We start from the raw sequence: 144,179 nt of genomic DNA on the forward strand, positions 1-144,179 counted from the left end.
AGGCTCCAGCCGGGGTGTGTTTCCAGCAGGAATTAGTGCCCTCTGCAATGGCCCAGCCAAGCCCCGCACACAGACAGCATCCCGCACCGTGGGGGTGGAGCAGCACTATATAGCACAATGGAAGCACCTCCCCCTCACCTGCGGCAGCGGGGAAACCTCGTGTTGCACCCTGGGACCTGCAGTCCCACCAGGGTGAGTCACGGCCCTAACAGGGAGCAGGTGATGTGAGCTAGTGGTAGTAACACCCTGGGCTTAGGCTCCAGCCAAGGTGTGTTTTCAGCAAGAATCAGTGCCCTTCGCAATGGCCCAGCTGAGCCCCGCACACAGACAGCATCTCATACAACCACTCACTCATCCATAGAACCACTCACTCACCCATTCAGCTACTCATACAACCACTCACTTACCCATACAGCCACTCATACACCCACACACTCATTCACACAGCTACTACGACACCCACTTATTCACCTACACAACCAATCACACACCCACTCAGTCACCCATACAGCCTATCAACACAGTCACTCAGTCACCTATTCAACCACTCACATACTCACTCAAACACCCACACAGCCACTTACATATCTGTTCACACATCCACACAAGCACTCACACGTCTGCTTACTCACCCATACAGTCATTAACACAGACACTCACTCTCCAATACAGCCACTCATACACCAACTCACTTAAACAAACACTCACTCAAACAGCCACCCACTCTCCAATACAGCCACTTACATACCCAGTCACTCACAAATACAGGCATTCAGAAACCCACTCACTCGCCCATGCAGTCACACACACACACATTCACCCACCCATACAGCCCATACATTCACTCACACAGCCAGTGGACTCACTGATACAGCCACTGGCACACACACTCACCAATGCAGACATTCACACAACCACTCTCTGACTCGCACCGCTATTCCCACTCCCACTTATATACCTGGACAGCTACTTACACACCCATACAGCCACTCAGACAGCCTCTCATACACAGATACATGCAGTTACACAGCCACTCACATAACACATGTTAGAAATAGCATCACTCGTTAGTAGTACAAAATGTATACTAATTTAACTTGTGTGGTAACTTGGTATATAAGTTTAACACTCATAAATTCTTACAAAACACTATCACTCACTGGATGATGTCAGTGATATCATCAGTGATGTCATTTCAGATGTCATCAATGATGTCCCTAACCATGTCATGAGTGATGTAATATGTTGGGTCAAAAGCAGTGCATTGTGGGGGCATAAGTTATAGTTAACTCAGGTAACTATAACTGCTGAATTTTGATGGCTTTGTACGAGTGAAATGTGAGCCTAATGTTTATTTTTTTCAGTGAATATATATATAGGTAGGTAGATACATTGACAGATACATAGATAAATAGATAGATAGATAGATAGATAGATAGATAGATAGATAGATAGATAGATAGATAGATAGATAGATAGATAGATAGATAGATAGATAGATAGATAGATAGATAGATAGATAGATAGATAGATAGATAGATAGATAGATAGATAGATAGATAGATAGATAGATAGATAGATAGATAGAAAATAGCTTTTCGTATTTTTTGCCATTGCTTGACTAATCTTCATGAAACTTTCCACAAAAAAAACAATTCATCCATCACAACTCCTTGCTGTCAAGATTTGGGGTGATCCATTGAGCAGGGTCTGAGAAAAAGGAGGTGGCCCAAAATCAGTCAGTCATATTAGCTTTATTTTGATAAAAACATATCTTAAAAGCTGCGGAACAGAGATTAAAAGAGTACATTGGTACGAAGTGCAAAACATTTTGTGATAAAATAACTGGCAATTGCTTTAAAAAGTAATATATACAAGATAAAAACATTTAGAAAATACAATTCAGAAAGTGCAAATGGCTCATAGCAGCAACAAAATTTAAATGCTAGCTTTCAGGGTTCTCAATCTAATGTTCCATGCCCAGCTCAGGAATTTGGCTAGACCGCACGCATATAGGGTTCGCGCATCAGATCTTAGATGCGCAGTGCCACAAGGTAGCTACGGGTACCCAACTCTCTACAGAGGTTTAAGCCATCGTTCCCTTGGAACTTTATAGGCTGGGCAAACGAACATGACATGGGCTATTGACTCAAGGTTGGCTTTACAGTTCGGGCAGGAGGCTAATGTCTGTTAGGGATCCTTCCATTGGGCTGTCATTTCGCGAGTAAGGAGCGAGCCAACCCTGAACTCGAAAAACAGAGCTCTGTCGTACGGTTTTTAGATAACATCTAAGTATGGTTCATAATAGGTAGTATGTTTATGTTGCATAAACTCCTCAGATAGTCTGCCTACTTTAGAATAAAGAGAGCCCTTGTTACAGACCAATAAACTTTCTTGAGTTCTACCTTTGGTTGGGCAGTTCTATTTATCCACGCCTCTTTAAGACCAAGATCATACAACAACATTTTTAGGTCCTTGAGCCATTTAATTTTATACCAGCCATCCATGTTCATTATTTCGCCTAACCCTGCTGCATACTTTGCTAATTCTGGGGTCCGTCATAGTCGGGCCAATAGTAAAAGGGGGCGAAGTCTAGCCAAGTCTCTAATTGAATGACACCCTAAATCTTGCAATAGGGGCCTGGTGGGGATCCTCGGGGGCAGCATCATGAGATCTTTTAAAAATTTATTTTCTGACCTCACAATTTGGTCTAGATTGGAAAAACCGCAGAGTTCAGCACCATAAAGGGCTGAACTCACTCCTCTAGCCTTATAAATATCAAAGTCAAAGTCAAAGATAGCTTTATTCGATTTCATTAAAAACCATAAAAGCACAAAAGAAACAACAATCGCATGTTAAAAAGAATGTACAAGTGAATCCAATTAATTACATCTTAATAAAACAGACTTGTAAAATCAAGGGGTACTAGGAAATAGAAGATCTGCATCTGATTGCATATTTCAGAAATTTAGATACAGCCTTAACAGTCATTTCATCTTCAAGCATAAGCAATTTTACAAAGGCTGGTCTACACTGCCTTAGACCCCAAATTTTCAATAAAGGTATCAAATGTCTCTTTCTGCCCCACGCATAGAATTTACAGAACAAAAGACTATGGATAGATGATTGCTCAGAAATATCATCGCATGGACATTTGATTAAATGGGGAGACCAGTTATTTGTTTCAGGGAATGTGATTAACCTATAATAACAATCAGTTCTCAAACGGGCCAGTAACATTCTATCATAACAGGTATATTCAGGTGATAGATAAAACTGTAGACCAAAGCCCTGAAGGAGTAACTGATGGTGTGAAACAGATTTTTTCATGCTCTCTTTAGACCACCGACTGTTTTCTAGGAAAGCAAGACATCGATCTTTAAAATCCTTTCTTGAAAACGTGGATAGTAAACTTGGATTATTAAAATGATGTGGTAGGCCCATATTTGTTAGAAAAGCCTTGATGTATGCTAACCATGGGATGTTTTTACTTCTTTCGAGGTTAATACAATCAGATAGGACAGTTCTGTTTAGAGTAGTAGCTAATGAGGTCCAGATCTTATACCACAGTAACAAGGGGCTAATTCTGATCAAATCAGAGATATAAGTTATGTTCAATTCATTATGGCACACATACGTGGAAATAGACCTGGGGACTGCTAGCAAATACCGGAGGAAAATGTTTTCCCTTACTTGAATAACCCGGCAGTCTGCGATACCCCAAAGGCCGGCCCCGTATGTAGCGATTGAAACACATTTAGCTTTGTAGATGTCCATTAAGATACGGACCGGTCTACCTCCTAATTTGTTTGCGAACTGTTTCAAGGCTCCAAGTGAGCGTGCGAAAGCTAGATTTCTAGCGTTGACTGCTGGTGTCCAAGAACCCCTGTAGTTAAATAAAATCCCTAAATAAGAAAATGAATCTATTAGTTCTATCTTAGACTGGTTTAAAAAGGTATTACATGGAACTTTGGACGCTGATGAACAACTCATGGTAAAAGTTTTTCCAGTATTAATTTTTAGGCCCCTGGATGACATGAAGGTTGAAAAGCTAGTTAACGCTTTTTGGAGCCCTAATTGAGTTCTGGCCATGATAACTGCGTCATCAGCGTATAATAAAATAGGAACGGCCTCGCCGTTTATCTGGGGATAATCTACTTTCATCTTCAATAAAAACTCAGCCACACCGTTTATATATAAGTTAAAAAGAAAGGGAGCCAGGATGCAACCCTGGCGTACGCCTTTCATGATAGGAAATTTGTTAGTGCATTCACCATTTTTACCAAAACGGACCTTAGCTCCTGCTCCACGATACCATAAAGGGCTGAACTCACTCCTCTAGCCTTATAAATATCAATTACGGGAGCAATAGGTTTACTTGAGGAAGCGCGGTTCTCTTTGAGTATTGCTCCTGCTACCCTTTTGTGATTCAGGAGCATTTTTTGTAAATGGGTATTCCAGAGCATGGAGTCGGAAATACGAATGCCCAGGTAATCAAACGTGGTAACCTTCTCTAACGGGACAGAGTTTAATGCAGGTGGAGTTCTAAGGTTCTTGGGAGGGTTCAGAACCAAATACTTAGTTTTCTCAGAGTTAATAATTAATCCTCTATTAACACAGAATAACTGGAAGCTGTCCAACAAACCCTGCAGGCCCCTCAGGGTTTTGGAAATAAGGAGGGTGTCGTCAGCGAACAGGAGAATAGGAATTTTTTCATCCGCCAGGGCTGGTGCATCAGATGGTATTTGGCGCAAATGCTCCACCACCCCATTCACATACAAAGAGAATAGGGTGGGAGCTAAAACAAAGCCCTGGCGGACGCCCCTGTTCACTGGTATTCTGTCCGTCTTCTGTCCTTGGGAGCCCCACCTAACCTGGGCGTAATTACCTTCATGAAGACGCATTAGGAGATTTAAAATATACTTGGGGACCCCCAGGTCAGCTAAGACCTTCCACAGACGCCCTCGAGGGACTAGGTCAAAGGCAGTCTTTACATCTATAAATGCGAGATAAAGACTGCCTTTGCCTATTTTGACAACCTTCCAGTAGAGGAGGATTAACCTAAACACCTGCTCAATTGTCCCTATACCTGCCCTGAAGCCCGCTTGGTAGTTGGAGAGGATCCTATTATCATCTGCCCATTCCAGGATTCTCTCCAACACCACCCTTCCAACAACCTTTTGCACTGAATCAATTAGGCTTATTTGGCGGTAATTAGCAGGGTCGTCCCTAGCGCCCTTTTTGTAAATAGGGACCACCTCTGCTCCTTTCCAGGTGTCCGGTATCGATGAGCCGGTGTCGATGGCATTAATGAGAATGGTAATAAATTTTGCCCATTTGACGGGATCTGCCCGAAGAAGATCTCCGGGAATGCCATCTGGGCCTGCTGCCTTGGCTGGAACTATACGCCGAATGGCGGCTTCCACTTCTGACTCGGAAAAAGGATAGATGTTTGAATCCCCCAGGCCTATTCTAGGATCTAGCGAAGTATCTTTCAATGAGAGATCCTCTGAATTAGAATAAAGGTTAAAAAAATGATCATACCAAATGCAACTTGAAATGGTACAGGTAATTGATTCACTATCAGGCCGTGCCTTAATTCTGATAAGATTCCAGAACCTATTTGCATCCTCCAGACTGGCTGATTTTAAATCTTGCCAGTACTGTTCTTCCCACTCTTTTTTGGCACTAGACACTACCTTCTTGTAGTCCCTCCTTGCTTGCTGGATTATAGGGAGAGATTTGCTTTTAACAGCCGAAACCAGGGCGGTTTTTTTTTGTCTGCAAGTTTTGGTATACCATGTATTGTTGCTATCAGGCTTCTCACACAGTGGGCGGAGGCCTGCTCTAGTAGATGGGCAAAAGAAATTCCGAAGGGTACTAATTGTTTTTTCATAGATTTCAGGAATTGTCTCGATAGCACCGGGGTCCATAGAGGCCCCTCTTAATTCATCTAGAGCCTCTGCCACAGTTTCTCTAATGCCACATAATTTCCTTTCGTCCAGGAGAACTCTATGCCATTTCAAGTACCTATTACAATTAGAGGGAATTATTTCCCTTGTTGTCAGTAAATATTCTAAATCAGAATAGCCAGAATTAGGTAACCATGTTGACTTTAGAATTAAAGATAATGGGTTATGGTCGCTATCAACTGTCGGTACTATCATCATATCAGTTAAGTGCTGCCACAGTTTATAGTTCAATAAAATATAGTCGATTTGCGAGGAGCAACCTACCCTATTGTATGTATGTGCCCCATTTTGATCAGATGGTGACCTGCCGTTAGTTGCCCTTAGCCCATTTTCAATGGCCAAGGAATTCAATTGGACGGCCAACTTGGTCCATCTTTTTATTGGCGGGATGTTCAGCGGAGGAACTCCCCACTTTGCATCGTCCTCCTCAATGTCTAGCACATCCTCGGCAGCGAGAGGCTCAAAAGTACAATTGAAGTCTCCCGCTACCAGGATGTGCGAGTCATAAGAACAATTCGAGAGCTCAGCTTCCAGGGATGTAATTATGGGAGATTCTGCCCCTCCCTTTGTTCCCCGGACATAGACATTGAAGATTTCCAGAGTTCTATCTCCCTGGTTTTCCCGAATGGTAAATCTTAAAAGGTCAGAAGAGATACATTGGATTTGTTTGATGGACCAGTCCAAGGATATACTTATCCATACCAGTAGCCCACCCGACGGGCGCCCCCTCCCAGTTTGTGCCGGTATCGCTGGGACATGGTAAGACACGAAGCCTACTTTATAATACGCAATTATGCTCCACGTCTCCTGGAATATGCAGATGTTATAGCCTTCAATAAACCTATTCCAGTCTGGAAGAGAAAGTTTCCTTGAAAGGCCAGCTATATTCCAGGAGAGGATCTTCAAGCTTGCATTATCCACTCTTGAGGGCCCCTTCTCACCAGGCAATTGAATATAGGGAGGGTTAGATTCAAGAGAGGATTTTATGATGATAGGGCTTATTACTGCCTGCCCAGGGTCAGGGTTTCTTTGGGGGGGTGAAATGAGTTGGAATGAAATGATCTAACCTGATTATATATGCACTGCGGCACAGTAGTGGAAACATTATACATAGGCAATGGTACAGGGTCACATATACAGAAGATTAATGGTTGGGCAATTCCCGCTGGTCAATCATTATCAAGATGCGACCCTCTAAAGGGCTCAGTGGCTTCATCCCTCAAAATTGGTTCGCCCGTCAGTGGAGAACATCTTAATTGAATGTCCGATGTGGCAGGAGGGCAGGTCCTATACTCTAATGCCAAAAGTCCCTCTACTAAGTGGGGGACATCAGGGTAAGCTCGATGGTATCTAATCGTTGATCTGGATGTGAATGTCTAATAGCTTTTACAATATCCTCTCTTATTAATGAATAGCAGCCCCTGACTTATCTGATCCAATGTGTAACCTTGCTAATTAATGAATCCTCGTATTCACGACCCACCACCTTAGGAACATTAACCATAAAAACTGTCCTCCTTGGTGTTATATGGCGTGGAAGGCATCCTACAGAGGGAACTCCTGGTACTAATCTGTTATATGTATTTGCCTGAGATGTGGGAAGAACCAAAGCAGGTAAAGTACTAGTTGGATTCCTACACTGCGTTGTCGTCGGAGACTCGCCAGACAGCCCTGCCTTATGATTTGGAATGGTACACACTGGTTGATTAGACGCAGGACGTGCCCTGCTAGTCTGTTTGGGGTTTTTTATTAATAAATTTATAGACTGGGGAGCGGGTAAATTTAGTGACGTATGTTGCGATGCTAGTATTTCCAGAGAGGTTTTTAAATCTATAACTAGGGCTTTCAAGTCCCTCACCTCTACTGTTAGTGAGTTGATGGTTGATATCAAGGCCGACGTCCCGCTACATGTGTCCAATCCACCCCCTATTTGAACGTCATTAGAAGCTTCCACTAGGCCATGAATTGACAGATTGTCTGGAGAAACTGGTTCATTGGCCAAGGCCGCAAACCTGTTGGAGCACACTAGTACATTAGGCTCCAAGTGGCTCAGCCTATGCTGGGCCAAAGACTGAATTGGTGACTGGGGGGGGGTGGAATAATTTCTGGAGGAAGATTAGTCTATTTACTACTTGAGCTAGGTGGTTTATGGAACATCTCCGGAACATGTAAACAGGCTGACTTAGCAGATTTACATTGATCATCCTTCTGGGATACATTTATTTCTAGATCTACAACAGAATCTCCTTGCAGTATATTTTCACAATCCTCAACAAGAGTTTCTATGCGGTCAATCACATCAGTTTTTAGCATCTTCTTACAACTTTTCTTTACTTTCTTAGCTTTCCTGGGGCCCTGCATTGTATTCATTCCTGCCCCCCCTGCCTCCTCCATGGCTTTCCTTTTGCCCATAGAAGTATTAGCCAAAGGGCAACGTAGCAAATCCGTAGTCCCTCTGAATTTACCAAGAAAAAGGGTAGGGAAAGAAGAGTACCTTTAAGCACAGTCAAAGTTTCTGGGTTGCAGTCATCTTTCCAGTCTCCACGATGGCTGATGGTGAACGCAAACGTAAAGGGGGTGGCCCTGCCCTGGCTCCTCCTGGCTTTGACGGGCAAGGACGGGCCCGCCCTTGGCCCGGTCTTCACCCGGGCACGGCCCGCGCGCCTCCTGCACTGCGGGGCACCAGCGGCGTTTTTATGCTCCCCCGGTGCTGCCTACTGACATCAAAGGCAGGCGCCTGGGGTGAGCGTAGGGATGCTGGGAACCATAGTCCTCGATGGCCGTTCCCCTCACGGCGGACCCGCTAGTTGCGGGAAGAAGACTGCTGAACCCCTTGCTGGTCGTTCCCCTCACGGCAAATGAACAGGTAAGTTGGTTGGCAAGATTTTCAGGCTTTAGCGCGTCCCGTGCTGCGGGGCACCAGCGGCGTTTTTATGCTCCCCCGGCGCTGCCTACTGACATCAAAGCCAGGCACCTGGGGTGAGCGTAGGGCTGCTGGGAACCGTAGTCCTCGATGGCCGTTCCCCTCACGGCGGACCCGCTAGTTGTGGGAAGAAGACTGCTGGACCTCCTGCTGGCCGTTCCCCTCACGGCAAATGAACAGGTAAGTTGGTTGGCAAGATTTTCAGGCTTTAGTGCGTCCCGCGCTGCGGGGCACCAGCGGCGTTTTTATGCTCCCCCGGTGCTGCCTACTGACATCAAAGGCAGGCGCCTGGGGTGAGCGTAGGGCTGCTGGGAACCGTAGTCCTCGATGGCCGTTCCCCTCAAGGCGGACCCGCTAGTTGCGGGAAGAAGACTGCTGAACCCCTTGCTGGCCGTTCCCCTCACGGCAAATGAACAGGTAAGTTGGTTGGCAAGATTTTCAGGCTTTAGCGCATCCCGCGCTGCGGGGCACCAGCGGCGTTTTTATGCTCCTCCGGTGCTGCCTACTGACATCAAACATAAATCAAGGATTAGACGACGAGTGGAAAATGCCCCATTAGTCAGCCACTGGGCCACAATGTCACACAGTGAGGTGGATTTGAAATGGACAGTGTTGTCCAAGATTGAAAGAGACCCGCGTGGAGGCGATTTGGAAGGCCGATTAAGCCAACGTGAGGCATTACTCATTATGAAATTTAACACGGCGATCAACGGCCTGAATGAAGTAGCGGAGATATTCAGACCATTGGCCTAATCAGAGAATAACATTGTCCAGATGTACCCACTGTCGTTCCTGTTTGTTTTGGTTTTTCCAATTTAACAAACAATGCACGGATTTCCTGTCAACTGAGTGCTTTTATGAAAGATTGCTGATAATGCCAGCTGATATGCAGCCACCCAACCGCTGGTCCTTATGGAATCCCTTTCGCTGTTTGGTAAACGTCATAAATTGTTTTAGCGTACGTTCAAATACAAAAAACCGCCATAAAAATTCCACACTTTTATTATAAGGAAATTCAAACCACATTACCCAGCAGCCACTTGGTTGTTGTGGACAACTACGCGTTTTCAACTTGTTCAGGTTAAGGCGCCTTTACTCTTTATTATTTTTCCAAAACATTTTTAAGCATTTGTCCACAAATCCTCGCCGCCCTTCCTACTATTTTTCCTACACATTACTCGATGGTCGCCAGGTAAAACTACATCTACCAGCAATCTTCGGACTTCCGGCAGTCGGCTCGGTTTAAATCGTCATAATTTTCCCACAATGCAAAATGAACCTCACGGATGGATTGACACGGACATCGAGTTACGAGAGGTGAACTCCCGGTAAGTGTTCTGGCGACTAAAGAAAGAACACTAGGGGTTAGTAAGCGTAGAGGACTGTAGTATGGACTGTTAAGTAGTTTTTGGGACGACTCACACTGCTTTTTTTGCTTTTAGAATCCGGCGCGGGAACCCTATGTGAGACGAACGCACTAAACTCACCTAGGTAAGCCTTTCTACTTGCGAGGCAGTTTGAATATCGGCAAATGAACGTTATTGACGTTTGTAGTAATCGGAGTTCATTCATTTTTTTATTTTAGTAAAGCTACAATCAAACAAACATTGTTAGCCGGAAAAGAGGGCACGTTCCCCTGATCCGGTAAGTCGAGATAGCACCCCATTGTTGTCCAAAAGTCGGTTGTCTGTCCTGTGTTGTATGTATAGCCGGATTCAGTTAAGTAAGTAACGATAACGCAAATGGTTTTTTGTTTAGGTTCCTCGTCATTTGGAACGAGTTGAAGGTATTTCAGGCAGATAGATCTCCATTTCCAAGGTGGGTGATGTTTGGTCTTGGTGGTGCATTGTAGGAATTCTGAGCTGTAGTATTATACCTAAAATGCATTTTTTTTTTTTTTTATTGTTCATTGCAGAAATTGGTTGGTCCTGAGGAGAACCCAAAGTATAACGGTTCGAAACGCGTCGACCAGATCGGTCCTTGTGTTGCACCACCCATAAAAAAATTCTTTCTCTTCTAGTTTCAAAAATAATACTGGAACTTTATTGTTTCAACCAAAAAGACAAAACGTTTCTTGTTGTTTAAATGGAGTTGTAATCAATCTACAAGAGAAGAAAGGTTGCTACAAGGACCAAGTCTTTTAGAGTGTGTGTTCAGTGCGGTGTTTGCATGAGTATATTGGCCATGAATGTTTGAGGAGTGCATGTATGTTTGTTTGATTCACTTAGGGGATCATGATCATTTTGTTGATGTATTATATGTTATGTCAGATAGGGATTTGTCCATGAGAAAAATGCGCAATTAAGCAATGTTATAGCGCAAAATAATTTTGAAATGTGAAATTAATTTAAAACATTTCCATTGACTATAAAGGAAATTAAAAAAACCCTCCTCTCATGTTTCATTTCATTTTAGGAGTTATAAAAGCATTTGGTTAAGTCAGTCTTAGCTTGAACTATTTGTTCTGTTTTGCTACTGACATCAAAGGCAGGCGCCTGGGGTGAGCGTAGGGCTGCTGGGAACCGTAGTCCTCGATGGCCGTTCCCCTCACGGCGGACCCGCTAGTTGCGGGAAGAAGACTGCTGGACCCCTTGCTGGCCGTTCCCCTCACGGCAAATGAACAGGTAAGTTGGTTGGCAAGATTTACAGGCTTTTTTCTTCATGCAATTTCCATAGAGTATTTTAGGTCACAATACAGAAAAAAAGCAGAACAACAACAGATTAGACCAAAGTTGGCATAAAGTGAAATATTTGCTTGGAAAGCATGCTTTTTGTGATTTGATGTAGATTTGTTCAGGCGTTTTTGCGGAATTAAGGCTCAAAATTTATAGATTAATTGACAGTTGGAGTTCAGATATGTTCTGGCCACTTTAAAGAAAACTAGTTAATCTTGAGTGGTTGGTCACACCCTGAACAATATGTTGTAGCAGCCATTACAGGGCTCAGGGACATGGTCTGAAAATGAGTTAAAAATGTATCTAAAGGGGTAGGGTGAGCACACCCTGGTCCTAAAGGGCATGAGGATAGTCTCTAAGGGACCCCTGCCATGCTTGAATGGCTGGCCACAACACTGAGAGCATGTTGTGGCAGCCATTACATGGCTCTGGGACATGGTCCCCATTGATGTGCAATGTAGTGTATTCTTGCTTTGAGGATCATCAAAAAGGACCACATATAGGGTGATAACAGACTTCACTCACAATATCAATCCTTTGTTGGTGTAACACACTCATTTTTATGTCTCGCTGAGACAGCGAAAGCTGTCTCTTTGAGACATTTTGTAAGTGGGCTTTCAAAAGTGCTACCCACATGGTTTTGCTGGCCTAGGGCTTGCGTGCACGATGGCGTGCACGTGCACAGCTGCTCCTTGCATTACCCCCTCCCTTCTCACCCAGCCCTTTGATGCTCTGCTCGATTACTTTCACTTTCACCGCTTTGATGTTTGATCGCAAACGCGATCACTTCCGCTTGGCATAGCCTGTACTTGTTAACATGAGCTTTGGGACGGAACACGACTGCTTGTGTTTGGAGTAGCTGCATGCCTGGTTGCGCACAAAGTTCACGAAGAGACTGGCGCCACCTCTCACCACGACACACCTCGCACTCCACCAACACACCATTTCTCCCCTGCGGCTCACCTCGTAGGCTCTCTGTTTTGTACCCGAAAACGGCGATCTTTCTGGTCGTTCTGCAGCAAAGTCTCAGCGCTTGTGTTCCGTCCAAAAACAAGTTTTTTCACATTAACCAGTGTTGCTTGTTAATATGGTGGCCGCGCACAGCGCCGAAAGTAAGTTTACACCGCTCCTCTTCTTGCATTTCAAATGCTTGTTTGCTAAGCGGCGCAGCAAGCCGCCCTGCCATTTCTTTTCTATTTCTTTACTTTAGTTACAATCTCGGCACCCACACGGGTGCCGTGATTTCATCAACAGTAGAGAAATGGAAAAACCTGATGCCGCGATTGCAGCAAAATTAAAGAAATAGAAAAACATTTTATTTTCTATTTCTTTACATTTAATGCAGCAATAGGCCTTGCATTTGCATTGTAACAGAACAGAATATTCTCTCCTCCTCTCGCTCTGTGCACATCTAGCCCTGCAGCCGGGAGCAGAGGTCACGGCGATAGCCAGGAGGGGTTTATGACTTATTTTCTAATGGAAGTTGTATTTATAAATGTGTTCCTTGAAGTTACAGCACACTGAAATAGTACGTTTTTTACACATAGTAGTTCAAGGGTATCCATTCCCACAGGAGACAGGTGCTACTTCCGCCATTATCTTTGCTGGGCTGAACTGACAGTCTGACGAGTGGCAGGGACAGTGTGAGTGGCTCGGTCCCACCATCGCCGTTGGTATTAGTTAGTTCTCTTATGTTGCAATAGTGACAGTGTTCCATATAGAGCTTTGTACCATCCTTCTGCCATTTCTAAGAGCCGCACGTAATCAGTGTTACAACTGCTTATTATAACGGCACTCAGCATATCGACATCGAAAGTATGGAAGTCTGGGCTGGCCTTGCATGAATATCTCTGTACCCCACCCCCTCCATGTGCATGCAAGCTTCCCAAATCAGGGGTCTTATGACCCACTCCACCACTTCCCTTTGTTCGTTCAGACAGCCTCTTCAGAACATAGTATCTATTTTGAACGTGAACATTTTTGTATACAGGAATTTTGGCTGCACTGAGGTTGAGCCGATTCTCTCTGAGAAAGTAATAGTTTCGGATCAGTGTCAAAATTAAGGACCGTGTTGCCCCTTTTTCTTATGTTTTTGCTAAATTTGCCTGTTTGTGCACATTCTGATGTTCTCTACTCCAGGGTGGTCCGTATGTGATGTGCTGGTCCTCGTCAGGTTTTCTCTTTGACTTCTAGGACTTGTAGTCTTGTTTCTTTCATTATAAAACAGGACTACATATCCCAGAATTCAAAGGAAAACAAACATTTGCAATGCAATAGGTCTTGCGTTTACGCAAGTTTAAGCTATTGACATTGTATAGGACGATGCTTTTTATTTATGTTGTAAAACCCAAAACACAAATAAAAGGCATTGTCATTTACAATGCAAATAGCTCAAACTCGCATAAATGCGAGACCTATTGCATTGCAAATGCTTGTTAGAATTGTTGTGTATTCTAAGGTGATTTTACCTTGTGTATTCTCAGTTGATTTTTTCTTTTACCTATTCCTCTCCTGGGATTCAATAAGCCATGTCTGAGAGAAAACTATTTTCTCACAGACACTATGGAAGGTGGCCCAGAAACAAAAATGAGAACATATTTTCTGGAAATTCACACTATTTTCCTTAGCCATGTGAGAATAACATATGACATACTGAGAAAAACATGCGCTTCCAACAGCAGCAGCCTGTCAGTTGATTGCCCAGTGTTCTACTGCAGCCTCCCAATGTTAGAACTCGATCATTCTTATTTATGACAAAAGTGTGGTACACCTGAAGCGATCTTGAATAAAACAAAGCTGTAATACTGAATGCAGAGGATACACAGGATACTGCAGTAAATGAAGATATGAGGAAGCTTGATAACAATAAAGTCCGCCAAGATGGCCACACTAGAAAAAGTAGCCAACATATCAGCCAAATGTAGGTCAAATATAGCCCAACAATTGAAATGTGCAAAATGCTTAAGCACCTCATGCATCGGAAAATCAAGTGATCAACTGGATACAAATCATAAGAATAGAAACAGGTTTAAAAGCCCTTAGTCACTATTTCAGAACTCACAAAATGTATCCTCATTTTAGCTTTCTAGACCACAAACCATAATGTCTGTGAGAAAAAAAAGCTAATTTTATATATTTCTAACGGAAATGCTTTAGGTCTGTGTGCATGCCCGTATCTCACCTCAGGATTTGTCCATGTGTTGAGGACTTTCAACTGCAACCCCTTAAAGATAAGGATGGATACTTCACCCTTGAGGTTGGACTTTGCCGAGATGGTGGTTTATGTAGCATGGATGTCTGACAGGTGTGGTATTCCCTCTTAACCCAATACCTCTTTAATTTTTTGCCCCCACTCAGGGAAAGGTGGGTGTCCTGCATATGGGCCAGATCCGTGTGTAATTTGTGTAGAGACAATAATATCTTCATGCACTCAATATATTAAGTGAAGCCATTTACATTTAGGAGGAGAAGAGTTAAGTGTTTTGCAGCTTGCATCGAGGTAGTGGTTGGGAAGTATTCTTCTTCGGGAGAGTGTTTAATGCACAGGAGGTAGTTAGAGATGACATACCCCCAACTAACTTGTGAATTGGTTGTGAGAAAAACTTCAATCTGACACCTCATGGAAGTGAATGAGTGTGGTGTGGATTCAGTAAGATAAATGGCATCTGATCCCTGTTGATATAGGATCTCTTAAGGACTTCCTTCTGTTTGTTTTAAGTTCTGAACATTATGTTTGGTTTTCCAACTGATGGCTGGTGCCAAAAAGGTTTGCCCGGCACTCTACTGTATCTGGGTGATAAGGAAGACACTCTACGAAGCGACTTACCATGCAGAGAGGAGTTGTACACATATGTTTCTATGGAGCACATAGGTTTCAAAGTATGTGTCAGCTAATATAGCGTGTGGTATAGACAAACAATTAGGTAGCCTAAGGAACAAAATTACTAGCAACGTTACTGCTCTAATAGTCTTTTTGTATGGGAATCTTTCACCATGCTATTCAAATATAAAGCACCACCAACAAAATTGGCCAGCCTTTAGGCTCTTCTTCTTCCCAGTCCATCATGGTGCTGATTAGACAATTGTATTGTCTAGGGATGTTCATCTCCATCCTGCTAATGGTGAAATGGCATGATAGGTTGATGGCTGCCATAAGCGGTTAATTGGTTAGTTGTTTTTTAGGAGTAACCTCCATTTATCTCATGCCAGTGGTGACCAATCTCTCCAAGCGATTTTGGACTACCCACGGATTCTCATTACTTCTCAGAGCCTTTCTTTCTCTTTTGAGGGAAAGACTGCTGCCTGTTCCATCATCTGAATCATGCTCATTGCCAGGACTTTCAGTATTCGGGTTGTGTGCATGTCTGCCTCATCCAGGGTATCTATGAAGTCTTCTAGCTTACCAGGATCATTAAACTCTCAGATACGTCCTCCATTAGTGCTTAACATACATGCAGTGTCCAAGAGGTCATACCGAATGTCCAGTTGTTTTAGTCTGGGCCTCCGTGACAGGAAGCACATTCTCATTTATGCTGTTTTTCTGGAAAAGTCTTGGGGCCAGATTTACGACCATTGAATTTTGTGACTCGCAAATTGAGACAAATTGCGAGTCGCAATTTGCGAGTCCCAAAATTCAATATACACCAGTGTCTCAGACACTGTTTCTGATTCCCAATGGGGTCGCAAATTGCATGCCTCATGAATATTAATGAGGCTGTCGCAATTTGCAACCCATTGCGAATGGCTAGCTCTCCCAGGGATGGTGGCCTGCTGGGGCAGTAGGCCACCATGTATGGGACTGCTATGTCAATAAAGCATTTTTTTTTCAATGCATCTTAAAAAATACCCTTAAAAATGAAAAATGAATCTTTTCAGTTTCATTTTTTAAGGACAAGCAGTGGTCCCTGGGACCACTTCCTGCTCTTGAAAATTTGTGCGCACCCATTCACTGTTGCGATTGGTTTTCCACCTACTTGAAGTAGGTGGTAAAGTACGAGTTTTTTTTGCGACCGCAAATGCTGTCCTGCATGGCATTTGCACTTGCTATTAGGAAGGGATGCCTTTGGCACGCCCCTTCCTGATAGCGAGTCGCTAACCCTATTTTGCGATTAGCTAATAGATTAGTGACTCGCAAAATAGGGTTAGTACATTGTGTATCCATTTTTTGCAGTTGCAAACGGGCCAAATGCACCTTTGCGACCGCAAAAAACCTACGCTCATCTGGCTCCTGGTTTGTACACATTTTATGTCCTTCATATGTGAATGAGCCCTGTTGTATAGCTTGTCTAATCACTTTTCTTGCTTGTTGTGATGTAAGAAGCAAACAATATGTGTCGCCTAGAGCAAGATGGCGGCCGTCTCCTCGGCCGAGTGAGTCGACTTCTCCTCGCTCCCGATGTTTTCGGCGTGTGGCTCCTAGACCCCTCTACTCTTTTTCGATGCGGTGGAGAGGTTTTTCTCTTGCGGGGTGGCGAGACTACGGAGCGATACCCTTTTGGCTTCTTGTCGGCAACAGACCATCGGTTGCCCGTATTTGCTTAGCGATGGCTTCTAAGCTTCCCCCTCGCACGCAACGGACGAATGGGCAAACACTGCCGGTGGGGGCTTCGGCAAGAACAAGGAACGCCGCTGCACTTTCGTTGGCGGTAAACAAGGTTGCAACCAGACCTGGGTCGAAGAGTGGCGATATACCAGAAGCCCCCCCTGTGGCTTTGCCGATTGAGGCAGCTCCTCCTAATTCATGTCCACTTGGGGGTCTACCTGGAGAAGAGCTGGAGGCCCGCATGACTTCTTTGGCCGTCCCTGCAATCTTTCTGTGGGTCCAGCGAAAGGGACTACCTTTGCATCAAGATGACAGCGGTTGCTGTGAGATACCTGCTGGAGTGGGTGAGTCCTTGGCTCCTCCAATGACCCACATCATGTCGTCAATTGGGGGTATTGGTACTAATCAGGGGGGCTATTAAAAAGCACCAACGGCTTTTTGCCAGGGAGACAGGGGGGATTAAGCTTGCCGGCGCAATGCAGCTTGGGACCTGTAGGAATTTCTGAGGGCAATGCACAGGTGCAAGTACCCGACGGCGCTATGTCTAAATTGGTGGAACAGACTGTTGCGAACTTACAATCAGAGAGATTGGACTTAGACCAAAGAAATATCACGATCACTAACACTCTTGTCAAAATATCCAACGCTGAGGATTTCTTTTCGCTCTCAGAACAATCCTCAACTGAAAGCTTTGTAAAAGAATGGCTGGAAGATTATAATCCGGACGAAGAGGAAGGAGGATTTGGCAGCCACGACTTTTCTTCTGCAACGGAGGACTCTGTGGTGCAAAAGAGGGATACTTTAGATCAGAGACGGTCTTGCATAACTGGCGTTTCTTTATCCCAGGACCAGCGGGAAACATTGAACTCTGATAGTCAAACTCAGGGGTACAATGCTGTATCGATTGGGAATGGGAATGCAGGTGGGCAAGGAATATCTAATACTGGTCCAGGGGAGATTACGCTTGCAATGATTCACGATCTAATTATGGTGCACAGGGCTGAAACCCAGGCGGAGAGTGTATGTGTTCAGAATGCATGTAAGCGGCTTCAGAATGCTCTCCGCAGGGTTTCTAAGTCCTACGCTGAGACTGTCACACGGGTAGGAGAAGCTGAAGCTAGGATCTCTGTCTTAGAAGATGAGTTCGTCGTTCAAAAAACAGTCACTGCGTCCTTGGTGTCTCAGCGAGATGATGTCCAATGGAAGCTGACTGATTTAGAAAACAGGGCTAGACGCAATAATTTACGCGTTTTAGGGGTTCCGGAGGGGAGCGAGGGACCAGATGTCAGGAAATTTGCGGTCGAGTTATTTAGGGAGGCATTCCCTGAATTGGATCAGTGGGATTGGCAAACGGAAGTGCTGAGAGCTCATCGATTTCCCTTTAGATTAAGGAAAGAAAAGGGGGAGGCTGCAAGTAGGCCGCGCGCTATTCTTATATCGCTTAACAATTTCCTAGCTAGAGAGGCTTTGTATGATTTGGCGTGACCTCAGAAAAAGGCACATGGCAAGAGTTTTGAATTTTTTGTTAGACCCGACTTCTGTCAAGCCACTGTTGACACTCGATGGAGACTCCGACAGATTATCCCGCTGTTTCAGTCCAAGGGAGCGCAAATATTTCTCCAGAACCCCGCTAGACTTAAAATAGTTTTTAAGGGTCAGACACATTTTTTTTTCTCTGAGATTAAGGTGCAAGAGTTCCTCCAAACTTTAGGATCGTAAAGCCTCTCAGCTGAGATATTTTCGTCGGTTAGGAATCTATACTAATGATATTAGTGATAATAGATAGACATTTCTATTACACGGGGGTCTAACTAATTGGTTTTTTTTTTTTGTGTGAAATATAGCAAAGGGGGTTCCGCGGACTCATTGTGGAGTGAGTGTAGGAAAATCGACTCTACATCAATGGAGGTGAATGCCCTTAGGCTCTCTGGGGGTGGTGGTGGGGGGGGGGGGGGCGGGGGGTCGAATGGAGGGGTGGGTTGCACTGGTTTGGGTGGTGGGGGGGGTTGATGTGAGGGGGGGAAATGTTTATCCATGAGCTATTTGGTTAAATGTATTCTTGTAGTTTTTCTGTAGAGTAACTTGGGCCGTGAGCTATATTTGTGTTTGTCAGAATGAAGATTATTGTTATTATTTATATTCTCGTATAAAAGGATTGTTTTTAGAGGGGAATAATGATTTTCTTAAATTAATCAAAATCAAGGCCAAAATAGGCCTTCTTTACCGATGTTTTATGTCTATTCAAGTGGACGATCTAGATCTTCAACAATGTAACTGGAATCGTAGAGTTGGTTCTACGATTAATCTACAAGCACTGTTAGAACTGTCTAACTCAGTTTTGCTTGCAGGTAATCTGAGAAGTCAGTTCTATATGTCCGCTTTCAACTTGTATTATACACCTACAAAAATAGCCAAATGGAACACGGGAAGGGGAGATAAATGTCCCAGATGTAATTTGTATGCTGCCGACTCGGTTCATGTGTTTTTCGCTTGTCCGAAGTTGGCTTGTTTCATATCTGAGGTTGAATATTTTGTAAATGTGTCATTGGGTGTCAAGTGCAAGCTGACAGCGGAAGTAATCTTGTTGGGGGTATCTTCATTTTCGACTTGTGATACGGGCTTTGGACGTAATCCCGAAGTCCGTTTCTTGTTTATCTGTATGGCGATAGTCAGACTATGTATTACATCTAAATGGATTGATCCGGATCCCCCGACTTTCGGAGAATGGCGTACAAGGATTTTGGCTATTTATCAGTTGGAAACGGCATTGTATAGGCTTAAACGGCCAGTTAGAAAGCGTATTGGTCTGTCTACTTGGGATTTCATCGAAAAATGGCTTTGAAATTGGTAATTCTTTTTTCTTTTTTTTCTTTATTTTTTATTGTTTTATGCTGTGGGGGCCCAAGCGAATATTGTAAATCTTGTTTTTTCTGTTTTTTGTCTCTTTTCTATGTGGGGTTTTGTGCAACTTTCTGGTTACCGCCTCAGTAAATAGCAGCTGGGATTTGGGTATGTGTGACCGTCTGAATTCTCTAGTACTGGGTTTCGAACCAGGTTCCAGTCTCTTCGCAAAAATACGGCATAAACCCGAGATAGATCTTATGACTGGTGCAAGGACTTTTGTGATTATTTCTGAATTGCAAATAGGAGGGGTCCAGAAAGGAGTTCCACCCCCTTTCCCATTTCAGACGTGAATGTATTGATAGTTTACCATTTCAATTGCTGTCACAAACAATTGATCAGCTGGCGACCCCCTAGTAGAGGTGGTAACTAATTTGCAAAGGGGAAGGTGGCCCCGTAGGAGACCTTTTCTATTGGGAATTATGTGGGCAACCTCAGGGAGAAGCAGAAAACGTTTTTTTTCTTTAAAAGCAGCACTGGTTACTTTAAGGACCATGGGCTGCTTTAAAAGAACAAAAGACTATTTTATTTTGGAACGGTGGTGTGCTGTCCCTTGCAGGTCACCATTCTTGTGATTGCAGGCTATCATAGAGGGTGGCAAATTGGCACCTGCCCAATAAATTTGAATTACCCAGGTCATTGTGGAACCCCCTGCAATTAATTTTGTGAACCGACCAAATAGTTCATAGGTTTTTTTGTAAAATACCATTCCTTTCACAAAAAAGTATGTGTGCAAATGGTCACCACGTTTTGCGCATTAAATATTAATACATTAGGACCCCAACTTTCATAAGGAGATAGATGCCTATCATACGCACTCCTTCCTGACATTTCTCCAAGTGGTAAGTACCTGTTGAAATCTGCATAAGGCATAATAACTCAAGCTGTTTAGACACCAGCCAGGTAAATAGAGAAGTTCCTCTGCTATTTGCACGGCTACTGTCAAAGTTGTGCATACTGTCTGCTATTTAGAAAACCATCAGTTGAATAATGACATTTCATTCTATTTGCAAGGGCACCGCCCAAATTGTACATTATTTCTGCTATTTTGCCAGGAGTCGGGTAAATATATATATTTTTTTTACCATTTGCCAGGCTACAGGTGAAATAGTAAATAATATCAGCCCTTAAATCAGCAGCGAGGAAAATAATTATGTTTATTTGCTATTTACATGGGTACTGGCCAAAAAGTAAATAATGTCTGCTGTTTTGCCAGCAGCTGGAAAATCGAGAGAAGTTCCTTTGTTAGTTGCATGGCTGCTGACCAAACAGTACAGAATCGCTTCTATTTAGCCAGTGGCTGGGTCAAAAGTGAAGTTTTTCTGCTATGTGCACTGCTGCTGGTGCAAAAGTGTGGGAGGTCAGTAGCAAGTGGCTGTGTAAATAGCAAAGTTTCCCTGATATTGTTAAGGCCACCAGCCAAATAGTAAATAATTTCTACTACTTAACCAGTAGCCATGTAAATAGCAGTGAAAATTCACTATTTACCCATTGGATGCCTAAATAGCCTCTAATAAATATTTTAAATAACCGGTGTTACCTCCAAGCTCAGTAGAACAATCTGGGAAGAATGACAGGGAGTTCAAGTATGAGGTGGGAGAGTTGGTACAATCTGGAAGAATCATGAAACTGAAGAAGGCACAGGGTTAAGACTGATTTGCATATTGCTAGGTCTGACCTTAGGTGGTGAAGTGAGCTGAAGAATGATGATGGATTCAACCCAGATCTGAGACTGGGGGTGAGTGTATGAAAAGTTTTAGCACTCCGAACATCATCTCCTTGTGTTTGCTGTTTTCGCCCTAAGTTGGCTGGGTATGCCCAGACGTGGGTCCCTTGCTCACTTTGCAACTGGATTCAAGCTAGCCTGGCTGATGAGGGATGTGTGGTGATGCATGTCTTTAGCACTGTGCCGTCATGGAATGCTGTGACATCTTTGGTATTCCATGACAGGCAGTTGTCTCTGGGCCCCTGTGGGAGAGACATGTCATCTCACTGAATAAATAGGTTCATACTTCCACAAATGTGCCAGCCCCTTCTTCATGAATTTGGCTTGTTGCCATCATGTACTGTGAAGGGGTGAGAATCCGGCTCCGCCCCATGGGTTTCCTCAGAGCAGTTTGCCAGCTGTCCTTCATGTCCACACGATCACTTCCCTCTCATGAAATGGTTCCTGGGTAATGTGCCTTAATCCAAGAGTCAAGGAACGTGGTACAGGAGTAAACCCGTTAACCCAGTTGAGACCGGCTAAACTATAATGACAAAAACAACAATGTCTCAACCAGTAATCATTAAAAAGACTGTTATAATAAGTGCATAAATCACTAAAGGAGGGAAATAGGAGACCAAGACAAGGAGTAAAGGTTGTTATTTAGCAAGTAGTTATAGCAGCACTACATTACAATTGGATTAAGGTAACCAAAACAACCAAATGTGCACTGACAGTGCTAGTGTGAGTGATAAGTGCAGTGACACAAGTGATATAAAAATAGCGTGAGATGGTGAAGGACAATAAGAACAAACAATAATTAGGGATTAAATGGTATGACTCAAGTAAATACAAGAATAATTCATTTTTTGTTAATTTCAAAATGATCCCGTGGTAGCCATAGGTTACGCTGCAATGTCGATGGCGTTTCAACCTTATCGAGTTAAGGTCCTCATCAGGACAAATTTTCTATGGTAGTGCTGTGTAAGAAGGAAGGGAAGGAGAGATGAAGTAAGAACAAGGAAGTTCCATTAGCGATATATGGAAGAAATCATGACAACAGGTAGGAAGAAAATCACCTGAAGGCACGAGGAGAGTCTATTGCAATATGGTGATAGCAACGTGGGGAGTCAATCACAGTGGTAGTTAACATCAATGGGCATCGTTGATTGCTAAGAAAGGAAAGGGGTAGTAGATAACTATCCATAGAACATCATGGCCGAATCCAAGGAGTAAGAAGGTAATCTGAATGATACCTGTAGTACTTTTCAAAGGATCCGCAGAATCTAAAGAACGGGAGGGGAAGGGGGGGGGGCAGAAAAAACAGAAACGGGTCAGTAATGGAGCTAACGAGAAGTCGGGGAATTACTAGGAGTAGGGACCTTGAGGTCCTTACCTTGGCGCTGTAATAATGCTGTCCGCAAAAGAAATCGGCAGCTGAAGTTTTGTTGTACCGTGGTTCAGTAATGCCTACAAGTCCCAGAGGGATACATGGGACTTCTAGGGGAATTAATCCGGGGAGACGAGTGAAGCGTCCACAAGGGCTGCATGGCAGTAACTGATTAAATGCGGGGGCCTCCAGTTACATGGTCACATGAGCGTTAAAGACACTAGCGTGTGTCAATCGCAATGGATGGGTCCCCCGGGGGGACTTGGGGAAAAAGAACCGCCTCAAGGAAGATGGCGGAAAAGGCAGTAGGGAGAAACAAAAACACGAAATAACGTGCATTTAGATTTAAACAATTGCTTTGTATGTGCTAGCTTGAGCAAATATGCACATTAGAAACAAGAAGATATTTACAAACGTTGAGATAAAATCACGGTCAAAAGAGTTCAACAACACTGATCTTCGTAGTTATAATGAACAGTGTATACGAATGTACTATACATTTACACACAAAATTAGAAGCATGCATAAATGTGACTTGGTGGAATAAAGTGAGCAAACTTACAACACAATCTAAAGGTCTTACATAAAAGGAATTCGTATTCAATATAAGGAGAAAAAACTTTTTTTTAAACTAATATTTAATACAGATCACTATATATACATACTGTTCAGAAAGAAAGGGCATGTACTCTAAGAAGTTGTAATGACTGTATTCCATTCGTCAAGAGAATTAAGCCCAAGGGTCACAGAGTTGCAACGTGCGATCCATCGACATTTGCATTTGTTTAGTAGAAGTTGTAAGTTACTACCTCAAATGGGTAGCTGGGGCCGGTCAATCACTTGCCACGTCAGGTCAGTTTCACAATGATTGTGTTCTTAAAAGTGTGTCACTAAAGGGGCAGTGACAACGTTACATCTAATGCGGCTCTTGTGCTGAGCAATGCGTTGTTTTACCATTTGTGTAGTCTGGCCGATGTATAACATATTGCAAGGACAGCGTTTCGCATAAATGACGTTGGTAGTCCGGCAGTTTGTAAAGTGTTTCAAATATTAGGTATGATCAATGGTGACAAAAACTTTGGTGTTAAAAGTCAAGTCCCAAACACTGCATGTCTGACATTTAAAGAGGCCTATGATGGGGGGCAAACCCCCCATGGATGTGACTGATGAGTTGGTTTTATCTTTCACGGGCCATGTAATAGCGTGGACCAACTTATCTGAAAGGTTGTTGCCTCTTTTGTAAGAGAACAAAGGTGGTTCTCTAATAGCACTAAAGGCTCGGAGTACTGTCCAATTATTTTTGATTATGTTGCTGATCTTATTACTAGAGGGGCAGTAAGTGAATACAAAAGGGATGCATTGGTTAGTAGGTTTACTAGATGGTGACAAGCGTATTTCCCTGAGACTGTTCCATGCTCTCTTGGAGGCCCTTCTCACTAGGTGTTTGGGATAACCTCTGTTGGTCAGTTTCTCTGATAAAATGGCTGCTCCTCGAAAATAGTCTTTGCGCCATTTACAGTTCCTCCTAATACGGAGGAACTGTCTATTGGGTAGGCCATCACGTAAACCACATGAATGGTAACTGGAATACATTAACAAGGTATTGCGCTCGGTGGGTTTGCGGTAGAGTGTAGTACCAATGATGCCATCTTCCGTGTGGAATGTCAAGTCTAAGAATGGTAAATCATTTTTCCTTATATTCAAAGTAAAGGTGAGATGGCTTTGACAACTGTTAAGCCAGGAGATAAACAAGGTAAGTTCATCTTGTTGGCCATGCCAGAGCAGAAGAATGTCATCTATGTAACAACGCCAAAGTATGATGTTATTCAAAAAGGGGTTCTGGATGGATAAAATGTTTGTGGTCTCAAAATGGGAGACATATTGTAATGTAGTGCTGCTATAACTACTTGCTAAATAACAACCTTTACTGCTTGTCTTGGACTCCTGTTTCCCTCCTTTAGTGATTTATGCACTTATTATAACAGTCTTTTTAATGATTACTGGTTGAGACATTGTGGTTTTTGTTATTAACCCAAGAGTCAGCATAAGAGAAGAAAGACTAGGACTGGATTGCTGATAAAGAAAGAGGACTGAACTATTCCCTCTCTCATTTGCTTATTCTTTGAAAAATAAAGGAGGAACCAAAAGAAACAAACATATTCAAGTAAACTAAAGTTACCCATAATTAAAAAAAAGGTTTTGGGGGCAAATCTCTCTACAGCGAATTGCCCGCTTTATTCTTCTTTTTATACAAATTTGTCATCAGTGATTTGCACACTCATTTTTTTTCTCAAATTCCCTTTTGCTGGTCATTCAGTGTATGGTACAAATCACAGCGATTTGAATGCTTCTCAAGCATTTGTTAACTAAATCAGTGCATTTCACACTACAGAAGTCTCCTCTTCAATATGCAGAGTGCTCAAGCTCCAGCACCGTTTTTACAAGAGCCTGGAGAGTTTACGGAACAGCCTGGTCCACACACGACCATTGTCACAGTCTACACGTGATGTTAACACTCTGTGGTCACTACCCCCGGTACGAGGCCATTATCCATGCGGCTCGTGCAGTGTCTGCCCTCAGACCACCAAGACTACATCGGTGGACATAGGGACGAGCCGTCCTTGGATACTACACAACCACACAAACTGTAATTCGGAGTGTGTGATCTATAGGATCACATGCCCTTGTACTCTGCACTACATCGGGTATACCACACGCAAAGTGAAGCTCCGCATAAGTGAGCACAAGAGCACCATCCGATGCATGAAACAGTCCACCTGTTTGACAGATCATTTTCTGGCCAAAAAACATAAGGCCGATGATCTGAGGTGGCTTGTGCTGGAACGTCCTTTCATTACCCAGCACGTAACAGATATTTCAAGGTTTCTATTCTCCAAAGAGCAGAGGTGGATTTTCAGATTGAAGACAGACACACACGGCCTTAATGATAGTATACCATGGGCCTCTACCTGAAATCTGGTTTTGAAAATCATCAGTCTGAAAACCTACTGGTATGTAGATACTCTATCAGAGACTTCACTACATACGATATCCCTAACCACTGATAGAAAATCTGATCCTATAGGATATCTGCCCTGTTGTGTATAGGAGTACTCTGACTCCATTACACAGAGACACTTTTACATCGAGGCATCTGCCCCCTGTACGCACTGTCTGTCACTATTATTTGTCATGACACCCTTGGACAATGTTTGTAAACATGTTTTTGGCAACAGTTGCTGGTTTTCGCTGTTGGCTACATGTGTAATATCCTATCTAGTATTTAGAGGCCGTGTGTTGGTGGTCAAGTCCGTTGGTGGTCAAGTCCCTTGGTCCCACCCCTTCTGTACATACACCCTACTAGATATATAGCCTAGAATTGGTAGCTGCTGTATATCTAGTATAGACAGTTACCGTTATATAAGATCCACCGTCATAAGAGCTAACCTTGTAGGTTGTAAAAACAAGTAATAGAGTGGTTCGGTTTTGTTTGTGCTGTGGGTCGTTTATGGCTAGTGCTGACTCTGCCACTGTAAACAACTAGTCAGCCTCGACACCAGCACGCATGCGCGGGTATGAAGCCATGAAGTTCTTGAGGGTTTCATTTACCACGTATGAATAGAAACAAATTGGGGCACTCGAGACAAGGTTTCCACAGTTTTTATAAACACGCATGCACCGTAACGAGTATTTTTGTGCCTGCTTTGGGTCCCCGAACGTGCACGCGTTTTTGACGTTAGGGGCACTCCAGCGGCACAATCTAATTTTGTGATATGCATACACCATAGTCAGCGTCTTGGGCCTTGCGCCCTCTATAAGGTTTCTGACGTGCATGCGCTCCTGCCATTGAGGACAGGCTAGCCACAGCACTCGATTGTCAGACATTCATGCAGCGTAGTGATTGTTGTGGTCTTGGCGTCTCCTTGGGCTCTCTAACACGCATGCGCTCTGTGGAGATGCCGGCCGCATACACTCGATCTGGCTGGCTCGTGCAGCGCGCTTGCTTGGAGACGTGTGTCCCGAGTCCGGCGCATGCTCCATGTGTCTGATGGTCGCGCGGGTACTAAGAACGCACCCGCACCTGATTCTAATTGAATCTTTCCACGCAATTAAGGCGGATATTTAAGGACCCCTTTCCTTCCTGCTGCCACCTCCCAGACAGCTCGAAGGCTGGTCTGAAGTACCGACGGACAGGTAAGGAAAGGGGCTTTCGTGCGTTGGTTAATGGTCCATTATTGTTTTACAAAGAGTGTTCTGTTTGAGGTTAAGAGTTAGCTGGTTACACCCCTCGTGCTGAACTCTGCTTAAAACTCCAGGTTCATCTTTATCTAAACAAAGGTTTTTTTTGTTTTTGTGTTTGGTGTCAACAGAAACATAGTTTATAACTACTTACTCCAAACCTTGCATAAGATATAAGATATATGTCTTTCCTTGAACCCTGTTACACTTGAAAATGACGTAGTTTTAAGGAACATCATTTGACTTACCTGCAGTAGTATGTCCATGGGGGTTTCTCTAGGTCTTTGACGTTTGAGTTTTTTTAGGTTTATTAGATTGTTTAAAGGTATGTGTGAAGAGTCTGGACAGATGAGTATCAGTATGCAACTTGTCTGTTTGCCCTCACATTTAAACAGAGCGGTGCCTCCATCTCCGAGCAGTCAGCCGGGTGAGGTGAGGAGTTTCTCCCACAAAAGGCTGAGTGAGTTCAAAACAGTTTTTATGCAATTTTGTTTGTATGCAACCATCATTTTGGTTTTTGTAAAGACGGCAGTGCATAATGGGCATTGCTGAATAGCGGCCATGAATGCTGTGATTTATGTGTAAGATGTCTTTTCTGACGGTTGATTCTCCGGATTCTCTCTAGGAAAGAAGTCATAGTTCTTACGTCCAAGCACGAGATTGCTTGTCCGGTAGGGTGGCTATCGCCACAGATTTATCTGACGATTGCACCTTCACTGTCTAAATATTGCTGTTCACGATTCACAATTAATGTGTTTACCCTGCAGTAGCTTTTATTTTTCCACCGTATTTTGGTCCTGAAGAAAGGCGGGTCAGTTGACCATATCGGCTGAAACATGTCGACCTTATAAAACTGAGCCAGGAAATAGTCTATTTTTTCAAGACTATAGGTTTTTTTTTTTTTGGTTTTTTTTAAAATATGACACCTGGACAATTCCCAATAAACATATTTTTTGCCCAGGTATTCATTTTTAATTCACATTTACACTAGAGCACTGCACATAACTGGAGTCCTCAGGGTTTGAACATACACCTTGGCGGGAGTTCTTGCTTTTCGGGAAGCATTAGGCTGTGCACCCAGCAGAGCCTGTTGGCTCGATATTGCGGGCCCAGACCGTGATTCCCTAGAGTCTCAGATGACGAAGTTCCGCCAGTAAGGGTGGGCTGATGGACTTTTAACTCCCGCCAGGTGATGTACTAACTATCTGAGGAGTCTCTTGCACTCTTTCGCAGCGCGTAGTGGCTTGCTGTTCTTTATGAACGGACTTTGCACCTTCTGTTAGTTGTCGTAGTGTCTATTGGGGATTGGAGGTGTAGTAGTCCCTAAATCAAATTTCCCCTGTGACCCTTATATATATTGTGTTTTTGTCCGTTATATGCATCATGCCCCAGCATGTTAAAAACCATATCTGTGGCAGTCCACTAACACTTCCACAACATCCATTCTCCCCAACTTACTACTACCACAGTCACCAAGTGTACCTAATCTACAGTGAAATTTCAGTCATCTGGCAACAGGTTAGTAGTTCAGAATGTCTGCTATTTAATCTACAATGGCATACATTGTAAGGTGTTTTCACCAAATGGTACCTAATCTCTGTTATTTTGTCAGTGTATAGTGATAGTGAAGCTTCTTTGCTAGTTAAATGCCCATTGGCCAAATAGTACATGATCTCTGCCATTAACTCAGCTCCTGGAAAAATAGTGAATTTTATTTGCTATTAGCAGGGCTGCCGGCTAGCTAGTACATGATCTTTGCTATCTGGCTGGGTAAATAGTCAATTTTCCTTGCTGTTTGCATGGCTGCTGACCAAATAGTACAGCGTCTCTGCTATTTAGTTGGCAGCTGAGTAAACAGTGAAGCTTCTTTGCCGTTTGCACAGCTGCCGGTAAATGGTACATGATATCTGCCATTAATTGGCAGCAGGTAAAATAGTGCTTTTTTTTTGCTATGCACAGCCATTGGCCAAATTGTCCATAATCTCTGCAATTTAGTCAGTGACTGGGTAAATAGTGAAGTCAATTTGCTATTTGTCCAGCTGTGTTTTTTTATGAGGCCAGGAAAATAGTGAAGTTTTTTAGCTGTTTGCATGGTCGCTGGTGAAATAGTCCATGATCACCACTCTTTTAGTTAGCAGCTGGATAATGAGTGAAGTCTCTTTGGGGCATATTATCAAGGGGGCGCGATAAAATTATCGCCGCTTTAGCGTCCGTTTTCGGGCGAAAAGCGGAAATCATTTTATCACATTATCATCAAGGACATGCTAGCGCGTGATTCCTTGACTTAGCGCCCGTTTTCCACACGCCTCGCATCGATAATGAGATGCAAAGGAGGCGTGGCTGTGAAAACAACATGGGATAATATCGCGATATTATCAACGAGGGGTAGCGATATTTGAATTTGCGAAAAAGTATGCCTTAACGCAGGAATTTAACGTCTGTTAAATTCCTGACTAAGGCATACCTAACATGGGGGGTGGATTGTGTGGCTAAGACCACAGGCCCTATCATCGAGGATATCGCCGTTTTCCATGGAACATCGCTGGAAAACCAGCAATGTTGCATGGAAAACACCGCTATTGCTGGAATAAGTATCACCATTGCGCTATGCGTTGTTAATACAGCGCTAGCATGGCGATAATTTACAGCGATAGCCGGCGATAAAAATCCTCACGCTAAGAGCGTCCAGCGATAATTATTGCTGCCGCTTGATAATATGCCCCTTTTTTGTTTGCAGGGTCCCTGGCCAAATAGTACATGATCACTGCTATCTTGCCAACAGCCCAAATAGTACATGATCTCTGCTATCTAGTTGGCAGCTGGGTAAATAGCTTTTTAAATTTTTTTTATTGAGAATTCATACAAGTTAGAAATCAATAGAGTTGTCAAATAGAGTACATATTATAAATAGATCAAAAAAACTTTAGATTACGTGATCAATAGATGAAATATAAAGAATAATGCGACATTACACATCAGGGATAAATACCATATATAGTGCAGGTGCTAAGTCTTTAAACTCCAACTTTTAAAACTTTTTCAAAGCTGTAAAGTTCTCAGGTAAAGTGCATAGTGCTCACAACTCCCTGTTGCAGAGAATAGAAATCAATTAAAGTGCAGGTGCTGAACACTTAGGTATAACTCTAACCTACAAGATTTTACAGTTTTTTTACCTAGAATACATATCATTTAAAGTGCAGGTGCTGAACATTTAGGTATAATTAAAGATCTTGCCACCAATGCTGCGATGTATAGGCTTTCATCTTTTAAAGTACATCGGGGGAACAGCCCAAAACTGCAATTGATGCATCAATGGAAATTAATGGGTATAAGGTGGATCTGAGATAGAGTTCAATTCCCTCCCACAGACCATTGATTTTTGGATATTCCCAAACAATATGCGACCATGTGCCCCCTCCTTCTTTTGCGCAGCGAAAACACCTATCCTCTATTTGGGGATATAACTTATGAAGGAAGGAAGGAGTCCTATAGTTCAGCCATTTTGAGTAGATTCCATGCGCTTAAAATTTGCGCCTCTTATGGGCCGATTCCGATCCGGGTTGGAAGGGCGCCGAACGCGATCCGGCCGGAAAAACTACGAGCCGTACGCGTGTTTTCCGCCCGACTCGTACAGTTGTACGAGCAAGCAATTACGATGCGAGCTACGTGAAATTCACTGAATTGTCCGGCTCGTAAAACGTCCGGGTGGTTGCCTTTGGGGGTCTGCGTCGGACCCCCTGACACCCGCAGCCCTATGACTCGGACACAGGGGGAGACCCAAGGGTCCCCCCAACACAGGCATGTACGATGCGGATGGCACCGACGTGTACCCACTGTAGGGGGTGCCCTTGTGCAAGATGTACCCATTCAGTCAATGGGAGCCCATGTACGCGTCGTACGACCGGCTCTCATTGACTTCTATGGGAGTCCAACCGAACCGAGTCCGACAGCATACGGCCGCATCGTACTCGCTCGGATGGACTGCAGGACTCCGGCTCGGTCGGAAAACACTCCGGATCCGGCTCGGTCGGAGTGCTTTCCAACCCAGATCGGAATCGGCCCCCAAGTGTTGATGCATTGAAGATGTTAATTCTGTTCCATGTTGATATTGAGAGCTGAATCCCTTCCCTTTTCCACCATCTTTCACACATTTTATCATATGGCACAGGAATTTTATCTTCCTCAAAGATTTTCACCCAGGCACTGATCCTCCGTTGGATCGGGGAATCAAAGGCTTCACTTATATTTATTCTAACGGTAGTATTTTTTATATCAAATTTTTCCAACAAGAGTTTTATTCTGATAAATGACCAATTTAAAATTGTTTTAGAGTGCAAAAGCCGCGATTCGATCTCTGGCCATTGCTTCCAAGAGCTACCTATAATAAAATCCCGGATTTGTACATACCCGTTTTCTTTCCATTTTTTTTAGAATACTAGACTCTATAAAACATCTTTCCCCCGTAAAAAAAATGGGACAGCATGGTTGAGCTAGTAAATCTTGGAATGCTGAAAAATGTTAAAAACTGGGATTTTTGCTTGAGTAACCATTGAAAAGTCTTATATCGTACTTTCTTAGGGTACTTAGTTATTCTTGTAGGGTCAGTAATATTGTATTCCTTCAAGATCTTTTCCATAAAGAAATTAGCTGCCCTCTGAGGGTCCAAAAAGAAAAATCTAAAACTATGATGCGCAAAAGTTGCGTAGTAATAATTCCTAATGTTTGGAAGCGACAACCCTCCTTCTGAAACAGGGTGATTTAAAGTTCTAAGTGCCAGTCTTGGTACCTTATGTGACCATAAAAATGAGGAGAGCATACTATCTACCTCTTTAAAAAAAGCTGCTTTTAGTGCACATGGAACGGCGCTGAAAAGAAAATTAAATGGTGGAAGAATATACATACGAATTATGTTATGTTATGTTATGTTAAGTGTTGCTTGTAAAGCGCACTGACACCGAAGTTTCCTGGCGCTGGTAGACAGAACAGAGCAGAGTGAGGAGGAGGTAGAGGTAAAAGAATCTACGTGAGGACAGGGAAAAAGAAAGTTTTTAACATTTTCCTAAAGTTAAGGAAGGAAGAGCAAGATTTGATAGGAAGAGGAAGGGTGTTCCAAAGTCCAGGGGCCAGCTGGGAGAACCGGCGTCCGCCGAATCTCTTGGTTTTGCCCCTGGGGATGATCAACAAATCCAGGTGGGCGGATCGAAGATGGCGTGTGGGACAGTAAGGGTGGATGGTGGATTTCAGGAAGGCAGGGGAAGGGCAGTGAAGTGCCTTGAAGGTAAGACAAGCCACCTTGAAGGCAGCCCTTCGCTCAACCGGGAGCCAGTGCAACTTCACAAGCAAAGGTTTGGCTGATTGCCATCTGGGTGTTCCATGGATCAGACGGGCGGCCTGGTTCTGGACAATTTGAAGGCGTTGAGTCAGGTATTGTGGGAGACCATAATAAATAGCGTTAGAAAAATCCAGACGGGAGAGTACCAGCGAAATGACAGTTTGGGTGAGTGCTGCCGGGGGGAGAAAGTGGCGGATTTTGCGAATCCTTCGAAGTTGAAACATGCAGGAGGAGACCACCGCACCCACCTGAGCCTTATAGTGCCACTCGACCTAGAATTAATAATGAGAGCTGATTCCATCGCATTAACAGGCGCTTCACTTTTTGTAGCAACGGGGTATAGTTTAAATGAAATAGATCTTCTACTGTTTTCATCACAAAAATCCCTAAGTATCTCTTTTGATGAATGTTATATACTGACCTAAATTCTGGCAATACAGAATTGACCAAAAAATTACACAATATGATCTCGGTTTTGGACTTGTTTAGTCTATAACCACCTATTGCTTGAAACTCTGAGAAAATCCTCATGACTTCCTCCTGGGTATCTGTTTCTGAGTTTAAAAAAAGGACAATATCATCAGCGTAAAGTTTTATGTGTCATCCCTTGAACAGGGACAGTGTACGCTTTTTTCTGTCTAATTGCTATTGCTAATGGCTCTATAAATAACGCAAATAAAATCGGAGAAAGAGGACATCCTTGTCTAGTGTCTCTATTGATTTGGCATGTGCCTATATTTACTGAATTAATTAAAATTTGCGCCTGTGAATTCGTACAGAGCCGTCTTATTAGATGAATAAATCCCTCTGGAAAACCAAACATTCCCAGAATTAAAAACAGACACTCCCATGAGACTATGTCAAACGCCTTTTCTGCGTCTAAAAATCAGATCTGAGCCACAGTTTTATTAACATTAAAAAAATCTAGTGCTTCTAATAAAAAATGTGTATAAGTATGGAGATGCCTCCCCGCAACAAAACCGCACTGATCCATACCAATGAGTGAACCAACCATTTTGTTTAGTCTATTGGTAAGTAATTTATTAAAAATGTTGTAGTCAACATTTAATAGGCTTATAGGCCTATAGGAATTCACGTTCTCACTGTCTTTATCCTTTTGTAAAATGCTGACCACTACTGCTGTACGAAAAGATAATGGTGGATCGCCCCCTTGTAATAGATGATTTGCAAGATTTAGGAATTCAATATTAAGAGTTGCTGCAATTTTTTTTTTTAATTCTGCAGGAAAGCCGTCTTCCCCCATTGCTTCACAATTGGCTAGAGAGCTTCCTTCGTGAAATCAGCTAACAAATCTTCTTGAAAGTTTCTATCTAAAATAGGGATTGGCAAATTGTGCAAAAAAACACGGATGGATTCATAAGGTGCATGATAGTCAGATTGGAATATTCCATTGTAATGCTTAAGGAAGACCTCTGCTATATCTAACGTAGCACTTATACGTGTTTTAGTGGAATCATCCCATATACTTTCGATCCTGTTGCGAACCTGTTTTTCTTTTGCCTGCCAGGCTAAAAGCTTCCCTGTGTATTCGCTGTCTTCATATACTGTTTGCAGGTAGGTTCTGCTTGCCATCCATATCGCCTAAACCATAGTAGATTTCTCTCATTTGTGTTTTTGCTTCTACTACTTCCTGTTTGCTTCTAGGGACCCTGTTTCTGAAATAAACTTGGTTTGCATGGGCAAGTCTTGTTTCAATCTTCAACCTTTCAGCTGGGTAAATAGTTAAGTTTATTTGCTGTTTGCAGTGCTGCCAGCCAAATAGTACACAATCTCTACTGTTTAGTCGATGGCTGGGTAAATAATGAAATTTGCTATCTATTTACATTGCCACCAGTAAATAAAGTGCATAATCTCTGCTAATTAGCCAGCATCTGTGTAAGTGTAAGCAGTGGGTATTCACTATTTACCCAGCGGCTGGGTATATAGCCACTACCATTTAAACTGCAGCTGTTAATTGGTTTATAATACATACCAAATAAACTAACTACTTGTCTGGCAAGCTTCAATGATGTTACCCTGAGCCTTGCTTTCTAATTCCATCCAAACCTTCACCCATCTTGTTATTAAGATCTTCCATTACTGTTGCCTGGCAGCAATTAGTTACACCTTGTATCATTCCATGCTTTACCTGCCCAATAAGTTCGGACAAGTGGACAATACATGTGGCTACTCTCAACCTCTTACAATCCCCCTTCATACTCCTTCAGTCCAACCTGTATGTGATTGAAACAATCAGAATCATAGAAGTAACTCAGTGACCTGAGCGCTGCATTGTTAGTAAGCCTTGTGGCCTACCTGGGTACTAGCTACCTTAAGGTCCACCTCTCAAACTGAGGAATGGTGGATTGTTTGTTAAAACACAGTATATAGTTTCAGAAAACCTCTGGCTCCTCTCAGGATCGCCTGAGAGTGGGTCTGTGTAACACTAAAACCATTTCCTACATGTATAAAGGCTTCTTTAGAGTCTCTGGCATTCTGACTGCAGCTCCTGACTTCCGGCCCTTCTCTCTTAAGCTCCTAAGAGACTGCCTCTAACTCCCAACAGATAAATATTTTCCTTCATCTGAGCACCAACTTTCAACATCCCAATGATGACATCACAGAGTCCTTCAGCTCTCATTCATTCTGCACAACAACACTTGTTCATGCACATATTGTGCAAACAAACAAGACGTGAAAACCTGAAAAAATATGCACCCAGCAGTAAATAGGGCAAATGCTTTAAGTCATGTTTCAATTAATTTGCTTTTAAAAACACATTTTGGAGCTCTTGTTACCACTCATTGTTATCCCGGGAGTTTAATTTTCAACTTTCTAGGCACTGCACTCACTGTGATCAGGAAAAAGAAAGCAAAAAAAAGCACTCTCCATAATGCGTACAAGAGACAATATCCTTGCTGTTCTGTTGTACATGGTACACATACATAAAGGGCTGGTACCATAATTTTTGTGAGTCCAACAGAAAGATGTATACAAAAAGTAATGGATGGAATGTTTGAATTAGACTCAGACACTGGTAATTATTCGGTCCATTGTTATTTTGCACATCATACCACCTCAGTTTTTACCCAGCTATGTATGTGCAAATCAACCTTGAACCTGCTTCAATAAGAACAGTCCAACCCTAACTGCCAGTCCAGGTCCTCCCTGAACTGGAACACAAGCAACCCAAGGCCAGCTGAACCCTCATCAGGGTGCATTAGCCGGGTTTAGGTTAGTGCACATGGCACAGTGTGCACAGGATCCAAGTCTGGGCATATCTGTTCTCCTTAGGGTATTGTGCTGCGGCACACAAAAAAGTGCTAGATGGAATGCTTTAATTAATCTCAGCCACTGATATTAATTTGCAGTCGCATCTACGCCCATTGGTATTTTGTGCACCATGCCACCTGAGTTTGGACCTATCCATATGCAAATAAGTCTTGACCCAGCTCCAATGGGGACTATCCAGCCCAAACTACCAGGCCAGGTTCTCCCTGAACTGGAACACATGCAACCCAAGACTGGTTTCACTCATAGCTTGATTACCAGTCTCACAGTGTGCATGGGATGCATGTCTGGGCATACCAGTCCCAATTAGAGTGTCATGCTGAAGTATACAATAGAGATTGATGGAATGGTTGAATTAATCACAGCCAGTTTAACGGCAAGAGCACTTTCATGCCCTCATCTCCTGATAATGAGTTGTTTGCTACTTCTTACTACAACAAACTGTAGCATTGAATATTGACCCTTAGAATGTCTCCGTACAAGGAAATTGAGGACAGAATATCGAGGGACAAAATGTTGAAAGGTAAGAGCTTACAGGGAAGTATAGATTTACTATTTCTATAATCACATCTGTATACCATGAAGATATAGGTACTGTGTAGGTACATATGTGGCAGGTAGGTATAGAAAATCAAGACTTGGGTATCCGTCAAAATGTTCAATATCTTGCCCTTGATATTGTGCCCCATCAATATTCTGGGGTCGATATTCAGGGTGTAAACCTAGACTTTATGGTGTCCTATACTTTTGGTGCCCTAAGTAATGGCATAGTACTGCTTTTCTACCGAACCAGGAAGCACCCTTTCAGTAAAGGACTTTTACATCAGAATCATGACACAAGCAAAATATGTGTGTATGCAATTTCAGATTCAGGAATTGATACTCGTTTGTATATAAAGTTCCAAAGAAAACATTGGAAAAATGTCATCATCGGAAATAGTGCCACTTTAAGCATAGTTATGTCACTCAAAGAGTAAGGCAGATGTCTCTGAAATGTGCTCAACAAACACTGTTTGCTTGGTTTGAGTGTCATCCGTGCAATGGAGGTGAACATGTGTTGACAGCAGAGAACATCAAAGGTGTCATCAATCAAAAAAGATAAATTCATTGTGAATAAACCAGAGTGAGGATCTAGCTCAAAACCTCCCACTTGACCTATAATTTTTTTTTTTGCAAGTCTGAACCAGCTCATTTGGGCTACTTACATTGGAGACATGATACACAAACAAATTGTTATTTTATCAAAACATTTTTTTATTTTTTCAAAAAGGCCATTTGTTTCATTATCAGTATCAAAAAAGTTAAAAGACATACATTATGTTCATCTTTTTTTTAATTTATCTTTTTTACATATGTGTTGCTCATTTCATTAATAAAGAGAAACAATCTTTATAAACATTTTCATTCAAGTGAGAAATGTTTTATATAACACCTGTAAATACACCACTAGCCTCTCACAAACACATACATACTCACTCATGCCACACAGATTACCATACCCACCCAAGATCACATACACCTAATGGTCATACAAAGGACAAACATGTTTAAGTCTTCGTGACCGTGTTGTGGGCTGGGTGTTACACAGACAGGTCAACGCACGTTTCGATGGTATTTGTCAAATTGTGACCACTTTGTTCAGGACCGCCACTGATACACAGTTTTAGGCGAGTGGTTTGGGTATATCATCTAGGTAAAAAAGTTTGTTGCTGAACCACTACGAGATGAATCGCTCAGTATGGTGAAATGACGTACACCACACATATCATTTCAAATATTTATACGCAGTAACACTTAATATTTACAGCTTTATTTACATATGTTGACGTTAATACATCGGATTTTCTAACACTATTTAGGCATGTTCCTTTGTATCACAATTTATGTGTGAGTGAGATTATGACTGGTTTCCATGGTGTCTCCTGGTCCAGAATTACCCTTTCCTATCCATTAGACCTGGGGTGGGTCCCTCCTTAGGGTAGGACTCCACCCACCCACATCACTGACTGCCCGCCAGGATACCTACCTCGGGCATCCCATACACCCAATACTACTCCCCCCAAGGGCCAGTGCTAGCTTAGTGCCAAATATGCATGCACGGGTGGATGGCCAGAAGGACCAGATGCAAGCGATCGCTCACAAGCCCCGTAAACCTGGATCCTCCATTTGACTCCCTGCCAGCACCCCTTGAAGGGCTCTTTGACATCGCTAACATGCTTATGTAAGGAAAGGTATGCCAAATTGTCAAACCAATCATGACCTCAAGGCTACATAAAACAAACATACAACATAGCAATCTACCTAGAAGGAAAAAATTGGTTAACAAGACAATTATCATGGACAAAGACAATCCACGATAGGAACAATGATGGCATAGATACTAGTTGCTATGAGGATGGTAGGCGGGACAAAGTAAATCCCTCGTCGGTAGGGAGCGGGCGGCATCCCTGTAAGGTGGGGAGCGGGAGGGAAAAGATGCGCTTGCTGCCTCACAGATACTTTTATGGATGAGGCCTGATGTGTGAGTTAGGACGCTTGATCCCTTAAGCACTCCAAGTGTTCCGGGGGTCATGGTTGCGCTGAACGGCAATCACCGGCTGCTTTACTGGGGTGCAGTGGCACATTGAGCTGCCAACTCCCAATGCCGGCTGGGCAAGAGCTGCCTTATGTGCAGCTCCCCCGATATGGGGAGCCTTTGCCATATGGTCCGGTATAACCATGGTCTCCCCTCTCCTGACCATAAGTCCATCTCCCCCATCCCATTCCATTACTCCCAAATTTTCAAGCAAATTTGCACAATCTTTTGGGTTAGGAGTCGTAAAAGCTCGGCCGTATTTTTATTAAAACATACAAAACTTCATTGCAGTATAACCACACACCATTTCAAATATTTATACAAATTAACCCATAACATTTACAACTTCATTTTCATATGTTGATGCCTAGCCTTAACAGAGATGCTAATACATTTGATTTCCTAACACTATCTAGACATGTCTCAGTGTATCACAATGTATGCCCTTGAGTCAGATCATGACTGGTCTCCATGATGTCTCCTGGTCCAGAACCACCCTTTCCACTCCATTAGACCTGGGGGGTCCCTCCTTAAGGATGGACCCCACTCCCCTGCATCCCCTATTTGGGTACACCGGTACAGGGGACCCATCATCTCCTCCAGGATACCTGCCTCAGGCACCCCACACCCATCACTACTCCCCACAAGGGCCAGTACTAGCTTTGTGTCAATTGCGAATGCATGGGTTGTTGGCAAGAAGGCTCATATGTCAGTGATCGCTGACAACCCCTGTAACTATGAAAACAGCTGACTGGCAGTAGCATCAGGGCGATGAAGTTTCATATGATGGAGCCACGTGATGACCTCTATCCGGTCCCCAGCTAAGGAGGGCCTAGAAGTATTAATTCTCCTGATCTCCTTATCAAATTCTTTCCAGTTCGACCGACCTTACTCGTCATGAGCACACATAATCCTATTTTGATAGCACACAAGCTGGGCACCCAAATCATTTAAACGTTCTGCCAAACTGGCCTGCTAAATTGTTTCTTCAACTTTCTTCTTGCATGGCCAATGGATACAGTCCCTAGTGTGCAAACATTCCTTGCAACGTTTGGCTTCCCTCCAGTCAGATTTATCCACCAGCAACTCAAAAGTATCCACATACGCCCCTTCCAAATTTTTTCTTTCATATAAATTGAAACGTGCCTGCCTAGCTGCTCATGCTCAGACTTCACATCACCCAAACCAACAGCTGGTAAAGGAGCTCCCATACCTGAGTTCACAATCCCTGAGCAGGGAGAGTTGTCACCTTGCTGTAGAACCCCCACGCGTTCTGCACCCCTCAGTGAGATTCCTGATGCCAAACGTGCCTGACCCACTCCCTGTGAGGGCTACCGTATTGACCGGAGGCATCCTATTGGCCCCCGATGTGGCCCCTACAGTTGCAGCACTCCCTTGGGACCCCAGAACATCCCCAGCACCATCAAGATGAGCCACCAAGTGCCTGGCCTTTTTCCAAGTCATCGCCATCACTAGTACCCACAAGGACCCTCCCACCAGGTGGGCAGACAACATCCTCACTCTGGAGAGCCACGGCAACACACTCACTAAATTAGCCACCAAGTCCGACTGGGAAGGTCCCACCATGGGTGTAACCCAATTAGCCCACACGCATTCTGCACAATGCCATCGCCTGTCGTCAGTCACATCACCACTGTGACAGTGCCCTGAACTGCAACTTGGCCCAAATCAGCCAGCACCGGGGTCAGGCTCACCAGTGCGACTTCTAGAGGGGTAGTGTCCTGAACCCACGAAACCCCAGGGTTAACTGCTTTCTGCCCCCAGAAGTCCCCTGTATACTTGCCCTGTGCATGGGCCATCTTCAGGACTGAGGGAAATGTCTCCTTGGGAGGCACTTCTACCCACTGAGGTCTTCCCACCTGGTCTACAGGTGCACCTGGGGGCTGCAACTTCATTGAAGCAATGGCCTCATCCATGGCATCCATTCCGCGCACCAATGCTTCTCAAATTGCCACAGTCCTTGAGCGCTTGCTCATGTATAGTTATTTAACAAAGTGTGTAGATACCGTGGCCAACAACCATGCCTGGTATCTTGCAAAATCATTGATACGATAAGGAGGGGTTAAGGCTCTTTAGGGTAAGTAAGAATGGGAAAGTACAGATATATGTTATTAAAAGGGAGACAGACGTGGTAATTCGAAGTTTATGAAAGGGCAGATTACTGTACGAGGTTGGAATGGGTACTATTTGATGCTGCAGAGGGAAGATGTTTGTTTCATTCTCATATGTAGGCAGGTAATATTGAGAAATAAGGAAGATAATTGATTGAGAGACAGGCAGACAGAGGCTTTATTAGAACGCGTATATGAGACAATGGATGGGGGGTAGGAATATATGTTCTATGCGTTCTTGATGGGTAACAGTTGATTAATGGAGACATAAGGAAGTGTATTGGGATTTGGGTTTGTGGGGTGGTCTAGGTTATATTAAGCTCTCAATTGTTACTAGTATAGTATTTCTAATGCTATAAACAATTGTCCTTGATATATGGGTAAGAGATGTCAGAAGCACTATGGAAGTAATGTTTGATTTTGATATCTTTTTGAAGCAACAGGGAGTTATAATTTATATATTACATTTTATTGTCGATATGGGGATAGTATGTTAGAGAGACTGATGTATAGGAGTGTCTCAGTATTCGTACCAGAGTTCAGTGAAGGTCATATTGAGTAGTGGATTATTTGCATGACTACAGAGTGCACTAGATCTTTTGATTCAAATCAGGTGAGATGTCATTATGTAGGTGGAATATGTTCAATATCTCAGTTGCATATAAATGATTTCCTGATATCTGTTTTTCTTAGAGTTTATGATGGAAGGTCTTTCTTATCCAATCAAGCAGGAAAGGAAAGAGAGATAGTATCCATATGTCCCTTTGATGAGAGTGGGATTTTTTAGGAGGTCAATAGCAGTAATATCGACATCACCATTGGGTGAGTTTGTATGATTTGTTGTATGGAAGAAGTGATTAAATGGTAAGTTTGATTGATATGAAATTATTATGGACAGTATGTATGTGTTTGTTTTGTAAGCTTGTATAACTTACTAGTTTTAAAGTATGAGTGTTTGAATGTTAAGTCTGGATGAAATTATTGAGGACAGTAAGCAGGGTTTTCTTTATATAAGGGAACAAGTACTGCATGGAGTTGCTGGATATATATATGGTTTTAATCAGTCATTAATTTTGAAGGTTGTTTTATTCTGTCATTGTTTTATGAGTATTGAGTCTTGTTGTGATGGATTGTATAGATGTGTGTGTTGTTTGTGAATGTACTGTTAGTATCTTCTCTCATAGATGTTATACAAAATTATTTGGGAGACATTTTATTTATAGTCCTGAGGAAGCTGGTTATTAATAAGAGTGTGCACCAAAATGCGTCAACAGAAAATTAAACAAAATCTGCAGTGCCCTTTCTGTGGGATATGATATTTTCATGGACCCTTGTTGATACAATACACAGACTTGCCAGTTAATGAAGACTGATGATTATGTCTTAATTGTTCTCCCTAATGCTGTTGTATGTATTCCTTTATTTTATATTGTTTATTATTTTTGAGGGATGTATATGTGTCTTTTAGTATGAAAGTGAAATTTGATAGAGAATATTAATGTAAAATTATTTGTATATAAGAGAATAAAAGCTATGTATATTTTTCCAAATTTCTGTGGTATTTGGATGTAATGTATTATTTTGAATATGGGGTGTATGTATAGTGGAGTTTTAGTGAAATATGTGTTTTTATCCTGAGAGGAATTTTTTATTTTCTTACATGAAACCCGCATCATTTTAAGGGCTCCAAAATGACATCTCACAATCCATGAGCTTATTTAATTTGGAAAGTAGTGTGCCTGCAGTTCTTAGCCTGGGTGCTGTGAATACATGTGAGAATGGGCCTGAATTATATACTTTGCACACTATCCCGGTTTGCACCACAGCACTTTCTTACATAGATTTTCCTGGCACAGGACAGTGCTCATGTTTATAGAAACACTGCACTCTCTCCAGTGTGAACTCGACAGGTCACATTATGAGGTGAAACGTGGAGCCACGATCAAAACTGCTGAGCTCTTGCCAGTGGGGGGATTCCTGATGGACAGTGGGGACCCATGTGTCTTTCTTCCAAGGACCAACCTTAGGTGGAGAATTCTCTGGGTTCCAAACTCATATGCCTGGGACAATCAGTGTACCTTTCAACACCTTTTAGCCTTCTATCCACATCCATATTCTAATGTGGGTACAATGTCAAAGGTATCCTTCGGCTGCAAGGGACCACGTTCCAGGAAAATGAGGGAAAGACTCCTAAGATCATGCCGGTGCATGTGGTGCACCAGTGTAATCTATGGACCTGGTGAACCACCAGGGTTCTATGTGTAATACAGCCCCAAATTGACTTTTTAGTGGGAAGAGGTACTTTTCTAAGTGCTGTCCCATGTTTATTCACATGCTTCATGTAATTTAAAATAAATAGCATGGGTTATTCTTGCCTCTAAATCAAAGAACAAGCACTATGCATGAGGAGCAACATGGAATTATGGCTATGCTCAGACAAATGAGCATGAAACATCAGTGCATTCATTGGGGCTGGACAACTATCACCCTCCCTAAACATATTTCTCCCATGGTCTTAAGGCAGAGGTCTGCAATCTGTGGGGCGCAACCCCCAGGGGGGGCCTCAAGTCCTGGAAAGGGGCTTGTGCATTCTCCAGCTGCACTTGTCGTTCCTGCAATTCAAAAAGTTTGCTTTTTTGGGGGAAAGACACAGGTGTTCTGGGACAGCTAATTTAGATCATTATCAGCTGCTTTCCTGAATGAAATACAAATCAATTAATCTGCAAGTGTAAATGACGAGCAGTTCTGGCTTTAATTGATCAAATAACTCCAAGATTTGTGATGACAAAAAAACAAATCTTTGAGTGGAAGTGCAAAGAGTGAACAAGTGGGCTGAGAAGTGCTTGCTTTTAATTTGAACTGCTTTTACACAGCCCTTAGTACCCCTAAAGAGGTGTTTAGGAACTGTTATGTGAAAAGAAAATTGCATTACATACGCTCTAGTATTACTAAAATCTACATGTTGGAAGCACCATTTTATAGTAAAACTATTTTCACATTTTGCAGCATTCTATCTTACACTGTGTGTAATGCAAGTATAAAATAATGACTTGCTTATTTACAGAGCTTTCTGTCACAGGCTGGGACCTCGTTGCACTAAAAATACATATTACTATTATTCACTGCCCAATCAAGATTTATTTCTGTGGCTCTCTGGTTACACACAGACCTCTGCAGTGCATTAACTAATAGAAGTTTCATAACGTACTGCAGTGCATTTTCCACTGAGTAACAACTTTTTTATTTATTTTTCATTTTCACTGCCCATTATTTTATATGTAGATAGCTGATGAAAGACCTAAAAAACCTACAGAATATATTGGTGCTTATTTATGAGAGGCTTGCATCGCCAGAGCATCACTTTTTTTGACGCTCCAGTGACACAAGCGTCTCAACCATACCTATGGGGCGGTGCAAAGTCACCCTGCATGGCTTTTCATAGCCTCATAGATATGGGGTAAGATATAGCAGCACAAGCCACTGTGTTTCCTTATTCTGTGTCAAGGAGGTGTTACATGGGCTTAGCGTGGGGTTCCCATGCAATACCTATGGAGGTTGATGCTGCCCCATATTTACAAAATCACGTAAACCTGGAGCAGCTCCAAAAACCAACGCTTCCCCAGTGGTGGCTTAACGAGAAGAAATGTTTTCATTTCTCCTTGTTTTTCCTCTTTCCATGTGCGCTGCATTCTACAGCTCACATAGAAAGAGGAAAACTTCTCTCTGGATTGTTTTTGTGAAGAAAGGTGCTTCCTGTACAGAAACAACCCTGCCTATGTTGGTGATAGGCAGCAATTTGTGCGCCAACGCAAGGGAAAAGGATAAGAATGCACTGTATTTCAAAAATATGGTGCATTTCTGCCCTATTACATTGGCATAGGGCAGCACCTCAAGAAGACTTGCAGCACTGCCCTACGTCAGTTCATCATAAACGAGGCCCTTTGTTGTTAGCAACACCTTTGATTACACCCCTAGCTCACTGACCTTTGGTTTGCTAAACACTGTTTAATATTATTTCCCCACCGTAAAAATGATTTGCTGTGGGAATTGGGGGCTTTTATGGTTGTCGATGATGAGTACCAGGTTCTAGAAATTTTTGTCAGAAGGGGGTCCTTACGCCTAAAAAAGTTTGACAAGAGGGTCTCGGCATCAAAAAGTTTTAAGACCTCTGTCTTAAGGTTAGTAGCGATGTCCTTCAATTTTCAACTCAATGTCATTTGAAAATGAAGGTAAGACTCATTCGGGAAATTTTCTGACACTGTCTTTTTCAGTTCATATAACTTCATTAGATGATGGACTTTGAGGTGAAGCCAGCTCTAATAAGATTTGGGCAAAATGCATGAGTTAAACAAGCAGACTTGTTCTGCATCAAACACTTCGCCTGATAAGAAATGACAAGTCACCCTGGAGCCCAGCGATTGCTTCATTTGTATAATCAATAAATAAGCATGATTAAGGCGAGAGAGTGGATATTTGGAACTGTAGAGAGTTTTAAAGGGGATGAAGGTGCAGAAATGTTCTGAAGGGAAGGATATGGTGAGGCAGGCGCGCAACACCCATTGGGCTCACCGGGCTTCAGCCCCCCGTCATGTGTGTCAGCCTGGCTGAGACAGCCTCGCGGGCTGGCGTCCGTTTAATTGCAGCCGCACCAGAGTACTTCACAGGTCTTTAAAAGACCATTTATTCGTTAATGAGGCTTTTGTTGTGTTTTCACCCCTTCTTACAGCCACTCTGCCTATGGCTGGAAGACTTTGCCCCCCCCGAAATCTTTTTCAGCCCCCCCCCCGAAATTTGGCTCTAGTTGCCCGCCTGTGGTGAGGTGTCCCCCGAAAGAAACCACAAAAAAAGAGTCCTTACATCAAAATTCATACAATCAAGGAACCTAAAAATTTCGAATCAATGCATTGCAATTTCAATTTTATGAATTAGATATTAAAAGGTGGAACTTTGGTTATATTCGTGGCCACCAAGGCATGTTCCCTTACAATGAGGAGTGATCGTTTGCTAAGAGATTTTCATTCCTCTCAAATGTTCAACAGCATCGTTCATGGTAAAGAGCCCAAAAGAGGACACACAGACATGGGGTCGTAGAAAAGTGATTGAGCGATGTCTGTCAAAGCTCACATTAATCCTGCCCTGCCTTAGGAGACGTCGGCACTTGAGTTTGGCATGTTTGAAGTAGGCCCGTGCAAACTTTTGTTTATGCAAGCATGATCCTCTATAATTTCAAGATTCTCTTGTTACACTAAATTAGGAAGATTACGACATTACGTATTTGAGATTTTATTCGGGCGAAACTCCTGTCACGGGAAGCATGTGAACAAACAAAACGCTGGCAATGATTGTTCGTTTGTCTGACTTACGATGTTGCACTATTTTGAAGCGAAATGCGACCTTGCATTTAAAGTGGGCACAACAGTGGTGTAATGCAAAATGAAGGGACCCACCTGTAGAATGGGCTCAATGGGGGGGGGGGGGGGGGGGAGGTCCTGAACGGTTGCGCCCCCTCCCCCCCCCAAACGCTTTCCCGAGCGCTTAACTATTTCCTATTCTATGCCTCTGCTTCGTACGCATTCTGCACCGCACGCAATGGCATGACATCGAGGGTGAGGGGCCCCCTCAAAAACAAGAAACTTATCGGCGAACGCGGGGATTCAGGTAAGGCGATCGCACGCACGCGAGAATGTATTGTTTTACAGCGCGAGCGGAACGCGAAAATGTCAAATTATCGCAATTTCCGCAAGCGGAACGGAATTTTAGCCCAGGCCTACACAAGAGTAAATTTTATACTCGAGCGACATCAAAATCAACCTGAATGGCCGCACGCACTTGTGCACCCCATAGTGTCCATTCAACTGATTTTTAAGCACTTCTTACCCTCCGATGCTAAATTGCAGCATGAGCAGTGCGACAATGCATATTTTCCGCCCATTGGTGGAATACTGCGAAAACTCATGGAGTTTTTGTGCAACACCGCAGAATTCAACGGGGTGAAACTCTGCGAGTTCCGCCCACCCCTAAAATTTGTTATGCATGAGGTGGCATATTAACCCCTTCCCCGCTCATGACGGAACCACTCCGTCATGAGCCACGGTTGCGATGTGCTCATGACGGAGTGGTTCCGTCATGCTACGGCCGTTGGCGGCCGCTCCGCCCACGCGGCGCTAATTCCCCACCTGTGCGGGCGATTAGCGCAGTGGGCGGAGTCGTGACGGAACCACTCCGTCATGAGCACAGCTGAACCGTGGCTCGTGACGGAGCGGTTCCGTCACGAGCACAGCGCCACCGCGCTGCCCCCAAACCCCCCCCAGCGCCGCGGCGGAATTCCTGCCGCGGCGAAGGGGTTAAAGGTGGGCGCATACGTTTGAGTGATCACATTTTCTACAGTGGAACATCTATTTTCAAGGATCATAATCATTGGAATAGAACTAGCATTTTTATATAGAAATTACATTCAAGTATTATTCCTTTGCCAGCAATCAGGGCCGGCTCTAGGGCGGTGCGACCGGTGCCACTGCACCGGGTGCTGACTCTTCGAGGGGGCCCTGTGTTTGTAAGTATTTTATGGTGTCTAAAGCACCTGCTGCTGCATTGCTGGCCTCCAGCAATGTTCATACAACAATAAACATATAAAGAGAACTCCGGTGATTAATGTTCTTCCTGGAAAGAGGAGGAGTTTTACCTCATTTTAGGTTAGCACATAGGGTTAAGAAGCCTCCTGCAAAGAACCATGCAGATCACCAAGTGCATCTAGTTTAAATAGGCCAGTGCTTTTGTCAGAGAGATCCCGTTGTTACTAGCAGTGTAGATGTTAAAATCCTAACATGGAACCGTGAGCTACTAACTGTAATCAAAGAGCTGCGTGCAAACCGCAAGGTATAGATTAGAGAATTATGATTTTTTCCTCGGTCTTTCACTATTCTAATGTTTCAAAAAGAGATCATTTGTTAAAAAAAATAAACTTATCATTAAATGTAACCCCCAACCATGGGGTTATGCTTTAAATTGTGAGTCTGTGCTTCTCCAGACCAAGCACTCTTAAGCTATACTGTTTACCAGTATGGATGACATGTGACTCACCTTGTAGTCTTCTGGTTTATGTAACATTTCCTATACACCGATTTACACACATATGATTGATTGTCCGGTTTAGGAGGCGCTATATAACTAATTAAATACATCTGAGAGACAGTGGTTATGGAGACTTGAGGGGGTACTGTTAAAGGGTGGTAGTGAGGGAGTCTGTGGGGGGGGCGCCAATAAACACTGTCACACGGGGCGCCTCCAGTGCTAAGCCGGCCCTGCCAGCATTCTACCAGTAACACACCCATGGCTGAGTCTTGATCTCAGGATAAAAAAACATTACAAACAACTGGAGGGGACGATTTCTGAATCATCTTGAGAGTATGTATGTTCTGCTGCACAACACTGTAGAGTTTATTTGTTTTTAATTTGTCTTGCTATGCCATGGGCCCCCTTTGACATGCAGTGTATGCCACAAGAGCATTCTCTTCACTAGAACCTATCACAAAAAGAGATCTTTTTTATAGCCATTTGAAATCTGACATAAGGAACAACATCTCAGATACAGCGAGGAACAGAGTTCCGCAAATAGGTGGCCCCATGAGAGAGCTTGACTCTCTTACATCCTTTGAAGGCCAGATTAATTGTTAGTACATGTTTGCGATTTGAGAGCACGAGACAGCACATAGAGCTTGAGTTCAGAAATACGAAAGTAAAGGTCTGACTTATTTGATGACCTAAACAAAGTGATTTATTCAGTACTTAGCTTGCCACAGGCAGTCTGTAAAATAATAAACGTGAGTGGTGTGGTCATACCTTCTGGCAGGCAGGGCATTCTGGATCTGCTGAATTCCTACGTACAAATCTAGCCCGTGGGCCATCATGACACTGACAGGTGACACTTGAGAAGGTACAAGTAGAAAATGGCGCATTGTCTTCAGTTCTTTCAGCCGGAAGATGCCGACACTTGAAATATTGTTATTCTTGGTTGTGAGATCATCCCAGAGTCAATTCCGAAACTTAGGGTCATCAATGATGACTCAGGGGGAGGACATGTGGCAGTGGAATGAGCCCGAAGAGCAAATGGTCAAAGATGGACAGGATCTTTTAAAACAATTAGCTGAGGCTTAGAAAGATTATGTTTAATGAAAAAGGTTTGCCCTCCAGAATAGATTAACATTTACCTTAAGTTTAGGAGGGTTACTTCTAAGCAACTGTGTTTGCCTTCAAAGAATGGGTCTCTGTTATTTATAGTTGTATTCATAAAACAACACCATTTACCCGCCCACCATTTTTCCTTATCCTTATTTTCCTTTGTCTCTTAGTTTTTTTAAATATATTTTTAATTCATATTGGTTGTTGGTTTTTAAGATTTTTTAAAATTATTTTAGGGTTAAAGAAATATTACAGTGATTGTTTTTTTTGCTTATGATAATTATTGATTGAATTGGACAAATTGTAATTTTTGCTTACTCTTCAAATTAAATATTTTAAATATGGAAAGATCAGATTTCCAGTATTCATTACTTAATTTGCAAAGACTACTTTCCGCATGCTTGTGTAACCTGATTAGAATCTAAGGCGGTCATTGTTGGTATAAAATAGGAAGACATATTCTTGTAGTTGAGAACTGGATGTATAGAGAACTACATCATCATCATCATCATCAACCGACTTTATATATAGAGAACTGCATCAAAAAGAACACAAGTCATCTATACAACATGTGATATTCACCCAGGAGTAACAGAGCAGCAACCAATGATGGCATTGGTAAGCAGTTAGGCATGTGCCATGAAGGGTCTCTCTAAAGTGGCAGAGCCACAAGCGTGGATATGTTGTTAAGCAGTTGGCCATATGACATGGTTGAACCACCCAAAAGGCATGAATTTGCAACCTACGGGCTATTAGAACATTGTAATGTTAGGAGCTCCATTGAGGACAATGAAGTGCTCCGGGATTCTAATGGCCATCAGAAGTCCAGAGCATCAACATTCCAATTTAGAACAAAGGCTTCACAGAATCAAAGGGGATGTCAACCCCTTCGGGCTCGTGAGGTCTTTGTTTTACGAATTAGAACATTCTGTACTCTAGGGGCATAATGTTCTAATAGCCTTAGAGCCCTCCGTAGTGAGTTCTACCAGCCAATAAACACCCACTCCCTTGTTAAAGGCCCTAGCTTAACACTGAGGTGGGCCTTTAATAGCTGGTTGAGCCTGCTATGGCGGGCTCTAAGGCTTTATTGGGGACTGCTGGGAGTAATTAATAAATGGACATCATGCTGAAGGAAGTGGTGGTTAGTTTTAGGAAGTGGTCACCCACAGCAAGTTCAGTAATGGGTCTATGATCCAGCCAGTAGTAGTGAAGGGCAACTAACCAGAGAGAGTGTAGTTGGGAGCTTTAGTGAAGAGGCTCCCAATTAGTACATCTGTGAACAAATTGGTGCTCACACATGGAAATGGAATTTTCCTCTATAAAAATCCCAGTTTGACCTTAGCAAAAGCCCATTCACATATTGGTTTAAATATGTGCTTACCGCCAGGAATAGTGTAGGTTCTCTGTTTTACATTGGGGAGCACTTTCACATGATTGAATACTTCCTAGGATTGAGTAGGTCTTTTAGTGGATAAGACTTGAGAAAAAAAAGCTAGTAAGGAGATCAACCACTTCTTCTTATTATATATGTGTGAGTACATGCCTGAGTATAAAAGCATGAAAGTATGCATAGATGTATGTCTGTGTGTGAGTGTGCACATGTGTTTTGTGTGTGTGTGTGTTTGCATGTACATGTCTTTGTTGTATGTTGTGTTTGTACTGCGTGTTAGGTCTCGCATTATTAAAGTTTGAGCTATTGGCATTGCTAAATAATGCAACACCAATAGCTCAAATTTTAATAATGCGAGACCTATTGCATTTCAAATGCTTGTTGTTTCTTGGATGATTCCCTAATCTTCGCATTTGTCGAGGACATTCTCGGAGCTGGCGATGGGACTTTAAATCATTTAATTTTAAAAACAAAAGTCTTGGGGGCCGACTGCTGTTCAGAGGTGGCATCAACTCGACCTCCATATCCTGATCTTGGAGACTAACTGGGGTTGCTGGTGAAGTGGGGAGCCAAGTGGCTGCACACGTTTGGTGGCATCCTAAATCTGAGTGGAGGTGACTTAAGATCCATGGAATTTGGAGCAGTAATGGGGATAAATGTGACTTGGTTGGGTGGTGTGGTGGAGGTAGGTAACGTTAGGTCACGTTGAGTGGAGTTTGGTTGGCGTGGCCTTAAGTGGTGCAGTGAAGATAGGTGATGTTTGTGAAGTTGAAGATGGGGTTGAGTTTGGTGTTAGGATGGAGTTTGGGTGTAGGGTGGAGTTCGATGGTAAGGAAGGGGTTGGTGGATGTAGTAGGTTGGACTTCAGTGGTGTAGAGTTTGGTGAAGTTTAATGATGATGTAGAGTTTGGTGTTAGGATGGAGTTTGGTGGTAGGGTGGAGTTGGATGGTAGGGTAGGATTTGGTGTTGGTAGTTGGTTGGAATTCGCTGGTGTGGAGTTTGGTGAAGTTGATTGATGGGGTGGAGTTTGGTGTTTGGATGGAATTTGGTGTTAGGGTGGAGTTGGATGGTAGGGAAGGGTTTGGCGGTTGCAGTAGGTTCGACTTCAGTGGTGTAGAGTTTGGTGAATTTGACTGATGGGGTGGTGTTTGGTGGTGGGATGAAGCTTGGTCCTAAACTGGGGTTGGGCTGCAGGTTACAGGTGAGTGATGGAGTTGGTTTGACTTTAATTGTTGTTGTTTGAGCTTTTGTGGTGTGAAGTTGTGGGGTGGAGTTGGGCAATCATGAGCGGCGTTGATGACCTGAGAGTAGGGTGTACCAGGGAGGCGTGAAGGAATTTTGTGTACTTGAGAGGTATAAGTAAATGTAGGTATGTTTGCTTAGAGTTGGTCTGTGGGATGGAGTTGTGCGGCAGGGTAGAATTGAGTGAAATGTGTTGGGATTTGGTGGTGGTGGGTAAAAACTCATCTTGCATGTTGCTTTCAGGCAGGTGCCCCCCTGACTGCTCGCCTCGGGCGAGTCCCAACGAGTCCGCCTCTAACTTGGGCAGCATCCCGGGTCCGTCTGGGAAAGTGGCACCTGTATAGGCAGAGTGGGCATTAATGCAACAGAAAAAAAAACACTACTATAAAATGCAAAGAGCGTCTTATCAGAGTTTTCACAGCCAACTAAAAAAAAACAGCCACCTTAATTCCCAGAAAAATATCGTGACATCAAGAGTAGTTAGTGTAAGTGACATAGAGAATTACTAAATCCCCCCAGCACCCGACGCTGCCAGATTGGGCGATAGCCAAACAGAAAATCCCTTTCACCACCCCAACACCCACAGACTGTAACATCACAGACAGAGCCACCACACATGACACCACAACACTCACAGGCAATACCATCTCAGGCAGAGCAGGTGTTCAACGCACTGACAACCAGCAAAAACTACCCAGCACTGGTTGAAAACTTCATCGCAGCTACAGCAGGCGTTACAGGCGAGAAAACCAGCAAACACCATAATAAATACCGATGTTGCCGCTGGGGCTGCTGATGTGTGTGGGGGTTGGGAAAGGGTGGGGGGGCAGATTTGGCACAAGAAATTAACCAACTCTACACCACAGCATATGCATAATTAGGCTACCATAGGGAGAATGAAAGAAAATGTTGCCCATAATACCAACAAACTAGCACAGACACCTATATATAAATAATGGAGTTAAAGAGACAGGTTATTGCTTGTCAGTAAGTGCCGTCCAAGAATCTGGAACACTACATACCACCCGCGGAAACACTGAACAGTGACAGATACAATGAAGAACGCCCGGCGCAAACAATAACATAATCAAACAGTACACAAAACAGATTCACACTTAGCATGGGTCGTAGGGGTGCACAGCTCGAGTGCACGGTGATACACACAACTAGAATTATAGTTAGATCAAGGGCTGGAAAGCGCTATAGCAGTATCCGATTACTTAAAGCCGCTGTGCAGTGTGCACAGTCCTCTGAAATCAAATAACTTCTAGACCAGAAACGAAACTGCGACACTCGCACGTTGGCGACCACTCACGGCAAACGGCGCTCAGAAAAGTTTTTTATTTTTTTTATTTGGGGGCGTAGGGAATCCGCATACACTGTGCCCAGCGTGCACAACTAATTTAACCCAGAAGGCGGACATTACGGGGTATAAATAAACTAAAAAAAACGGGCGACCATAACGAACACGGTGGAGCGTACGCGCCCATACCCAAAATAGCCGAAGAGGGAACAGTTACATTCCACTAGCATAACACACCAGGGTTGGAGCGAGCGCGAGGTGGAGGAGGGGGGAGGGGTACTGAGAAACCTAAATATGAAATCGGGCACCGACTGCCTCTCTTATAAAGTCAACCATCTAAAGCGCCCCATGCCACCCCAAGACTCTCTCCAAACTCTCAATACCCGGAAAAAACATACCACTGCCCACCAACCACAGACAAATCAGGCATTACTGGAGATGGCAAAGGTAAGCCTCGTGTGCACCGGACAATAGCCAAGGGGGCACGGGGAGAGCCCATGCACTGCCCTTCACCAAACTCAAAACATGGGAGGCGTTCTTTTGAGACAACTGGGCAGAGACATACCGTGCTGGCTGCCAAAACCTAACCCCAGCTAAAGGGGGCATTACCACAACTGCCGGACAGGGGTGGTGGTTGGAGAGGACATTGAAAAACTTGTAAACAGCCCATCCATTGCCCTCAATGTGGGCATCCTTGGGGGGGGGGTGATATCACAACCGGAGCAGGCATTGGGTGAGAATAGAATGACATCCCCCTCACACAAAAACACCCTCCGGTACCACACTCCACAGCTGTCATCTATTCCACCACACGGTGGGCACAGTGAGTAAGCATAGGCACAGCGAGCTTCAAACTCCATTTCACCAACTACAAACACCTTCGTTACAGCTACAGCGAGCATTATTGGTAGAAAGACTCACGACCATCAAGAACGCCGCGCACCAGCTGACACCAGTATCGTCACACACACAGCGGGCCCTTCGCAACTTAGAGTTCCAAATATTAACACCATCTACCAGATGCACATAACAGCAGCCCAGCCACAGCGGGCATTACTAAAGACACTGTCACAAATACATTAACGAACTAGACTAGACAGAAATGACAGTACCCTGAGTGAGAGAGGGTGGGCATTATTCAAGAAACTATCCTCCAGATACAAAGTCACCGTAGCAAGAGCGAGCATTATTGGAGGGTTAGAAACCAAACATAACCATCAACTATCCACCAGAAACAAACAACATCATCCGAGCCAGAGGGGCATTGTAGACCAACAGCGGCAAAAACTATCAACAAAACCTACCTGCGGATATAAATCATGTGCTTTATTCCAGAGGCGCATTATTGGAGGATAACAAGAGCCACAGTAAGGATTATCATTTTAGAGCGACATTGAGAAGAACAAGGCCAGTCAGTGCCCACCGCTTACACGCAAAGAGAGTCCCTATGGCGGGCATCCCTGCCGTAATCTTTGTAAAGCAGTGCAGGGCTGTTTCATGGCATTCAGACATGCACAGGGAAGGTATTAATGCACCACAGAGCAGTTGGAGAGCCAAAACCTCTAATGAGTACAGATGTGTGTGGGTGCGAGTGGCGGAAGAGGTTAAAGAACGGTGTAATACTGGACAAAGGGGTAAATGTAAATTGTAAATTGATACTTGTATAGCGCACTACTCACCCGCAAGGGTCTCAAGGTGCTTGTACGAATACCGCTGTGGAACCCATCCTGGCTTTCCCTGTGAGGCGTCCACTCCTGGGCACCCCCAAGATGGAGGCCAGGCATCCTTAGCGTTGTGGGGGCCATTGTGGAGATTAAGCAAGCTATTGCCCAGAGTTGCAGAGTGGGACTCCATGATTGGAATAGGCACCGAGGCGAGAATTATCAGGTCCGTGGAATTTTTTGAGCCCAAGACCCGCCGAGGCGGGGAATTGAACCCTGGTCCCGGGCTAGACCTCTGCATCAGGGTCTGCCGCTCTAATCATTGAGCCACACCTCAACACCGCTCAACCCCCCCTCCCCCGTCCCCACCTCCCGGGGGCAAGTCTGAGGTTGGCGTTGGAGGCTGATTAGCCCCACACAGTGCCACAGGGAATGGCATAGGTGGCGGCTCACCTCAGCCGCGTGAAAGGGGTCACCAAGTGGAAAGGACAAGAAACCAGGGCGACCGAGTGCATGGGTCGTAGTGCAGTGCAATGCACAAGAAAGTGCCATAGTGAGGCACAGCACATACAGTTAATCTGCACAGGCTGGCTTTTATTAGCGCCCATTGATGCGTGGTAGAGAGGCTGCTGTTATAGCGCTTAGAGGTGACTGGTAAAGTAACATGTGTTACTGCACTCAGCGGCGATTAGCAGAGGAGGCTGTGTTATAGCTCCCACATGTTAGAGCCAGAGGTATTGGAACTATAGCGCTCAGAGATGACTAGTAGAGGAGATTGTGGTATAGCTCCCATCTGGAATGACATAGGAGCTGGGATAATACTGCCCATCGGCGGTGTTATAGCGCCCTGACGATAGTGGCACGGTGAGGAACTGGAATCATAAAGAAGAAACAAAGTGACAGAATAAGAAACGAGAAGTATGGCAAAATACCGTAAAATAGCGCTCAGAAATGGGCGGCAGAGGAGCTTGTGTTGCAGCAGATAAAACTCGAGCTGCTGTTATAGCACATAGATTCGAATGGCAGGGGAGCTGCTGTTATATATCAAAGGAAGCAGAGGCAGGGAAACCGGTTCTACAGTGCCTAGAGTTCTGTCACATTAAGAGGAGCTGGAAGTCTGTGCACACAGTTGTGAGTTGTCACGGTTGCCGTCGTCCCTGATTCAAGATGGCGGCCCGAGACTGCGCATGCGCGAGGAAGTCAGGCAGGCACAAAAGCCTGACTTCCACCGGATATCGCGCTTTGCGTACGAGATTCCCAAACCTCAGTTTCCCGAAGCCTGATCTACGTCCAGTGACTTTTCCAGTACTTGGCAATCCTTGCCACCTCGATTTCTACGGACCTGGTTTTCCCGAATGGTCTCTCAGGTTTGAGACCTCAGTGCTCTCGGACCGTTTTGCAGCAGTGTGGTCCGCCCGGCGAGGATTGGTAACTATTCTGCCTGGTGGCCGGTTTCCAGAGAGGGGAGTTCCGTAGCCAGGTAGAGCAGGGGCTTTTGGTTCCGACTGTCGGCCGGACTTAGCTGTTCCGCCGGCCGGACTACGGGTTGGCCGCTCTGTTTGTCTGCCGGGCTACCTCTACTCTGTGGTCCCGCCACTCTGCCATCATATCACTTTCCACCTACAGCTCTTCACGGTTTTGCAAGACTCCTGGAAAACCCGTGGCGGACCACGCTGGACTTCTGCCCATATGAATATTGCTACAGGTTCTTTTAAAGCAGCCCTGAACATTCTCACGGATATCCTGTTGCATGCCCCGAGCTGCAGTATGAACTACCAAGTGGACTCTGAGTAACGGTAACAGCGAGGATTCGCTGCTTTCTTATTTTTTCTTTATGCATTTAAACTTCCTTTGTTCCTGAAGAGAGAAGGAACTGTTTCTTAAGTAAAAAAGTACAGAAGTCTAGCCTGTAGTGTACCACAGATGGTTAGATCACGAGAATCTTCACCAAGCCATCGGGTAGTTAGAATGGTGAGCATGATCATTGATAATAAGTGACTACTAACATAGAATATAAGGCACATACTTTATAGTCCTGCTTTCTCTCCTTCTTTTCACAGCCCCGCATTCTGCACAGAGTTATCGTTTCTCAGATCCAGTTAGGAAGAAGGGAGGATTAAGGTACTAAAAGTGGTTACATATAGTTAGATACATATAAAGGATTACGAACAATGTAATCTAACCCACCAATTCTTTTCTTTTACTTTCTTTTGAAGAGGGTCTCCCGGAAGCTGAATCACGCAAGGGATTCTTCCCCTTTTTGCCTTGTTTTGTCTCCCTTCTTCCCCTAGTCACCCTAGTCACCATTGTGGCGTAGAGTCTGATAGGCGCAATAGGTGATTGAGGAAAGTTGCGGAGGGTGGGAAACTTCAAAGGTCCTGCCACCTTTGTTATGCAACCCAGGCCCTCCAGATAGTGCAGATGCCCACCCCCTGTCAGGCCTCACTCTTTGGTGGCAAGACAGGTGGGAAAATTAGTAAGAATTTGCAGACAATCTCATGTTAGGACATATTGTAGGGGAAAAAAATACCCAGTTAAAGAAGCAAAATCGTTACTTGTACATAAGAAAATCAATTTAAACTGAAAAACATTTTCCTGAAACAAAATCCAAACATTTTACATAGAAAATCAGGTTCAGTCTAGAAAGGAAAGGTTTCCATGCTGCTTTTAAGAATAAAATAGCACAGACATATACAAATACAATGTCTATGCAAAATGTAAGAACCACAATCTTTAGCACAAAAATGAATTCAAGCTAAAAAGGATTTTCCCAACTCAAAATCCAACAAGTTCTTACAGGGATGATAGTCCTGCTTTCTCTCCTTCTTTTCGCAGCCCCGCATTCTGCACAGAGTTATCGTTTCTCAGATCCAGTTAGGAAGAAGGGAGAATTAAGGTACTAAAAGTGGTTACATATATAGTTAGATACATATAAATGATTACGGACACTGTCATCTAACCCACCCCTTCTTTTCTTTTAGGTCCTTTTGAAGAGGGTCTCCCGAAAGCAGAATCACGCAAGGGATTCTTCACCTTTTTTCCTTGTTTTGTCTCCCTGCTTCCCCTAGTCACCATTGTGGCGTAGAGTCTGATAGGCGCAATAGGTGATTGAGGGAAGTTGCGGATCTTGTCTACAGTTCCTGGGCGTTTCTGCAGAAATACAGGTGAGCTCCTGATAACCTGACAGAACGCAAAGCCCAAAGAAAAATAGAAAATAAATTCTGCCCAAGCGCCATGAAACTGAGCTAAGTGACGTTGGCAGATTTGGCCAACATGATTGGAAACTTACAGGCAGAAACCCAATCCCTAGCCACCCGTGTAGATGCCCTGCAGTGGGAGAGGAGAGTGAAAGGTGATTTAAATCGACCAGGTTCTAGTACGTCTCCGTCAGTGATACATGTGTCCACTCCCCAGACCATTCCTTTAGCACCCCCTGAACGTTTTCTAGGTGACACTGCTAAATTTGTTGCGTTTATTAGTCAATGTCAGCTGCATTTTATGTGCAAGGCTGCTTGTTTTCCGACAAGATTACACGATTAAAACGCTTTCCGAAGAGAACTTAGAAAATTGTTTGACAGGCATACCTTTACTCATTCAGCAGACACGGAACTCTTGAATTTAAGACAGGGAACCAAGGATTTAGCTGTCTATATTACTACATTTCATAGATTAGTAGCAGAAGCGGGATGGCCCGAGGAGAAGCGGAGTGCACTGTTCTATAAGGGCTTGAGGGACGAATTAAAGGATGCCTTGGCTCAGGTAGTGGACCCTCCTGAAACTTGTTCAGCCTTAATTGATCTGGTAGTGAAACTGGACCATCGTTTAAATGAGAGAAAAAGAGAAAAAAGTAAGGGAGACAACAGATGGGTAACGTACCGAGAAAAGAAACCTGAAACAGAGAAGAGTATAGAAGACCCAGAACCCATGGAAATCGGGATATTGAGGGGAGCTTTAAGTGGCGAAGAAAGACACAGAAGGAGAGACAACAAATTATGTTTATATTGTGGGAAACAAGGTCACTTCCTTAGAGAATGCCCAGTGAAACCGAAACAGACAAAAAAGTCGGAAAACTAACGAACCCGAGGTCTAAAGGAGACAGGGTCCTCGGGTACTTCTGGGTTAATTGTCTCTTCCTCAGACATATCCTTATGTCATTCTCGTCATTTTTTTGTCACTGCCTGTCTATCTTGGGAACAACAGGTCTTAGAGGTCTGGGTAATGATAGATTCAGGTGCGCCAGGTAATTTCATTGACATTCTTTGGGCTAAGAAGTCTAACATAGATTGTGTATCCAAGAAGATTTGGGAAGACGTAACAACAATTGATGGTAGCACCTTAAAATCTGGTCCCATCACCCACAGCACCATTCCTCTACGGTTAGACATAGAACAAAAACACTCCGAATTTTAAGTATTTGACTTAATAAGTTCGCCTCAGTTTCCGGTCATATTAGGATTACCTTGGTTACGACAGCACAACCCCCTGATAAATTGGAAAGAACTGACTTTGGAATTTCGGTCTGACCTCTGTAGCGATCATGTTCCCTCTTTTAAGAGTACTGTTACTAATCAAGTAGCCTCTGCTACGGTTGAAGAAGGGTCCTTGCCTCTCATATACCAAGATCTTCAATCTATCTTTGATGAAGAAGAAGCCACAAGTCTTCCCCCGCACAGAGTCTATGACTGTCGGATTGATCTGCAGGCAGGAGCTCGTATTCCTTGTAGTAGGGTGTATACTCTTACGGAAAAAGAAAATATATATCTACGAGAGTATCTAGACAAAATGCTCCAAATAGGCTTCATTCATCCTTCTCGATCTCCTGCCTCTTCTTCTCTTTTTTTTATACCTAAGAGAGAGGGTGGCCTGAGGTGTTGTATCGATTATAGAGCACTAAACAACATCACCATTAAGAATAGGTATCCTTTGCTTTTGATTTCCGCCCTCCTTGACCGAGTAAGGGATGCGAAGATTTTCACTAAACTAGATTTACGCGGGGCCTATCACCTTGTACGTGTCAGGGAGGGGGATGAATGGAAGACGGCTTTTTGCACTAAGTATGGATTATATGAGTACTTAGTGATGCCTTTTGGGCTGTGTAACGCCCCTTCAGCCTTCCAATTTTTTATCAATGAAACCCTCAAAGAGATGATCGATGACTATGTCATTGCTTACATTGATGATTTGTTGATTTTTTGCTCCTCCATGCAAGAACATGAAAAATATGTGAGAAACGTCTTAGAGCGGCTAAGAGACAACAAGCTTTATTGTAAACTAGAGAAATGTCTGTTTCATGTACAACAAGTGGCCTTTTTGGGATTCATTATCTCCCCGCAAGGTCTCAGTATGGATCCACAAAAGGTGACAGAAATTCACCGATGGCCAGCACCACAAACTGTTAAGGAGACACAGAGCTTCCTCGGCTTTGCCAACTTTTACAGACGGTTTATATGTAACTTTTCCCACCTAGTCTCCCCATCACTAGACTGTTAAGAAAGGGAGTTAAGTTCCTCTGGACTCAAGAAGCAGAAGAGGCCTTCCAGAAGTTGAAAGAGGCGTTTACTCAGGCCCCTGTATTGCGCCAACCCGAATCCTGCTCACGCTTTTGTGGTTGAATCGGACGCCTCCCAAGTGGCAGTGGGGGGTGTTCTTTCACAGGCTGACCCCAATTCAGGGAAACTGCATCCGGTGGCTTTTTTTTCACGAAAACTTACCCCGGCGGACATCAATTATACCATAGGGGATAAGGAACTTTTGGCCATAAAAAAGGTATTTGAGGAATGGAGGCAGTATTTATTGGGCGCCAATCACACCATTACTGTGTTAACAGACCATCATAATTTGCAGTTCCTAAAATCTGCAAGAGCCCTTTCTTTGAGACAATTGCGATGGACTCAATTGTTTTGTGACTATGACTTCATTATTCGATACCATGCAGGGAGGAAGAATGGGAAGGTGGATGCATTGTCCCGCTTGGGTTATGGTCATGAAGAGACCCCAACTGAACCACCCCTCATTATAGCCAGGGAGAGAATAATTGGAGGGATCTGCTCTGAAGAAGACTTCTTAGCTAAGGTCCAGCACGAACAAGCCTCTATAGACATGGAGAGAATAATAGGTACACATGTAGCCACAAAGGATTCAGGGTATCTCTATGTAGAAGGAGGCCTGGTACTTCCAACATCAGAGTTACAAAGACAAGCGTTGGAGTGGTGTCACTTGCATCCCCTTGCAGGTCATCCAGGGTACAAGAAGACACTAGAGTCCCTACGAAGACACTTTTGGTGGCCAGAGAGGGGAAAGGACACAAAGCAATTCCTTCAACAGTGTAGTATATGTGCTCAAGGCAAGTCTTCCCACCAAAGGCCGGTGGGACTGTTACAACCATTACCTACACCTAGTCGCCCCTGGCATACTGTATCCCTAGACTTTATAGTAGACTTACCACTTACTGCAAGGGGACATAACACCCTATTGGTGGTAGTGGATTTATTCACTAAACTGGCTCACTTCATTCCTCTGACACGTCTCCCTACCTCACAGAAATTAGCATCAGTGTTTTTGCAACAGGTAGACCGCTTACATGGCCTTCCATCGGTGTTAATTTCAGATAGGGGAGCTCAGTTCCTTTCTAAGTTTTGGAAGGGGTTATGTACCCTGTTACAAATAGATGCCCGTTTGTCTTCCAGTCACCACCCCGAGACAGACGGACAAACAGAGAGGGTGAACCAGTGTTTTGAGCAATACATTAGATGTCAGATCATGCATTCCCCTAGGGATTGGGATGAATTGGTTTGGTTGGCAGAGATTTCCTATAACAACAGTTACCATATGTCAATTAAATCCACACCGTATTTGTGCACTTATGGTTATCATCCACGAATGATACTTAGTCCGGCATACTCCTCTTGTTCAACGCCATCTGCAATTGAGTTAATACAAGAACTACAAACACTACATAAGACAGCTAGAACGAATCTAGAAAACGCGAAGGCTAGGTATAAGGAAGGCGCAGACGCACACAGAAGACCAGAATCCGAGTATAAACAGGGAGACAAGGTATGGTTGTCGTCTAAGAATTTGACATTGAGAGGGTCTTGTAAGTTTAAACCCAAATACATAGGCCCGTATGAAATACTCAAGGTAGTGAACCCGGTGGCCATGAAACTAGACCTCCCAACATCACTAAAGATACACACAGTCTTCCATGTCTCCTTATTGAAACCAGTAGAGCCAGGAACTCGTCTTCCTCTTACCCCTGCCCCAGAGATTATCGATGGGGAACCTGAATTTGAGGTTGAGAAAATCATAAATTCTAGGAGAGTTAGACGAAAGTTACAATATTTAATACATTGGAAAGGGTATGGAGTTGAAGAACGCACATGGGAACCTGCTAGTAATGTGCATGCACTCCGGTTGCTGCGTACGTTTCACAGAAGACATCCGGATAAACCCAAACCTGTGGGAGGGTCGTTAGGAGGGGTGTACTGTCACGGTTGCCGTCGTCCCTGATTCAATATGGCGGCCCGAGACTGCGCATGCGCGAGGAAGTCAGGCAGGCACAAAAGCCTGACTTTCACCAGATATCGCGCTTTGCGTACGAGATTCCCGAACCTCAGTTTCCCGAAGACTGATCTACGTCCCGTGACTTTTCCAGTACTTGTCAATCCTTGCCACCTCGCTTTCTACGGACCTGGTTTTCCCGAATGGTCTCTCAGGATTGAGACCTCAGTGCTCTCGGACCGTTTTGCAGCAGTGTGGTCCACCCGGCGAGGATTGGTAACTATTCTGCCTGGTGGCCGGTTTCCAGAGAGGGGAGTTCCGTAGCCAGGTAGAGCAGGGGCTTTTGGTTCCGACTGTCGGCCGGACTTAGCTGTTCCGCCGGCCGGACTACGGGTTGGCCGCTCTGTTTGTCTGCCGGGCTACCTCTACTCTGTGGTCCCGCCACTCTGCCATCATATCACTTTCCACCTACAGCTCTTCACGGTTTTGCAAGACTCCTGGAAAACCCGTGGCGGACCACGCTGGACTTCTGCCCATATGAATATTGCTACAGGTTCTTTTCAAGCAGCCCTGAACATTCTCACGGATATCCTGTTGCATGCCCCGGGCTGCAGTATGAACTACCAAGTGGACTCTGAGTAACGGTAACAGCGAGGATTCGCTGCTTTCTTATTTTTTCTTTATGCATTTAAACTTCCTTTGTTCCTGAAGAGAGAAGGAACTGTTTCTTAAGTAAAGAAGTACAGAAGTCTAGCCTGTAGTGTACCACAGATGGTTAGATCACGAGAATCTTCACCAAGCCATCGGGTAGTTAGAATGGTGAGCATGATCATTGATAATAAGTGACTACTAACATAGAATATAAGGCACATACTTTATGATAGTCCTGCTTACTCTCCTTCTTTTCACAGCCCCGCATTCTGCACAAAGTTATCGTTTCTCAGATCTAGTTAGGAAGAAGGGAGGATTAAGGTACTAAAAGTGGTTACATATAGTTAGATACATATAAATGATTACGAACAATGTCATCTAACCCACCACTTCTTTTCTTTTAGTTTCTTTTGAAGAGGGTCTCCCGGAAGCTGAATCACGCAAGGGATTCTTCCCCTTTTTGCCTTGTTTTGTCTCCCTTCTTCCCCTAGTCACCATTGTGGCGTAGAGTCTGATAGGCGCAATAGGTGATTGAGGAAAGTTGCGGATCTTGTCTACAGTTCCTGGGCGTTTCTGCAGAAATACAGGTGAGCTCCTGATAACCTGACATGAGTGCAGAGAAAATTGAGGTAATAGTGCACTTTACCGACCTAACCTTCACCTTACCCGCAACCTTTCTATAACACCTCTAAGGAGCAGCGCCTCCCTCCACGCTCGCTCTCACATAATAACCCCGGCTATTATTTCCGTCATATTGAAAGGTGCTCGCGCGCGCGCAACACCGCTGCCATACGATTTTAATTATCGCGCCCGTGTCTGGGCTTGATAATTTAAACCACATGGCAACTGTGCGTGTAACAGACACCAATAGGCCATGGGCGGAGCAATGCGCTTGCCTTTGGCCAATTGCGTGCTGTCTTAGATTAAAAGACGCATGCAAAGGCCAATAGCGTGGCTCAAAAGGAAAAGCACACGCACGAGCGTGTGCGATTCCTAGGGCCGTTTTCAAGCCCCCTACAAGAGGTCTCTCGCTGCACGAGCAGGTCTGCGCACTGCAACGCTAGGCGCGAGACCTAAAAAGTGCTATGATGCTGCCAGCATTAACTGCATTTTAGCGTTTTAAAAAAAAAATCAAGCCGTGGAGCACAGCTCAACTGTTGTGCGACATGTAAAACACACTGACAAAGGCAAAAGATTTCTCATAGGCAAAACCTATTGGATTTTACAATGCGTTTTTCTTTTTTTAAATTACAAGCATAAGCGCTGGCCAGGTAAGAACCAATAATGTAACTGTGTCAGATTTTAGGAATGCAGGCATAATAGAGCATATATGCGACGACAAATGATGCCTCTGCATCATCACGCGTTTTCGTCATGCTGCCCAGCAAGTATTTTGCAGCTAAATGTTAAATAAGCACCGGTATTGACAAGTGAGTACTGGTGCAAGCAACGGAAACCACTGGCTCAAATTAAGCACTGAGTTATGCAAACTTTGTTGGCTTTGTCATTGTCAGTGTCATAGCGTCTTCTCTGTTTTTTTACTTTAAGTTGTATTGCATAGGCTATTCTAAAGGGTTTTGTGAAACATGTCAATAGTCCCTAAAGCACAGCTGAGCATCTGCGGGGGATATGTAAATCCCAGCTGTGTTATTTTTTTCTATAATGTAGCACCGCAATGCTCTGCATGTCACACGATTACAGTAGGTGGTTTATAGTGGATGTAGTGTAATGAACACTTTCAGGCAGCATGGTGACATGGGGGCATCTCATAAAGCAAGATGAGTGCAGCCAATGCAGCCCTTTACTGATACAGCTTGGTAACACATTACACTGGGACCAGGGCTGGAGTAGGCAGGTTAGTTGCATGCTATAACCACAGATAATGGTCCTTACAGTCTAGCAGCGAATATAGCCAGAGGCTAGTAAAATTGGGGGAGCAGACATTGGAGACCCACAGCCACATCCTGCCCAGCAACATTGTGTCCTTTAGGCAGCATAGTTAAAGGCAGCACACCAGGAGCAGGGCAGTGGAAGGTACAGTGAAGTTCTGGTTTGCAGTGGCACCTCATGCATGAGAATATGGGGAGCTGTTGTACTGCGAAAAGTGATTGCTTGGACAGTGGTCTTGAGAGCTCCACCCTGGAGGTAGGTCACACTGAGTTAACACAGACCATCTGGTGCTATCTGCAGGCACTCACTGCAGCTAATTTTGGCAGACAGTGCATGTCATGTTAATACACAGTAACACCAGAGGGCCCAATCAAACCTACAGGGAGACACAGTGAGGACCCGCCAATTTTCTGTACCTCAGGGGCACACAAGCACAGTAACAAAGACGCACTAAACAAGGACTGAAAACCCAGGCACAAACAGGAAAGAAAAATAGCACACAGGCACTGGAACAGGAAATAACTTATAGCAAGGTGACAGACATACAAGGGAATGGAAAATGCACTATTACAACATTGGGCTTACTGAATAAGAGGCATGAACATGGAAGCCAGGGGAATGCACTGGGTGGAGCGCTTTAATTAACCATTGCCACTGGTAAATTTTTAGGGTAGCACTCCCTTCCATTTTTGTTTTGCTTACTGAGTTAACATGGAGGTTCCAAAACCAAACGTTTTGGCCACTCCATAGTACTCAAGGTGCTGTTCACTGAAGCGGCCTAACAAGGCAGTATATGCCCATGGTTGCTTGTATTTCCATTCAGAGGAGGTGTGGTCTAACAGTTTGTGATTCATCATACACCATTTAGAAGAAAATGGTGGCAAAACTTCCAGTGAAAGGGGAAGATTATAGAAATGCCTTGGGTGAAGTGAAGCTCCATGGGTGTGAGAGCTCTGTGAGGAAAGAAAGAGTAACAGAGCACATTAATAAACCTAAGGCGACTAGCATTCTTTGTATGAGGGAGAAGAGGCATCAGTGCTGTAAATGAGTTAAAATGACTCCTGGAGTGGAGGTGTTAGGGGAGGGGTGCTACTCCTAAGGATAGGAGATTGTAGTCTACTTGTGAAGAAAAGTTACAGGCTGCTAGTGGACTGCAGAGACAAAAGGCACTTCAGGGACTCATTGGGTGAGCCTGGGCAAATTGCTTTTTTTCCATGAGCTTAATTTGATGCACCTGTCAAAATTAAGACTGCTTAAAAAGGAGGTAAATGCCAATTTATGTTTAAATCTGTTTTATTGTTGTATGGTTAAATCAAAGCAAGAGCGTGCATTCCGAGAGTACATTTCTCTAAATTGCGTTATAAGATTACAATTTTTAAGTACTAATAAAAAAACACAAAGGAAACTTGAACAAACACCCTCCCCTGCCAACCCCCTAAAGGCCTTGCCCCACACTGCCCAATAACATCAGCTAGGAAAACTGTTATGTCAGGGAAGTAATATGATTCACTTGAATGTGTTGCAAGTTAAGTTGCATCAGGTTCAGCTAAACGATGTACCGCAGGTAGAGAGGACCGGTCAATTCTCTGATTTCCTTGGTCAACAAGGTTTTGAAGGGCTGCAAGATTGTTTGAAATGTATCGTCTCGTGAGGTCAGTGATATGGTGAGTTAATCCATCCCAATAGGTCCCATCAGCGTCCCAGCCATGCCAGGTGGGTCGGGCAGTGGGAGACCCCCAGAGCACCAAGATGATCTGATGCGCGGCCCCTAGGGCTATGCCGATCTGACATCCTCTAAGGGAGGTGAGTGGGAAAGTGATTGGGTTAGCCAACCCCAAAAGAGTGTACAAAGTGAATCTAGGAAGTTGAGTAGAAACGTGGGTGTCAATATTGTCCAAGACTGTAGTCCAGAATGTTGCTAGTTCCGGGCATTGCCAATAAAGGTGTGTTAGTGTTTCCTTAGCCCCACACTGTCACCAGCATGCATCGCTGCGGGCCGGGTTCCCCCTGTGGAAGCACACTGGGGTTAAGTACCAGTTGGTAGCAATTTTCACCTCTGTTTCGGTGCTAGCCATGTTGTATGTGGTGTGCCGTGCCCGGTGGTAGATGTCATGACACTCCTTTGGAGAGAGAGAGCTGCCAACCTCAGACTCCCAACGCTTTTGTCATGGGGATTTATCCTCGGTCGGGGGGTGAAGGAGGATGTATAGCTCAGAGATGAGACGCTTATCTGAGTTTTTACCCAGAACCCACCTCTGCAGCCCAACAAATAGGATGCGTTTGCTGCAGCTCCTGTAGCTCCAGAGAAGGAACTGTGAGATTCAGAGCCTGAGATTTGTGGAGATTCATGCGGAATCTGGATACCGCCCTGAACTCCTCCAGCTCGGCCAGAAAGCGGTCCAAGCAACATTGTGTCATTTCCCTCCTCTTGATCTAGTAATTACAGGCAATTGCTTTCGGGCATCATATCTATAATGTCTCGATGCTGATCCTATATTTTTCTGTAAAGGATCGAAACTCCGTTGACAAGTTGTCAACCTCATACACAGTTATTTTTTATGATATATTATGTGTAAAGGTGACCTCTCTACAAATGTTGTTTGTTTTATTATGATTAATTGATACAGACAACTACATGCTGCCTGAGCCTTTTCTGTTTTTCCCTGTTATGTGAGTTCATGGATACAGGCTTGTGTCCCACTGTAATTAATTCACATGTTTCGTTTATCTCTTTTATTTGCATATTAAATTGCCCTTATCCGGCTGTATAACGGCTAAAATATAGAACCAATTGGGTCTATATTTATTCTTCTTCTATTATTTGCTTGTTCAGGGACCACTGTCTCTTAAAATAAGTTTAAACTCCCAAGGTCCCTGACCGATCCAAAATTGGGTTCCCTTGTATTTTAAAATATTCTAGGGGGGCCAGGGTCAGAATGGGGGTCCCTGCCCTCCAACGAGGAAATTTCCTAATGGGGTTTATCGTAGTCTGAAGGCATTGTGAAGACCACTCTTCTCACGAACCCGAATAGCCTCTGTTATGTGTCCCCTTGGCAGTCAGGCGAGCTGTGTTAGTTCAGCCTGACCCCCCGACACAGTGTTCCCAGTGAGGCTCTCGAGCACTGCTTTCCTTTCCTGTGCCATGGCCTTGGGACATGGTTTCAGGGCCTTCTTGCTTCTCCGCCTTCATCGCTGTCGATCCCATCGGCCTTCCCGGCCCCTGCCTCATCCATGCTCCACATCTGGGCCTCTGGCTGCTGGATCCGGAGCAGGTCGCACGCTGCACTGAGGGAGCATATCTGACAGGTCTTCCCCTCCCTTTTAAAGATCAGGCGAAAGGGGTGGCCCCAGGCATACGAGATGTCGTGGTTTTTGAGAAAAGAGGTGTGCTATTGCAGACATGTCTTGGTACAGTTGCAACGAGTGTCCCCTGAAGAACGTTGCATCGGTTCCTCTTACGGTTCTTCGTATACGCTCTTTCAAGGGGAAGCTGTGAACACAGGCGAGAATGTCTGGGGTGGTAAGTTAGGGGCTCTTGGGGAACCCACACAATGGACTCTGTCTAGACAGATATCCAAACTGGGCATGTCACCAGAGGACAAGTCAGCCCTTCAATCTCAGACTCCATTGTGGAAGGAGGTGCATTATTACAACTCTAATGACATGCAAATTATGCATGAGTGGATGGTTCTGTATGGTGATAACACAACGCAATTCTGCATTTGCAGACCAGGTGCATTGTCTACTACAGCAGGGATACTACACATTTGTAGTACAGGCTTCCAGCAGAGAAGATCTCAAGGGAGGTGGAGGGGAGCTAAAAAAGGAGGACAGGCAGCAATATTGACTTAAAGCACCGCAGTCAGGGAAGAGGAAAGGGGGTGGGTGAGCAGTGAGTAACTGCGATGTACCAGCACCCTCTCTCCTACTGCAGACAGACTTCCAGGGCTGCAATTGGGCAGGAGAGGGGACAGGGAAGCTCTTGCCCTTTGTCCAATGGCACCCTTCCCAGCTTGCCTCCTCACGACTTGTTCTCTAAAGGGACTTCCTGTAGTACAACCTATTGCGATATGCACATATAAGCCAAAGGGGCCTTTTTGGTGCATGCTATTATTTAGATGGAGGGTGGAAAATTGAGGGGGTGGGGTTAAGCAGGCCTCCCTACTAAAAGGGTACATGCACAAATATCTCTTTGGAAGAAAATGGTGACAAGTCCCCAGGGGAAGGAAAGAATGACAGTAATGCATGGAAAGGGATGGACAGGAAAGCTGCAGGACAAGCATGTGTATCAAGAATGAAATGGGCAAGATCCCTAGAGAAAGATATCTGGTAGCGTCCTTACTTTCGAGGTGCCAAGAATAGCTGGTACATCTCAGTGAAGATGGTGGTCATCACCAGCCACCTAGAGTGAGGCTGGTAAGTACTTGGTACAGAGCTGGGTGGAAATAGCTCCTCTGACCCTGCTCAATGCCTTCTGTAGTGTGCTTCCGTCTTGCTGCTGCTTCTCTTCGCACTCCTGCGTTGCAGTTCACAGCACGCAGTTTTTGTCCATTGCTTGAATGCGACACTAACAAAAATGAAAGCACCTTCACAAGAGTGTGGCTGGGTAATGGGACAGCGAATTAGTGGGAGGGGGGTAGCAGTGAGGTGAGAGCAAGCAAGAAGTGCTTGTTGCTAAATTAAACAACCCTGGGCCTCCGCAACAAAAGGGAGCACTAGAGTGGTTCCCTGCTTTGACCCTGGGGGGACTGGTGAGTGCATGTTGCAGGGGTGATTACTGGTGATTACTGGTGAGTGCCGTGGTGATCAGGGTTTGAGTCTTGGTGGGAGGCACAACATCCAGTGTTTCTGTGCAAATCACTTAATCTCTCTGTGTATGTGAAGTACTCCAATACCTTCTTTGGGGTTCGCGCTATGTGCAAAGTAGCAAATCAATTAAGAAAAGAAGTTCCGAAAACAAAGCAGATGAATCACAGTACTTGGGCATTGGGACACTGATAAGATAAACATACAAGAGGAATAACAGGAAATAGTATGCTACGGCCAATAAAAATGGAGGAGAAGTAAGTGGCAAGCACAGCAACCTATGAAAAGCAAAGGGGTGGGATGTAAGCCCTTTTAAGATTTATATTGAATACAATAGATTTTGCGCTGTGCAAGCAAAACCTAAAAAGGAGCAAAAGAAAATGCAAAGGCACAGTGAAAAGAGCATGGAATAAGGTGGAGATAACCACACTTAATGAATTGTTGGTTTCATCCGCAACACAACTGTCTTCTGAAGTGAATGAGGCCTGTCAAAGCTATACAAGATGGCTGGAGCAAGCCTGTGATAGTGTAGCCCCAATTAAAGTCCTGCGGCCCAGGAGAGCACACCCCTCGGCCCCCTGGTACTCTGAGGAGCTAAGGAACCAAAAGCTCACGTGTAAGCAGTTCGAAAGAAGCTGGAGGAGGAATTATAATGATAAAGAGAAAACAATGTATAAAGCCCACCTGCAGTCCTATAAACAGGCAATAGTAGCAGCCAAACAGATGTATTTTGCTGCTCAGATTAGGAACGCTAAAAACTCTAGTAAAGAATTATTTAAGACGGTGGCCTCACTGACCTTGCCGAAGCCTGTGCTAGTTCAGCCTAGCCAAGGACTTTGTGAAGATCTAGCTAAATTATTTTTATCGAAGGTAGAATCCATTTACACGGCCTTTAGCACACTTAGTGCGGGGAATGTAGATGGCTGTATAGAGACCCTCATACCAAAAGGGGTGCTCAGCCCGGTGTTCGGGAATTTCCAGCCAGTACTTCCTGGGGAAACCCAAAGACTTCTTATGGAAGCTAATTCGGGATCTCCCTTTGATCCTTGCCCCGTAAAGGTAGTAAAACTGGCGCTGGGTCCTATAGCGGAATCTCTTACTACAATTTTTAACCTTATGTTTGAAACAGGACATTTTCCCAGTCAATGGAAACTGGCTTCGGTTCTGCCTCTCTTAAAAAAATCAAACCTCCCGGTTAATGACCCCAATAGTTTTCGTCCGATCTCCAGACTTCCGTTACCGGCTAAACTGGTGGAGAGAATTATGAAAAGGCAGCTTAGCCAGTTCTTGGATGAGACTTAAGTGCTGGATCCGACCCAGTATTGCTTTAGGCCGGGTCATAGCACGGAATCGGCCCTCATAAAAGCCACAGAAGAGATCAGGGTTGCGGTGGATCAGGGAGGGAGGGCGGCACTGATTCTGTTAGACCTGTCCGCAGCTTTCGATACGCTTCACCATTCCATACTGTTGAGCCGTCTAAACACCTGTGGAATTCAGGGGAAGGCCTGGGATCTTTTAAAATCCTTTCTTGAGGACAGGAAACAGTTTGTTGCCCTCGGGGACTTTCAGTCCAATCCCTTTTCTCTGCCTTGTGGGGTCCCGCAAGGATCCTCACTTAGTCCGACTCTCTTTAATATCTATGTTAGTGCAATGGCCCCAGTTATAGATGCCTTTGGTTTTGGGCTTACATCATATGCAGATGATACGCAAATCGTGGTATCTCTGACACCGGAGGGAGAGGCTGATGTGGAGTAACATTTTCAAGAGTGCATGTTAGCAGTGGGCAATTGGATGGCCAACAATTGCCTTAAACTGAACTCAGAGAAAACGGAGGTGATATTGTTTGAGAACAACACTGGTTTTTGGACTCCCTCCTGGTGGCCGGACTTAATGGGGAAGGCTCCCTTGCCAACCAGAAAAGTTAAGAACCTGGGAATAATACTGGATGACAAATTGACCTTAGGACCTCAAGTAAATGCGGTAGCTTCTAAAACCAGCTATATTATTAAAATGCTGAAGAAAATACTGCCCTCACTGCATAGGGAAAGTAGACAAACTGTAGTCGGTGCACTGGTAATGTCCAGACTGGACTACTGTAATGGACTCTACCTTAATATTCAACTAAGAGGATTAAAAAAACTGCAGATACTTCAGAATGCGGCAGTTAGACTACTCATGGGCACTTCACGTTTTTCCTCCGTTTCCAAGGAAAGGAAAGCCCTACACTGGCTCCCAGTAAAGAGCCGTATACAATTCAAGGCACTGTGCTTAGCCTTCAAGGCTTTGCACGGCATAGGTCCAGAGTATTTAAAGCGGAGACTGCGCTGGTATGTCCCAGGCACATTACTGCGGTCTAAAGAAGCCTGCCTGGCTAGAGTGCCTCGTATAAAGTAAGCACGTTGGGGGGGGGCAAAAGCTTTATTCACGGCACAGCGAAGGCTTGGAACGAATTGCCTCGTTATTTGAGAACCATCACAGAGCTCCTACCTTTTCGTAAAGAACTAAAGACCTGGCTCTTTTCTAAAGAGTAGGCCGCCTCCTCTTCTACCTTGCCATTCTTAGAGAATCAAGAAGCGCCAGGACACCTCCGGGTATTTGTTGCGCTCTATAAATTACATTAACATTAACATTAACAAAAATCAGAGCAGGTTTGAGTTAACCTCTTTCAAAGGCCTCAATCAATTACAAGTTGCATGGTCATGGTGAGGTAGTAATTACACACATGGAATTACCATTTCTGCTCAGTATTGTCCCATCATTACCATGCAATTGCAAGTTAATGGGCAAAGAATGGGGAATAACACGAGGGATGTGGAATTCCGAACCCCTGCCACCACATGTTTCGTCCAACTGCATGGGCATTTATCAGAGGCATATTCTACTTACTCTCTGGGTAGGACTGGGACAGAAAATAGGCCTCTGCACCAAAATAAAGTGCCCCCTCCTGAGTGAATAAGACAGCTTGCCCACATTTGAAAATTGGGCGGTTTTCAACTTATAAGCATGTGCTGCTGTGCACGGTATGGAAGGCTGAATGCGTTGGTGATTGCTGTAGGCAATGTTTATAGTAATATCAGGGAAATTAACAGTAAAAAACGTCTGACAAGACCATAAAACAATCCCACAAACAGCCAAAAAACAGCCCAGTCACTGATCTGCCAGACTAACCCTTTTGGAAGTGCCATTTGCCCTACAGGCCAATCCTACCCTGCAATTACTATTGGCAATTGGTCCAGTGTTTGGGTTTTAAATCATTTGGTAATCTCCAGTGTGGTAAACCCACATTACCTGTAATTCTGTTTCACTCAAAACTATGGGGCAGATTTATGAGCCCCTTGCACCACTTTTGCGTCACTTTTAACATGGGAAAAGTGACGCAAAAGTGGCGCAAGGGGCTCATAAATCTGCCCCTATGAGTTTTGAACCTGATCAGGATTCCCCGATTTGGGTCCTTGAGATGCGCCTGGAAAAGCATTTGGTTTTACCTTTTGCCATTCCGCACCTGGCAAATCTAGCACGTGCAATACAGGCCCCTGCTGCCCCTGGGGCTCTGGGGGCCCTCTCCATTTCAGGGGGCCCCAACCCATCAGTGGAACCCCATTCAGTGCAGATCCCATTAATTTCCGTGAGATATTGTACACTCAGAGGCCCCTCTTCATATTCTGCAGGGGGGCCCTATCACTTTGCGTTACATCACTGAACCCTACTAATAGTTCATGGTGGTCCTCATGAGGTGGTAATGCTCCCGACGGCTCCTGTTTGGGGCGATTTCTCTCTGCTCCCATCCTGGTCTTCGTGGAAAAGAGATGCCTTTGCTATGCAACTCTCTCCTGCAGTTGCCTGTGATTTAGCACTATACGTTTGCTTTCAAGACCGGCGAACCAAAAGAAAGAATGTGTAAAGTGGAGCGAAAAGAGGAGTGGAAAAGAACGAGAGAAAGATGTAGAAAACCGAAGTAGGGAAGGATAGAGTGAAGAGCTAATGATAAGAAGGCTGCAAAAGGGGCTAAAATATATGTTGAAGTTTGCAGAAAGGAAGAGAGATTTTTCTTCTAGATAATTTCAGGTGATCTTTGAGAGTCCTTTTTACATTTTTTGAAACTACTGTCACAGTATTCTCAAGCACTTTATTACGGAAACTGAGGCACGTTCTCACGCCTTTCTCTTCGAGTGGCCCGTGGTGTAGCCTGGGGAATTCTCACAAAGTTTCGTAAGAATGCAGGTTGTATCGGTTTTCATTCTGTTAATGTCCTCAACGCCACTGTTTTGACACATGCAGAAATTCGATAGCCTACCTTTCAAAATTAATATTTCTTCTGGGTAAGGCTGATGAGTCTGAGACTTTCTCAGGCTTTTCTCGTTCTATTTTAACTCTTGCATCTGTCCCACATGTAAACAAGTAATTGTAGTGATTTCCCCTGCGACAGTAACTCCAAACACACCACTGCAGCACAGGTGTAGTGTGTTTGCTTTCTACCTATCTATCCATCCAAGCATCCACCCATGCACCGATCCACCCGCTTCCATTCTTCATTTCACGACGTCCATCCTTTCGTTCTCTTCCTTCCTCCCTTAATTCCTCCATTTCTTCCTCACCTCTTTCTTACCAGCTTCCCTTACCTTGCTAAGGGGCATATCAACAAGGGCTTTATCTCTGCTTTTTTGGCTTTAAAAGCCAGAAAAGGAGAGATAAAACGAGCGCCCTATCAACAACAGGGTGCTATCATGCAAATTTGCATGTTAGCACCCTTTTACTCTACGCTTCCCCTTGCATCTCTAATGAGATGCAAAGGGGGCGTTCCAGAGTAAAATAATAGGAGAAATTTCGCTAAGCGACATTTCTCCTATTATCAAGAATGTCGCTAACCCTGTTAGAGACAAAAAAAGCAGCGCTAACCGCGGTTAACGCTGCTTTTTAACGTCTGGTATTTTTCTGATTTAGCCATGATATCCTATGGAAGGAGGATATCATGGCTAAGTTTGCCTGTCCCTATCAACAAGGTAACGTGAGATTATCGCCGGGTTTCCAGCGATAATCTCACGTTAACCTGTTAGCGTGAGAATTTTTATCGCTATTGAGATAAGCGTTGCTAATAGCACGCTATCTCAGCGAAAAAAATTCATGCTAGCCGGCGATAATTATCCTAGCGCTAAGTGCGCTTAGAGATAATTATCGCCGGTTGTTGTTGATATGCCCCTCAGTTTCTCTGTGCCCCTCTGCTCTCCTCTTCCTGGCCACCGCTCTCGCACCACCTTACTTCTTTTCTTTCCTTCCCTCATTACTTCTTCCCTCATCCCTTCTATATCCCTTCATTTCCTCCCTGTTTTCATCCTTCCGTTTTTCTTTTTCATCCTATCCTTGCTTTCGCTTCTTTTTTTAATAACCTGAACTCCTTCCTTCCACTCGTTTCTCCTCTCGTATTTCCTCTCTCCACCACCGCTCATCAAGCAGACACAAGAGTATGCCGAGACTTTAACCACTAACACACAAGTGACGTTCTTTACACTTTAATAGACTGTTTTTACTGTTTTATAATTTTTTATGATTGTATATTGTGCGTCGTTTGCAATTACGTTTTATTGCTCACGTATTTCAGGAAAGCCAATAATAAAATCTAATCTCTCTCCCACAGCCCTATCCTTCTTATCTTCTTCCATCCTTTATTTTGTATTTCACACGTCCTTACTTCATCGCACACTTTTCCTCCCATTTATTCCTTTGCTATCAGTCTTTTTAATATTTATTTAAGTAATTGGTCTTCATCCATTCCTGTAGTTTCTTTTGGCGTTTTTTTTTCTTCTCAATTTACCTGTACGGTTTGGGTGGAAGTAAACCGTTTAAAAAACAATCAACTGTAAAAATGTTCCAAAAAGTCAGTTTCCTGTAGAATGGTCGGTCAAGAACGTTTTCCACGAAAACTCTGGCAAAACCTTTTTTGGTACAAAAAACCCCTCTCATTGGCAAAGGTGCAAAACTCGGCAAACTATTCAACCGTTTGAAGTTTACCAGCTATGTCTGTATTCGGTCGTGAAGCTGAAAACATCATTATCACCTGCTGGGCGTTTTTATGGAATTATCATTTGTTCAACTTTCACTTTTAGCTCAGGATTACATTTCAAGTACATGATATTCGAAGACAAGTTAACGAGACGCATACACAGGACAAACAATTTACTTAATAAAATGTTCTTTCTAATACCACTTTAACTTTTTGAAGACACTCATCACTTATATACTTTGAGAAATTAATTGATTAAGAGCCAACAGAAAACTAAAAAAGAGCAGAAGGTCGGTGAAGCGATGAAAATAACATTCAACTTCTTCAATGGAGCATTGATAAATTCAGTAGTCTGCATTTCATGAAATTGCTTGCTTTTTAATCAGTTACTCCAACGGAAAATTTTCCTGTGCACAAGATTTTTACAACACAGCATAATCTAAGACTAAAATTATAAACTGGTGATTTTTTCAGTTTAAATGTGCAAGCGCGTTTCTCTTTTTTTTTTTTTTTTTTTTTTACCAGAAATTATTTCTGTGGAAAAAAAGTGAGCAAACATTGATTTTTCTGAAACTATTTCAAGTACATTTCGCTCGATAAAAATCCTCCAATACTAATTTTGCAAAGAATAAATTCAAGAGCATCATTTAAGGGAAATACAGCTCAGCGCGTGGTGATTTTGCAGACGAATATTTCAATGCAGCATTAATTCTAGAAAACACTAATCGAATACTATTTTTGTAGAGAATTATTTCTGTCACACACAAATGCTTGAAAAAATTAGCAAAGATTGACATTCTTTCATTATTCCAATTGCACAAATTCCCATAGAAAATAAAATGAGCAGTTTCTGATATACATACCTGGGTTCAAGGCACATATTACTTCTGTGACACCTGAATATTGAATTCATTCTAAATAGGGTTGCATTTAAATATCGTGCTCATAATATTGTGAAACCATTTGGGATAACATGTAATAAATGATTGTTCTGTTTAATATAGTTTGCCTCAATATCAGACTGTGCATATTTATTATTACGGTTTTTGTCTTACAAACGTGTTTATCAGAGTGTTTGTTGTTGTCCTGTTGCATAAATCGTTCCTGGGAAACCAATTACTTGCATTTCTCTTTTGAGGGCTGAGGGTTATTTTGGGGATTGGGGTTTGTTTTAACGTCAAATTATTTAATATGGATTTTAAGATTACATTTTAGTGGGTTTATGTTTTATGATAGATTAATACAATTTCAACCATATTCCTCATTATAACCCACAAGTCAATTAAATGTAGTGGAATGTCAACAATTTCGCTTTTTGAAATAACACACTATGCACCCCAAACCCAAATCTACTGTATTCTCACACAAAATGATAGCATGCATTATGATAAAATGAACCTTAATACCTGTGAACTCCATTACTTGTAACCACTATGACTCATATACCATATCAAAAGTAAAATACGTTAAAATGATTACAATAATAATCCCTCGAACCCCAAAATTAAATGAACTCCAAATTATGCATTAAACATGCTCTGATATAATATACACAAACAAATCAAAGTATAACTGAAAAGAACAGCAAGAAATCGGATAGTGAAGGTAAGTGGTTTATTTCTTTTACAAGTCACAGATGACAAACAGGGAGCTGCCAACCAGTGCACCAACCATCCATTTTTCCTTTTCCTTGACCCCCCTTGAATCTTGACCACATTCCCTCAACGAATGTTGATAACATTCTTTTCCTGAGACAATGCAACAATAACCTAAATTCACATTAATTACAGTTGATCCCAATCCAATTCTCCCACATCTGTCATCACTTGAAGAAATTAAATCAGTTCCATAAAATAACTCAAAATATATAACAATGTTTGAACCCCCAAACCTGTGAATGTTAATATTTATAGCCAAAATATAAAATTATATAATAAAATTCATCCCTTGAACTCAAATATAAAATATATCCTAAAACATACAATAAACATCTCCAATACAGAATGCTAACACACATAGCAAATATAATCCACAACCACATGAATTATTTACACTTGAACTCCAAAGATATTGATTTCAACGAAATATCACAGCAATACATCACTGCCCATCAATTCCCCCAATACAATCATCACACACCATAAGATTTAATTTTTTATAATTTATTACAGTTTATATACATTTATTTTAACAATAACACAAACAATACTATTTGTATTTTAACTTCAATGCATTCCTAATTATTTTTGACGGTTTATAACATATAATTTTAGATAACCAACTTTGGTATGTCTTTTTACATCTGTGATACGTCTTTCCATATTTTATATGTATATTGTTTTGAAAATATCTGTAGGGTAAGAAGAGGTTATAGGTCCCACTCCCGTACTGAACGTATTTAAATGAGTAGAGTCTGGGAGAGGTACTTGTCATTGACAATGGGAGACCCCCTTCACATTGGAAACAAAAGTTTTAGGAGAAAGTCAGGACAAGTAGGATATTGTCTTGAGTGGCTGCAGAAATCCAATTTAAACGATTGTTTGGAAAACGTTTTTATTTGATATGACATCTAGTCGAGTTTTCAGTGTAAAGATCAAGAAAGGTGACAGCCAACACATGTTTCGCCCCATACATGGCCATCTGGCCTGGGGCTTCCTCGGTGCTGTATAGTGCATAGAACATTGGGTGTATACAGTTACAGTGCCAAGTGATATTTCAAATATACAGAATATTCATTATTTAGTAAGCGGGTCCGTGACCCAAGTACCTTGATTACAAGGGGTATACCAGAAACATTAGAGAAGTGAGTAGGAAATCGATTGTGAAGTGAATTGAGAGCGCACAAGAGAATCATGTACAAGCAAAGGCATAGAGGGATACGAAAGAAGGGAGAAGGTGAAGTGAAGAAGGGGAAGAAGAAAGGGAAGTAGAGAGGAAACATTAGAGAAGTGAGTAGGAAATCGATTGAGAGGTGAATTGAAAGCACACATGGGAATGATGTACAATCAAAGGCATAGAGGAATACGAAAGAAGGGAGAACATGAGGTGAAGAATGGGATGAAGAAAGGGAAGTAGAGAGGAAACGGGAAGGAAAACATTAATCGACAGTTGTTCCGGCAGTGATAAGAGTAGTATAGCATAAAACACATGAATTAGAAGTGAAATATATTAGAAGAGAGTAGCCAAAGTTAAGGAAAAATAATATTAGTCATCAGTTATGCAGACATAAATAATACAAATATAGTGAACAGAGAGAAAAAGCGAGTCAATCAGAATAAGGTGACAGTAATATAACCAGAGGTGAATGCTTGGGTCCCAATACAGTGCATCATATTTAAATAAATATATTAATTTGAAGGCATTATAGGAATACATACATAAAAAAAGAATTATATTTACAATTTGTCAGCTCACGTCAATCTTTTTATGTGGATGCCTAAGGTGGAAATGTTCAGTAAGTGGATGACCGATCTTGTGTTTATGGATGTTTCTGTAGTGTTCTTGGATGCAAATACGCAATGGCCGAATTGTGCTGCCAATGTACGGTTGATTACATTGACAGAAAATTACATAAATGGTGAATTTACTGTTACAGTCAATCCATTCCGTAATTCTGAAGTGTTCCCCGCGTGGCATTGGTACATGTGTGATTTTGTTCACACTCAATTTGCGTATGCTGCAATTGCGGCATGTGTGGAAGCCGGCCGGCCTTTATAAGAATGTGGTGGTACATTTCCTCTTGTCTTCGATTTCGGATCTACACAGAATTTTTGTAAGATGTGGCGCTCTTCAAAAGCTCATTTCTGGGTGTTTCATTAGGTGGTCATTTAGGCTCGGCATGTGTTGAAGAAGGTGACGGTGTCGTTTGAGGATTTGTCTGATGTTATGATGTCCATTGTGATAATCTGTGATGAACCGGATCCTTTCATCTCTCATGGTTCTCTTTTTGGGACTCAGGGTGTTGGTATGTTCTATTTCAGAGATTGTGGTTTGTGTGTTTTGTAACGTTTGGTGGTCGTATCCTCGCTGTTCAAGTCGTGATATTGTTTCTTTCCCTTTCTCACAAAATACCTGCTCCTCGCTGTAATTTCCTCTGGATTCATAGGAGTTCCCCTTTCGGGATATTCCTAATGTTGTCTTTCGGGTGGCAGAAGTCAGCCCTTAGGATGGAATTGGCCGCAGTTTCTTTTCTGTGTACTTTACTCTGTAGAGTGTTGTCTTTCACATATAGTGTGAGGTCCAGGAAGTTGATCTCTTTTTTGGAAAAGTTGGAGGTAGTTTTAATGCCCCAGGGGTTATCATCCAGCTTCTGTAGAAATCTTTGCAGAAGGGATGTGTCCCCCTGCCAGATACAAAGGACATCATCGATGTACCTACGCCAGAGAACAATAAGTGTGGTAAACTCAGCGAAGTACTGATCCCATAACCAGAATTCTTCTACCTGACTCATGAAGATACAGGCGTATGGGAGCGCAAATTTGGCCCCCATCGCAGTTCCGCGTGTTTGTCTATAAATTTTGCCATTGAAGCTGAAGATGTTGTTTTGTAGGCAGAACTCTAGCACCTCTAGAATCATTTTGTTTGTCTCTAGGAAATTCGCTGGTTGTTTCCAGAGTGATTGTTTTGTGGCTTATAGTCTATGTTGGTGTTCGATCGAAGTATATACACTCACAATGTCAATGCAGACCAATGCAAAATCTGGTTCCCATGTAATGTCCTGCAATCTTAGAAGAATATCTTTAGTATGCCTTATGAAGGAAGGTATTTCCTTCATGAATACCTGTAGTTTTTTGTAGATGAATTTTCCCATTCTAGAGCATGATGAATTTATCCCCGTGATGATTTGTCTTCCGGGGGGCGGATAGGTTCCTTTCTGAATTTTAGGCAATAGGTAGAACGTGGGCATCGTGGGATGTTTGATGTAGAGGAACCATTTTTCCTCATCTGATATTAGTTCAAGACCATGCCATCTTTCTACTTTCTCCCTGATCCTTTGTAAGATCTCTGTGGTGGGATCCTGTGATAGGGGTTGATAACATGTCCTGTCTGAAAGTTGACGGTTTGCTTCTGAGATGTAGTCATCTATATGGAGGGCCACTGGGTTGCCCCATTTGTCCGCTTCTTTGAGAATCAATTCCTCCCTCCCTTGTAGAATTTTAATTGCCTTCCTTTCGTCCTTGGTGATATTTTGAAGTAATAATTTGGCTTTCTTCTGATATTTTGAATGTTCCTTCTCTATATCGTGAGCTACCGCAAGGTAAAAGGCATCTATACTGTTACCTGAAGGTAGTTTTGGATTAAAGGTAGATTTTTTACTTAGTTCAGTATTCAGTGTCAGATCTGTGTCAATACCTAGTTCCATTGCGGTTCTAGTAAGTGAGTTAGGATCTGGTTCAGATTCACTGAGGTTAGTAAGTAGGTCTATATTGGTTAAGTCTTGGATAGATATATCAGTGATCATAGTTTGTGATATTTCTTGGTGTTGGTTGATTTTGTCTGCAAAGAAAACTTTCAATTTAAGCTTTCTAGTAAACTTGAAAAGATCTATTTGTATTTTCACTAAGTTCCACGGTGCCGTGGGACAGAATGACAGTCCTTTGTTCAGAATGTTAAGTTCATGTTCAGAAAGTGTAATGTTGGAAAGATTTTTAAACAGATTACCTTTATCTAGGTTCCTCTGTCTTGTTCCTTCTTTCTGGACCTGGTCATTACTCCTGTTGTTGATGTGGGTGGTCATCTGTATTATGGGGAATCTGCTGGTGTTGTAGTATTTTGGGCATTTGTTGTTTTTATACATAGTCTGTAGCACAAGGCCTCCTCGAAAGAATTTACCTCGCATCTGGATTGATCACTTTCCAGATTCGGTGCTGGTGAGTCCATGTCTGAGCTCGTAGCTGCTCCCGATTGATGACTGGCTTGGCCCTCATTTGTATTGGTGATGGGTTTGGCGTCCTATATTTTGGAGAACGTATAGACTCTGCCAAACTGATAATCAAGTTGATCTCTGCGAAACTTGCGATTCTTTCGCTTGATAATGTCTTCTTCAAATTCGTTGATAACCCTGTTGAGTATTTTGTAGTTTCTGGTTATTAAATCACCCCAGTTGGAATCTTCAATGTGCTTTGTCAGGTTTTCCACCTCGGCTTTGGCCTTGTTGTATTCTTCTTCTGCGTTGTTGATAAGTTGTCTAATCATATTATTTGAGCATTCCTTTAGATTTCCTTCCCATTTCTCAATATAATCAGGGTTTGTCGTGTCTGATGGTGGAAAGATCAGAATTCTCAGTCCCCGTGGGATTCTGTCAGCTTCCAGGTATTTTTTAAGGGGTGCGGCTTCCCACCATTTAGATGTTTCTTTTTTGACTGTTCGGAAAGTGTAATGTTGGAAAGATTTTTAACCAGATTACCTTTATCTAGGTTCCTCTGTCTTGTTCCTTCTATCTGGACCTGGTCATTATTTCTGTTGTTGATGTGGGTGGTCGTCTGTATTGCGGGGAACCTGCTGGTGTTGTAGTATTTTGGGCATTTGTTGTTTTTATACCTAGTCTGTACTGTAGCACCTTATTCTGATTGACTCGTTTTCTCTCTTTGTTCACTATATTTGTATTATTTATATCTGCATAACTGATGACTATTATTTTTCCTCATCGTTGGCTACTCTTCTAATATATTTCACTTCTCATTTATGTTTTTAATGTTATACTACTCTTATCATTGCCGGAACAACTGTCTATTAATGTTTCCCTTCCCGTTTCCTCTCTACTTCCCTTTCTTCTTCCCCGTCTTCACTTCACCTTCTCCCTTCCTTCTTATTCCTCTATGCCTTTGATTGTACATCATTCCCATGTGTGCTTTCAATTCACCTCTCAATCGATTTCCTACTCACTTCTCTAATGTTTCCTCTCTACTTCCCTTTCTTCTTCCCCTTCTTCACTTCCCCTTCTCCCTTCTTTCGTATCCCTCTATGCCTTTGATTTACATGATTCTCTTGTGCTCTCTCAACTCACTTTACACTCGATTTCTTACTCACTTCTCTAATGTTTCTGGTATACCCCTTGTAATCACGTTACTTGGGTTACGGACCTGTTTACTAAATAATGAATATTCTGTATATTTGAAATATCACTTGGCACTGTAACTGTATGTACCCGATGTTCTATGCACTATACAGCCCTGAGGAAGCTTCAGGCCAGATGGCCATGTAGGGGGCGAAACAAGTGTTGGCTGTCACCTTTCTTGATCTTTGCACTGAAAACTCAACTAGGAGTTATATCAAATAAAAACTTTTTCCAAACAATCGTTTAAATTGGATTTCTGCAACGACTCAAGACAATATCCTACTTGTCCTGACTTTCTCCTACAAATGTTTTGAAAATATATTCTACAGTTTTAAAGTTTCTCATATGAATTAGCATTGAGCTTATCCACTGTTTGTTTTTTCTTTCCAATGTGGACCATGTCGTTCTATTTTTATCATATGATTTAAAGAGGTGCAAGTCCCGAATGGAAGAAGAGAAACATGCATTGGAAAGTTGCATAAGCAAGGATTTAGAAGAATTTATAGTTCTGGTTTTAGATTAGTTCTTGGTTTTTAGGTCTCGCCTACCTATTGCGTAGCAATCGCTATGAGAGACTCTAGTAAGGGGCTCCCAAAAGTGGATTGCATGGCGAGCACGCGCACAATCACGTGCATCGTGCCGCCATGCAATCCATTTGGCATCGTACTTCAAAGGGTCCGCTCCCCCGCCTGGAATGGGCTCCCCCGCCAAGCGCGCACACAAATTTGCTTTCACTTTACAGCAGTCTATTGCTAATAGTCACTCCCTGCCCGGGTTGCTGCGGGTCACAGCTCGGCGTGCAGTTGTCTGCTCTGTTGCTCTTGGCACCACCGCTCATGTCCTTCCCCTGCGACTTTTCAGAGATGATCATGCTCTTGCTATTTTGTGATGCTTTAGAATCTCGCAGTGTACCAAGTCTTCACCATAGTATGTGCAGCCGCTCCCTTATTTATCTGCCTTCCACTTCATTCCAACCTTCCTTTACTCCAGTGCTTAAAATGGAAATACAGACGAGCAGGTACTCTCGATTTAAAATACCTGTGATTTAAAATACCTGTTTGCTCCAGAGAAGGGCTGGTACTTTCCCGTCAAATGTATTGCAGCAGTGCTCAGAAATGCAGTACCTGCACTTCTTTCAAATTAAAGAAGTGCAGGTACTGAGTACCGGACAGTGCCTGCCCATTTAAATCACTGCTTTACTTCCTTGCTGTCCTTTACCCATTCTGTTCCCTCCATCCAACTTGAATTCTCTCCCTCTCATCCGGCCATTTGACTCTACTCTGACCCTAGCTCGTATTCTGCCACCTCACCCGTCTGTCTCTTTGTCTTCGCTGGCCCTTTTCTCCCTTTCTCGCTCCTCCCTCTCCTCTTTCTTTTCTCCCCCCTCTCTGTCTTTACTCCTCCCTCTCTGTGTTTGCCCCGCAGTCTCTCCCTTTCCACTGCATTATCCCCTTCCTCCATTCTAACCTCAACTCGTATACTGCCAGCTGTCCCTATTTTCTACATTGTTGTTGCAGTCTCTCCCCTCTTGCTCCTGTCTGTCTCCCTTCTCTTCCTCCTGCCTCTCTCCCCCCATTCTTTCCAATCTGACCCCTCCACCCAGCCTTTCTTCCCCTTCTCATTCTGCCTTTGCTCTCCATTCTGCCCCAGTTCATATTTCTGCCATCTCTCCTTTTGTCTTCTTTGTCCTCGAGGCCTGATGTCTCCCCAGTTCTCCATTCTGTTTCCACCACTCGCCATGTATTCTGTCTCTCTTTAATTGCTGCCATTTCTTTCTGACCCCAATTCGATTTCTGCCTTAGCTGTCTATTCAGATTTCTTCTCCCATTCGGTTACGCTTCCTCTCCTCTTCTGTTTCATTGTTGCCTTCTCCCCTAACTCTGCCCTCTTTGTTCTCCCGGGTTTTCTATTGAATCTCCTCCACCCAACCTGTCTCTTTCTCTTATTCTTCCCCGCTACCTATTCGGATTACTTCTCTCCTTCTTTTCACCCTCCTTATTCTGTTCTCTATCTGCATCTCAATCCATTCTCCCTTCTTTGCCCTCTCTTCACTTTCACCCCATCCATTTTCTCCTGCCTCTTCATTCTGTCCCAACGCCCCTATTCTGTACACTGTTCTCCTTCAACTACATCCCGGAGCTAGGTGTAACCAAACGCCAACAAAACCTCACACACATTCACACAATGGTTCTTGCAGCTCAAGTGATGGACTTCCAGATCCTTAAGAGTGTCCAAACGGTTAAAGTGCTGAGATGCTATAACAATGGTGGGCAGCGCTATACAAATGCAAATTACATCACATACTATTCTTTTCCTCACTCAACCCTGTGTACCTTCTTAACTCTCTAATCCTTCTTTTGTTTCTGCTTCTACAATCTAGTTCCTTTGCTGGCCCGTAACTGTCAGGATTTTCAAAATTCTTATATCTGTTTTTTGGGCTTGGTGAGCCTGGCCCTTTTAGGTCCCTGGAGATGTTGCCGTCAAAATGTTTAAACAAGCATTGGCATAGCCAATAGGTCTCAGTTTTGGGACCTTATCAGTGTTTAGCCATGCAACAGTTGTTGTTGCACCAAGGATATTGTGCTGCATAACTAAATACTTATAAGGTCCCAAAAGCGAGACCTATTGGCTATGCCAATGCTTGTTGGATTTGCATGGTGGACTAGTTTAGTGTTAGGATTATTTTGCTTTTGTTTTTTTGGTTACATTAGGGTGAATGCTATTAATTCTAAGTAATCCTTGTGTGTTTCTTCAGTCAGCATATGCATATCTTCAGTCTGCTGGGAGAATTAAGGGTGGAGCATTTGGCCCAGGGATTATCTTTCCTTTGGATGTTGGTAGCAATGCTCTTCTACTCAGGTTTTCAATGTATTGATAAAGTGTGGGGTGATATCTACCTTATGTTCACTGGAAAGAGTTGGGCCACGCTTAAGTGGCAATATTAGTTGCTGCTTTTCTGTTTGGTTCGGCATGCACGTTCTACATGGAATCTGGAACCTGAGAGTTCACCTGTGCCCCAATTGGTGCATTCATCCCAACAAGGTGTCTCCAACTTTGTCTAAAATTAGGTCATCTTTTTCTTCATTAGTAATTTAGTAGGGTGAATCATTTAGGAGGCCATAGGTTTTTACAACTTCAGTAGAGGAGTCAAAAGTGAGAGCCTTCACTTTCTTTAGTTCAAATGGAAACATACTGTTGGGTAAACATTCAACAATTAGTCTGGATGTTTGAATCTTGCACCGCCTTGTTTGATTCAAATGAAAATAGCATCCTTGTGTTTATGTATTGGGGTAGGTTTTAGTTATGGTTGTTTTCATGGCATATTGAACGTCAGTGAAGAATTCTACTGGTGAACATTTGGACGCTTTTTCATTGAGGGCTGTGATGAATTAGTTGCAGATAAAAATGTACTTTTAAGTAAGAGGACAATATGGGAGTAGGGTTTATGACTTGAAAGTCCCTCCATTTGCCAAATTGGTGACTCTTTAAGTTTTAAAAGTTTATTGGCATTACAGAAAATTATGAAACTTTGATCAATTCTTATTATTATATTTGTTATATAGTGCGAAGTCTTCATTAGTGTGTGTTATTTTTATGAGTTAGTAAATATTAAGTTCCTGAAAACTTATGGTTGCTGGTGTGGTCTGTTCTACTACACTTCTCTTTCTATAGATGCTTCATTTAAAATTTTGTTCAGGTGGCATTTGACCAGCTAGTTATGAACAGATTGAGAGATGTAGGGCCTGATTTATATTTCAGTAGGTATGATACTCCATCAGAAATAAGACAGATATCCCGTCTGTCTCATTACATGTGCCATAGGATGTAATTCCCTTGTAATACGGCAGTCGGGATATCGTCACGTTTGTGATGAAATATCCTATCTGCCAAAATATTAATCAGGCCCTTCCGGCCTGATTTAGATGTTGGCTGAATTGGTCTCAGCATTGCTTTTCCAGCACTTTCCCACCCGCCAACTTGGTGGTTCGCCCGCTGTATCAAGATATTGGCGGGTCTATGGAGGGAAGACCGTCAGAGTCCTGCAGTCTCCATCAACATCTTTCTCCTGTGTTGATGGCTTCATAGGCGGAAGCAGCCGGTGGAGAGAGTTCTGCCAAGAATACAGCTGAATCAATTACGATGTGCCTTTCCGTTTGAGCAACTGTGGTGGAGGAAACCTCCAAACTTGATTTCCCACTTCTGTTTCTGTCTTGAACCCCATTGTCCAGGTCCTTCCTGTTCTGCTGCTGCTTGACAACAATGCTAGGCAACCCAATTGTCTCCGGAGTCTCAGGTAGGCTTCTGTGTCACTTGTCTCCCTATGAATGGTGTTAACATTTGCTTTAGCCTCGTGTATTTTTACAGTGCTCCCACATGTAATATTTTAAATGTCATGCACAAGTGTACATCTTACAGCTTATTGTGGTCAAATGTGCACAGCTGTATTGACACTCAAAAAAATATCTATTTGGTGGTGGTTAAGGGTGTTGTGTTGTGAGTGTACATTCAATAGTGTGGGTATGTTGTTGGTGTGCAATGCTCTATGTAAAACAAAAAGGACATTACACATTACCTACATATACAATTTGACACATTCATAACACATATGTGTAGTGAGATAATGATAAATAGTGCTTACCAGTCTTCACACTACCATGGCCTCACTCCATCAGAACTCAGCCGCCAGGACACGGCCAACACAATGGGAACATCGAAATTGTTGTGAACCCGCCCCACCTGACGGAGTACTATTAGACAGCACCTAAGACTGCCACTGTGGTGGAACACAGTCTGTTGATGCCACATTTAAATACAGTGAGCGGACTTCCATCAGCTCTACGGAGTCCTTCGAACCGCCTCCACAGTGGAACAAAGGTAGTCCTATCAAGACCTAAATCGGGCCCATGCCTTAGTCTTTAAAGATAGTCTCTGAAGAAGCTGTACAAGTGGAAGCCACAGATTTTAAATCGTGCATAATGCCACTGATTTAAATTCCAGCCATTGAAGCCAGATGACTGTGGTCCCTGATGTTCTTGATCCAGCGCGAGACCGGGGAAGAGAAAGAGGGCAAAATGTACAACTATCCTCCCTGCGTCGCAGACCCGACGTCACACTAACTCATTTACACACGCATTCATTGGTGGGACCCATAACACCAACACTCACACGTTTCTCTCACAAGTCTGCACACAGGAGGAATGATGACTTCGCGCTAGACATGAGAGGGAGTACCTTATTACCTATAGGGAAGAAAAGTTATTTTACAGAATATACATTTAGCATCACCACCGATAGAATCCTAACATTAAACATCAAGGCACTCCACCACTTGGTCGACGGACCAATTAGTTGGACTGGTTGATGGTGATTTAGAACCAGCTAAAACACATTTAAGACTTAGAATTCTCTACTCTCTTCATTGAAAAACCACAAACTTGTCATTTATGTTAATCAAAATATTTGTTTATCTAAATATTGGTTGCAATTAATATTAGCATTTTTGTCAATCCAAGTTTAGAATTGCGTTTAATCAGCACAAATCGCATGACATTAATATTTACCTATTCTTGCTATCTGGATTTTTCCCAATTCATTTGGCTCTGCATAACCAAATTTAGCCGTTAAATTGTCCAAATAAAGCAGGCCAAAGCTCAAAGTCCGAAAGTTCTTTGCTCAGCACTTTACAGTCCCAAAGATCTCCAAAGGACCAGAAATCATGCAAGCATCTGTCATCGCCTGTGGGGTTGATAGGGGTTTGCAGTCATCGAGTAAGAAGGCAGCATCAGCAATCTCTAACTCCTCCCTATTCTACTACCCTTTTTATAATAAAATTCGGGATAACATGAAACATTCTTAGCCTAGGAAGGGAAATGATTGGTTCATTGGAAACGTCCGACTTGAGGTTCTCATGGATTTTGCTGGTTCACTTCCTCTGTCCATGTTGCCCTTATGCAACAATGTAAAAGGTTTGCTTGTATGTCCCAATTGTTCATTTAGACCAGATTTTACTGACTGAAGTTTGGCAGTCCTCCATGTTCCTATCCTTGACCAGGAACACTGTGCCTTGGGGTCGCCTGGAAGTCCACGTAGCCATCCGAGTCTGCGCAATAGGCATCGCGCTCACGAGACGGTGGCCACTTCTGAACTCCATTTGGGACGTCATATTTTGGTAGGCCCAAATGCCAACTTAAGTAAAACAAACACAAAAGAGTAATTAATACAAAGAAATGAAGATTCTAATGTAAACCCTCGCTAATTCCTTTATGTATTAGTATTTTCCTGGCTTTTAGCAACATTTAAAGCAATAAAACTCACCCTTACGGTCCAAAACGGGAACGCAAACATCGCAAAAGCAACATAAATCATGTGATATCCTATTACCACACGTACTACTATTAATATGGGTATATAATATAGTTATTAGAGTTATTCTGCCATGCAAATAGCAATAAATCCCACGTGTAATTGATGTTTAATAAAGATGCAAATGGTTGATTAACATAACACATCAAACCGTTAGTCAAATTATAATATAAGTAGGTTATATAATTAGTATTTTCATGCAAATAGAGGAGGTATACAAATTTTTGCTTTACCTGCTCCATCAATCCCTCCTTCGGTGATTTTTAATATCACCACAAATCCCTAAAATTTAGATAAAATTTGTAAATAGAAATGAATTCAGTTCTCTCAATATTTTGTTAGATCACATGGTTGTTTCTCCTGTCTCTTCTTCTCTTGTCTTTTTATACATATTCTCTTTCCATTCTTCTAATTCTACCTCTTCAAATTCTCTTTCTTTTCTTTCTTTCTCTCTTTTCTTTATAGTTTCTCTTTTTATGTTATTTCGTATTTTTCTTCTTTTGCTACATAAACATCCTAATCTCAGGATTAATACTAGAATATTCACACATGTTACTGGAAATAAAATTTTACCAATAAAGGTACTACCTAATTTTAATAAAAAGTCTTTAATAGTAGAAAACTTTTTTCCAATCTTTTCCCAAATTCCTTCAACCTCCAGTGGAACAATCTCCTCATGCAAATCAGTTATATTCTTTATGTACGTCTTTAAACCTTGAGTTTCGTCAGGAATATAAGTACAACAATGTTGAACTTTCAGCATTCCACAGACTCCACCCTCTTTTGCCAAAATTATATCAAGGGCAAGTCGATTTTGCATCGACTTGGCTCTCATGACAACCATTTCGGTATTTACTAATAAAAATCCTCCAGCAGTGTTTGTTGACAAGCGATCCACTACTGTTGATAATTTTCTAATTTTATGTGCATTCAGAGATATTCCAACTGCTGGTATCAACGCTCCAAAAATGTCTCCTACAATTTCTGACCAAGATTCTCTTCTTCTACGTGTTAGTTGTCTACCTATTTGTGTGCACCATCTGTTCCTCTTCCCACATGAAATATCTTTGGGAGAAGCAGGCCTAGATAACATGTGCCATACCAATGGTCAGGTAATCGATAATGAGCTTTGTTCCCGCAGATAAAATATAATCCAGGAAAAACCGGATCATTTCCTCCTTTAAATCCCCATCCACCCATGATTCTGTAAGTATCATGGCAATCACTTGCACCTAGGAAGTAATTATCATACGCAGTTTGATTTCTTCTAATACACAATTTCCCTTTCTGAGGCCAATCTAGAGCCATTGCTAGACTAGCTTCTCCTTTCAAATGTTTTCCTCTTTCAACATCCCAAACTGTCTTTTCTTCTTTTCCCTCAGGTACCTTCTTTTGCATTTTCACTCTCCTTTCTTCTACCATATCTAATAAAGTCTTCTCTTCTCTTTTCAGACTACAAGTGAGGTTATTTTTTTATACTGATTCTAATGTTAATTCTCTAGTTTCTAAGAAAAATTCACCTAACACTTTACCAGGTTTTACTTTATTCAGTTTATGGACCACGGGTACTTGTGAAAATATGTTATCTACATCTGAAAAATAATATTCTAGTTTCCCTATTTTGTAAAACAAACTTGCTAATACACTACATGTTATTCCATATGTCACTGGAAGGTGATGGTACGGCACTCCCTCAGACACTGATGCAGGTAACTGCATGCATACATAGCAGTCTCTCACATCCATTGTTTTTATGTATTCATATAATAATTTTAGAAAACATTGTTATAAAAATCAGTTATGGACCTATCTTTATGTAAATAATTTCTATCTATTTTAGTCGGATAAATCTTCTGAATCTTTTCTACATCAGTCTTATTCTCGCTATGACCTTCTATTGTTTCTAATGTAACCTTAAATGAGACCATTAAAGCCAACACACTCCACAAAAGCATTAATAATCCTGTACAACAACAACACATTTTGCACCATCTTCAAAGGAACACACATGTAGATTTTCTACTTTCTGTGTTTGCCATTTCGGAAAATGATCAGTGTCTTTTGACTTAGCCTCGTCTACTTCACAACTAGTTTTGTCTAAACCCAAGGCTCTAAGCACCTACTTTTTTCTTTTCTGTTATGTCTTTTATTTAGTAAGTTTCAAGATTGTCCTTTGAGAGCACTTTTGTCTCTTCAGTTTGGCATTTGATCGTCTTTCACTTTTCTTTCACAATCTTGATTCAGAATTTCCTGAACATCCGTCTCTTCCCCGATGTCGGACGAGATAACTCTCAGGATTTCCGATTCTTCGTCGTCCTCAACCACTTCTGGTATAGTCACCTCTAGATCTCCTTGGCTGTCTGCCTCTTCTTGTACTTCAGGAAGTGCCACATACGACCATTCTGGTGACTTATACTTCTGGTTGGGTTTTCTAGTCCTTTTGCTTTCCTCTGATGGTGTCTGTTCAACGTCTTTTGATTTCTCTTGGCTAGACACCTCATTCACTTGTTCAGCTCTGGATGATTTTACTCGTGCCAATCTGTATCCCAATCTCTTTATCTTGTTTGGCCAAATGTCATCCTTTGCTGGGCTTTTTATTCCCGTTTTCCTTTCTTTCAGTTCTCCATGCTCTTTTCCTCAGGACTCGACCTTCTGGTACTTCTTCGTCACTGTCCTCAGATTCAGTTCCAACTTGACTCTTACTTTCAGAAGTCCTTCTTTCCACCACTTCCTTTTTCTTATCTACTTCTGTCCCTCCTCGTGGTTTTTCCACACAATCTTCCCGCTGACTAACTGTCTCTTCTTCTACCTGGATGTATGGTTTCCCTACATCTCCTCGGGGGTCTTCCGCAACAATCTTTCCCTCTCTCTCTGTATCTGGTACCTTATCATCGACTTCTGTTATTTCAGGTGGAATTTCTCTTGGCTTTTCATACAGAACTTCTTTATCAATAATTTCTTTGACAGTCTCTTCACTGTTTTTGTTTACACTCTAATGTGCTTGTACTGGTTCAGTGTCTGATTCTGAGCTGGTGTCAGAAATTTGCAATTTTCTTCTTAATGGTAGATTCTCTGGTGCTATAGCTGAACTTGGTTCTGACTCCTCCCTTTCAGGAGTTGGTCTTGCTCTTATTTCTTCTGTATCTGATTCAGAACTTGTATCAGATTCTTCAAAGTATTCTCCTTCTCTGTTATCCACTGGATTTGGAATTCGCAAGTTATGACTAGCATGAATACAGTTCTTCACTCCTGCACATTTTACAGCTGTCGTCATGGTCAGGATCACCTGACGTGGTTTACCCCACCTTGGCACCAAACAATTTCTTCTTCTATGCACTTTTATTCTCACCCAATCACCTGGGCTCAGATCATGAGCTGACTTCTTTTCAAGAGTGGTTGCATCCGATCCAACCTGATGAAACACAGTATGAACGGTATCAGCCAACGCCTTGCAATAATCCAACACCAAGTCATCAGATATAGGTAATAGCTTGTTGACAGGTATGAAAACATGTCTCATTGCTCTCCCCGTCACAATTTCATGAGGACTAAAGCCTGTATTCCTATCCGGAATAGATCTAATAGTCATGAGTACCAGAGGCAAGACATCAGGCCATTTCAAACCTGTGGCTAAACACATTTTTCCCAATCTATTTTTAATGGTGCCATTTACTTGTTCCACCACACCAGAAGCCTCTGATCGATAGGCACAATGTAGTTTCTGTTGTACATTCAACGCTTCACAAATCAATTTCATGATTTCATTATGGAAATGTTTTCCTCTATCTGACTCGATCGTGACTGGAAAACCAAATCTAGGAATGAACTCTCTCAATAGTAGCTTGGCTACAGTGATTCCATCACTCCTTCTAGTTGGGTATGCTTCCACCCATTGAGAGAACAAACAAACCTTCAGTAGAAAATACCTCAACCTGTTGCAGGGGGGCATTTCGATGAAGTCGATCTGCATTCTTGTGAAAGGCCCTCCTTCTCGTCCTATCATTCCCAGACTTACCACTGTTTTTCTTCCAGGATTGTATTGCTGACATATAAGGCAGCAATACAAAGGCCTTTGACAAAGGCTTTTAGCTACAAGTCTGAACTTTGCATTATACCATGTCTGTTTGAAAAGTCTGATCATAGCATCTCTTCCTACATGTGCCTGTCCATGATACATCCGTGCCATGGTAGAAACCATGCTATCAGGCATTACTGGTCTTCCATCCCGATAAATCTACACATGATCTGTTTCCTGTGGTGCATATCCTGCTTTTACCCACTGTCTCATTTCCTCATCTCCTGCTTCTTCTTGCAACTGCCTCACTTCTTCCCATGCATTCACAGTGTTAGTAAACAGCAAGGGACATGAATTCATTTCTTTTTCTCTACCCCGATTAACAGAGTTCTGATTTCGAGCACAATACTGAGCCATGTCGTTGGCAAACTGATTACCAGCTGAAATGTAATCAGCAGACTTCGAATGCGCAGCACATTTCACTACTGCTAACTGCTTAGGCAGCTGTATCGCCTCAAGCAATTTTCCAACCACTTCAGCATTCCTTATAGGAGTTCCACTCAATGTCAAAAACCCTCTTTGGGACCAAATTTGCCCAAAGTCATGCACCACACCAAAGCCGTACTGACTATCGGTTATCACAGTCACTCTCACATTCTTTCCCAACTTGCATGCTCTTGTTAACGCAAAAAGTTCAGCAACCTGGGCTGATTTTACTCCTTTCAGACAAGATGCTTCCAGACAGCTGCTACCGTACATACTGCATATGCTGCACTCAAAATTCCCTCATCCGTTCTCAAACATGATCCATCCACGAACATCACGTAGTCACTTTCTGTCAAAAGTACATCTTTTATATCAGGACGTGGTTTGGTACAAAAATCAAGCACTTCCAAACAGTCATGATCCACATATTCTTTGACTTCCACATTCTCAGCATCAGGTAACAATGTTGAAGGGTTCACATTCAGACATCTTACAAGGCTCACATTCGTTGTACCTAAGATGGCTTTCTCATATTTAGTCAGACGACTATGCATCATGAACTGAGTGCGGCTCCTTGTTAAAAGGATTGCCCCATCATAAGGTACAAACACTCTCACAGGATATCCCATCACAATTCCTTCACTCTATTCCAGACTCTTACAAGTTGCTGCTACAGCTTTCAAACAACCAGGCAATGCTACAGCTACAGGGTCTAATAGAGCTGAAAAATATGCAATTGGTCTCCTCAATTTTCCGTGTTTCTGTATTAACACAGAAAGTGCACATCCATTTCTTTCGCTGCAATAAAGTTCAAATTCTTTCTCATAGTCAGGCATGCCAAGAGCTGTTGCTTCACACAAACCATCTCTCAATTGTTTAAAAGCCTTAAACTCTTCTTTATTTAATTCAATGGGATCTTTTACATCACTCCTTGTCAAACGTACCAGAGATTTTGCAATCAAGGAAAAATTACTAATCCACTGACGGCAATATCCAACCATTCCAAGAAACATTCTCACTTCTCTCTGAGTCATTGGGGCTCTCATTCCTTTTATTATCCTGATACTATCGGCAGTTACTTTTCTTAGTCCTTTTTCAATTTTATGGCCCAAATATTGTACTTCTTTCTGACAGAATTGCAATTTCGATGGGGATACTTTAAGTCCTCCATCTGCCAAATGATTCAACAATGCAATGGTATCCACTACACAAGCTTCTCGAGTTCTCGATGCCACATGTAGGTCATAGATATATTGGACTAATACCGAACTTTCGGGCATTTTTAAATCTTCTAGGTACTTTTTCAAAATCTGATTGAATATCGAGGGACTCTCTGAACACCCCTGTGGGATTCAGCACCGTGCCAAAGTACGTTCTCCAAAACGAAACGCAAAAATCTGTTGGCTGTCAGGGTTTAATGGAATGGAAAAGAAAGCATGGCATAAATCAATCACTGTATACCATTCTGCATAATAAGGAATCTGATATAAAATCACAGAGGGATTTGGTACAATGGGACAACATGATACAACGATTTTATTTATTTTTCTCAGGTCTTGCACTATTCTGAAAGTTCCGTTAGGCTTTTTCAGACCCATATTTGGTGAATTACATGGACTGCTCATTATTTCCCTCAAAATACCTTGTTCGATCATTTTGTCTATTATAGGAGTAACTCCTGCAATTATTTCGGGTGTCAATTTGTACTGTGGAATATTTGGGTAACTTACTCATTCCTTTACAGAAATTTATATGGGATCTACATTTTTCATTAATCCCACGACTTCTCCTGTGAAATCCCATACCTCCGTTTTTACTGTTTTCTTCAATTCTTGAGGCAATTCCTCGGGGTCAAAAACAGCAAATGCCTCAGTGATCTCAGGTTACATGTTAGCTATAGTCATTTTGTACAATACATCCTCATCAGGAGTTTCAAAAGCTATTCCATCAGGACTACATAATATTGTGCAGTTCATTTTGCACAGCAAGTCTCTCCCTAACAAATTTACAGGGCTTGAATCGCACATGACAAAACGGTGCATTTCAGAAAATTTCCCTATTTTAACTTTAACTGGTTCAGTGAGATATGTTTTCATCTGTCTGTTGGATACTCCAACTACTTGGATTGTTTCATCCGAGAGAGGAAGATTTTTTACATCAGCTGACCTAACAGTTGAACGAGTAGCACCAGTATCTACTAGGAAAGTAATGTTTTCGTCATTTACCTTTCCATCCACAAAAGGGCCTGTCTGGTCTACTACTAGAGTTGCACCAGGTACGCACTCTTCTTCCTCCCCTCAGCACCGTCAATAACTTTCTTCTGACTCACTCTCATCGCATTGTAGCCAATACTGCGAAACAGCACTAGCGCGCGGCAGCTTAGTTACCTGTTCTTCATGTAGAATCCTGTCTCATTACTGTATTTCTGAGGATTTACGCTCTGTGGAAAAGGCGGTTTTGGCACCTGACACTGTTGGACAACAACCTGCTGCTGTCGCTGTGGTTGACAACTCACTTCATTCTGCACCTGTGAATTCAATGATGCATTATCGCCATTAGCACTTGAGGGAAATTTACAATCGATTCTCCAATGCCCTATTCTTCCACAATTATGACATGGCCACTTCTTTTTGGCTTCTTCTATACTAATCTGTCCTTTCCCTTTCCCAATGTTGGGCTTTTGTTTCATGCTCGTACCATTTGCTTGTTCAATCAGTTGGGCTTCCTGTCTCTCTGCCACTTTTACTTGAGCCCACATGGCCTCAATTTACGCTGCTTTGCTTCAATCTCATCACTAAAATATTTTGCATGTCTCAATACTTCATCTATCTTTTTATTTTGCTAATCCACTGTATGCTGTTTAATCATTTCGCTTACTTCAGGACGTAACCCATACACAAATCGATATACAAAATTACTCAAATCCTTCTCACTCAAAGTTTCATCACCACTGTATTGTTTAAAAGCTAACAACAATCTCTCATAGTAGGCATGTACAGATTATTTTACTTCTTGATGAGTTTTCTCAATTTTTACCCAATCGGTTTCTTTAGGAGGCACTTCATTTTTCAGAAAGGTAACTGCTTGGTCATATTTTCTCATTACTTCTGGATCAGGAGCACCTGTTTTTGGATCTCTAGGGTATTCTTGAGTAGGCCAACCTATTGTAATTTTACATTCTGCCCATAGGTCTGCTGGCACAATTATGTCAAATAAACTATTCAAATCAATCCATAGTACTTTTGATAATTTTACAAACCTGTCTACCTGCCTGCACCATTCAACCGGCTTCTCGCGCAAACGAGGAAAGTCATTGGTGAATGATAAAATGTCTTGTCTAGTCCAGGGAACATGCACATAGCCTCCGCCTGGAATCTCCCTACCATCTACTTTTCCATTTGTCTACATCGCCCCATTTTCTCAGTAAAACAATTAGATCTTTAATCTGAGTTATTCTTCCTGCAGTATTTAAATTTTCAATGTCCTTTTCAGAGAAGTCTACTCTGTATGGTTTTTGTAATGACTTTACCTTTTCAAAGTCGATACCCATTTCACTTGCTACTTCTTCCAATCTTTCATGTAAATTTCTTGCTCTCCATGTTATACTTTTGCATAGAAAAATTAGTTCTTCATCCTGATAGGCTTTTAACTTTTGTGTGGGAATAGTTCCTACTATTAATTCTTCTAAAACTATTTTTAATTTAGACACATCTAAAGGTCGAGGTTCAGCATCTTTTTGCTGTAAACTCCTTAACCATTCACTTAATTCATCAGAAGTAGGACCTTCAGGAATAGTTTCATTTTGTGTTTGTTCCAAACTTTTTGGTGGCCCTGGTACTGATTCTGTCGTCAATATTGCTCTATTTGCTAGACTTTGATTTACAGTCAAATTTTTAGTACTTAGTCCAGAAGTTTCTACCACCTGTCCCCATGGGTTCTCTCTTGAACCTCTTCTTTCCATTTCGGTTTGTTTATTACTGTTTAAGGAATCGTCAGACATTGCTCACTATCCTTTTGCTTATCAAAAATAGGCATTACGGGTCCTATTGTTACAGGAACAGTTACAGCTTCCATATTTTTAGTCAATTCCCTCATCTTTTCAGTTAACTCTAAAGTAGTTATGGCTAATTCAGCTGAATTTTCATTTATCATTTTACCAGGTTGTGTGTTTTCTGTTTCTCTAAAGGGATTATTTCTTCCTGCCTCAGGTGGTATTGATTCAAACTTTATATTTTGTGGTGATTCTTTTACTGGGGCACTGGGTGTCAACAATGTGTCATTTGGTTGGTACGGGGTGGATTTTTATAAAACATGTCCTCAAGAACATCATCCTCCAACTCATGCACACCATACTTATAACCTTCTGATCCTGTATTATTTCTCTTCTCTGTACATTTTCTACTACTAGTCTCTTCAGCACTTCTCATAGGGAACATACCATCAGCCATATTTGCACTTCGCCATCTCCTCATTCTGTCATCATGATTCTCCTGTCCACGCGGTCTACCAAACATGTATTTGTACCTTCCGCCACTCCGCTGTCATTCTCTGTCATACATCTCATCTTCCCATTCTGTCAATGCTTCAAACTGAGTAGGTCTAGGTCTCTGTTCTAATCTCATCATTCTTTCTCTTAAATTTCTTAATACCGCTAATTGAATGAACAATGTTCCGGAAATGCTAAAACTCCATCATCTTTTGTATACTTTGCCCAATTGTCTAACCAAATACATGTATGATATCCATATTTCACAACCATAAAGGATGCGGGTGATTTCGGTGGAGGAAGCAACTGTCCCTCTCTAGTCAAAATCGGTTTGCCCTTTTTAAATAAACTCTTGATCTTTCCAAACCAGGACTTTTTCTCTTTCTCTGGTGGATCGTAATACATCATTTTCTTTTCTTAGTATCGCTAGATTTCTCCTACAACTATTCTGTTGTCTTATCTAATCGTAGCGCGACTTACATTAATGCACCAATCTGGAGCGTCTATGTCACTTTTGCAATTCTCCAATCCCAGCGCGACTCACACCAACGCACCAATCCGGAGCATCTAGGTCACCCTGTAATTCTCCACTCCTAGCGCGGCGCACACTAACGCACCAATCAGGAGCGTCTACGTCTCTTACCGACTGGCCAATCCCAGCGCGGTCTTTTCTGACGTCAGCTTTTCTCGCTACTCCTGCTCCTGCTGACCCCTCCTTTACAAAATGTATGAGCAAACGTTTCTTATGTTCTTTTATACTCAAATTCTGTTAGTAACGACATAAAAACGCCACCATTATCTGTTTCGCTAACAAAAGAGATAGTCTTGACCTTTTTCACAAGAATTCCGTCTTTCCCAAGAGCAGCGTTTACCTCTGCTATAATATGGAATCATTACACTCGCTGATAAAGTAGCAGTTCCCTCTACCTTACCCTTATAGCAAGCATTAACCAACCGTTTCTCTGGAAATAAGACACCTGTTGGAGACGCACTGCTCCTGAGAAATAAGACCAGAGTTTCACAATTAAGTCGAATGCTATTTCATTTACACACATTCATACGAAAAATGTAGTTCATTCACACAGAATCCTGTCTTTCCTGAGAGCAGCGCTTACCTCTGCCCTACTACAGAATTATTACATTCGTTAATAAAGTAGCATCTACTTTACCGTTCTTTCAAGCTTAGGGAACACCTATTACCTTTCCAGTGATAAGCGTAATCAGAGTTCACGTGGACTCCTGTTACTTAAGACCAAAATTTCACAGGTGGCCTTCGCTACCCATACACCTCTTTCACACAGAAATGTCCCTAACGGTAATGATGGAGCGGGTAGTACAACATTTTGTATACCCCCACCCCATTCTGCATGTTTATATTAATCCGAATAATCAATTAATTATAATATTATTAATCTGTTTGAAGTGAAAACTCACCAACTATATTAACAAGAGAATTACACGTGGGAATTGCACTTTGCATGGCTATATTAATTGTGAATTAATTCGTGTATGCATATTAATAGCAGAAAATTAGAATATTATATGTTATATGTTGCTTTAAGTGATGTATTTGTGATTTGTGCTTTATTCAGTGAGTATAAACCTCTCTGAGTGTTGCTTCTGCTAGATAAATACACACACATATGGGTATTAGCAAGGGGATAACATTTTCCTAGCCATTTCTATGTTTTAATTACGTTTTTGTGTTTCTTTTGCTTAAGTTGACCATTTCGGCCTAAACAAGATGGCTGAACGAGACGTTAAACGTGACTGCCCTGACAACACGAGGTTCTGGGTGAAGTGCGCATGCGTCACCGCCAGCAACAGTGGCCTGGACCTGACCCCGGGAGAACATGTAGCCTCCAAGGTCGATCCGGGAACCCGTCCAAAAGAAAGGACAGTGCTTGATTTAAAAGCCGGAATAAGCAAGTTGGATGACTTCATTATCCGACACCCTGAGAACTGTACCCCGCATGTCAAAGTTGACCAATAAGAACTCTCTAAACCCCGATCTTGATACAATTTTGTTATTATTTTCATTATAAAAGTAGGTAGGGAATTAGGGTAGGAATGCCACGCTACTAGAATCTCTCTACGCTACGACCGGCACGCTCTTCTTTGATGAACTCGATTTCCTGACGTTATGCTGACGGAGAGGACGGTGACACTGCTGGACAGCTGTTATCCTGAATCTATGAGAGACTGAATTGCGGCCTAAACTTTGCTGAATAAATTGTCTTTGACTGACTGACTTAGAGGACGACTTTAGCCAGAATAGGTAAATCTGATGCCCTGAAATGCTAATGAAGATTTCTAATATTTCTTTCAATATTTCTTAGATAAAGAATAATTGATTAATTGACAAATGTGTTGTGTCGATTATTTGAAGAAGAAGATTAAGAGAAAGTAATAGAGTAAAGGTAGACGAGTTAATCATCAATTACCAATTCAACTAAATGATCTATCTCCGTATGGGAGAAATATCTTAGGTTTAATGTTAATGTGTTTAGGGTAAAGAAAAGGTATTCCTCTCATGTCAGCATTGAGAAACATATTTTCCCTCAGAAAACAGGTCAACCGAGTATAAGTATATTGGTGTTATGGGCCCCACCAATAAATGTATGTGAGTGAATTGGATGCCGAGGTAGTTGGTCTGTGCCGAAGGGGGAATTTGACGTTCTGCGCTGCATCAGTTTTCTGGTAGCAAGACAATGGTTTTTATTGTTTGGTTTGGTGATTATTGCTTGTAAATAGCTTATTTTTTATTGGTTATTGATATTGATTTATGTACTAACACTCTATGTTGAGTCGTGTTGAGTTTTATGTTGTTTGCACGGCTTCTGGGATGTAGGAAGTTGGAAGTTTGTAACAGTTCCGTAGTAGAGCAGAGGTAAGCGCTGTTCTCGGGAAAGACGGAATTGTTGTTATCCTGTAGGTACACAGGAGAAAACGTGTGACGATTGAAGTTGCACGACGCATTGTCTGGGTTCGATTCAGTGATATCGCCGTGTGTTGCCATTAGAGACATTTTTCTGTGCGAGAGAAGTGTGTATGATAGCAAAGGTTACCTGTGAAATTCTGGTCTTAGGTACCAGGGATCCAACTGGCATTCCGATAACGCTTATCACTGGAAAGGTAATAGGTATTCTCCGAGCTTGCTAGAAGGACAAAATAGAGGGAAGCACTGCTTTGTTAACGTGTGTTATAATTCTCTAGTAGAACAGACTGTTCGCTGTTCTCGGGAAAGACAGGATTCTGTGTGAATGTACTACATTTTCTAGTGTGAAAGTGCGTGAGCGAAATAGCATTTGGATTAATTGCGAAACTGTGGGTTTATTTCTCAGGAGCATTGGGTCTCCAACAATGTGTCTTAAATACTAGAGGAACAGTTAGCTAATGCTTGTTAGAAAGGTGAAGTAGAGGGATGTGCTACTTTATCAACGGAAGTAATGATTCCATAGTAGGGCAGAGGTAAGCGCTGCTCTCGGGAAAGACGGAATTCTCGTGAGAAAGGTCTATTGCTATTCTTTGGTTAGCGAAGCGGACAATGGAGACGTTTTTATGTTGTTACTAACAGAATTGTAGAAATTGAAAAAAAACAAAAAAAAACTTACTGAGCAGATATGTAAAGAAGGGGTAGACAGGAGCAGGAGCTGCCGCAGCGGCTGCTGACATCGGAACGACCGCGCTGGGATTGGACAGTCGGTCAGAAACGTAAAACGCTCCGGATTGGTGCGTTAGTGTGCGCCACGCTAGGAGTGGAGAAATACAGGGTGACGTAAAATGCTCCCTATTGGTGCGTTAGTGTGAGTCGCGCTGGGATTTGAGAATTGTGACAGTGACGTAGACGCTCCGGATTGGTGCGTTAGTGTGAGTCACGCTGCGATTGGACAGAATAATGGTACAGTTGTAGGGAGAAACAAGTGAGACACGAAAAGAAAGGAAAATGTATTACGATCCACAAGAAAAAGAGAAAAAGTCATGGTTTGGTAAAATTAAGAAGTGGTTTAAGAAGGACAAATCGATCAAAACTAGGGAAGGACAGTTACTTTCACCACCGAAAACCCCTGCATCCTTAATGATTGCGAAATATGGATATCACACCTGTATTTGGTTAGACAGCTGGGTTAAGTATACGAAGGAGGACGGAGTGTTAGCTTTTCCAGAACATGGTTCATTTAATTTGGCTGTTTTGAGAAATTTGAGAGAGAAAATTATGAATTTAGATCCGAGACCTAGACCGACTCAATTTGAGGCTTTGACGGAATGGGAAGACGAAATGCATGACCGAGAAAGACAGAGAAATGGTAGAGGATATATGTACTTGTTTGGCATATCGTACAGACATGAGACGCATGATGATCGAATGAGAAGGTGGTGTAATGCGAGTATGACTGAGGGCTTGTTTCCCGTAACAACTGCAGGAGAGAATGAAGGACGAAATGTATACAAAAGAGGCATAATGTGGAAACGAAAGGGTATGGAGGGAATGAGTCCGAGGATGATGTTCTTGATGATATGTTCTATAAGAATCCACCACCATACCGACCAGAACCAGAAATATTAACTCCAAGTGCCCCAATGAAAGAAACAGTACGAGTCATAAAATTGGAACCAGAGTTCCAAGATTTGGGAAGATACAATCTTATTAGAGAGGTAGAAAACAATTCTGGAGGAAAATTGGATAGAGAAAATTCAGCAGAATTAACCAAAACAACCCTAGAACTAACGGAGAAAATAAGAGAATTGACTAAGTATCTGGAAGCGGTAACTGTACCAGTAACGATAGGTCCAGTAATGCCTATTTTTGATAAGCAAAAAGACAGTGAACATTGTTTAACAGTCCCTTATAAAAGTAATAAACCAGTTGAACAATCAAGAGTGAGTCAGAGTGGGAATCCATGGAGACAGACTATGAGTATGATTGAACTGAATTTTTCAAACAACCCGTTTGCAGGTCAGAACTGTGCAGAGAAACGTATGACAATGATAGAGACCATGTCAGAAACTCAAAAAGATTTTGGACAAGGTAATGTAGAGAAGCCAGTAGGACCATCTACCGAGGAGTTGAGTGAATGGTTGAGAAGCTTGCAAAAGAAAGACAAAGAATCTCAGTCAATAGATTTAGCAAAATTACGAATGGTATTGGAAGAATTAATAGTAGGTACTATCCCGACAGAGAAATTAAAAACGTATCAAGATGAGGAATTGTTATTTCTGTGCAAAAGCGTAACATGGAGAGCGAAAAATGAAAAGATTAGAAGAAGTGGCAAATGAAATGGGTATTGATATTGAAAAGGTAAACGCCTTACAGAAACCCTATCGAGTAGATTTCACTGAAAAAGACATTGAAAACATGAATACCACAGGACGAATAGGTCAGATTAAGGATATAATTATTTTGTTGAGAAAATGGGGAGATGTGGACAAATGGAAGAGCAGATGGTATCGTAAGCGAGACGAAGTTTCAAACAAAACGTTTTCAGCCTATCCTATGAGCGAAAAAGAGAAGGTTGTGACAGAATACCCTATGAGAGAGATTCCAGGAGGAGGATATGTGCATGTCCCATGGACTAGACAGGATATTTTGTCATTTACGAATGACTTCCCTCGACTGCGTGAAAAGCCCGTCGAGTGGTATAGACAGGTGGACAGATTTGTGAAATTATCCAAAGTATTGTGGATTGATCTGAATAGCCTGTTTGACATAATTGTACCAGCAGATCTATGGACAGAATGTAAAATAGTAATAGATTGGCCGACACAGGAATGCCCAAGGGATCCTAAGACAGGAGCTCCAGACCCTGAGGTAATGAAGAAATACGAACAGGATATGGCATTTTTGAAGAACAAAGTAGCCCCTAAGGAGACAGATTGGGTGAAAATTGACAGAACACATCAAGAAAGCAAAGAATCAGTACATGCCTATTATGAGAGGTTAATTTTAGCCTTTAAACAATTCAGTGGAGATGAGAATTTGAGTGACAAGGATTTAAGTCATTTCGTATACAGTTTTGTATATGGTCTTCGTCCAGAAATTAGTGAAATGATAAAACAGCATACGGTAGATTGGCAAAATAAGAAAATAGACGAAGTATTGGGACATGCTAAATATTTCAGTGATGAAATTGAAGCAAAACAGCGAAAACTGAAAGAGAAGGCAATGTGGGCACAGGTAAAAGTAGCAGAGAGACAGGAAGCACAATTAGTGGAACAAGCAGGGTCAAAACAAAGATTTAATCCTGGGAAAAATAAAGGGAATATTGAGGAAGCTAAAAAGAAATTTCCGTGTCATAATTGCGGTAGGATAGGGCATTGGAAATCCGAGTGTAAGAATCCACCAAGTACTAATGATGAAAATTCATCCTTGAATCCACAGGTGCAGAATGAGGTGAGTGGTCAACAGCAACGACAACAGCAGGGTGTAAAACAACAGAATCAGGTGCCAAAACCACCTTTTCCACAGAACAAAAATTGCCAGAAGTATAGTAAGCAGAATGGATTCTACAACGAAGAACAGGTAAATAAGCCGCAACGCGCTAGCGCTGCTTCGCAGTATTGGCTGCAACGCGATGAAAGCGATTCAGAAGAGGGTTATTGACGGTGCCGAAGGGAGGAAGAAGAGTGCGTACTTGGCGCAACTCTAGACTTAGACCAGACAGGCCCATTTGTAGATGGAAAAGTTAATAATGAAAATATTACTTTCCTAGTTGATACTGGTGCTACTCGATCAACTGTTAGATCAGCTGATGTTAAGAATCTTCCTCTCTCGGATGAAACGATCCAAGTAGTTGGGGTCTCCAATAGACAGATTAAAACTTACCTTACAGAACCAGTGAAAGTTAGTATAGGGAAATTTTCTGAAATGCACAGATTCGTAGTGTGTGACACTAGTCCTGTGAACTTGTTAGGTAGGGATTTTTTGTGCAAGATGAATTGCACTATATTTTGTACTCCAGATGGAATAGCCTTTGAAACACCTGATGATGATGTGTTGTATAAAATGACATTGGCAAACAGAGAGAAAGAGGTTACAGGAACATATGCTGTATTCAACCCTGACGAACTGCCAAAAGAATTGAAACAATCAGTGGAAACAGAAGTGTGGGACTTCACAGGAGAAGATGTAGGATTGATGAGGAATGTAGATCCAGTAAAGATAACTGTAAAAGAAGGAGTATGTTATCCAAATGTCCCACAATATAAATTGACCCCTGAAATAATTGAAGGAGTTACTCCTGTGATTGAGAAAATGATAAATCAAGGAATTTTGAGAGAAATAATGAGTAGCCCATGTAATTCACCAATAATGGGACTGAAAAAGCCTAGTGGGAAGTTCAGGATAGTGCAAGATCTGAGAAAGATAAACAAAATTGTTGTACCATGTTGTCCCATTGTACCGAATCCATCTGTGATTTTATATCAGATTCCTCATGACGCAGAATGGTACACAGTGATTGATTTGTGCCATGCATTCTTTTCCATCCCATTGCATCATGACAGACAGCAAATTTTTGCATTTAGTTTCGGCGAGCGTATTTTGGCGTGGTGCCGAATTCCACAGGGGTGTACAGAAAGTCCCTCAATATTCAATCAGCTTTGGAGAGTCTAGAAATGCCTGAAAATTCAGTACTAGTCCAGTATATCGATGACCTACTTGTGGCATCGAAACCACGTGAAGCTTGTGAGGTAGACACAGTAGCTTTGCTAAATCATTTGGCAGATGGAGGACTAAAAGTGTCACCATCAAAATTACAGTTTTGTAAAAGAGAAGTCCAATATTTGGGACACAGCATTGAGAAAGGACGCAGGAAAATAACCATAGATAGAATCAAGATCATAAAAAGAATGAGTCCACCAATAACCCAAAGAGAAGTGAGAATGTTTCTGGGAATGGTTGGATATTGTCGTCAATGGATAGGAAATTTCTCACTGATTGCAAAACCTTTGGTACGACTGACAAGAAGTGATGTGAGAGATCCGATTGATCTGAACAAAGAGGAGTTAGCAGCGTTCAAGAAGTTGAGAGAAGGATTGTGTGAAGTGCCAGCATTAGGTATGCCTGACTATGACAAGGAGTTTGAGTTGTATTGCAGTGAGAGAAATGGATGTGCACTCTCTGTTCTAGTACAGAAGCATGGAAAACTGAGGAAACTGGGTCATCCATGTTGGACCCAGTAGTTGTAGCCCTTCCTGGGTGTCTGAAAGCAGTAGCTGCTAAATGTCGAAGTTTGGAACAGAGTGAAGGAATTGTGATGGGGTATCCTGTGAAAGTGTTCGTGCCTCATGATGTGGCGATTCTTTTAACAAGGAGTCTTACTCAGTATGTGACGCACAGCCGACTGACTAAATATGAAAAGGTCATTTTGGGCGCAACAAATGTGAGTCTTGTGAGATGCGTGAATGTGAATCCTTCAACATTGTTGCCTGATGTAGAGCATGTGGAGGTAAGAGATGAAGCAGATCATGATTGTTTGGATGTACTTGATTTTTTAACAAAACCAAGGCCTGACATAAAAGATGACCCTTTACCAGAAAGTGATTATGTCATGTTTGTTGATGGATCTTGTTTGAGAACAGATGATGGAGTGCTAAGTGCAGCATATGCAGTATGTGCAGTTGCAGCAGTGATGGAAGCATCCTATTTGAAAAGAGTAAGGTCGGCCCAAGTAGCTGAACTTATCGCCCTGACCAGAGCATGTAAGATTAGGGAAAGTGTGAGAGTGACTGTGCTAACTGATAGCCAATATGGCTACGGGGTGGTCCATGATTTCGGCCAAATTTGGCTGCAAAGAGGTTTCCTGACCTCAAGTGGGACTCCCATTAAGAATGCTGAAGTGGTTGGAACGTTGTTGGAGGCAATACAGCTGCCCAGGCAATTGGCTGTGGTAAAATGTGCTGCTCATAGTCGCAGTGGTGATTATATTGCCACTGGAAATAAGTTTGCTAATGACATGGCACAATATTGTGCTCGAAATCAGAATTCAATCAATAGGGCAAAGGAAAAAGAATCGATTTCTTGTTTCCCAATGTTTACTAACACTGTGGGAACATGGGATGAGGTAAGACAATTGCAGGAAGAAGCAGGAGAGGAAGAAGTAAAACAGTGGGTAAAAGCAGGATGCGCACCAAGAGAGAAAGATCATGTGTGGGTCTATCGAGATGGAAGACCAGTTATGCCTGATAGCATGATGTCTGCCATGGCACGGATGTATCATGGACAGGGACATATAGGGAGAGACGCCATGATTAGGTCTTTTAAACAAACTTGGTATAATGCCAAGTTCCGGCTTGTGGCGGAGAGTATTTCTCAAAGATGTCTAATTTGTCAGCAATACAATCCAGGAAGAAAGACAGTGGTGAGTCTAGGAACAATAGGTCGAGAGGGAGTGCTTTTCACCAGAATGCAAGTAGATTTCATTGAAATGCCTCCTTGTAACAGGTTGAGGTATGTTTTGGTGATGGTGTGCCTATTCTCCAGGTGGGTAGAGGCGTTCCCAAGAAATGATGGAATGACAGTGGCAACATTATTTTTGAGGGAATTTATACCTAGGTTTGGGTTCCCAGTAACAATTGAATCAGACAGAGGAGGACATTTTCATAATGAGATTATAAAACTGATTTGTGCAGCATTGAATGTAAGACAACAACTGCATTGTGCCTACCGACCAGAGGCTTCTGGTGTAGTAGAACAAATGAATGGTACCATCAAAAACAGAATAGGGAAAATGTGTTTAGCCACAGGTATGAAATGGCCCGATGTCTTGCCTCTAGTACTCATGACTATTAGATCAATACCAGACAGAACTACTGGTTTGAGTCCGCATGAGATCCTCATGGGACGCGCAATGAGACATGTATTTATACCAGTCAAATAGCTGATGACAATAACTGATGACATGGTATTGGAATACTGTAAAAGCCTGGCTGACGCAGTTCATTCTGTGTTTCATCAGGTTGGAGCGGATGCCACCACTCTTGAAAAGAAGCCAGCTCATGATCTAAGCCCAGGGGACTGGGTAAGGATAGAAGTACACAGAAGAAGAAACTGTTTAGTTCCCAGGTGGGGAAAACCAAGGCAAGTCATCTTGACTACAACAACAGCTGTGAAGTGTGCTGGACTGAAGAACTGGATCCTTGCAAGTCTTTACTTTGAGGATTCCAAATCCAGTTGATTGTAAAGAAAAGGAGTATTTTGATGAATCAGAATCCAGTACTGAGTCAGATGACGGAGAGCCAAAAGACAAAGAAGGAGAAAAGTCTGAAAGGGGGGAGACAGATCCAAGGTTAACTTTGGTCCCCAGAAGTAACTCCCTAAGGAAAAGATTTCAGATTTCTGAATCCAGTTCAGACTCAGAGACAGAGCAAAGAGCCCATTCATCCAAGAAAGAACAAAGGAAGAACAAAGAAAAGGACAGTGGAGAGACAATAAAAGAAATCTGTGAGAAGGAAGTGCCAGATGAAAGATTGAGAGAAATTCCACCTGAAACAACACCTTTAGATGGACAGGTGCCAGATACAAAGAGAGAGGGAAAGATTATTGCGGAAGACCCCCGTGGAGGTGTAGGGAACTCCAACATCCAGTTAGAAGCAGGGACAAGTAGTCAGCAGGAAGATTGCGTGACGGAGATTCGAGGAGGGACAGAAGTAGGGAAAACAAAAGAGGTGGAAAAAGAACTCGTTGAAGGTAAAATGCAAGTTGAAACAGAATCTGAGGAAAGCGAAGATGAAATACCAGAAGGCCGAGTTCTGAGAAAGAGAGCTTGGAGAACTGAAAAGAATGATAAAGGGAGTAAACTGAAAAGAGTGTCCAAAGACGAGGTGTGACCAAACAAAATAAAGAGACTGAGATATCGGCTGACACGTGCAAATTCGCCAAGAGCTGAACAGGTGAATGAAGTAACTAGTCAGGAAAAATCGAAAGAATGGACATATGTGGCCCTGCCTGAAGTAAAGGAAGAGGCGGATAGCCAAGGAAGTCCTGAGGTGGTTGTACCGGAAGTGGTTGAGGAAGACGAAGAATCGGAAATCCTGAGAGTTATCTTGTCCGATATTGGAGAAGAAGCGAATATTCAGGACAACCTGTATGTTGAAAATGAAGGGAAGGTGAAAGATGATGAGATGCCAAACTGAATGAGACAAGAAAATTACTGATGGAAAAACAATAAAATACTGAAAAAGACAAAAACTGGTGAAACCACGTAGGTGTTTAGAAGCCTAGGGTTAGAAACTAGTTGTGAAGTAGAAGAGGCTAATTTCATTTAAAGTTACTGTAGATACATTAGAAGGTCATAGTGATAACATAACTAATATAGGGAAAGTTCAAAAGGTAGTTCCAACTAGAATAGATAAAAACTATTTACATAAAGACAGGTCAATAACAGATTTTTCTAACAATGTGTTTTCAAAGTTGTTGTATGAATATGTAAAATCAATGGACGTAAGGGATTGCTACGTTTGTATGCAATTACCTGCATCTGAAGGAGTGACTTATCATCACCTTCCTGTAACATATGGAATAACATGTAGTGTAATAGCTAGTTTGTTTTATCAAACAGGTAAATTAGAGTATTATTTCTCAGATGTAGATACTATATTTTCACAAGTACCAGCAATTAACAAACTAAACAAGGTAAAACCTGCAAATGTATTAGGTGAATTTTTCTTAGAGACAAATGAACTAACGTTAGAATATATATTTAGAAATAACTTGACTTGCAGTTTAAAGAAAGAGCAGAAGACATTTTTGGATATGGTTGAAGAAAGGAGATTGAAAATGCAAAGGAAGGTTTCAGAAGGGAAAGTGGAGAAAACGGTTTGTGATGTAGAAACGGAGAAAAATTTAAGAGGAGAATCGACTCCAACTATGGCTTTAGATTTGCCTCAGAAAGGGAAATTGTGTATCAGAAGGAATCAGACGGCGTATGACAATTATTTTCTAGGGAATAGTGAGTGCCATGATACATACCGGATCATGGGAGGATGGGGATTTAAAGGTGGAAGAGATCTAGTCTTTCCAGGACTGTATTTCATTTGTGGGAACAGGGCATATTATCGTTTGCCAGACCATTGGTATGGCACATTTTATGTTGGCCTGGTTTTTCCACAGATTTTTAACATGGATAGAGGAGAAGATGGTGTACATAGTTTAGGTAGTTATTTAGCACGTAGTAAGAGAGAATCTTGGGCTGAAATTGTAGGTGACACTTTTGGAGCACTGATACCCGCAGTGGGAATATCTCTGAATGCGAACAAAATTAGAAAACTTTCAACAATAGTGGATCGCTTGTCAACAAGCACCGCTGGAGGATTCTTATTGGTAAATACTGAAATGATTGCCATGCGTGCTATGGTAATGCAAAATCGACTTGCCCTTGATATTTTATTGGCAAAAGAGGGTGGAGTCTGTGGAATGCTGAAAGTTCAACATTGTTGTACTTACATTCCTGACGAAAGTAAAGATTTGAAAATTTCTATTAAGAAAATTACAGAATTGCATGACGAAATTGTACCACTGGAGGTTGAAGGTGTTTGGGAGAAGATTGGTAAGTAAATAACAGCTATTAAGGACTTTGTAGTAAAACTAGGTAGTACATTTATAGGTAAGATATTATTTCCATTAACTTGTGTGCTTTCCTTAGTATTAATAATTAGACTAGGATGTATTTGTTGTAGAAAGAATAAAAACCAGAAAAGAACAAAAAGAGAAAACTTAAGGAGAAGGGATAAGAAACAAGAAAGAGCATTTGAAGAAATAGAACTGGAAGAGTTAAAGGATAGCATTATAAAACAGCAAAAAGAGAAGAAACAGGGGAAACAAGAAATCAATTCAAAATTTCCATAAAAGGGTACAAAATGTTTATATTAGTGTGGTGATATAATCACCAAAAGGGGGATTGATGGAGCGGGTAGTACAAAATTTTGTATACCCCCCCATTCTGCATGTTTATATTAATCCGCATAATCAATTAATTATAATATTATTAATCTGTTTGAAGTGAAAACTCACCAACTATATTACCAAGAGAATTACACGTGGGAATTGCACTTTGCATGGCTATATTAATTGTGAATTAATTAGTGTACGCATATTAATAGTAGAAAATTAGAATATTATATGTTATATGTTGCTTTAAGTGATGTATTTGTGATTTGTGCTTTATTCAGTGAGTATAAACCGCTCTGAGTGTTGCTTCTGCTAGATAAATAAACACACATATGGGTATTAGCAAGGGGATAACATTTTATTAGCCATTTCTATGTTTTAATTATGTTTTTGTGTTTCTTTTGCTTAAGTTGACCATTTCGGCCTAAACAAGATGGCTGAACGAGACGTTAAACATGACTGCCCTGACAACACGAGGTTCTGGGTGAAGTGCGCATGCGTCACCGCCAGCAACAGTGGCCTGGACCTGACCCCAGGAGAACATGTACCCTCCAAGGTCGTTCCGGGAACCCGTCCAAAAGAAAGGATAATGCTTGATTTAAAAGCCGGAATAAGCAAGTTGGATGACTTCATTATCCGACATCCTGAGAACTTTACCCCACATGTCAAAGTTGACAAATAAGAACTCTTTAAACCCCGATCTTGATACAATTTTGTTATTATTTTCATTATAAAAGTAGGTAGGAAATTAGGGTGGGAATGCCACGCTACGAGAATCTCTCTACGCTACGACCGGCACGCTCTTCTTTGACGAACTCGATTTCCTGACGTTATGCTGATGGAGAGGACGGTGACACTGCTGGACAGCTGTTATCCTGAATCTATGAGAGACTGAATTGCGGCCTAAACTTTGCTGAATAAATTCTCTTTGACTGACTGACTTAGAGGACGACTTTAGCCAGAATAGGTAAATATGATGCTCTGAAATGCTAATGAAGATTTCTAATATTTCTTTCAATATTTCTTAGATAAAGAATAATTGATTAATTGACAAATGTGTTGTGTCGATTATTTAAAGAAGAAGATTAAGAGAAAGTAATAGAGTAAAGGTAGACGAGTTAATCATCAATTACCAATTCAACTAAATGATCTATCTCCGTATGGGAGGGATATCTTAGGTTTAATGTCAATGTGTTTAGGGTAAAGAAAAGGTATTCCTCTCATGTCAGCGTTGAGAAAGATATTTTCCCTCAGAAAACAGGTCAACCGAGTATAAGTATATTGGTGTTATGGGCCCCACCAATGAATGTATGTGAGTGAATTGGAGGCTGAGGTAGTTGGTCTGTGCCGAAGGGGGAATTTGACATTCTGCGCTGCATCAGTAACACACGGCGATGTTACCAAAATCGAACCCAGACAATGCGTCGTGCAACTTCAATCATCAAACGTTTTCCCCGTGTACCTACAGGGCAACAAACAATTCACCATGTGACTTCACTTGCCACAGGCCATCCGACTTCCTACATCCCAGAAGTCTTCAAAAACAACATAGAACGCAACGCGACTCAACATAGAATGTTAGTACATAAATCAATACTCATCCAAACATCCGCAATCAGTAATCAATAATCAATAATCAAATTCATAAGCAATAATCACCAAACTAGCCAATAACAACCATCATACTGCTACCAGAAAAACTGATCCAGCGCGAGACCGGGGAAGAGAAAGAGGGCAAAATTTACAACTATCCTCCCTGCGTCGCAGACCCGACGTCACACTAACTCATTTATATACGCATTAATTGGTGGGACCCATAACACCAACACTCGCACGTTTCTCTCACAAGTCTGCACACAGGAGGAATGATGATTTCGCGCTGGACATGAGGGGGGAGTACCTTATTACCTATAGGGACGAAAAGTTATTTTACTGAATATACATTTAGCATCACCACCTATAGAATCCTAACCTTAACCCCTTCCATGCGGGGCGGATTCCCCCGCTGTGCTGACCGTTACCTGCGCGGGCGTGGTCATGACGGAACGGTTCCGTCATGAGCACAGCTCAACCGACGCTCATGACGGAACCGTTCCGTCATGAGCGTCGAAGGGGTTAAACGTCAAGGCACTCCACCACTTGGTCGACAGACCAATTAGTTGGACTGGTTGATGGTGATTTAGAACCAGCTAAAACACATTTAAGACTCAGAATTCTCTACTCTCTTCTTTGAAAAACCACAAACTCGTAATTTCTGTTAAGCAAAATATTTGTTTATCTAAAGATTGTTTGCAATTAATATTAGCATTTTGGTAAATCGAAGTTTAGAATTTTGTTTAATCAGCAAAAATCGCATGACATTTATATTTACCTATTCTTGCTATCTGGATTTTTCCCCAATTCATTTGGCTGTGCATAACCAAATTTAGCCGTTAAATTGTCCAAATAAAGCAGGCCAAAGCTCAAAGTCCGAAAGTTCTTTGCTCAGCACGTTACAGTCCCAAATATCTCCAAAGGACCAGAAATCGTGCAAGCATCTGTCATCGCCTGTGGGGTCGATAGGGGTTTGCGGTCATCGAGTAAGAAGGCAGCATCAGCAATCTCTAACCCCTCCCTATTCTACTACCCTTTATATAATAAAATTCGGTATAACATGAAACATTCTTAGGCTAGGAAGGAAAACGATTGGTTCCTTGGAAACGTCCCATTTGAGGGTCTCATGGATTTAGCTGGTTCACTTCCTCTGTCCACGTTGCCCTTATGCAACAATGTAAAAGGTTTGCTTGCATGTCCCAATTGTTCATTTAGACCAGATTTTACTGACTGAAGTTTGGCAGTCCTCCATGTTCCTATCCTTGACCAGGAACACTGTGCCTTGGGGTCACCTGGAAGTCCACGGAGCCATCCGAGTCTGCGCAATAGGCATCGCGCTCACGAGACGGTGGCCACTTCTGAACTCCATTTCGGACGCCATATTTTGGTAGGCCCAAATGCCAACTTAAGCAAAGAAACACAAAAGAGTAATTAATACAAAGAAATGAAGATTCTAATGTTAAACCCTCTCTAATCCCTTTATGTATTAGTATTTTCCTAGCTTTTAGCGACATTTAAAGCAATAAAACTCACCCTTACGGTCCAAAATGGGAATGCAAGCATCACAAAAGCAACATAAATCATGTGATATCTTATTACCACATGTACTACTATTAATATGCGTACATAATTTAGTTATTAGGGTTATTCTGCCATGCAAATAGCAATAAATCCCATGTGTAATTGATGTTTAATAAAGATGCAAATGGTTGATTAATATAACACATCAAACCATTCGTCAAATTATAATATAAGTAGGTTATATAATTAGTATTTTCATGCAAAATAGAGGAGGTATACAAATTTTTGCTTTACCTGCTCCATCATTCTCAGTTACTTCATTCACACTAGTAGCTTTCCCATAGCAACCATTGGAATTGTACTTATTGCCTTTCCAATGTGTGCTTTCAATTACTGTGTTCTCTTTGGAGTATGCGTAGCCCTTGTTTGTTAATAGTCACTTTCCTTTGTGAAGTTGTATAGGTTGGACATTTTTGGATCGAAAAATGATAACATTTAAAAGCATATATTTTATATTTCAATGGGATATTTTAATTATATGGGGATGTAGCATTTTCATTTTGTTTTATAAGATTGTAAACATAGATTGTGAAATTACTGGCTATTATTCCTTTTGGTTAAATAATCTTTTAATACTCATTTAAAGTGTGAATAATTCTTATTTGGTGTGTTTGACAGTATTTTTGATTCCAGTCTTTTTCAGGTGATATATTTTATTGAAACATATAGTAGGGGTACAATTTATATGTATATATACAGTTTCCATTTTTAATGTTTGCTGTAAGGTATTATGATAAATGCATTTAAAATAGAGAGAAAAACTAAACATACTTCACTTTGGTTATTGAATGCTTCTCTCTTGCAGAGTAAAGTTATCTTCTCTCCTTAGGCAGATTTGATAGGAATTATTTATAGTTGTGGTGTGCTCTATTTCTACCCCTCAATTGATAATTGAGAGTTTTTTCATTTCAACCATTGTACGTTTGAAACTGAGTGGTTTAGAAATTTGCTCAGATTTTTGGTAAGTGTAATTAGTTGTATATTTTAAATTAAGTTGGCTTTTTAAAGTCGCCTATTTAAATTTTAATTTTGTGGTTTACACATTTAATGTGCTACTGTTTTAATCACGTTTTCTCAGTATTTTAGTTCACAACATTTATGTTGTTGATAGTTTTGTCAATTCCATCTTGATATTTGGCAAATAATATTTTCGTTTACTGTATTTTGGTGCTCAATATTGTTACTTCTTTGATTATATTTGTTGTTGATATTTATGTTATTTGTATGTTAGTGTAATATTTATTTTATTTAGTTTTTTAATTTATAAAGAGCAACTTATGCCCCTGGACGTCTTGGCACTACAGGGAAAAGAGAAATAGCTATAGCAGATGTCAGAAGTGAGTCTAGCCGATGGCCAGGTGCCTTCTACTCCTGTGGGAACAGCCAGGTCTTTAAGGCTTTTCTGAAAGTAAGTAGCGAGGGAACAGCTTTTAGTGTCAGTGGAAGGCTGTTCCAGAGCACTGCTGTGGCTCTATGAAAGCTCTTCCTACCCCAGTTGATTCTCCTAAATGGGGGGATAATCAGGTTCATGGTAGAGCCTGAGCTAACTATTCTTGCTGGGACATACCAATTGAGTTTCTCCCTGAAGTGGGCTGGCCCTAATGCATGCAATGATTTATAGGCCACACAAACATACATAGTGTATATTGAAAGTCAATATTGTTGTTCACAATATTTAGGCTGTGGTATTTTTGTACCGCAATATTATTGTTATCAATATTGTGCCATACTATCATTATGCTGTTCACATACGAATGTGCTGGCAATGTCACCCATTTGCCTTTCCATCTCATTAGTCAGCTGCCAATTGTTGGAGCTGCATCAGAATGTGATAGAAGCAGCTAATAAATGCATTGCAAAAATCTGATTGGTTGATCCACTCTCACCATTCCAATGAATTTGCTATTTTAGCTCAATCTAATGTAATTTAAATCAATTGAATCACATTGCATTGTGTAGAAAGTGTAAAGTATGAGGAATATTATTGACCATCAGAAAAAGTAAAATAGATTGTTGTTTCTACTTCCAGAGAGAATCTTAAATAATTATTGTAATCATTTTTGCTGGTAAAAAAATGTAAAAACTTTATTCTACCCAAAGAATACCTCCAACCCTGTTTCCTTTTGAATACTCAAAAATGCTTGCCTCTTCTGGTGCACAAGGCCTGTTAACCAGGTTCAATCCATGGCACGTGTTGTCTAATAAATAGTGTTCTGTGCTGTCCCTGTGCAACCTTTATTAATGTGGTCTTGGCCTGACCATTTAGCTGAACGCTAGAATGACGATGGCAGGTGTTAAAATGTTAATAACAAGTGCACAATAAGCTGGTATTTGAAGCTGGGTGTAGGGTAGTGATTGCCTGCAAGTGCTTGGTTGGGCGCATGGCCTAGCCACGGGCCAGACCCTGCGGCCCCTTCTCATTGTACATGGCCAAAAACTATGAGCATTGGGGGGTAGATCGCCTTTAGCCAACAGCTATAGCACAAGGCCAAAGGCTGTGAAAGCTGGTGTTCTCTGGCCACAGTGGATTGTACATGAGGTGAAGGATGCCTGCCCATGGCAGATGGAGCCTATGGACAAAATGAAGACTGTGCACTGCAGGGGTTGGCAATTGAGTACATGATAAAAAACGAAATTCATTGGGAAAAAACACAGTTACCAAATGAGCTATGGTTCAGGCTCCTGCAACTAAAATTACTGAAATATGTCAGATATGGTTAGTAATACCCAACATACACTATAATGTGTGCCATCTAAATATCTTTAAACAGGACATTCACTGAAAATAACTGAGTTATGGTTCTGGCTCAATGAGAAAAGACAATGAAACTTGACAGTTAATATATGAGAAGCACACAACACACATAGAACTCACGTCACCTGCCATGCAGAAAAATAGAAATTTGCAAATGGCATTGAAAAAAGGTAATCATGCAAGAGTTTAACAGTGCTTTGAATTATGGTGTGAGTTGTGTGCATCTCATACCGTAACTCACAAACATTTTCTGTGTTTGTGCCGGAACCATAACTCAGTTAAGGTGTGTTTTTTCAATGACTAATACATTTATTTGATATATATAAGCAGGTTCATTACTTGGCTATTTGGTTTCCCTGCCTATACATTGCTACAAACCCAAACTGTCAGACCTTGTCTGAGCTCTCAAAAAGCTTATCTTGTTGCTGGGACAGTAAAGAATAAGGATCAAATGTATGTGTTAGGTTTAAAATGACACAAGGGTATTGGCCGAAATCACTTTAAGAAGTTGGCAATGGGGGGCGTGGTCTGGCCACGCAGGAAGATGGCCGCCTGACGGATGAGCTCCGCCGCGGGATGAGCCCTTAACGGAACATTCTCACCTTTCCACCGGCTTTGGAATCTCCTCTCCGTGCCCTGCTGCAGCTGGAAGATGGGGGGCAGGATTTGGGCGGGTTTCGGAGGCATGACAACGGCTCTCTGTTGCTGACCGCCTCGACGATGTTCTGTGGTGATGTTGCCCGGCGCACTCTGCCTGACGTGTTCCTTCAGGCCGCCTCACTCTCCTCATGAAGCCGCGCCCCCGATGTTGACAACGGGCGCCTGCCTGGTTTCACTTTGGCCGCGCCTCCTTCAATATGCCTGCAGCAACGCCTCCTTCAGAGTTCAGGAGTTTCTGACAGGAACCATGATTTTTGCCGCGCTGTTCGTCAGCTACTGGTAGGGCTAATTTCTCCCATACTACTGTTGTAGCACCTTTGACGCGCATTTCGCACAGGATTTGTGCACTCCATTCTTTACACGGTCAACGGCTCTCTTGTAATTGGAATTTCTGGTTCCTCAAGCTCAGCTGAAATTTAAAAAAAAAACGGAACCTTTCGTTCCTTTGAGAGTTGTCTCCCCTCATCTTCACTGCAGCTACAATTTTGCGCTTTTTGACTATTGTTTAAGCTGGTGCTTCATGAAAATGGCTCTCTTTAGAGCAGACTGACTGACATACATTAGAGTGTGTCTCCTCATAATGTCGTCATAGCGCTCTTGTCAACTTTTTCAGTCAGGAATTGTGTTCTCTGCTCCTGCATGGTCCATGACTAATCTGCATTCTGGAATATTGATTAATTTAGTCTCGTCATAATCGCAAATTTGTCTGCCACCGCCATAAGCGCACATACGCTGTTTCTCATTCTATTACTGCTATATTTCTGTGCCCTTTTTGACTATAGCGATAATTGATGCCTTGTTATTGCACAGATACCACTTTTTGAAAATATGCTTTCGCATTCCAGTGTTTGAAAGTGAGACATGGGTTTCTTCTTTTGGGGGGGCCAGTGTCCTACTATCATATATATGTACAGTTATTAATTGTGCTGCTCTGTATATTCCGACACTTTGCCATATTTTTTTGTGCTCACATATAAGTATTTCTTCATACGGAAAGACGCCTTCACGTATTTTCAAAGTTTCCATCAAGCCTATTCTTCAAATGTCTGCTGCCAAGCAAGGAAATAAGACTCCTAAACCACTTCTTTTCGCAGAAGCTCTTAAACAGTCTACTACTATGCCAACGAAAGGCAATGCATCCTCCTCGGCCCCTTCACCTCACGCTGCGCCCTCTAATGGTGGGCAAGCGTCGGCGGCAACTATGCAGCGTATTCTGCATGAAATATCTGAGGTTAGTCGCCGACTAGATGACATGCACCTTACAATCACGTCCTTGGCTGAGGAGACTAAATCAATTAGAGCAGAAATCACCAGCTTCCATGTGAAGGTTGAATCCCTGGACTCCAGAGTTCTGGCAATGGAGAAACGATTTGATTCCCTTCCAAACAAAGAACAAGACCTTTTATTCTTACATAGCAAGCTCATTGATTTGGAAGACCGTAGTAGGAGGGACAACATCCGTTTTTTTGGTTTTCCAGAGCTCATTGAAGGACAAAACTCCAGTGCATTTTTGTGTCGTATACTTCCAAAGCTGACTGGCATTTCTTTCACTCCACCTCTGGAGATACAGCAGGCTCATAGACTTGGCCCTCCACGTAATGATCCTGCTGCGCGGCCACGACCGATCATTGCCTGTTTCCTTCGTCACGAACAAACAAGACAATTACTGGCTGCTGCTAGGTTACAAGGTTCTTTTTCCTTTGATGGCCATCGGATTCATATGGCAGCTGATTTCTCTAAGGAAACAAATGAGCGGCGGAAAGCCTTTCTCTCCATGCGACCTCAATTACGTCAATTAGGCATTAAGTATGGCCTATTTGAACCAGCACGTTTTCGCATCACCAAAGATGGAGATTCTAAGGACTTTTATGACCCAGAGCATCTTCAGCAATTCTTGGACTGTCTTCAACCTCAAGATATGGAGGTTCTCACTCCATCTTCGCAGCAGGGTCAGTCCCATTCTCCCTATAAGTCTTCTACTCCATTGCCAGACCGCAGCAGACGCCCTCCTAGTAGTCCTCGGCCTCGTGGTAGGGACCTTGAAAGACTCCATCGCTCACAAGAAGATAGGAAATCTGCATCACAATCGGTTTCGTCGCCTCAATTCCCACAAGATCTGCAAAGAGACAAGTCTAGGTCTCCTCTTAAAACTCCTTCAGATGCGGACTGAATGATTCAGCCCTAGATTTCGGGGCAGGGACCTCGAACGACTTCATCGCTCACAAGAAGATAGGAAGTCAGCAATACAGTCGGTCTCAGCAGCCACATTCCCACAAGTCTTACAAAGGGACAAGTCCCGCTCTCCTCTTAAAATCCCTTCGGATGCGGACTGAATAATACTTCCTCATGTGGGAAAAATCACTTCTTGACCTATTGGCAGCTTATCGTAGACTTTCGGTCCTTGCGGGCCTTGTTTATATTGTTAAATCATTATTATATTTTTGGCATTTTTCGCTGTTATAATATCTGATTGCCTTTTCTTTTTCACCTCTTTTCTCACTAGCTTCTTATCTTACCTCTTTTCCTTTTCACTTTGCCTTCTGCTATATCTCTGCCTTATAATGCTATTCTTTTTTCTCCCTGTATTTCTCACTTTTCATGTTACAATTTTATTGCATATTCTCAACTGGTTTTGCAGTTACCCGGGTGCATTGGCGCCTAATTGTTTGATTATAGTTGTATCACCTTATTTGCTCGCATGCATATTGGTATAGATTTTTGATATATGTGTATGATATGTTTTATACGCTTAGGTTACCTCACATTTAATTACTGTAAGATTTCTCCTCTTCTGTAGTGTTGCTTCTCAACCTCTATTTGGCTTTCTCTACCTTCTTCTGTTCTTTTTATATTGCTCTTTTGGGCTTCCCTTCTATATTATTAATGCCTTCTTAATTGCTTCTCTCTTTCTGTGGGGTCTTTTCCCGCGGCGGCGCTCTAGTGCGCCCAGACTCGCGGGTAACAGTTTTACGGTTTCTTGTTCTTTACTCGCTATTATTCCATAGTTTCTTTATTACTGTACTATTTTCTAAATTTTACCTCCTTTCGTCTTTATCTTTTTATTGTTTTCTTTATGCATTTCATCTAGATTAGAAGCACTACTTCCACTTATATTCTTTCTGTTTCCTCTTTCTTTTGTCATTTCTCTCCCTTTTCTTTTTGTCTGGTTCACCACGTTGTTTTGTGCTTTATATTATTTTCTTCCTCCTGATTTTTGCTCTATTCTACTATGACACAGGCACATTCTCTGAATGCGATCACTTGGAATGTACATGGCCTCACCCATTACATAAAGCGGAAGAAAGTACTCTCCTATCTCCAGACCAAACATGTAGATGTGGCCTTGCTTCAGGAGACCCATTTGGATGCTCTGGAATCGGATAAACTTTGCAGAGACTGGGTGGGCAAGGTTATCCATAGTAGTGTTCAACAAGACGATTCCTCAGACACAGGCCCTCTCCGCAAATGTGGAGTAGCAATCCTCCTTCGCAAATCCCTCCCGGTCACTGTCTCTAAAACATGGTCAGATGTAAATGGCCGTTATGTATTTGCCAAACTTAAAATTGGAGAGTCTCACATTTGTGTAGGGTCTGTCTATGCCCCTACGGGTACCAAAAAAACATTCTTTCTTCAACTTTCCCGTTTGCTGCTTGAAATTAATGCATCACAATATTTGATTGGCGGAGACTGGAATGTGACGCAAGATTCCATTCTGGACAAAACTGGCCCATTAGATAGGGGCAATGCGTCAGACAGAGCCTTGTTGGGGGACATCATATCAGATATTGGACTGGTTGACCATTGGCGTTTTAGCCATCCAACAGATAAGGAATATACTTTCTTTTCTTCGGCCCATGGTACATTTTCTCGTCTTGATTATTTCCTTATTTCTCATAACACAGTTCAATTCGTCACAGACTCCTGCATCCTGGAAGCGGCCTTGTCTGATCACTCTCCGGTTCTCCTTTCCCTTGATCTGGGTCTCTCTCGGCCTGGACGTAAACCATGGCGAATGAGCATCCAACGCCACAGGACTCCTGCTGGTAAGGCCCAACTGCAATCACACCTTCAAAATTATCTTTCTACTAACCAGGGGTCTGTCACCTCCAGCAGGACTCTTTGGGCCGCGGCGAAGGCTACTTTGAGGGGGCAATTAATGCGTGATGCAGCAATTGCTAATAAACAAAATGCAAGGAGACAAAGTGAGCTCGAATCTGATATACAAACTTATTCTCGCTTATACACCGCATCTCCGTCTCTACAAAACCGCAAATTACTAAAGCAAGCTCGAATGGCCTTAAATAGCCTTTTTACATCTAAAGCAGAATTCGCTTTACAGAAAATGAAAGGCCGGCATTACGAGCAAGGGGAAAAGGCGGGAAGGTTATTAGCCGCGCAGCTGCGTCAGAGGGAGGCGTCCATGGCCATTCCGGCCATTAGATCTACGCAAGGTCACCTGTGCACGAAACCTCAAGACATCGTTAATGAGTTCGCCTCTTTTTACGAATCTCTTTACACCTCCGATAGTAGAATGGACTCGGATAAAATGACAGCATTTCTTGCAAAAGTACATCTTCCTTCTCTTTCGGCGGAGGGCAGAGCCATCCTAGAGGGTGAAATAACCAGAGATGAGGTCTCTAGTGCGATTACTGCCCTGCCCTATCACAAGGCCCCTGGTGAGGATGGATTTCCCCCTGAGTTCTATCGCTGGGCAGGTCACAATATTATTGATACCCTGCATGCCGCATTCCAGGAGGCGGATAGTTCATCTTCACTAGGACCTCTTTCTAACAAGGCTATTATTGTTGTGCTTCCAAAGCCAGGTAAGGACCCCCAGCTCTGCAGTAGCTATCGCCCCATCTCTTTATTGAACACTGATATTAAAATCCTGGCCAGCATTCTTGCTTCGCGTTTGCGTAAGGTCTTGCCTTCCTTGATACACCATTCTCAAGTAGGCTTTGTACCGGGTCGATCCTCTCGGAACCATCTGCGTTCTCTGGCCCATGCATTATGGTCGGCTCAACATCTTAAGGATGATGCGTTAGCCCTTTCACTTGACGCAGAAAAGGCGTTTGACCGCATTGAATGGAATTATCTTTTCAAAGTCATGGATAGATTTGGTTTAGGCACGAAATTTATTGATAAGGTACGCTTATTATACGACCATCCTTCTGCTCAGGTAAACTGTGGTGGGTTTCTATCAGACACCTTTACCATTAAGAGAGGGACGCGTCAAGGATGTCCACTATCCCCTCTTTTGTTTCTTCTGGCTATGGAGCCTTTGGCCGCCACCATTCGTCAATCGGATGAGGTCTCTGGTGTCCCCCTTCCAATTGGACATTCTAAAATATACTTATATGCTGATGATATCCTACTCACCCTTACTCGTCTTCCCCGGTCGATTCCTTCTCTTCTTCACATTATTAATGATTTCTCCTCTTTTTCAGGTTATAAGATTAATTGGGACAAGAGTGAGGCTTTGCCCATCTCTAACGGTACCACCAAAGCAGCCATTTTTGGATTTCCTTTTCATTGGCAGCCTTCACGCCTTAAATACTTGGGTGTCCTCGTTAATAAAGGATTGCAAGACATGGTTGCAGATAATTTATCTCCTCTTATATCCCAAATGCAACGGGATTTTGACAAATGGAAGGCTTTGGGCCTTTCTCTTTGGGGCAGAACTCAGGCGGTTAAAATGGTTACCCTTCCGAGATTTATATACATTCTAGGTATGCTTCCTTTACAGATCCCTCTATCCTTACTTCGATCAATAGATGCCCAGATTAAAACTTTCATCTGGGGTACTATGAAGCCGCGACTTGCTATCACTAAGTTGAAGGCTCACCAATTATCTGGCGGAATCGGTCTTCCTTCTATTGAACACTACTCTTTGGCGTTACATATTTCCCAAATCTCATATTTTTTACCTGGCATCAAGGATTTACCACAATGGGTTCAAATAGAAAGACATCTTCTATCCTCGGAATCAAACCTTTCTCCTCTGTATGGTACTGGCTCTAGTCGTTCTGACCCAAAAAACCCGATACTATCTGCCATGCATAAATCCTGGCAGAGAAGTCATAGATTATTAGGCTCAAACTCCAGAATACATGCTAAGGCTCCCTTGTGGAATAATTCGGGGATCCGTATTAATGGCCGTATGTTATCCTGGCCTGAATGGCGAGCTGCAGGTATTCTCTATCCGGATCAACTCCTACATGATGGGGATTTTAAGTCATTCTCTCAGCTCAGGGTAGAATTTGATCTTCCCCTTCATCATTCTTCCAAATATCTTCAACTCCAACAATGTTTAAAGACCCATATGGGAACATCACCATGGCTCCTGCAGGATTCTCCTATATTATCCTATTTGCACATTTGGGGGAAATTTAAGGGTGTTACTTCTGGTATATACAAAATTTTTTCATCTCATCTTTTTTCTAAATCTCTTTCACATGATCTCCAGCGTAAATGGCAATCTCGTCTCTCCATTTCCTTTTCCGATGCTGAGTGGGATTTGATTCTAGAGAATTTAAATAAGGGAGCTCGTGAATCAAGGCTTAAATTTTGTCTTTTTAAAATTCTGCATGATTGGCACTGGTCTCCTGTCAAATTACACCAAGCTGGTCTTCTCTCTCATTCTAACTGCTGGAGATGCTTCAATTCAGGTTGTGATATTACTCATATCATTTGTGAATGTCCTAGTATTCAACCCTATTGGACTTTTATCGGTGCTACCTTGAAATCCACTATGCCCCTAAAATTGCCACTTACATCTACTAACATTCTCCTACATGACTTACGTCATTCCCCAAAGCTCACGAAGCCACAACTCCGTCTTTTTCATACTTCAATTGCTACTGCCAAAATATGTATACTGCGTCATTGGAAATCAACTATGCCTCCATCACAGGAGGACTGGTTGGTGGCGATGATGCAAACTGCTTCCCATGAACGTACAATCTATAATCTTCAAGATCAAAACGACACCTTTCTTCGAATATGGTCTCCATTTCTTAAATCAAATGCTGCTGATCCTCCGGCCTCCACTTCTACTCAAACACACTAATCAACTTTCACTTTTCTGTCCTTTGTTTTTTCTCTTCTCTCTGTTCCCTCACAATCCTTTGCTTCCTCCGTTGTGGTATTCTTCTGCTTTTATTTAATTATTTTTCCTTTGTTCTATTTCTTTATATTTCCAGCACTCTTTATTCTACTATGTTTTTCTTCTCTCTTTTTTCCCTATTGCTCACTCTTATTACATGTTATTCTGGGTTTTGATATCTTCGTTGCATTAATTTGTATTTATCTATTTAAACGCATATTTATATCGTATTTATTTATCAATTTCTTATTCCATGATTCCTTCTAACATGTAATTATTCTCTTTTATTTACTATTGCATATGCTCTAATGTATTTGTCTTATAAAATTCAATAAAAAATTTCAACACAAAATAAGAAGTTGGCAATGCATTGCATATTCCATCAAACTCAGCAATGTAAAGCAACATGATAACACAAAGAAGATTGAACCAAAAAACTCAAGGAGGCAAAACAATTTGAGTAATGGGTATACAACCCTGAAACTCTCTATGCCCAGATCCAAGGCACCAACCAAACCTGACAGTCTTTAAATGTAAATGTAAATGTCAATGTACTTATAGAGCGCACTGTCACCAGACAGCCACCTTGCGGTGTCGCCTTTGCAGTTTCCTGGCGCTGATACTCATACCGCTGTGGAACCCCTCCTGGCTTTCCCTGTGAAGTGTCCACTCCTGGGCACCCCCAGGGTGAAGCCAGGCATCCTTTGCGCTGTTGGGGCCGGTGTGGAAGCTAAGCAAGCTATTGCCCAGAGTTGCAGCGTGGGGCCCGTGATTAGATTAGGCACCAAGGCGAGAATAGACAGGTCTGAGGAAATTGAGCCCGAGCCCCGCCGCGGCAGGAATCGAACCCTGGTCCCTGGCCAGAACTCTGCTTCAGGGTCTGCCGCTCTAACCATTGAGCCACACTCCTCCACAAGCATTGGCAAAGCTGATCGGTCTGGTGTTGGCTGCCAGCCTTTTAGATTTTTCTGTGAGTGCTTGTTTTGTTTTCTCTTGGTTTTTGTAAAATTGTATTTTCAAGGTGGTGCTGGGCCCCCACAAACATAAACAATAAACTTTGGCTAAAAACAAAAGTATTGTTTTCCTCACAAAGCACACTTTGCATCACCGTCCCTGGAAGTGAAGGAATCTGCTTTGTGTGGATGTGCTCGTCTTGAAAGAGCAGTATGCCTTCACTAACTTAGCCAATGGCTGAAGTGGGCTGACCAATTGCCCCATGCTGTATGCTGTAGCTGGTGAAATAAATATGTGACGAACACAACAACAGACCAATGGGTGAATAGGGCTGGCTGAGAGCCCCCATAAGCCAGTATATAATTTCAGTACAGTCAAAAGGTTTTGGTTACCAGCAGACTTAAACATGAAGACTAGGCACCTCCATGGATCCCTCCACCTCCATCCTAAACACCACTGCAACCTCTTTTCTTACAGAAGATAGAACAATGCCGAATATACAATCCAACCTTCTCTGGAACCCAGATCACAGGAGAACAGGTTTTCTCAACAAGCTCAATCAACAGTATCTAACACACGGTGAAGGAAACTACAATAAGACTAATATCTGTTAATGTCGAGTGGAATGAAAATGCTTCTGGGAACAAATCATTGTTGAAGGAAATAATTCAGTAAATGCATAATTCAATAATTGGTTTTTTTTCCGCCATCCTAGACTTACATTTAAGATTTAATTACTCATTGATTCCATCACATTAAAATATCAATTTCCTATAACCTTTAACCAGTAAGAAATATTTCAGTTCTGTTAGTATGGGGGTAAACTTGCCTATAGAACTTCATATGTGGCATCATTTAGAATGCACCAGACCCTTACTACTTGGGATTTTGGAAGCTGAGTATTGGGGGCGACAGACAACCCCCTGTTCTTACCTGTGACTGTTGTGGGGTGGCAAACGCAGGGATCGCCATCACCCCCTGCCCGCTCTAACTTACGGACGTCGCGGGGGTCGTGCTATGCCACTGATCTTACCGCTAATTAGACTTCCCATACATTTTTTCATACAAGTACCTAAAATTTGTTGTTTCTAGCTAAATTGGACCTATCTACAAAGAAGGCTACATTCTTACCATTTAAGTATGCTTTTTGTTTTACTTCTGCCCTCAGCAGGAAACTATCTACAAAGAAGGATACATTCTTACCATTTAGGTATGCTTTTTGTTTTACTTCTGTTCTCAGCACGAATCTATCTTCACTGAGGGTTTCTTTCCGTTTCACAATTTATTTTTTCATACAATATGCGGTCCCCCGTTGCTCAATCTAAAAAGGAAAATAACGCAATAATGGTTGACCTTTGCTATTGATCTGTGAGGTTAATGACTTGACTTCAGTATAGGTTTTGGGGTTTTCACAGATGTTCAACTCTGCACAAGCGGTACTATTTTCAGCGGTCAGGGTTTTTATGGTGCTTGGTTAAGCCTTATCTGCATTCTTTACATTGTACTACAATTTCTTTTTTTTGGTATTGTGGTTGTTTTTTTTCTTGTTATATTTTGGAGTGTTTGTCACTTTTTTTGAGGTGTTGATAAAGCCTTCAAACTAAAGAATGACATACTTGTCAGCTGCCATTTACCATATTAGTGAAATTATAGTCATAATGAATATAGGAACCATGCTTGTAGGAATAAAATAGTACCACTCTTCTGGAAATCTTCAGTGGACTGTTTTGAAGCACTTATAAATACAGACTGACACCCTTCTAGCTCTTGTATCACGTGGCGGGCACGGGGCCCTCAAGCTCCAGGGGCCCCCCTCAGCACAGGACTCAGGCTGAGAGATCCTGATTGACTCTGGAGGGGCCCCCCACATACCTTGCAGGGGGGCCACCTCAAGTTTCGTTATGCCAGTGCAGTCCCGAGATCCTACTTAACTTTCCTCCTTGTGGTTATTACCCTTTTGGGTGCACTCGGTTGACCATTCGATACTCGGGAGCCATGTGTGTTTTCTTTGGGCCTAGCCCAGTTTTATCACTGCGTCCCATGGTTCACCATCAGATAGTGAACCATTTTGTGCGTGTGTTCGCTGTTAATAGATGGTCTCCCAAGGCACTCACATGCTTTGTTTTCGATACTGTTTATTTGCTTCACTGATCATATGCTGGCCATTATGGTTGATGTGGGTTGCAAAGCTATTCAAATGACGGAATATGAGCTACAGAAATGGGCAAAACATGGCATGTACAGCTATGATATCCCCTGAACCTTGCACCATACGGCTGGGCATAACTAAATCCCCCCAAAACATTATTAAATGAAGCTTTCAGCTCATGGGATATTGGTTTGTTGCACAGCACGTGAAAACAGATAATCGGTGGCTTCAAAAGCATTTGTTAGAAATGTGCATGCACTGGCAGCTTGCTGGACACTCACTGAGCCCTGTGGGGGCCAATTTTTCTATTCACCCAAATGTTCAGCTATTCGCAGATGTACCCCTTGGGACAGGGAAGAATGACACTCCGCTTTTGTCTAGGACACTCAAGGGCTTTTTCCAAGAAAGAAGGGTGCTTTGTGACGTTCTCAGTGTCCTATTCATGTCAATCACACTCTCCTGCACTAGATATGGTTCATTGTGTGTTTGATTCAAGAGAAGACTGGTGTATTATCAGCTGGTGAGAAAATAAATCTTATAAGGATGTAGGAGCTCTCCTGAACCTTTCCCTTTCTCCCTGCTTCCAGATTCCACACGCCCCTTATTATCTAGGCAGGGGATCAGTGTGTATGCAAACACTTGCTCTAATGAGGGCTAATTGTTCAATTAGGGAGCTGCTTTCTCGGGCACTGATACCGCTGTGTCACAACTCACTTGCTTATCTGCCTGAGACTCAACTTTGCCCCTTCGGACGCTGGTTGGATGCCCCTTGTCTGATCCCCGGTGCTCATTTGCGGTCCAATCAGGTGTTGTATTCACATCCCCTGCTGACTTACTCGCAACTTTTGAAAGATTCAGGATCAGGGTGTAGTGAAGGCAACAAAGAAGGCACACATTAAAATGCACAATTGTGTATCCGATTCACAGAAAAGTCCGAAAATGTACTCCCTATGTTTGAAGTAAATTTACAACATTTTTAAAAAATCACAAAGATGTCGAGGTGCGAATCTGCAGTGCGGCATCAACCGAAGGTTCGGAAGTACCCCTAAAATATCCATGAGAATTCTCTCTTTCAAATGCACAAGTGAGAACATGGCCGTACTGTGAGCGTATGGCATCCAGAAATATATAAGAAAATACAGTAATGTATCGCATTAGTGCAATAGCACAATCACACTTTTTTTTTCTATATGGGGAGAACTCTCTCAATTTAGGGAATGTTGACCCCTCCCCCCACACCTTTGTCGACCATTAAAAGGGATTATGCCTTGAAGATTTAGTATGCGAGCAAATTTTACAAGGCGAATCTGCACACGAGAATCATGAACATGGATTTACACTCACTAGTAAGGCGCTTTGGCAGAGTTTTCTTTTCAGTATTCTGGTATGTTGTGTGCCTGTGTATGCTTTGTGGGCTCACACGCATAGCTGCCAAGGTTTCAGATTGCCATGTGGGACATTTTCATAATTTTTGTGAAATTATGAGTAGGGGTGGGCGGAATTTGCGAAATCCACTTTCGCAAATTATCGCGAAAATGTTAAAAATTATCGCAAACACGCGGAAATATCGCGAAGATGCGGAAGTTTTTTTCCCGCATGTTCGCGAGATTTTCTGCATGGTTGCGGCTCGCCAACTTACCCATGTGGTTGCCCTCGGGCGCGGCCATCTTGTTTTCAGTTGTCTCGCTGTGCATGATCGCGAGAAGAAAGACGTGATCGCGCGACGCATGACGTCCCTGCGGGCGCGAACTGTCGCGAGACAGCGCAAATGGCTAAAAACAATACAACATCTCATGGAGAATGCAACCGGATCAAGAAAACTTGTCGGCGAACGCAGGGATTCAGGTAAGGCGATCGCCCGCGCGCGAGAATGTATTATTTTACAGCGCGAGCAAGAACCAAATTATCGCTAAGCTACGGAATGCGGAAATTTTGAAATTTTTTATCGCAATTTCCGCGAACAGAACGAAATTTTCGCCCAGGCCTAATTATGAGTGACATTTCAACGACTGTGAGTGACACTTTCTCATGAGCAAAAATCATGCAATGAAGACTAGGGAAATTTCTAAATATCAGAAATTAAAGCCATTTGATCAACAAGAAACACCAAGAAGTTCTTGAAACTGCTGCAGAGCACCAGAAATGGAAGGGCATTTACCCTAGTACGCCCCCTGGACAGCTTCTGCCAGAAAAATCTGGAGAGGAAGATGAGAGGACACAGGGGCCTCTGAGAATGTCTCAAATGTGTGAGTCAGTCAGTGCCATGCATGCAGCTGAGGCTGAGCTCTTCTGTGTGACATTAAGAGTAGAGACACCCATCACCCGACACCACGACAAGTTAGCCCGACCGCCGATGTAACTACTGCATAACACACTGCACACACAGTCAGAGTCTCAGACTGGCAGAGAGCACAGCAGGCTGCCTCAGACAGACGAGCGTTACTAGTAAAGTTTTATTAGTACTTACTGTGTTGTCTTCTAAGTTCTTCAACTTCTCCACTCTCTGCTAGCCATGGGTGACGGCGCGGTGGGCGGTGAGCCCGGCCACCAGGTGCTCGCCGCCGAGCTGCACGATAGGCGGGGGTGCCAGACCTCTGAGTGCTGTTTGCGCTACGCCTGCAGCCTCTCGTTGGATGGCTGCCGGCGCGCCGCACATCATGATCATGCCAGCCTGCAGCAGTGTGCACAAGTCTGCAGCGCTAGTCTCCCCGCGGCACACGCAGCACGCCGCCCCGATCATGCTGCAGCCACGGGCGAGACCTCATGCTGCGCTGCCTGGCCATGAAATTGGTGTTACACTCTGCGCAGCGACTCTGAGTCCCGCTACTACGCCTTCTTCATGCGCCTCACTGACTTGTTTCCTGTTAACTAACAGGACGTGAGGTTTGGGCATCAGGCACCGCACACAGCCAGTTAAAACGCGGACTTTACTTATCTGAGAGGGCAGGCCCGGGTCCCGGTAATTTAATTGGGCAGTAGCAGGGTGTCTGAGACGTCATGATTGACTCTCACTAATCATGATGTGGACAGCGCGACAGCGCCGTGGCGGGAATCAAGAGCCAGCACTCTGACTGCACAGTTTTAGTTTTGCAACAGTGTAGCACAAGCATGAAGCATTATTTCAATTTGGGCACGCGGCATGGGTGTGCTCTGATGTCAATTACTCCTGGAGTCCGCAAGATGGGAGCGAGAGCAGTACATTCAGCAGAGCAGCTCTGAGCCCCCCCCCCCCCACCGGCGCACACAGGTCAGTGGCACCACCACCTGAGCCAGGCAGCGCGCACCGCGCACTAGCACCCTGGCTTTAAGCCAGTTTCAGCGCGTCACAGAGCAGAGTGGGCAAAATGCGTGACAATGCATTTCAGTGCAGTGATGCAGAAACACCACACTGAAATGCTTTAGCTTCACGCCTGATGTGTGACACTTGGCAAGACTGCCCACTAGAGGCAGCCATCTGCATCTTCTTCAGACTTTTTCGTTAGATATGGAGAAACGTGGCTGACAGATTTCTTTTCTTTGCAACTTTTATTTATTGAAATTAAAACAACAGTGCCATGAAGAGGAGTCACAAGACATCACAGATTGGGTCCTGGAAAAACATACGAGTAGGTAGCACAAAGAACCGTAAGATGTAACTCCAAGTAGCAAAAGTCATGCACCAGAACTCAAATGCAAGGAGTACAAAATGTTAGAAATTCACCAGGCGGTCCAAGGATGCTAAGTCCCCCAGACGGGGAAAGGCTAGGCTCTCCCAAGGGCAACACGTGAGAATCCAAAAGACACATTCAGGTAGGATGGCATAAAGGATGAAGGGTGGGAATCAAGAAAAGGGATGAATGGGGCAGGACATAGCGGGAATTGACACAATCGAGCCTCCGCAGGTATGCAGACCTTGTCCTTGGATGGAAACGTGGTAATGGGTCGGCACCTCACGCCACTTGCTCCACTGCTCCTGTTTGTCGGGGGCTATAGACAGGAGGTGGGTCAGTCAAGTGATGTCTCAACACTTATCACGAAGGGGTTCCAGGTAGACACAAAGATGTGAGACTGGTCATTTGAGTGGTAAATATATTTTTCAAGCCGTGCAGCACAATACAGTTCAAGGAGCCATTCAGAAGTCGAGGGGAGGGCGGACTGTCGCCAATGGCAAAGTATGCAATGTTTGGGCGTGGCTAAAGAGGTGGCTATCCATCTGCCTGCATGAGATGTCATGTCAGGGAGATCAGAGAAGTCATGTAGGAAGGCAGAGGGGTGGGGATCAGCAGGAACAGGGCCATATTGTGGTAGCCTGTCACAGAATTGTATCCAGTATGGCACAATGATCAGAAAGGACCATAGGAGGTGGAACAGGACACATCCAGTAGGATCACATCACAAGCAAAGGTCATGGGCAGTAGCTTTGCCCTGTGAAGCTTCCAGGGGATCCAATACCAGTCCAGGAGAATTTTTAAGTAAGGAATTTCATCCAGGGAGTCTCTGAGGGATTTGTCATGGTTGAGGGAAATGTTGCCCACTCTTCTGTGAAGTATGCCTGCCCCAGTAAGTGCTGCCATCTGAGTGTGGTAGATGAAAGGGATGTGAGTGAGTGCTATTCTTTGATGAGAACTGCATATAATCCCAAGACCAGTCCCTTGCCACGTGCAAATGCCTGCAGGTATTGATCCAGGCATGAAGGGGGCAGTACAAGTGGTTCTTCCACACATTGCATGGAGACAATGGGATAGTTGACCATATTACTGGGCTTCCATGTACCTTAACTCAAATTCTGTCTGCAGGAGCTTGAAGTGTTTTAGCGCATCCCTGGCTAAGACCGGGTCTAGGAAATGTATACCCCTTTCATTCCAAGTCATCCAATAGAATGGGCATCCACCAATGCAGAGAGAAGGGTTATACCACAACGGGCCTTCTGATGGAGACAGAGAGAAATCCCCAGAAGACAGTGTGTATCACACCAAGCCCAGGCTGTCGTTGGCAGTATCGGATCCAAGATGACCTGCTGTGCCATGAACAAAAGGTATTGGGTGTGAGAGTCATGGCTGCAGAGGAAAGAAGATGTTTCTCCTATTGCGCCCAGAATGGGGGATCTCAGCTGTAATAAATATGGTCCATGACTTGGGAGAGGTGAATGGCCAGGCTGTAAGATAGGGGAACCTGAGGCCTCCTGCCGTCTTGTCAGGCCAGAGTCGGGATGCCTGGATACGCGGTTTGTGCCTGCTCCAGATATAGGATGGGATGTTGACCTCAATGCGTGCTAGAAGGGTTTCGGGTATCCGAAGGAGTAGCATGCCAAAGACATATTAGTAATGCGGTTCTGTGGTCATTTTTATTGTTTGAATTCTGCCCTATAGAGACAAATTCAGGTGGGACAATTTCAGTAAGTCCTGGCGCATTCCTTCCATAAGGGGGAGGAGATTTCCCTTAACTATGTGTGAGGGGCCCCTGTTAATCTGGATACCAAGGTAATGAAGGCCCTTCAGCACCCACTGTTGTGTGTTTCCTGCATGGTCCATTGTGGTTTTCCCTGCGTTGGCCTGGCTGTGCACATTGTAGGCCTCATTTTCTTTTTGCACATGTTACTATATAAACATGCTGGCTTTTGTGCCGCATGGTACTTACACATGGAACCTGCATGTTTTTGCATGCCCTTCTTTTCCTGGGATTTAGTCTGAACATCATAGACAAGGTCAAATAACAATAACCCTTGTTATTCTTTCTTGCCAGGCACTGGCACCTAGACATAACACAGAAATGCAACTGTTGCTTATGTGCATTCATGTCTTGTCATATAGATTAGAACAGGAGCCAAAAACACTCCCTTCGAATGAGAGTTCTGAGACAAGATCACTGCATCATCTGCTGAGATGTAGAGCATCCATCTGTGTATGCGAACGTACGGGGTCCGCTACTAATCCCAGAGATATTATATATATATATATCAGGAAACTGTTCCAGCCCCGCTGCATGCAGACTCAAGCGGGGTAAATCTGGCAAGGACCTCTTGAAACAAAATCCGCTCAAAGAATTAGGAACAAAAGGGAGTTCAATGCAGGTGCAGATTTATTCGGCACTGCAATATCCACCATAATTATCGGACATAGTGTCCGCCATTGACGCGTTTCGCTCGCGTCCGCGAGCTTGATCACTTGACGCGCTTAGGGACAACCATAGCTAAATTACAGCACATGCACTAATTCCCTTAGAAAGTGACTACTTCGTGCATGAATATAGACAACAGATTTCATATATGGTAAAATTGCCTAGAAACTACCGACAGTTCTACATTCAGTATAGAGTCAGAATATAGGTGTAATATCTTCTCTAAAATCATGTAGTGACAAATGATTAACACTGCAAACACACATGAGCTTTTTGAAATGACATATTATAAATTTGTCCAGCAAATCGTAAAAATACGATGTTAACATTCTGTATGTTTTTTTTATCACAAACAGAGAGTGAGAGAATAAACAACGTGGTTGCGTTCTCCCAGAATAACTTTTTATCACAAAAAAGCAACCACTATTGAATTGGCAAAATACCAGATTCAGAGTAGTGTTAGAATGTTGTTCAACTATCTACTTTACAGGTGGAATATCAAAGATATTGAAGTAAAAGCCTCACTCACATAATAGTGACATGCTTCATCATAGGCAGTTACTCCACACCCAGAGCAGGTGGTACTCTCTGGGCGGACTCAACCAAAGATATACTGGGAGTTCTTAGATAAATGAACAACTGGTTAGGCAGGGAACCAGATCAAATTAAAAATACCTATGAGTGTACCCTATTTCGAATCCTTTATTCCTGGGCACTCATGATATCAATAAAAACTTATTATCGGGGTTCTTTTGAACTCAATTTGTTCAATTGTACCCTCAACCGTGTGCCAACATGTTTCGGCCCGTCTTGTAGCCCTATCGGGTCTGGGGGCCTTCGTCAGGGCAATATCTTTCTGTTCCTTATGCTATAAGGTCCCTGCGGTTTAGCCGTACATGTGATTACATGCAACCCATTCGTACGTGAGGCCTAATGCACTCACCTGTCCGTATGTACCATCCGACTTCAGTAGAATTTTTCTATTGGACATAGAACAAAAAATTAACATGTATTTCTTCGACGACACAACAACAGAATCTGTCTACAGCCCGTCTTGTGCTCGTAGTCATTGATCTCTAGTTGCAGTGATGGTGTACCACCTGTCTATGTGCTCTCTATTTTAGGGCTTAGTGTAATCCATTAATCATTTCAGTCTACTCACCGCCACATCACACCCACATCTATTCACCACACAACGTGATCATCATACTATTTGTGTTTGACTATGAGTGAAAAGGATTGTGGCTAGGTTGTTTCTCTTAGTCACCGATCCTATTAGTCTCTATTTTAGCACCCGTTTCCTTGTCGTGTTGTTTATTCGTTCTTATATATACCACCATGCGCTGGGATCGCGTGTATCCCTTCCATCCAGCATATTTGAACCTACAGGCGCTCACCTACTGCCCTATGCCTACTGGCATCATGCGGATCTCGTGTGTTCAGGTGCTGTCCTGTAGTCAAACACTGCGTAAAAGGTAAATAAAGGCAAATTTTGTATGGCCATCACGTTACAAGCCGATCTATTGATGTAAACCTAGTTCTCTACAAGATCGTTGTTTTTGGACCATTCTTACCATGTTATTTCTTTGTTTGCGTTAGGTATAGAAAAAGAGATGTTCATTCTTATTTCGCATAAAAGCACTCGTTTCTTCTGAAGCCTTCATATCGTGCGTTATATGGTGAACTCACCCCCTCTTTTATGTATTATGTTTGGAGGCCCCTTTTATTTACACTGCAGCAAGTCTTTTTTAATTAAAAAAACGGAACCGTTAAGAAACTCTAAGAGCGTCCCTGTCTTCATAACAGATAGTTCGGGACAACAAGCGTCAAAATTTAAGTAGTGTTCCCTCGCGCTCACTTACTTCATCAAGGACACTGCACCGCCGTTGCACCTAGTCAACCACACCGTCTGCCGTCGGGGATGTGAGTACGGTAATTTCGGCTTTTAAAAGACGTTACAAGAACCTAATTGGAGGGCTGTTCTATCCCAATTCCAATTCTCTATCGTTAGGTAACGTAGTCACAGCTGTTCGAACGTGTATGCGGCTGAACTACAAGAATTATGGGAAATGTAGTTCTTTTATGTCCGATACGCGGTGTTCGATCCCCCTCGAAGCGGGGGATTTGTTTTTTACAATTTGAAGGCATATTTTGTTAATCCCTCGTGTAGCTGTTTTGGGGAAAGTTGCTTACATGGTGTGAGGCTAACGTTTCGCCGTTTTGGAGGAGCTTGCATGTCTCACTGTGTGACCTAATGACCCGTGATAGGGGGTAGGATGTAGGCAACCCCACTGGAACTTTTGTATACCTATTCACGGCGGGTAATTCTGATCAGTCGATTAATCTGTTATTTAGGTTATTTGAACGTTGTTGTCTATTGCCCGACCTCATTGGTGTTATTCCCGTGTGTTCCTAATTTCTATATATCGAGGTCTGATATTACACCCCAGTCTTCTGTTTTATATACGGGAGGTTTTGTTTTCTTTACAGTACTTTAACTCCTGTCTTTTACTCCTGTACCCTTGTTTTAATCGTATTTACATAGTGGAGGTACAACTCTTTTTTCTAGTTATTCATACAAATAGTTGCAGCGAGATTTATTTGTTTGCCATGTTCAAGGGATATATGTTCTGTGGCAGAGTTAAGTCATAGACCCCCACGGAATTTCCTCGTTAAGGCCTGATGTTGTACTTGACAGGCGATAGATCCACCTTTGCTCTAGTTTCAGCAATTGTTTTTCGTTGCAGCTGTCTGGTAGTCTCTCAATTACAGTCCAAGTAAAGTCATTTTCATTGTGTCTCTGTGTTTGAAAGTGTCTCATCATTTTTGTGATTGTTTTTCCGCATCTAAATGTACTGCGGTGCTCATTGATTCTGATCTTGACTTTACGTGTGGTCATCCCAATGTATATTTTATTGCAGATACACGTGATTAGGTAAACCACATTGTGGCTGTTGCAATTGCTGAAGGATCTTTGTTCCCACGGTGTTTTAAGGCCAACGTCGATTGTTTTGCTCGGTGTTGTTAGTTTGCATACACTACATGATCCGCACGGGTAGTGTCCAATTACCTCTGGTAGATTCCAGAGTGTGCTCTGTTGGCCTGTTCTGCATTGTTTCGTTTTTGGTCGGGTGTGCACAACAGAGTCTTTGATTGATTTCCCTCTCTTAAATGCAAACAATGGTTTCTCTAGTTTTAGTCCCCCAGAATTCAGTGTTCTCCAATGTCGTAGAACAATGTTCTTTACGTTGTTGGAATCTGTTCCGTAGGTGGTCACGCATACTAGTTTTTTATCATCCGGTTTCTTTTTTGGTTCCAATAGCCCTTCTCTGTTGCAGTTTTTTGCCCTTTTATATGCTTGTTTAATCAGTTTTGTAGGATAGCACTTTGTCTTCAATTTCTGTGTTAGTTTTTTGGCATGAGTTTCATACTTTGCTTTTTCAGTACAGTTTCTCCTTAATCGTAGGAATTGGCCTACTGGCAAGTTGTCTCGCAACGCTTTGGGGTGGAAGCTGTCATATCTGAGGAGGTTGTTGGCATCTGTGGGTTTATAGAACACTTCAGTTTTTAGTGTCCCCTCCGCTGGCCAGATCTTTAAATCCAAAAACGTGATGGAATCTTTTGTTAGAGTCATCGTGAACTTCAGAAATTCATCCCTGTTGTTTAGCCATATCAGAAATTCTTTTGCTTTGTCGGCATCTCCTTTCCAGACTATGAAAATATCATCTATGAATCTTCTCCATACTCCCAAGTTGGATTGGTACGGGTTGGTATCACTATAGATGAAGCGTGTTTCGAAGTCGTGCACATACAGGCACGCTACACTGGGGGCGCAGGTCATCCCCATTGAAGTGCCATGGGTTTGTAGGAAATACTCCCCTTCAAATTCAAAGTAATTCCTTGTTAGGGCTAATCGTACACATTGAACCACAAACTTTATCGGTGTTATTGATGACCAGTTTTCCAGACCCAGCAGATTTTCGATCACCGTAAGTGAGGCCTCTTGTGGAATACTAGTATATAATGCTTCCACGTCTAATGTCATTAGGTAATCGGTGGTAGGATTGAAGCTCAGAGTTTGAAGTTTCAATAAGATGTCTTGTGTGTCTTTAAGGTATGAGGGCATTCTCTGTACCATTGGTCGTAAGAAATGGTCGGCAAATCTTGACAGTGGTTCAAGTGCCGAACCAATGCCTGACACAATCGGTCTGCCTGGCGGTGGATGTATGTTTTTGTGTACTTTCGGGAGGATGTAAAAGTATGGAGTTTTTCGGTCAAGTTCTTGTAGAAAGTTTTCTTCCGCCTTGGTAATCCATCCCTCTTGTACTGCTTCCGAAACCATCTCTTGTATTTCCAGTTTCAGGCTCCCAGTTGGATCTCTCTGTAATCGTAAATATTTCCGTCGATCATTAAGTAATTTCATACATTCATCTCTGTACATCTCGATGGGTAGTATCACCGTTGCTCCTCCCTTGTCTGCTGGCTTAATTATGACGTCCTGCATTTTGTCAAACTCTGCCAGTGTCTGCCGTTCGATCAATGTGAAGTTGTTAAATCTTTGGTTGTTGTTATCTTTTAATTTATCGATATCCATTGTTACTGCCTTCTCAAAGGCTAGTAATGCCGGTGGCATAGTGTGGTTCGGGGGAATGAATTTGGATTTTTTACGCAGGCCTGTATTTTTGTCTGTCAATTCACTCAGGTCCTCCGGTCCCTCTGTTTCTGAGAAGAACATCGACAGGCGGAGTCTGCGAAAAAATTCGGCTAGTTCAATTCTTAAATCAAAGAAATTTGACTGATTCGTCGGGACGAAGCCTAGTCCTTTTTTTAGGACATTTTCTTGTTGTTGGGAGAGGATTCTGTTGCTCAGGTTCAGTATTCCCGTGCGTTCTTGCTCGTGCTGGGTCCCGGTTCCTGTGCTGTCAGGTCTTCTCTGTTTGTGTCCCATTGGACCCGTTGCCCTCTCCGGTTGCCTCCTCCTCGTCTCCGGCCTCTCCCTAAAAAAGGTTGTTGATAGGGTTGCCATTGGTATCCAAACTGTGGTGGTTGGAAGGGTGCTTGCATGAAGGGGTTCCATCCAAACGGTGGTTGTTGTTGCATACCTCCTTGCATGTATGGACCTCTATTCCTTCTTGGATGGTTGCCTCTACGCCTATAGGTGCCTTTCCGGCCTTCAGATGATGTATCGCTGGAATAATTACCAGAGCCTGTGCTTCCTGCGTCTGAGAAATCTGAGTTGTCTTTGTCTGATGGGGTATAATCCTCTCTCGAGTATGGAAAAACACTCTCAAATTTAAATTTTTTCAAATCTTTCTGAAATTTTGTAATTTTAGCTTGAGTAAGATATTCTTTATACTCATTAATTACTTTATTATTCTCATCCAATTTCTTTTTTAATTGTGCAATTGTGATTTGAGTTTTCAAACCATTTTCCAATGTTTTTATTTCAATAAGAAGGGCATCTGAGAGTCTTTTAGCAGTCTTAATAATTAAGACAAGCCAGTCCCTGCTGCATTTCCATGCGATCAAGGACCAGCTTCGTCTAAATTCAGGGTCACTCAGGAAAATTCGTGGGGAGTTTGCCACAATCAGACCGTTGGGTGCTATATTACCCCTCAAATATTCGGTCATGATGGCTCCGTGGAGTAAAGTTTTGAGTTGGGTCCTTTTCAATTCCGTTAGGGAATCCCAATCGCCATTGTTTTGGTTAACGTGTGTGAGAGTAGTGTCGGAGATCAGTGGTGGCATAGCTAAAATGGATGATATTTCATCTTCGTCATAGGCTAGTCCCTCAGCCATATTGGCAGGATGATTGTGAGTCTGTAGGGTCAGTGTACCCTTGACACTTTATTATCGGGTGACCTGATACAAACTATGTCAGGTGTCCCACACCTCTTCTAGAGAGGTGTATTTCAGAAAACCTCCAGGGCTATGGAGGCCCCTCTGAACTCTTTTATCACAAACAGAGAGTGAGAGAATAAACAACGTGGTTGCGTTCTCCCAGAATAACTTTTTATCACAAAAAAGCAACCACTATTGAATTGGCAAAATACCAGATTCAGAGTAGTGTTAGAATGTTGTTCAACTATCTACTTTACAGGTGGAATATCAAAGATATTGAAGTAAAAGCCTCACTCACATAATAGTGACATGCTTCATCATAGGCAGTTACTCCACACCCAGAGAAGGTGGTACTCTCTGGGCGGACTCAACCAAAGATATACTGGGAGTTCTTAGATAAATGAACAACTGGTTAGGCAGGGAACCAGATCAAATTAAAAATACCTATGAGTGTACCCTATTTCGAATCCTTTATTCCTGGGCACTCATGATATCAATAAAAACTTATTATCGGGGTTCTTTTGAACTCAATTTGTTCAATTGTACCCTCAACCGTGTGCCAACATGTTTCGGCCCGTCTTGTAGCCCTATCGGGTCTGGGGGCCTTCGTCAGGGCAATATCTTTCTGTTCCTTATGCTATAAGGTCCCTGCGGTTTAGCCGTACATGTGATTACATGCAACCCATTCGTACGTGAGGCCTAATGCACTCACCTGTCCGTATGTACCATCCGACTTCAGTAGAATTTTTCTATTGGACATAGAACAAAAAATTAACATGTATTTCTTCGACGACACAACAACAGAATCTGTCTACAGCCCGTCTTGTGCTCGTAGTCATTGATCTCTAGTTGCAGTGATGGTGTACCACCTGTCTATGTGCTCTCTATTTTAGGGCTTAGTGTAATCCATTAATCATTTCAGTCTACTCACCGCCACATCACACCCACATCTATTCACCACACAACGTGATCATCATACTATTTGTGTTTGACTATGAGTGAAAAGGATTGTGGCTAGGTTGTTTCTCTTAGTCACCGATCCTATTAGTCTCTATTTTAGCACCCGTTTCCTTGTCGTGTTGTTTATTCGTTCTTATATATATCACTCATAGTCAAACACAAATAGTGTGATGATCACGTTGTGTGGTGAATAGATGTGGGTGTGATGTGGCGGTGAGTAGACTGAAATGATTAATGATGATGGATCGGATGGTACATACGGACAGGTGAGTGCATTAGGCCTCACGTACGAATGGGTTGCATGTAATCACATGTACGGCTAAACCGCAGGGACCTTATAGCATAAGGAACAGAAAGATATTGCCCTGACGAAGGCCCCCAGACCCGATAGGGCTACAAGACGGGCCGAAACATGTTGGCACACGGTTGAGGGTACAATTGAACAAATTGAGTTCAAAAGAACCCCGATAATAAGTTTTTATTGATATCATGAGTGCCCAGGAATAAAGGATTCGAAATAGGGTACACTCATAGGTATTTTTAATTTGATCTGGTTCCCTGCCTAACCAGTTGTTCATTTATCTAAGAACTCCCAGTATATCTTTGGTTGAGTCCGCCCAGAGAGTACCACCTTCTCTGGGTGTGGAGTAACTGCCTATGATGAAGCATGTCACTATTATGTGAGTGAGGCTTTTACTTCAATATCTTTGATATTCCACCTGTAAAGTAGATAGTTGAACAACATTCTAACACTACTCTGAATCTGGTATTTTGCCAATTCAATAGTGGTTGCTTTTTTGTGATAAAAAGTTATTCTGGGAGAACGCAACCACGTTGTTTATTCTCTCACTCTCTGTTTGTGATAAAAGAGTTCAGAGGGGCCTCCATAGCCCTGAGAGGTTTTCTGAAATACACCTCTCTAGAAGAGGTGTGGGACACCTGACATAGTTTGTATCAGGTCACCCGATAATAAAGTGTCAAGGGTACATTGACCCTACAGACTCACAATCATCCTGCCAATATGGCTGAGGGACTAGCCTATGACGAAGATGAAATATCATCCATTTTAGCTATGCCACCACTGATCTCCGACACTACTCTCACACAAGTTAACCAAAACAATGGCGATTGGGATTCCCTAACGGAATTCAAAAGGACCCAACTCAAAACTTTACTCCACGGAGCCATCATGACCGAATATTTGAGGGGTAATATAGCACCCAACGGTCTGATTGTGGCAAACTCCCCACGAATTTTCCTGAGTGACCCTGAATTTAGACGAAGCTGGTCCTTAATCGCATGGAAATGCAGCAGGGACTGGCTTGTCTTAATTATTAAGACTGCTAAAAGACTCTCAGATGCCCTTCTTATTGAAATAAAAACATTGGAAAATGGTTTGAAAACTCAAATCACAATTGCACAATTCAAAAAGAAATTGGATGAGAATAATAAAGTAATTAATGAGTATAAAGAATATCTTACTCAAGCTAAAATTACAAAATTTCAGAAAGATTTGAAAAAATTTAAATTTGAAAGTGTTTTTCCATACTCGAGAGAGGATTATACCCCATCAGACAAAGACAACTCAGATTTCTCAGACGCAGGAAGCACAGGCTCTGGTAATTATTCCAGCGATACATCATCTGAAGGCCGGAAAGGCACCTATAGGCGTAGAGGCAACCATCCAAGAAGGAATAGAGGTCCATACATGCAAGGAGGTATGCAACAACAACCACCGTTTGGATGGAACCCCTTCATGCAAGCACCCTTCCAACCACCACAGTTTGGATACCAATGGCAACCCTATCAACAACCTTTTTTAGGGAGAGGCCGGAGACGAGGAGGAGGCAACCGGAGAGGGCAACGGGTCCAATGGGACACAAACAGAGAAGACCTGACAGCACAGGAACCGGGACCCAGCACGAGCAAGAACGCACGGGAATACTGAACCTGAGCAACAGAATCCTCTCCCAACAACAAGAAAATGTCCTAAAAAAAGGACTAGGCTTCGTCCCGACGAATCAGTCAAATTTCTTTGATTTAAGAATTGAACTAGCCGAATTTTTTCGCAGACTCCGCCTGTCGGTGTTCTTCTCAGAAACAGAGGGACCGGAGGACCTGAGTGAATTGACAGACAAAAATACAGGCCTGCGTAAAAAATCCAAATTCATTCCCCCGAACCACACTATGCCACCGGCATTACTAGCCTTTGAGAAGGCAGTAACATTGGATATCGATAAATTAAAAGATAACAACAACCAAAGATTTAACAACTTCACATTGATCGAACGGCAGACACTGGCAGAGTTTGACAAAATGCAGGATGTCATAATTAAGCCAGCAGACAAGGGAGGAGCAACGGTGATACTACCCATCGAGATGTACAGAGATGAATGTATGAAATTACTTAATGATCGACGGAATTATTTACGATTACAGAGAGATCCAACTGGGAGCCTGAAACTGGAAATACAAGAGATGGTTTCGGAAGCAGTACAAGAGGGATGGATTACCAAGGCGGAAGAAAACTTTCTACAAGAACTTGACCGAAAAACTCCATACTTTTACATCCTCCCGAAAGTACACAAAAACATACATCCACCGCCAGGCAGACCGATTGTGTCAGGCATTGGTTCGGCACTTGAACCACTGTCAAGATTTGCCGACCATTTCTTACGACCAATGGTACAGGGAATGCCCTCATACCTTAAAGACACACAAGACATCTTATTGAAACTTCAAACTCTGAGCTTCAATCCTACCACCGATTACCTAATGACATTAGACGTGGAAGCATTATATACTAGTATTCCACAAGAGGCCTCACTTACGGTGATCGAAAATCTGCTGGGTCTGGAAAACTGGTCATCAATAACACCGATAAAGTTTGTGGTTCAATGTGTACGATTAGCCCTAACAAGGAATTACTTTGAATTTGAAGGGGAGTATTTCCTACAAACCCATGGCACTTCAATGGGGATGACCTGCGCCCCCAGTGTAGCGTGCCTGTATGTGCACGACTTCGAAACACGCTTCATCTATAGTGATACCAACCCGTACCAATCCAACTTGGGAGTATGGAGAAGATTCATAGATGATATTTTCATAGTCTGGAAAGGAGATGCCAACAAAGCAAAAGAATTTCTGATATGGCTAAACAACAGGGATGAATTTCTGAAGTTCACGATGACTCTAACAAAAGATTCCATCACGTTTTTGGATTTAAAGATCTGGCCAGCGGAGGGGACACTAAAAACTGAAGTGTTCTATAAACCCACAGATGCCAACAACCTCCTCAGATATGACAGCTTCCACCCCAAAGCGTTGCGAGACAACTTGCCAGTAGGCCAATTCCTACGATTAAGGAGAAACTGTACTGAAAAAGCAAAGTATGAAACTCATGCCAAAAAACTAACACAGAAATTGAAGACAAAGTGCTATCCTACAAAACTGATTAAACAAGCATATAAAAGGGCAAAAAACTGCAACAGAGAAGGGCTATTGGAACCAAAAAAGAAACCGGATGATAAAAAACTAGTATGCGTGACCACCTACGGAACAGATTCCAACAACGTAAAGAACATTGTTCTACGACATTGGAGAACACTGAATTCTGGGGGACTAAAACTAGAGAAACCATTGTTTGCATTTAAGAGAGGGAAATCAATCAAAGACTCTGTTGTGCACACCCGACCAAAAAAGAAACAATGCAGAACAGGCCAACAGAGCACACTCTGGAATCTACCAGAGGTAATTGGACACTACCCGTGCGGATCATGTAGTGTATGCAAACTAACAACACCGAGCAAAACAATCGACGTTGGCCTTAAAACACCGTGGGAACAAAGATCCTTCAGCAATTGCAACAGCCACAATGTGGTTTACCTAATCACGT

Source organism: Triturus cristatus, chromosome 6 (genome assembly GCF_964204655.1).
Source record: "Triturus cristatus chromosome 6, aTriCri1.1, whole genome shotgun sequence".
NCBI lineage: Eukaryota > Metazoa > Chordata > Amphibia > Caudata > Salamandridae > Triturus > Triturus cristatus.